Source organism: Leucopleurus acutus (assembly GCF_964270905.1).
Source record: "Leucopleurus acutus genome assembly, chromosome: 5".
NCBI classification, from domain to species: Eukaryota; Metazoa; Chordata; class Mammalia; order Artiodactyla; family Delphinidae; genus Leucopleurus; species Leucopleurus acutus.
This window is the reverse complement of record NC_139147.1, coordinates 1,955,251-2,084,184: the sequence shown is the minus strand read 5'-3', so window position 1 is coordinate 2,084,184 and position 128,934 is coordinate 1,955,251. Positions and strand designations below refer to the sequence as shown.

General features: G+C 50.6%; 3 protein-coding genes across 5 annotated transcripts; all 3 read left to right on the top strand.

Annotated features, from left to right (window-relative positions):
• The first annotated feature begins 8,537 nt into the window (after positions 1-8,537).
• On the top strand, positions 8,538-95,429 carry TRAPPC10 (trafficking protein particle complex subunit 10). 2 transcript variants are annotated; one of them, XM_082840184.1, is made up of 25 exons: positions 8,538-8,762; positions 37,040-37,121; positions 40,775-40,910; positions 49,655-49,851; positions 52,198-52,389; positions 54,036-54,231; positions 56,423-56,534; positions 58,981-59,228; positions 67,026-67,040; positions 67,128-67,274; positions 67,881-67,995; positions 68,987-69,063; positions 69,847-69,938; positions 72,247-72,387; positions 72,681-72,793; positions 75,585-76,099; positions 76,915-77,056; positions 79,130-79,288; positions 80,102-80,331; positions 85,466-85,566; positions 86,666-86,792; positions 87,848-88,018; positions 91,574-91,751; positions 94,212-94,406; positions 94,721-95,429. In XM_082840184.1, the coding sequence occupies exons 1-25, from the start codon at positions 8,696-8,698 to the stop codon at positions 94,957-94,959; spliced, it is 3,987 nt and encodes a 1,328-aa protein (XP_082696310.1). In that variant the 5' UTR covers positions 8,538-8,695; the 3' UTR covers positions 94,960-95,429. The 2 variants fall into 2 exon arrangements, with proteins under 2 accessions (XP_082696310.1, XP_082696309.1); XM_082840183.1 differs by lacking the exons at positions 52,198-52,389; positions 67,026-67,040.
• Positions 95,430-98,605: 3,176 nt separating this feature from the next.
• PWP2 (PWP2 small subunit processome component) lies at positions 98,606-112,282 on the top strand. The gene is made up of 21 exons (XM_082839487.1): positions 98,606-98,679; positions 100,209-100,321; positions 101,433-101,527; positions 101,798-101,897; positions 102,704-102,847; positions 103,726-103,861; positions 104,038-104,243; positions 104,554-104,697; positions 105,305-105,375; positions 105,706-105,842; positions 106,193-106,341; positions 106,501-106,648; positions 106,897-107,047; positions 107,682-107,862; positions 108,879-109,026; positions 109,610-109,718; positions 110,260-110,325; positions 110,818-111,036; positions 111,189-111,339; positions 111,489-111,563; positions 111,725-112,282. Exons 1-21 carry the CDS (start codon positions 98,662-98,664, stop codon positions 111,900-111,902), a joined length of 2,739 nt encoding a protein of 912 aa, XP_082695613.1. The 5' UTR covers positions 98,606-98,661; the 3' UTR covers positions 111,903-112,282.
• A 3,553-nt stretch (positions 112,283-115,835) lies between these two features.
• Positions 115,836-126,110, top strand: GATD3 (glutamine amidotransferase class 1 domain containing 3). Of its 2 annotated transcripts, XM_082839426.1 has the most exons (7): positions 115,836-116,026; positions 116,217-116,269; positions 117,685-117,798; positions 118,706-118,825; positions 121,203-121,295; positions 123,878-124,028; positions 125,352-126,101. In XM_082839426.1, the coding sequence occupies exons 1-7, from the start codon at positions 115,868-115,870 to the stop codon at positions 125,550-125,552; spliced, it is 891 nt and encodes a 296-aa protein (XP_082695552.1). In that variant the 5' UTR covers positions 115,836-115,867; the 3' UTR covers positions 125,553-126,101. The 2 variants fall into 2 exon arrangements, with proteins under 2 accessions (XP_082695552.1, XP_082695553.1); XM_082839427.1 differs by lacking the exon at positions 121,203-121,295 and having other exon boundaries at positions 123,878-124,019; positions 125,334-126,110.
• Positions 126,111-128,934: the final 2,824 nt, after the last annotated feature.

The window sequence follows — 128,934 nt, the reverse complement described above, 5'->3', positions numbered from 1 at the left end:
ACTCCTTCCTTCTCTCCTATCAGTTATTTTTGTTTTTCATTTACTAATCTTTTAATTCAGTGATGAATTTATTTGTTTTCATTCTTCCTCTTTTAAAAATTGATATATTTGAATTTAAGGCGATGTGTTTTCCATGAAGCACTGCTCACAGGTCCTAACATGTAGTGCTTTCATTATCTTTGATTTTTAGGAATTGTGCAGTTGGCTTTATATTTGCCCTTTGACCCAAGTTGTTTAGGAAAAAATTTGTAGATTTCCAAGTAGGATGCCTTTTCTGTTTCCTTATTTTGTTATCAATTTCTGGTGTTATTGCATTATGATCAGAAAATCTTGTATTTTCCTACAGTTTGGAAAGTTACTGAGGTTTTATCCGTGGGTAAGTGTACGGTCGGCATTTGTGAATGTTCCAGGGCCACGTGGAGAGGTGGTGCCTGTCTCTGTAGCTATGCTGGAAATGCCTCCCTCACGTCCACCTTACTGGTCATCTTGTTGGGCTGTGAATATGGTTGCTTTTGCACTGGTTCTGCCATGGACTAAGAGGCAGAGTCAACGCCCCTCTTACCAACAGAGCCAGCCTTTCTCTGTGTCTCTCGACATGAGGATGTATCTTCTGGGGGGTACTTTTTGGCCATGCCGCGGCATGTGGGATCTTAGTTCCCTGACCAGGGATGGAACCCGTGCTCCCTGGAGTGGAAGCGTGGAGTCTTAACCACTGGACCTCCAGGGAAGTCCCTGAGGCTGTATCTTAAACAACCGTCTACTCCTTTCCTCCATGCAGTAGCCTTGAAGAAAGAACATGCCCTGTCTGAGGTTTCTGGGAGGACAGTGTATCTTCCTTCGCCCTCGCCATCTTATCTGGCTGCCTGGGTCTGTAGAAATCTCTGCAAAGGAAGGGCAGGGGCAAGGAGGAGCCGGGGGTCAGAGGTGGCCGCTGGGCCTGGGGAAGCAGCCCTGGGCCCCAGACGGCAGCAAGGACCCCAGAGACAACAGCAAGCCCCTCATTCAGAAAACCTACCTGGGGCCTCTGTGCCAGCTGCGGCAAGAGCAGGGCAGACAGACACTGGCAAGCTCACCACCGACACTGTGTGGGCCCAGCTCTGTCGCCTTCTGTCACCTTTGTTCTGGAGCTCCTGGCCTGTCCGGTCAGGGACAGCTGGCAGAGACATGAGGGCGGTCAGGCCATGCCAACTGCCAGGCCTCCTTCAGGGCCATAGTCCTCAAATATTGCTTCCACATTCATTAAAGGATTCCAGGGGAAAAAGCGTTTTCTATTTATTAAGTACTCTTGATGTTCAAAACAAATCATTTGGGGACTTCCCTGGTGGTCCAGTGGTTAGGACTCCGTGCTTCCACTGCTGCGGGCATGGGTTCGATCCCTGGTCAGGGAACTGAGATCCCACAAGCTGCGAGGCCAAAAAAAATTTTTTTTTGAAATAAAAAAACAAAGCATTTATTATGTGTGATTTTTCTGAGCCAGCCAAGTTCCTGGTCAGCACACTAAACATGTAACATTTAGGTAATCAACGAATCACTGCTTTTCAGTGACCAGGCCATGGATGCGTCTATCTCAGACTTTAGGGCAGCACGCCTCCTTCATGACACGGGTCAGGCTGCGTCTTAGGTCAGGTCGGGCGTGAGCCAGACTTGGTGCAGGTGGGTTTTCTTTGTCGGTGGCCCCAGAAAGAGGAGGAAGAGCGTGGGGGAGGGGGGCAAGGACCAGGCGCGCAACGGTGACTGTCGTTGAGCTCACTGTCTCCGTGGGCTCGACCCGCCACCGGGCCCGCTTGGGAGCCGTGCACCCCACACTGTGAGGTTTGCACATTGATCCGCCAACTCATTGAGGGAGGGCCTGATGGTGCCGGTTTCCCACCACTTCCTGCTCAGGCTGCACTGGAGGCCCCCCGCGGGTCCTGGAGGCGGGACCCTACCCGTGCCAGGGCCGCCCAGCTGCAGTTGAATCAGAGCGAGCTGCGGGCATGGGGCCTGGGGCACTCTACGTGGCTGCTGGAGTCTGAGTCACCACGCAGGCCACTGTGAGTGGAGGATTATGGGGGAAGAGACACACCCGGAGATCTGGGTTAGCTGACCCCGCCCTTCCTGCTTATGCCCGTGGAGCTTGGTGTCGTTGGAGGCTGGCATTCTGGGCGGCTTGGTTTCCCACCCACCACTCTCTTCTGCCCCCGGCCCCCGGTATTAGGTGTGCCAGTAGCTGGCACGAGAGCTGACTTCTGCCACCGGGGAAGAGGGCGGCCCCCTGGTGGAGCAGGTGGAGGGAGGCCGTGTGGGGCCCTCCTGCACGGCGGTCATTCCTGCCCCTGCCTTCTGTCCGCATCCGGCAGGGACCCAGGTGAGGGACCCAGGGAGGTTTGGGCATGGAAAGGCCTCTTGGGGGATAACCTCAGCTTGAAAGGAGAGGGCGAGAATCCAGCCTGTCAGAAAGCCAAGAAAGAAGCAACTGAGCTAAAAATAGGAGCATTGAACAGAATGTCCGGAAATGCCATCCACAGTGCCAGGTTTGATTTCATTGTTGCTAATTATTTAAGTCACATTATGCAGACTAAAACCTGGGAAGAGGATACTGTGTCTAGACAAACAAATGTGGAAAGTGATGCACAAAGCCAGTAACAGTGAACAGTGACCTGAGCCCATTATTGAGACTACGAGGAGGGCAGGTGGGCTGGGGCTTCCGCCCGGTTTGTCCCCCAGCTCTGCCCTTTAACCCGCTGTGCCTCGGGGTCCTCCCGGATAAAATGGGATGAGGTGAGGCGCCACCTCCCGGAGCTGTGGCTTCCGGGAGCTCCCGAGCGCACTCACCGTGTTCCTGGAGAGGCCCAGCACCAGGGGCTGTTCTCTGAGCTGCCACCAGGTGAGCACTTCCTCTGTCTGTTCCTCTACTTCCCCATCTGTGAAATGGAGATAGGAATACCCGTCTCAAGGGTTCTGAGGGAATTAATTGCGTAGCACACATGTTTTGGAGGGGAAAATTCTATCACGATCCCTGCTTTCAGCTGAGAAAATTGAGGCTCAGGAAAAGGGAAGAAAACCAAGTATCCTGCTCAGAATCAGCTACCTAGCCAGCGGTGCAGTGCGGCCCTGTTCTTTTTTGTATACAGTCGGGCTCCTTACAGACAAGTGGAAATGCAGATAAGGTGGAAAAAGGGCGAAGTCACCGCCCGGGCAAGACAGTTGGATGCATTTCCATCCAATCTCTTTTGAAATAGTTTTTCTTTCTTTTTTTCTTTTTTTTTACTTTTATGTAGTGGTGATCATATCACACCTTCATGTTTGTTAAAGAATTTTTTTTTTTTAGTTTTTTAAAAGCCAATGTTTATTCCTTTTAAAAGGTTCCAGAGACTTTAAAAAGGTCCAAAGACCTTAAAGATATCCAGGTCTCAGATGATAACAGGCAGGCACTGACTGTCGGTTCTCTGTTGCTAAAGCCTCGGTTTCAACCTGTTTAATTCTATCCCTGCAAGATTCTTCCAGCTGGGGAGTGGCGGATTCCTCCGATTTTCAGCATACTTCATCAAAGGTACCACGCCAATAAGGAGGGGAAAAACAGTGCTAGTAGCAATCATCGTCATGGCAAGGAAGAAAGTTTTATGATCCAGGAATCCACTTTAACAATCAACATTAGGGCTTCCCTGGTGGCGCAGTGGTTGAGAGTCCACCTGCCGATGCAGGGGACACGGGTTCGTGCCCCGGTCTGGGAAGATCCCACATGCTGCGGAGCGGGGGTGCCCATGAGCCATGGCCGCTGAGCCTGCGGAAGAGGCCACAACAGTGAGAGGCCCACGTACCACAAAAAACAGAAACAATCAACATTATACGATTTTCCAGACTATCATAAACACCTTCTAAACACTATTTTGATGGTGACATAATTGTTCATCAAATAAACACAGCATAATTTATATAACATAGTCATTATTATTTATTTTCACTGTTTTCAATTTTTGGCTACTGCCAACAACGCTGCCACGTGTGTTTTTATCCATAAAGGTTTGGGAGAGACTGTTTCCTTAAAGAGATCTAGAAATGGAATTGTTGGGTCAGAGGATGAAAGGGTGCTACTGCTGTGTAAAAAGGTGGCATCTCAGAGAATCCACCGAGGCAGAGAAACCACTGTCCAGGTGTGCTGGGCTGCTTGCTTTCCCACACCCTCACCTTCTTCAGCCTCCCCCCACCCCCAACCAAGTTTTTATTAATTTAGTAGAAAAAAATTTATATGGCATTTCCTCTATGACTCATGAGGGAGATTATTTCTCCACATAATCATTACTGCTCCTATTTCCCTTTTGTGGACTATTTGCTCCCCTGAGGCTACCATTTAGGGAAGGCTTGGTTAAATGTAAGGAAACACCTGCCCCAGAGGCTCAGGACCACTCTGCCTTGCCCTGCCGAGCGCTGCCCGGGGCGATGTTCCTGAACATCTGGTGAGCGGAGGAGGTGCAGTTAGAGGAGCTGGCGTGCTGTGGAACGGTAAAAGCAATACACAGTTTACCTGGTGGATTCTTTGGAGACTCGTGCGTTACAGCTTGAAAGTCAGTTGAGTTTATCAAACTTCTATTTTGAGACCGTGTAGATTCATACGCAGTTGTATGTAGAGCTCCCATGCACCCTTTATGTAGTAGGGAAAAACAAATCTGACTTCATACTGGATCTTTCTTTTACTTTAATCTTTATGTTCTATTGCTTTTGCCACAAGTTAATCAGTAAAAGGATGTTGCCTATAACTTAAGGTAAACATAATGGCCCATCTCTGGGAACCCTGCCTCCCACGCATGAGCTTAAGCTAAAATACCTTTTCTTCAGTTCACCAGAAACACCCTGACCAGGCCCAACTGTAAATGGCTGCAGGAAAGCAGAAATGGACACATCCCCTCCGGGAGTCTGGCTGGAACCAGGAAATATTTGCAACAACTTAGGGCCTTTATAACTTTACCTCCTCACCTCCCCCTCTTTGCTCTATAAAAGAAACTAGCATCCAAACCTGGGCAAGACGGTTCTTTGGGACACTAGTCCACCCTCTCCTCTGTCTGCTGGCTTTCCCAATAAAGTCGCTATTCCTGCCCCAACACCTCATCCCTCGATTTATTGGCCTGTGTGCGGCAAGCAGTACAAGCTTGGACCTGGTAACATTTACCCAGGTTCCCCCAGTGGCAGCGTCTGGTAAAACTCTAGCGCAATATCACATCCGGATGCCGACACTGGTGCCGTCCAGACTCACAACATTCCATGCACACAGGTCCCTCCTGCTGCCCTTTTACAGACACATCCACTCCCTCGTTACCCCCACATGCCCCTTACCCCTTGGCAACCAATAAACTGTTCTCCACATCTATAATTTTGTCATTTCAAGACTGTTCTATAAATGGAATCATATAATACATAACCTTTGGGGGTTAGAGTTTTTTCTTTTTTCTTCTTTTAAAAAAAATATTGGCTGCGTTGGGTCTTCATTGCTGTGCGCGGGCTTTCTCTAGTTGCGGTGAGCGGGGGCTCCTCTTCGTTGCGGTGCACGGGTTTCTCATTGCAGTGGCTTCTCTTGTTGCAGAGCACGGGCTCTAGGTGCGCGGGCTTTGTAGCTGCAGCACGCAGGCTCAGTAGTTGCAGCATGCGGGTAAGTAGTTGTGGCTCGCGGGCTTAGTTGCTCCGCAGCATGTGGGATCTTCCCAGACCAGGGATCGAACCCATGTCCCCTGCATCGGCAGGCGGATTCTTAACCACTGTGCCACTAGGGAAGTCCTAGAGTTTTTTCATTCAGCATAATTCTGTCAAGATCCATCCAGGTGGTCGTGTGTATCAGTAGTTCAGTCTTTTTCGTTGCCGCGTGGTCTTTGACAGTACCGATGGACCACACGTCGTTTAACCAGTCACCCGTCAAAGGACACCTGGGTGGTTTCCAGTTTCAGCTGCAGTAATAAACCTGCTGTGAACATGTGCTGGCTCACCTTCGGTTTTAGCACAGCCCTCTGTGGAGAGGGCCTGAGCAGTGGGGCACAGCAAGCCCAGGGCGGTGTTCCCTGAGACAAAGCATCTGCAATATCCCAATACATAATTGAACAGGCTCTCTGCAGCCTGAAGACAATGTAATGGGCTACCAGGAAAGACCATTTGGGCTCAAGTTCCAGCAACCTTTAAAAAAACAAATGCTGTCTCAGCAGAAAAGGATCTGAAAGAAAGAAGAATGGACATCGATTAATAGAAATAGCATCATTTTCACCAATATTGAAAGGAATTGCTAAGCCAGTATGTATGCTGAATTCAAGCATTTTCTAAATTCCCATGTGAAAAAAATAAATCTCTGATAGGTCTGCTTGGGGGAAAAATAGCCCAGGAGCCCCCTTACTGCCCTTGAGCCAGAGTGTTGCCTGGGATAGAGCGCAAGATCTTCGATCTCCCCTTCCGTCCATCCAGAAAGAAAATTCTTCCAAACAAGAGTTGGCCAGTGGGGCCAGTCCACAGCATTGCCGTGAAGGAAGAATTGTTAGTGTCTGTCTTCTCAGAGTCTCTCTGGACTTAGTTCTCTGTTAGAATAGACTAAAGACGTGGAGACCTGGCCTTGGAGTCTACGTTTGGTACCTTCTGTTTCGTATTTTATTTTTGCTATTTGAGTAGATGTAAAGTGATATGTCGTTGTCACTTTTTTTTTTTTTTTTTCGGTACACGGGCCTCTCACTGCCGTGGCCTCTCCCACCGTGGAGCACAGGCTCCGGACGCACAGGCCCAGCGGCCACGGCTCACGGGCCCAGCAGCTCCGCGGCATGTGGGATCTTCCCGGACCGGGGCACGAACCCGCGTCCCCTGCATCGGCAGGCAGACTCTCAACCACTGCGCCACCGGGGAAGCCCCTCGTCGTCACTTTAATTTGCGTTTCCCGGATACCTAACGGATGCTGAGCATCTTTTCATGTGATAACTGGCCATTCGTGGTTGTCCTCTCTCTTTTTTACCTTTTATTATTTTTGTATTTTGGCCTCACCGCGTGGCACGCGGGATCTAGTTCCCTCACCAGGGATTGAACCTCTGCCCCCTGCATTGGGAGCGTGAAGTCTTAACCACTGGACCGCCGGGGAAGTCCCTCTTTGTAGGTATTCTACTGAGGTTTTCCTGAGTCTCTCGATCTGTAAGTCCAGAATTCAATGCTTTCCATCAAACTTGTGGATTTCTGCCCTCTTCTCACTGTCTTCCTGGTAAGCCCTGTGGAACCTCATCCAGTGAGTGCTGAGCACAGCTGAGGCTGAGCCTTACACAGAGCCCCACGCAGACTTCTGGCTCTCATCCGTACCTCCTGCTCTGCTGCCCTGCCTCACAGGCTCCAGCTGTCCTAGACCCTGACCCCTGCCTGCTCACCCAGCCTCAAAGCACAGCGCCGCACCATGCACACGCATTTAGCAGCTGTGTTCACACTCGAACTGTTTCACATACATTTACCTTATTTCATTTGCAAAAGTTTCCCCAAACCTACTTTCCTTGCGTAAGAAATGTACATGCAGTTAAAGTAAGGTTTTATTTTGTGGCATTCCCAGAAGGTGCCTACTCCGTGGAAGGCCCTGTGTGGCTGGGTATTGGGGGTGGGGACACGAGTAAAAGGCAGCCCCTAGTTCAAGAATTTTACAGCGTCACGGAGACAGGAAACTAGTGTTGTGTCAGTGCAGAGAAAGGTGGTTGCTTCCAACCGCGGGGCAGAGTTTGTGGGGGTCGGCCTCCCAGGTGCGCCTTGAGGAGGACAGTGGTGCCGGAGAGTCTAGGTTGTATTGAGAAGGTATATAATCTTTTTCTACTTCATGGCAGCAATATTACTTCATAAAACCAATGTAACGGCAAACACAAAACCAAGAGTGTTGCAAGGGGTAACTGCCATTCGCTCAGTGGTGGGAATTAACCTGGTGTCCTAATGATTCCCCCAAGGCATCAGGCCTCTGGTAGAAATAACAATGCTATAACAATGCTAGGCTACCGGCGGCAACCCACACAGGTGAGAAACGGACACGCTCGTGTCCACTTGTTGATGTCGGTGACTCCCGGGGTCCATGTGTCGGTGTCAGCGACCCCCAGGTGGTCCCCCTGTCCGGATGTCTGAGACCCCTGGGTGGTTCCCGTGTCCGCACGCGGCTGTCAGCGACCCCCGGGTGGTTCCACGGGCTCCGGGTCAGCGACCCCCGGGGCCGTCCTCGACGTCGGGCACTCCTGCGGGCGATGCTTGTGGGCGCCCCGCTGCGAGTCCCTGCTGCCCTCCCCACGCCAGCCCTGTCCGTCCGAGGGCGCCGGCCTGGGGGGCGGTTCCCGGCCGTCCAGTCCCTACGGTAAGGGACCCACGCGGGACCCACATAGGCCCACGTCCGGCCCGCGCGGATTCCGGCCCCGAGACGCGAAGGATACCTCCGCCGACACTCGCGCAGCCTGGGTCGCCTTTCCGTCGGAGGACCGAGTCCGCTCGGCGGAAAGGCCTCCCCTTTAAGGCGCGCGCCCCGGAAGCGGTACCACCGCGCGCCGGCACCGGAAGCGGGTGCGGCCGGCGGGCGGCGACGGCGGGCGGCCGGCGACGGCGGGCGGCCGGCTAGGGAGCTACCTCGAGCGGCCGGGCGGGCGTCGTTGTCGCGGTTGCGGCGCCGCTTAGGCTCGGGCTGGCCCGGCGCGGCCTCGGGCTGCCCATGGGGCGCAGGAGGCCGGGCCGGTGACGCCGGACGCCCATGGACGCCCCTGAGGAGCCGGTGCCGCCGGTGATCTACACCATGGAGAACAAACCCATCGTCACCTGTGAGTGCCCGGCGGCGCGGGAGGGGGCGGCAGCCGCGGCGTGCAGCCCGGCCCAGGTCGCCGGCCCCTCGGCCCCCGCGGCCCGGCTCCCGCGCTCCCGGCCTGGCCGCTTCCTGGAATGGAGGTGTGGCCGGGGCGGCGGCTGCGGCGGGGCCCTGACCCCGCGGGCGACCTCCGACCTCCCCGGGGCCGACCTCGTATCTCTCTCTTCTGGAGGCGACCTCTGACCTCCTCAGGGACGCTCTTCTGGTTGTCCGGCTGCAGTTGGACAGCGCCTGGGGCGCGCCCCGAGGGGGCGCCGCTGTGCGCCCCGTCCGGCTGCAGGCTCGGCAGCTTGCCCCGCTCGGGCCGGTCCTTCCCGGCGGGGACGGTCTCCTCCAGGCGCGCTGTTTCCTCCGGTCCCGCAGAGGGTCTCCCGGCTCTGCGAGCGTGGACGAAGTTTGCGTGCGGTTGTCGTGTTTGTTAGGAGACGGGGGTTTGTACTCAGTAACGTGCTAAGCAGTGGAAGACTCAGGAGCCCCGTCGGCCGTGCCCAGCTGCACTTGCCTGGGCACAGCGGCTCTGCCGGGCCGGGACCGCGAACCAGGGCCCTTCCCCGCAGGCCGCTCAGGCACTTCCGAGACGCTGGCACAGAGCAGAAACCCATTTCACAGATGAGGCTGCAAAGGTTCGATGAGCTCATCCACGCCCTGGACCACTGGACTGGTGCCTCTTCGTTTTGAGTGTCGGGGTTTTTTTTTTTTGGCGCCACATTTACTCATCCACAAAGGAATTGTTTTCCTGTTACAGAAAAATTTCCTCTAACTTTTACAACCATAACTTCGGAATTAAATACTTTCAGAAACACTGAGCTTACGGAAAGTGTTGAAACGTTGGCTGACATTTTGATGACTTGCAGACAGGTGTTTCAGACTATTAGGATTTTTGACCTCTGACAGTGTTCTTATCCTCAGTTAATTTTTTCAGATGGTGTTCCACACTTTGAAAGGAAGCACTCTTTCTACAGCAACATCCAGGCAGGCACTTAGCCCCTAGTAGATGGTTCTGTAGGTCATGAGCCTTCTCTTGTCTCTCTCTCTCTCTTACTCCCCTCGTATGCTTTCTCTTGTCAGATCCCTGAGAAATTGTATATTTAAAGTTGAAGTCTGTTGCTTTATCTTTAGCTGATACACTTTCTCAGGGAAAGGGACGGTGTCACATCTAAATTTGGACACTTGCACAGTTCGAAGCTGTTTTCTCTTTTCACCAGGACAGCTGCAGGTCTTGCTCAAGACTGCACTTTAGTCGAGGGAACAGGTGTGTGTAGAGCTGATCTGGGGCCCTGCCCCAGGTGCCTTCTGTACCCTCAGGGAAGAGGAGCCAGGCTCGGAGTGGTCTTCCTGTTAGGTTTCAGTGTCTTCCAGACGCTGGAGACTCCTCCCCATGTGCCCTGCACACTGTGAGTGCTGGATCAGTATTGCCTGTAGAAACATTAACAAGTCTAATTATATCTCATACATACCCCTTAGCTTACATGTCATAGCAGTGTTTCTATGGGCGTTATGTAAATACATATCTGAAGAGAAAGTTCAGCCTTGGGTTGGGTTCAGCCTTGACTAAACAGGTAAATCGTTACCCTAGTAGTGTTTGAGATGGGGGTCTAGTGTTTAGTTTCATACGCGCATGCAGGACAGACAGCTAAAGGATAGTTTCCTTTCCTACAGATTTATTGTAAAAGCTATGTTGGGGGAGGTTTTTCCGGTGTTTAAAACTGTTGTCTGTACTGATGGTATCTCTGTTTTAAAAGGCACAATCATTCATTCATTGGAGTCTCAGAAAAGAAAGTGGCTTCAGTAAACTTTCAGAGAAAGTTACCTTAAAAATTTAAAAAGATCCCTTTAAAAGTTAAAGACTTTTTAAGTTTTAGGAAGGCTGACTTCATTTTGGTGTGTCTGGGACTGAAGCTGCGGTAAAGCACTTGCTGTCCTGGTTTCACGTTATACTTTCTTTATTTTGTTCCATTCTTTCAGCTGCACATGTGTTGAAGGGAGCCGCTAGTGTAAGCAATGTAGGCAAAGGTAGTAGGAAAATTGCTTTAAAAAAATCCATCTGGAGGCTTTGCTGTTGTGTACATAGCTCCTTTAGTATGCAGCATTTTAGTTTTCAAAAGTCTGTTTAATACTTTCCCAGCCATTGCACCCTGAGGAGGTCTGTGTTTGTTCGTTGTAAAATGAGAGCAGAGTTTGTGCTCGTTTTCAATTTTTTTCATAGGATTTAGAATGTTTTACTTTGAGTGAAAGCGAATTGTGCATCAGCCTTTCTGAGAAGAATGTAGAATGTTACCAGTTCAGGTAAATTTAGGAACTGTTCATTTGTGGCCGTGAGAAGAGTGGAAAGTCCCCAGAGGTTAGGGGTAAACAGAATACATCATTCCTTGAAAACCTTGCTAAATTATTTTAATAATATTCTGAAGATACCTCAGAGTTTTAATGGCCTTTAGTCCGTAATTAAAATTTCCCGAAGCTGCTGCCTGACTGCCTCTGGTGCAGGGTGACTACCTCTGTGGAGGATCTGCTTAGACTCCAGGCCTGGTGAAGCTTCTGAATACTGGAGGATGTGTCTGAAATGCACAGGGGTGTCCACCACGCAGTCTGCGGTACTAGTGGTGTGATGACATTGGGCGATGAATCACCTGGTCATAGCAATGTGAATACCTGTAGTATAACTGACTAATCATGAAAGATACACAGTGAAACAAACAAATCCGTCAGATCCACTTGATCTAAATTTGAGTTAGAGCGTAGATTTTTTTATTTTCAACCACTGGATCAGTTCTCTGCTTTGGAATAAAGACCGAGGTTTCTGACCCAAGGGTATGTTAGGAAAGAGATGTTCCTTTCCCAGCTATCTCATTTAGCAGACAAAGCTATTATAATTCCACTGATTTGTGGCTTTTCTTTATTGGCTGTTGGCATCCTACCTAAGATAGCACATAACTATCGACGTGGAATTGGGTAGTATCTGAAAAACAACAGTGTTCATTCGAATGATCTGTTCTCACCCAGTCACATCGGATGGTGCTGCTTTAATTTTTCTCAGTCTCTATATTTAGGGTTCCAGATCTGACATCATGAATTTTCAAAGGGGGGAAAAGGCAACAAAACTGAGCAGATCCGTAATGCTTGTTACCTGGTTGGATTTTGGGTTTTCCCCCCTGTAGGTTAAAGTTTTTAAATTTGTACATTGCAATTTTCTATCAAGCGTGAAAGTATGGTGCTTGTGATTTAACCACTCTCAATTTCATTGCCAGAAAAGTAACTTAAAATGCCCTCTTTTTAAACTGATACACATAAATGCAGGTCTTGGTCCATATTGAATCCTTAAGCCAGTAGGGAACCAGCTGTTGAGAAGCGGCAGAAACATTTCTCCTTAGGAAACCGCAGCTCCATGGGGTGTATTTGGAGGGCAGGGACTAAGGCATTAGTATCTGTACTTCCTTTGGTTTAGAAATCACTTCAGACTTCCCTCGTGGTCCAGTGGTTAAGAATCCGTCTGCCAGTTCAGGGGACACAGGTTCGATCTCTGGTCTGGGAAGATCCCGCGTGGTGCAGAGCAACTAAGTCCGTGCGCCACAACTACTGAGCCTGTGCTCTAGAGTCCAGGAGCCACAACTACTGAGCCCACATGCTTAGAGCCCATGCTCCGCAACAAGAGAAGCCAGCACAGTGAGAAGCCCGTGCACTGCAACGAAGAGTAGCCCCCGTTCGCTGCAACTAGAGAAAGCCCGCGTGTAGCAACGAAGACCCAACACAGCCAAAAATAAAAATAAATAAATAAATATTTAAAAGAAGAAGAAGAAGAAGAAGAAGAAATCGCTTCTACCTGTGCGTGGTTAGAAACAGGCAGGACTTACTGTGTGACTACTTCCTCGTCTGTGAAATAGGGACAGGGATGGTACCAGTCTCAGAGGGTTGACGTGGGGATTGAATGGGTATGTGTAAAGCACTCGGAAGAGTGATGGGTGTGCAGAAAGAATGTCAGCTACTCAGGAGAGACTTCTCAGTTTTCTCTGTTCACGGTGGTCTTAGTGTCTTCAGTAATTTTTTCATGGCACCTCTAGGCTGAAAAGAATATTTAATAATTCCATTTATTAAGTAGTTAGGTTCAAATAATTTTATTGAGTATTATGTCCTAACAGTAGTTATTTGAAAAAAAATACACATAAATTGGAGGAAAATTTTTGTTTCATTCTTAGATATAACCACAATAACATACTAGGGACGGCCACACCTGTTGGGCGCTGCGCAGCTTCTCTAGCCTGGGAATCCGGTTGGACGCCGCTGCTTTGTTTATTTGACTGTGGAGGGGGTGATTCTTGGCCTTTTATTACAGCAGTTACCCTGTTTTGTGATGAGAATGATGGCATTGAAAGAACTGTAGCACGAGGTAGTATTGAAACTGATGAACTCAGCTGGGGCCTGGGACATCTTCAGTATTGCTGTTTCCCCTCAAAAATTTGGAACACCCCTTGGGCCCTCTCTGGGTTTGCTGCGGTACCCTGAGCACCTGGGCACGCATTTGGGAACCCATGTTACTAGTATGTTAGCCCAACTCTAGGGTGGATTCAATTGAACCAATAATTCAGAAGTGAAAAGCTTCCTTTTCCACTTGAACGTCAGCTCGTGTGCCTGATTTACAAGGTGTGTTTCTGAAGAGTTTCTAGTAAAGTTTGGTTTATGCAATGAGACTCAGGGGTCTGATTTTTCTTTTTATTTAAGCACTGATGAATCTCTGAAGTAATCAAGCATGGCAGACATAACACATGAGCCGGTCTTTCCCTAGAAAGGAACTGACAGCATGGTGGTTGGTCCACACAACAGGAGGTAGGAAAGGCCACCTTGGTTACCTTTTATTGAAAAGGCCAGTGACTTACTGAAGAATTTTTTGTCTAAAAAAACTTTTTTGCCAGTACGGAGTGGAGTCTCTTTTGCACAACTTGGTGCGTGGTCTCCCAGGGGCTCCCTGTTGATCTCGGGGCCCTCTGCTCTGGCCTGGGGGCTTCGGATCTAGATGACAGACCACGGGAGGGGGACTGTGCAGCCTCAGATTCTCCTGATCACCCCTCTCTCTCACAGTCTCCCTGCTGGCGTTTGCCCACAGCCTCCTGGGCTTTCTCTCCTCCCTTTATATCACCTTTCCTTCTGTCCTTTCCTCCCTTCTGCCCCTGCCTTCAGTCAAATCGTTCCTTTGGAACTGCTCTTAACATGAATTTTAAATGTATTCACAGTATTTTGCACTTAGAGAATATTTGGTTTTTAAATTTAGAATTGATGACCTTGTAGTCATTCCCAACTTCTTTTTTTCTGTCACAACCAACATTCAGTCTACCAGCAAATAGCATTCTGTCTTTGAATTGATCTAGAATTCAGCCCCTTTTCCCCACCTTCACTGCTGCTCCCCCAAACCCCAGCCCCCTTCATCTCTCCCTGGGACCCCAGCAGCCTCCCAGCTGGCCACGCCATTTCCAGCCTGGCCCTTGAAGCTCGTTCTCTCTGGGGTTGAAGGCAGTCTCTCTAAGAAAGAAGTACAGCATGTAATTCCTCTGCTCAGGACCCTCCAGGGGCCACCCACCTTCTCAGTGTAATATTCCCAGACCTTCCCATGGGCTCTGAGACCCTCTGCGGCCTACCGCCCCCTGGCCCCAACACTGGCCTCCTGGCTGTGCCTTTAACCACTTGGTTCCTACAGCCCCTGTTCCCGTGGTGCCCTCATTGCTTTCCTGACCTGCTGGGTGCTTCCCTCCTGCTCCCTGGGCTGCTCATGTGCCACTTCCCAGGCCTGGTTAGGGTTTGGCATCGCGTCGACTTTATTCAGTCTTATTGGCTCAGCACCTGCATGATAGAACATTTGTTTTTTCATGGTTGATTGTTTCTCTTCACCCCTAACCCAGGCTGCCCGCACACTGGAATGTGAGGTTCAGAATTGCGGGAACTGTATCTGTTATGATCACTGCTGTGTTTCTGGCACCTGGACGGTGCTGAGCACGTAGTTGGTGCTCAGTACATATTTGTTGAAGAAATCAAATCAATAAATGAGTAAACACTACTGTAAAGGGAAGACTGTGTTATATGTCATTGAATGCTTCCATAAGGTAGGCGCTTTTGATGGTGTAAAGTTATTTTATTTCATCAAGATCATTTTGTTAGAATTTGAATCCTGATTACTCAGACTTGTTTTTAGGTAAACTGCTATGCACTTAGTTGTTTTTTTTTTTTTCTTTTTGATACTGGGACATTCTCTGTTTGGAGTTTTTGAATTGAGGAAATACATGTTAATCCAGTAAAAGCAAAGCTCGGTGGTATGGTAGGGACCATAATCTTTGACATGGTCCTTCGGAGTTGTGTTCAGATATGCTTTCTTTACTATAAGTCAAAAATTTAGCTATGACCAAAACAAAGCATTCTCAGGTCGATGATTCAGCTTCTGCTGTGGAACATTTACGATTGAGGGACTGTCAACCTGACATTTGGATGAAGCCTTGAAAGAAGATATAGCTGTAACTCTTCGAAAAGAAACTTTAACCTTAAATGTGTATAAATAAAAGCAGGAATACATTTTCATTATAAAGAATGGAATCTAGAAGTGTAATTGCTGGGTCAGAAGGGGGGAGCAGTTTACATTTTGAAACCTGCCCCTGAATCACCCTGTGAAAAAGCTGTCCTCTGAGATATACTCTGCCCCACTGGATGGGAGTCATCTTTTTAATCTTTGCCAATCTGATGGATGACTTTTTCTGAACAGCTTTATTAAGAGCTCTAATCTACATACTATAAAATTAATATCCATTGTACATGTATAGTCCTCTGACTGTTCGTAAATATTCAGAGTGGTGCAGCTATCACCGTAATTCAGTTCTAGAACATTTCCATCACCTCAAGAACTTGTTAGCAGTCAATCTCTGCTCCTATCCCCAGGCCTAGGCAGCCACTAATTTGCTTTCTGTCCCTATAAATTTGCGTTTTATAGACATTTCAAAGAAGTGAATCACGTAATATGCTCTCTTCTGTCCGCTTCTTTCACTCTGCAGTTTCTGAGGTTCATCCGTGTTGCACCAACTATAATTTGCTCCTTTTTTATTGCTGACTAGTATTCCACTGTGTGGATGGACCACGTCTGGTTTATCCATTCGCCAGTTGATGGACATTTGGATCGTTTCCAACTTTTTGTCATGAGTAATGCTGCTCTGTACATTTGCATGAGTTGTAAGGTTTCACTGTATTTTCTTGCTATATGTCCTTTATCAGATAGATGATTTGCAAATGTTTGGTCCTGATCTTTGGTTGTCTTTCAGTTAATGTATTTTGAAGTACAAACATTTTAAATTTCGATGAAATCCAGTTACCAATTTTTTTTTTCCTATGGATTGTACTTTCAATATCATACCTAAGAACTCTTTGCCCAGCCCAAGGCCATCAGAGTTGTTTTGGTGTTATATACCTGAAAATTAGTGAGGTTCTTTTTATGTGTTTACTCGTGCTTGGACCTCTTCTGAATTGCCTGTTCATCTGGGTTTACTTTGACATATGAGAAGTGTGGCCAAAAACATACCTAAAAGATGAATTGGTATAGCACTAGGAAAGATGTACATTCTATTTTTGTATTTTATACCGTATGTATTAGTTTTCTAGGGCTGCTGTAACAAATTACCAGAAACTGGATGGCTTGAAACAACAGAAATTTATTCTCTCACCGTTCTGGAGACCAGAAGTTGAAAATCAGAGTATCAGCAAGGCTGTACTCCCTCCCAAGGCTTTTGGGGGGTGGGTGGGGTGGGAATCCTTTCTTGCCTCTTTCCAGCTCCCAGAAATCCTTGGCATTCCTTGGCTTGTAGCCACATCACTCCAGTCTCTTCCTTGTCTTCACACGGCTTTCTCTCTCCCTGGGTTTTCCCTTCTGTCTCTTGTCTGACCTGACAAGTGACCTCTTGTCATTGGACTTAGGTCCCATCCATATATGATCTGAAGTGATCTTATTTGAGAGCCTGAGCTTAATCACATCTGTAAAGACCCCTTTTCCAAATAAGGTTCATTCTCAGGTTCTGGGGTGTCAAGACGTGGACAGATCTTTTGGGCGCCCTGTTCAGCTCCTTCATTACAGTGTCTGCATTGGCATTCAGGTGCACGTCGGCTGGCATCCATCGTGTGTCTTTGGTTTTATATCACTTCTTCTGTCCTTGGAGGCTTGTCCTCATTGTGCTCCTGACCAAGGAGCAGTTCCCTGGCATCTGGAATTTTGGGCTTGAGATGTTGATACAAGGTGGGATGATCTCTTAGGAAAAGATGAACGTTTTCTGCAATCTCTCTTTCCCTCTTTTTTCCCCTAGGGAAATAAATGCTTTTGTATTCCTGCACAAGTGTTACGTGATGTTTCATTCCTCAATATTATTTTAGGCCTTTGTTTGCAAAATTTTTTAAAAAGTGAGCAGAGAAATTATGAAGAAACTGACAGTAGCCTTAGAGGTTGGTTTCACCATGGAGTGGGATATGTTTGGAAGTTTTCTTATTTTTAACAGATCTGTTTAGTGTTTGGAAGGTGCTGCATAAGTTTCAGAGCTGAAATTTTAGGTAGAGCCTTGGAACTAACAATAACACCTGTGGTAACAATTTTTACTACATCCGTAGCTCACCGTTTGTAGGCACTCCTAGTCTGGCTGGGTCAGCCCAAAAGTTTCTAGGCATTGAGGTGCACAGTGGGAAGGGCCGTCAGGTCATTTTGAGGTTGAAGACCCGAGGGCCAATTTCGCTGTGCCTGACCAGGACCCCTCAGTGTCTGGGAGCGCGGCGAGGACCTGCAGCAAGGTGGCGCCTCCTCCGCCCCCACCACCTTACCTAGTGGTCGGGGTGTCAGACGCTGCCCACCCACACGGAAGGGGGGATTGTCCCTGAAATTACCCCTGAGAGAAAGCCTTTGCCAGAGAGTTAAGTAAGATAAAAATATCTCTTCCTTCAGTTCAGCAGTCGAAGAACTGAGTAGGGCAGCCGTACTGGAAAATTTTAGTGTAATCTTACTCATTCTAAAATTAAATTTATACTCTGAGAACTTGACAGCCAGCACCGTCATTGCATCTGCTGTAGGATATCCTGTCCTTTGGGGGCCCTGAATTGTCTAGTGTAGAACATGAGGGGGTTGGGCTAGATTTGCTGTCAGCGAAGGTGTACTCAGCATCTCTTCTGTGCCAGGCGCTGTTGCAGGTGCTTGGGTTACACCTGTGAGCAAAGACCCCAGCCCTCTTAGAGCTTACATTCCAGCAAGAGGAGATAGACAGTGTACATACATAGTAAATTGTGTAATGTAATAGGTGATACGTGCTAGGCCAAAAAGGAGAAAGAGAAAAGGGTAAGAGAAATGGCAGAAGTGTTAACATTTCAAACTTTTTATTACAAAAACTTGCAAATATGTAAAAAGAAATAGAATTGTGTGAAGAAACCTTACAAACCTATCGCTCAACTTCAACAATTGAATGAATGTCAATCTTGCTTCTTTATACCCCCCATTCCTTCCAATCCTATGTTATTTTGAAGCAAATCTCAGGCATCACACATTTATCGGTAAATGTATGTGTTACGGACTGAATATTTGTGCCGGCCCAAATTCATATAGTGAAGCCCAAGCCCCTAATGTGGTGGTATTTCTGGGAGGTCATCAGGGTTGGCTTGGGTCATGAGGGTGGGTACCTTATGGTGGGGTCACTGACCTCATAAGAAGAGGAGAGATTGGGGGGCACTTGCGCTCTGCAAGTCAGGAAGGAGAGCCCTCCCTGGGAACACAGTCAGGCACCTTGCACTCCAGCCTCCAGAACGCGGAGGAAAACAATTGTGTTGTTTAAGCCACTCCATCTGGGGTGTTCTGTCATGGCAGCCTGAGCTAAGACAGTATGATCTCTAAAAGACAAGGACTTCTAAAAAACATAACTGCAAAACTTTTATGGCATCTAAATAAAACAATTCCTTAGTATCAAATACTCAGCGTTTACATTTCCAACATGTCTGAAATGTCTTTTTTTTAAAAATTCTTTGAATTATTTAGTATCCAACTAGGTTTTTAGATGAATGTCTTGTCTCTCCTGCAATCTTGATTTCCCCCCATCCCTCTTTTGCTCCTTGCAGCTTCTTGAAGAGCCCAGGGGGTGTGTCTTGTGGTCCCCTGCCTGGACTGCGCCAGCTGTGTCCTGTGGTGTCCTTGAACCATCCTCTGTCCTCTGTTTCCTGTAGGGTGTCAGAGCCCGAGTCTGGGTCAGAATGCAGTTTGGATTTTTCTGGCAAGACTTGCACAGGTGGTGGTGTGTTCTTCTGTCAGCAGGCGCAATAATGTCTGGTGGTGTCTCTTTTTGTGATGTTAGCAGATATTTATTCTCACATCATTAATTCCCTAAGGGTTGCAAAACTGTGCTATTTATTCTAATTTTACCATTTCTTCATTTATTATCTGAAAGATTTCTGTAAAGAGTGTGTATTTGTACACACACACACGCACACGCACACACATTTGTTTCTGTTCTTCGGTTACCCAGTGGTATAGTTTGTGTAGGAAAGGCAGACCAAATGCTTGATTCTTCTTTACATAACTTCTCAAAATGAGTTAGTTCACTAGTATTCTTCATTGGTGATCAATTAGCTTTTACTTATTTTTATTTTATTTTTGTAGTATCATTATGAACTTAAGGATTTAAACACACTTGGTTGGTTTCAGTCCATCGCACTTGTTATCCTTACTGATGGGCAGGCTCCCTCTTTGCCAGCGGGCTTGTGAGTGTAGGAATCTTTGTTAGTTTCCTTGCTCTCTGGTATGAGGCAATGTTCCAGACTCATTTTGTGCATTTCCTGTCCTGGACCTGGAGTAGCCATTCTCCAGGGAGCCCTGATTCCTTCTAGTGGGAGATGGTATTCGGAGACCCCAGTCTGTGTGCTTGGGCTTCTAGTTGCTGCTGGGCTTTTTCAGGGGGCAGAGCTAGGAATTTAAAGGCGGAAGCACATCCTGAGTTCACTTTGATCTTTTCAATTCAAATTCAGCACTTCAGGGTTTTATTTAACCGCTCTTTCCTCTATATTTGCTTTCTTCCTGCTCTTTTATATTTTCTTTCTTCCAGTTTTCAGGGATGCTTGGGGATGATAGTGTTAGAGCGAGGTCCTCAGACTGGATCAGAATCCAGTGGAGCGCTCGTTGGAACCTGAGGCAAGGCCCCACCGCAGAGTTTCTGACTGAGCAGGTATGGGGTGGGGCCTGGGAACCAGCACTTGTAACAAACACCCAGACGATGCTGGCGCTGCAGCTCCAGGGAACTGCTTACTCCACCTTCCACAGCCTCTGAATAACACTTTAACTCTGCCGTCAACAATGTGACTCGTGAAGATAGACCTAAAACTTTTTTAGTAGTTCTTTGTGGCATTTGGATATGTTACCCCACTAGGAATGAATAGTCAAATTTCTACTAACTGCACATATATTTAATAACCTCATTTGTTTTATTTTTTCCTGATATTTTTAGGGAAAGCTTTTTAAAAATTTAATTTGTTTTATAATTATATAAAATACTTACATGCTTCCAAAGGCAAATCTACCAATACGATACATTTAAAACAATCTAGCGTATACCCCTGTCCTCTCTACCGTATCCCTGCCCTTACCTAAATAGTCTCCTTCTATAGGAGACATTCATACATATTTGTATTTCCCTTTCTTAGGTAAGAGATTACAAACTACACACACATTTTTCCCGCTTCGCTTTTTTTCCCTCAGCGTTTCCTGGTGGACATAGCATGTGGAGATCTTTCCCATTGCTTTTTTTTTTTTTTTTTTTCCGGTACGCGGGCCTCTCACTGATGTGGCCTCTCCCGTTGCAGAGCACAGGCTCCGGACGCACAGACTCAGCGGCCACGGCTCAAGGGCCCAGCCGCTCTGGGGCATGTGGGATCTTCCCAGACCGGGGCACGAACCCGTGTCCCCTGCATCGATCGGCAGGCGGACTCTCAACCACTGAGCCACCAGGGAAGCGCTCCCATTGCTTTTTATAGTCCCCTAGAACTCTGTCATGTCCATGTGCCGTGGTTTATTCCACCGGTCTCCCATCAGTGGAATTTGAATGGTTTCATCTCTTGCTGTTTGACATAGTCTTGCATTGAATAGCCTCGCGTGTGTGTCTGTCTTCTCATTTTCCCTGTGTACCTGTCGGGGTAGAGCGCTGCAAGGATTGCTGGGACTGTGGTAAACACTTAGTCTTGCTAGATGTTTTCAAACCCCTTTCATAATGGCGCGCCTTTTGAAAACTGCAGTTAGACCACATTGAGAAAGAGAGTGGTCTTTGCACAGACCTCAGGGAGGTGAAGGGGAAATGCAGGCAGAGAGCGGTTTGGGAACCCTCCTATCCAAAGCCTCAGGTCAGGGGCGTGCCTGGAGCGAGCAAAAGACCTCTTCCTGAACTTGCAAATGCTGTGATTCAAACTGCTACAGTCTTACTGTATTTCCTTCATTTTAACAATATGTAAACCTTCAAAGGCTGATTCTTCAGTCTTCTCGTATTTTGATGCATTCATCCGATCTTTCTTTTTCTGTTGGAACTCTTCAGTTTTAAGTCTAGTGTGGTGTCCGAGTGCTAGAGAAGCTGACTGCTGTCCCCCTGCTTAGAAGTGTGTACTCAGACCTCCTTAACACTTGGCATGTGTGTTAACTTGTCTTTCAGACTTCGGGACTTTCTATCTTGTGAGTGGTCTCTATGTATTGGTTGTAGTTCCTTTTCTGCAAACTCCCACAGTATGAAACTTGATTAACACTCACACATTGTACTTTGTCCCTTTGGTCACACCTGCGGGGTGGTGACTGTTGCGTAGACTGGGTTCCAGGAGTGAGGGACACAGGGTAGGGCAGGGGAGCAGGTGTGTCTGTCACAGTCAGGCTCGGGGGAAGGCTGGATGGAGCAGCCTAACATGAAAGCTAGTGATGACACGGCAGGGTGTGCTGAGTTGTGATTTAAAATCACCGTTATTTTGGAAGGCCTGACGCAGGGGATCTGTGACAACTGACGACCAAGTGTAGGCGATTCCCATCATGTCGACTGGAGGAATTACTTTTCTTTAAACTTGGCCTCTGTGGCTCAGAGCTGTGGGAGGGTTCATTTGCTTTTCTTCTCAGTATCCACCTTCCAGTAAAGGGAGCGCAGTGTTTATGTGTAGAAATGGGCCATCAGTTGCCTGGTCATTTTCGGGCACAGGCCAAACCTTAATTTCTATTAATACTTGCAGAATCTGGATACCATCTGGGTCTTTTTTGTTCTATCTTGTTAGCCTTCATTTCGTGCCCCCACCCCCAAATGTGAAAGCCTTTCATGTACAGATACTCTAGGAAGACCCCTGGGGAGGGCTTCCGTATTCCAGGAGTACGCGTTTGATAATAGTTTTCCCCATGAAAGAGCTACCAATTTGAGGCATTAATTCAATTTTATTACCACATTGACACTACACATAAATTATGGCAAGTACGTTTTACATATTATTGAATAGGCTGCAATGACTTCCCAGTTTGTGACTTTGGACTTTTTTTTGTCCATTTGAAGGTCTGTTGTACTAGAAGCTGTTGAGGAGAAATTAAGGAACGTACGGTCTGAGAGTGAGCGCATGTGTGCTTAGGGTTAAAGACAGTGCCCTCCTTAACACTTCTTGTTTTCAAATAGGAGTCTGCTGGCTAACAGTGAAGTGTAGCTTTATTTTGTTAACAGCGTGCTTAAAGAATGGCTGTTTTTTTTTTTTTGGTACGCGGGCCTCTCACTGCTGTGCCCTCTCCCGTTGCGGAGCACAGGCTCCGGACGCGCAGGCTCAGCGGCCATGGCCCACGGGCCCAGCTGCTCCGCGGCATGTGGGATCTTCCCGGACTGGGGCACGAACCCGCGTCCCCTGCATCGGCAGGCGGACTCTCAAGCACTGCGCCACCAGGGAAGCCCCTGATCCTTTCATACTTTTGTGTTAGGATTGTCACAGTTTGTATGTTTAAGTATTGGTAACAGTCGGATGCCAGTGACAGAAAGGTGCACTCTTGTTGGTGGAAGGTCTTCTGGAACCTGTGTTTTCAGCCAAGCTGTGTCAACACAGCCACTTCAGATTCCTTGGGAAACAGTAAAATGAGGAAACAGAGAAGCACCTCATAGCGGCAGCCAGGAACGCTGAGTTCAGAGCGGGCTGCCCGGTGTGGCTTGGCCCAGCTCTGGTGCTTGGGAGCCGCTTGACTCAGCTGGGTGGGCAGGTGCTGGGGGCCCTCGGTCCCGGGGCTGCTGTGAGGGCTCAGGGCACCTGTGCAGAGTGCTGTCTGAGAATGCACGGTAAACAGATGGGCCCTCTTTTAACTTTTGTTAGCTAGTTCTCTCTCTATAGTTTAGCACATCCTCCCGGATCATCAGATCAGATTACATAGTTTTTTTTGGGGGGGGGGCGGGGGGCAGCAGCGCAAATCAAATGCTTTTATTTTTCCCTTTTAAGTCTGTCATACACCTTTCATAGTTGTGTCAGTTTTTTGCGGCTGCTGTAACAAATTACGTAGACTTTGTGCCTTAAAGTAACATAGAGATATTCTCTCAGAGCTCTGGAGACCAGAAGGCTGACGTGGGTCTCCTTAGGTTAAAATCAAGCTGTGGGCAGGGCTGATCCTTCCCGAGGCTCCAGGGGAGGATCCGTTTCCTGCCTTTTCTGGCTTCTAGAGGTGCCCACGTCCTTGGCTGTCTGGGCCCTTCCGCCTTCAAAGCCAGTGACACCAGTTCAGTCTTTCTCGTGATGCCATCTCTTTGGTTGTGGCTCTTCCGCCTCCCTCTTCCCTACTTAAGGACCCTTGTGAGTACAATGGGCCTGTCCAGTAATCCAGGATCATCTCTTTAAGGTCAGCTGACTAGCAGCCTTAATCCACCTGCAGCCTTAATTCTCCTTCGCCATGTAATGTAACATGTTCCCAGGCCCCAGGGAGTAGGCCAGTTACGTAGATTTCCAACTGCCCGTAACATGTGTCTGGGAGAGAAGCATTGGAAGTAATGATTCTATAAGTATGGAAACCCTGTGTCTTTCCCAAATGAGAGGTGGCTTTTTTCAGTTTCCCCCGAGGCATAATTGGTAGCTCTGGAGCATTCAAATCGCATTTGGTAACTTACGCTACTTTTTCTGCAGACTGTTTAGTGCCAAATTCAATCTTATGTCATAACCAAGTGCTAAAATCTTTTAAAAATTATTACATAAACATTATAGGAACATTAGCAACAACGAATGTATGGCTTTTTGAACATAGATACATTTTTCTTCTAGATTAAGAGATTATGTGCCTTTATTTTAGTCTAGTTTAGACATCGCACATTCCTGAGATGCAGACTGTGAGCCCCTCTGTAATCTCCTCCCGCTAATGGAACCACTTTGCACGGTTTGGTTTGGATGTAGATTTTCAGGAGGATGAAGCATTCACTGCTTGTTTATCTGCGGGAGGCATTTTCACACAGAGCAGGACTGTGGACTCAGTTCTCTGCTCTTTAAGTATCAACGTAAGACTGATTCTGTTCTGGTTGCAATTGACTGTTAAGAATTGAAAATCTGAATTTTAAAAATGCTTTGACACTAAGTAACTTTGTGGATTTGCAGTTCTAGTGGACCCTAAAATAAAAGTTTTGTGCATAAAATGATTGAAAGTTTTCATTGCTCTTTAGGATGGTGAAGGGTGCAACAGATGATGTGTGACTGACAGTTTGTGACTGGCCCTGGCCACGGCCGGCCGAAGTGGGTCTGCCGCATCCTCACGGGTCTGTCTGGGCCTGTTACTCAGCTTTGCTTAGACTCTCATCTTAGTGATAGCATCTTGGGTCTGAAAGACTGTCTAGCCTACACGTTTCTATTTTTAGTTATAATCGACTTCTTTGAAAATTAGAGTTGTTTCAAAAATAACCAGCTTTTTACTGTTTTGGTGTTGGTCATCTGACATCCAAATGAGGGAATTCCCTGGCGGTCCAGTGGTGAGGACTCGGCGCTTTCACTGCTGTGGCCCGGGTTCAATCCCTGGTCGGGGAGCTAAGACCCCACAAGCCGTACAGCGTGGCCAAAAATAAATAAATAAAATCTGAATGATACATCTTTATCTGTAGTTATTTATGTTTCTTTGGACACGTGTTAGTGTCTTTTTACGTTGGTAAAAGTTAACTACTTTATAATTGTCCTTCTGTTTTAAAAATTTTAAGAAAATATTAAGCTGAGTTTGTTGAAATATGATCCATTTATGCTTAAGTCACTGAAATCATCTTTCTGAATTCTTCCCCCCGCCCCGTGTTTAATTAGTTCTTATCTGCTTTTAACAAAGAAAGTTTAAAATTACATGATTAATACATGAATATATGCTTCTAAAAATCTCAGAGCATGCAGTCATAATTCAGGAAATAGCGAAGGTCTGCATCAGTCATCTGACTGCATGGAACAGCAAATCTAATCACAACTGGCGTAAGTAAGAAAACAGGTTCAGATAATCAGAAACCCGGGGCTCTGCCCCCCTTTCTTGGGGAGCGTCTGAGCTGGGCTCTCCTCAGCCTTTGGGCTTAGGCCCAGCCTGGGGTCAGGTGCCAGCAAGCCTGGGCACCATCCAGACGGAGTGCCTGCGTCCCTCTGCAGAGCAAGGCCACTGTCCCCTGATGTTTCCCTTTACGTTTGAGTGGCCCCTCTGCCTGTCATCAGTCATTGCTCCTGCCTGGGTGCTGCCACGCGCCGGTGCTGATGGTCCGCAGACGCCCCTGGAGCCGCCTGTGGGTGCCCTGACTTGCCCCATCCTCATATCCACGTGTCCCCAAGTGAGTGACGAGACGCGCACACACCCACAGGGAGAGAGAGATTTATATTGGGTTGGCTGAAAGGTTCGTTCCGTTTTTTTTCCATAAGATGGCTCTGGTAGCGCCTAGTTGTCTTTAACTTCATTTGAAACAATTTGGTAAGATTGTATTGACAGCTGTCATATCGGCATGCATTTAAAAAAAAAACTTACCAAAATTGGTGAATTTTTGTGTAGCCATTTTAATATCGAAGGTGGAAGAAAAACAGCACTTTCGGCATATTATGCTAGATTATTTCAAGAAAGGTAAAGACGCAACTGAAAACACAAAAAAAGATTTGTGCAGTGTATGGAGAAGGTGCCGTGACTGATCGAAATGCCAAAAGTGGTTTGCGAAGTTTCGTGCTGGAGACTTCTCACTGGACGCTGCTCCACGGTCGGGTAGACCAGTTGAAGTTGATAGTGACCAAATCGAAACAATAATTGAGAAACAATCAACGTTATACCGTGCAGGAGATAGCCAACGTACTCAAAATATCCAACTCAAGCATTGAAAATCATTTGCACCAGCTTGGTTATGTGAATCGCTTTGGTGTTTGGGTTCCACATAGGTGAAAAAAATCCTCGACCATATTTCTGCATGCGATTCTCTACCGAAACATAACGAAAACGTTCCGTTTTTAAAACAAGTTGTGATGGGCTATGAAAAGTAGACACTGTACAATAATGTGGAACGGAAGAGATCATGGGACAGGAGAAATGAACCACCACCAACCACACCAAAGGCCGGTCTTCATTCAAAGAAGGTGATGTTGTGTATATGGTGGGGTTGGAAGGGCGTCCTCTATTAAGAGCTCCTTCCGGAAAACCAAACAATTAAGTCCAACAAGTACTGCTCCCAGTTAGACCAGCTGAAAGCAGCACCCAACGAAAAGCGTCCAGAATTAGTCAACAGAAAATCACATAATCTTCCATCAGGATAACACAAAACCACATGTTTCTTTGATGACCAGGCAAAAACGGTTACAGCTTGGCTGGGAAGTTCTGATTCATCCGTCATATTCACCAGACATTGCACCTTCAGATTTCCATTTATTTCGGTCTTTACAAAATTCTCTTAATGGAAAAAATTTCCATTCCCTGGAAGACTATAAAAGGCACCTGGAACAGTTCTTTGCTCAAAAAGATAAAAAGTTTTGGGGCTTCCCTGGTGGCGCAGTGGTTGAGAGTCCGCCTGCGGATGCAGGGGACGCGGGTTTGTGCCCCGGTCCGGGAAGATCCCACATGCCGCCGAGCGGCTGGGCCCGTGAGCCATGGCCGCTGAGCCTGTGCTCCCAGAGCCTGTGCTCCGCAACGGGAGAGGCCACAACAGTGAGAGGCCCACGTACCACAAAAAAAAAAAGATAAAATCTTTGGAAGGATGGAATTATGAAGTTGCCTGAAAAATCGCAGAGGTAATGGGGACAAAACAGTGAATATATTGTTCAGTAAGTTCTTGGTGAAAATGAAAAATGTCTTTTATTTTTACTTAAAAACTGAAGGAACTTTTTGGCCAGCCCAATATTAATGGGATTGTGCTTTGAATTACCTTTACAAATTATTTTGATGTCTCCCCTCTCTCACCAAAAAAAAAAAGAAAGAAATCTTAGTTGTTGAAATAAATAGTCTGAGTTGACTCTTTTAATAGGCCTCTTGAGTAAGAAAAATAAACACAGCAATTTTCTGAACAGGGTTCTCTGAACACATCAGTCTTAAGCCTCAATTTTGCTTCTAGTAGCTGTTTTTTAACAACTGAATCCTTATTGGGTTTTCTCATGCCCCTGTTGCCCATGGGATCAAAACAAAGTGGCTCGTAACAATTCAGACCTCAGAACTCAAATGGCTTTTCTGCTAAGTGGTTGGTCTATTTTGGGGAGCTACAAAGTATACACTGTTAATTTAATTACCTATCACATAAGCCTAGATTTAATTCTTTCGGGGTTTTACACCTAAGCTCTTTCCTGTCCCTCTCTTTTAGAGCTCTGGCTCTCTACAGCTCATTTTCAAAGACATCTCTATTTTTCATAATACTCAATATAAAGACTTAGGAGTATTATCATTAATAATAGCTATATATTCTGAGAAAATCATGGAGGCTTTTCTTCATGTTCAATCAATGTAGAATTTCAATGGATGAGAAGAATTTGACCTTCAAATGTAAATCAGGGGTGCTGTATCAGTTGGCTAGGGCTGCCATAACAAAATACCACAGACTAGGTGGCTTAAACAACAGAAACTTGTTTTCTCACAGTTCTGGTGGCTGGAAGTCCAGATCAAAGTGTCGACAGGGTTGGCTTCTGAGGCCTCCCTCCTTGGCTTGGAGGTGGCCAGCCTTCTTCTTCTTGCTGTGTCCTCATGCGGTCTTTTCCCACCCCAGAGTCTGTGTATCCACATTTTCTCTTATAAGGATTTCAATCAGATTGGATCAGGGCCCATTCTAAACCCCTCATTCTAACGTAATCATCTTTTCAAGACCTTATCTGCAAATACAGGCACATTCAGAGGTACTGGGGGTTAGGATTTCAACATATGAATTTTACAGGGACATGGTTTAGCTCCTAATAGGTGCTGAGATCGAATGGTCACTTGTTAAGTCCCCAGTTATTGTCAGATGACGTCTTTGCCCTTGACAGATGTGCTAATTGACCTATAATCTTTTAAAATTAAATTTAGGACACAGATTAAAGATTTATTTTATGATAGAATATGAGAAAAATTTTTACTTTATAGTCTCCACTTAGACAAGTTTTATAAGTTTTATATCGTATAACAGGATTTCCTGTGGGGGACACTTGGGAGGGGGTGTGTAAGTGGCACTTCATTTGTTTACTCTGTACATAGGTTTTTCTTTTCTTTTCTTTTCTTTTTGCCCTTAACATCTTTATCCGAGTATAATTGCTTTACAACCTTGTGTTAGTTCCTGCTGTATAACAAAGTGAATCAGCTATACGTATACGTGTACCCCCATATCCTCTCCCTCTTGCGTCTCCCTCCCACCCTCCCTGTCCCACCCCTCTAGGTGATCACAGAGCACCGAGCTGAGCTGCTTCCCACTAGCTATCTGTTTTACATTTGGTAGTGTATATATGTCAATGCTACTGTCTCACTTTGTCCCAGCTTACCCTTCCCCCTCCCCGTATCCTCAAGTCCATTCTCTACGTCTGCATCTTTATTCCTGTCCTGCCCCTAGGTTCATCAGGACCTTTTTTTTTTTTTTTTTTAGATTCCATATATATGTGTTAACATATGGTATTTGTTTTTCTCTTTCTGCCTTACTTCACTCTGTATGACAGACTCTAGGTCCATCCACCTCACTACAAATAACTCATTTTCATTCTTTTCTATGGCTAATATTCCATTGTATATATGTACCACATCTTCTTTATCCATTTATCTGTTGGTGGACACTTAGGTTGCTTCCATGTCTTGGCTATTGTAAATTAGAGCTTCAATGAACATTGTGGTGCGTGACTTTTTGAATTATGGTTTTCTCAGGGTATATGCCCAGTAGTGGGATTGCTGGGTCGTATGGTAGTTCTATTTTTAGTTTTTTTAAGGAACCTCCATACTGTTCTCCATAGTGGCTGTATCAATTTACATTCCCACCAACAGTGCAAGAGGGTTCCCTTTTCTCCACACCCTCTCCAGCATTTATTGTTTGTAGATTTTTTGATGATGGCCATTCTGACCAGTGTGAGGTGATACCTCATTGTAGTTTTGATTTGCATTTCTCTAATGATTAGTGATGCTGAGCATCCTTTCATGTGTTTGTTGGCAATCTGTATATATTCTTTGGAGAAATGTCTATTTAGGTCTTCTGCCCATTTTTGAATTGGGTTGTTTGATTTTTGGATGTTGAGCTGCATGAGCTGCTTGTATATTTTGGAGATTAATCCTTTGTCAGTTGCTTCGTTTGCAAATATTTTCTCCCATTCGGAGGGTTGTCTTTTCGTCTCGTTTATGGTTTCCTTTGCTGTGCAAAAGCTTTTAAGTTTCATTAGGTCCCATTTGTTTAGTTTTGTTTTGATTTCTATTTCTCTAGGAGGTGGGTCAAAAGGATCTTGCTGTGATTTATGTCATAGAGTGTTCTGCCTATGTTTTCCTCTAAGAGTTTGATAATGTCTGGGCTTACATTTAGGTCTTTAATCCATTTTGAGTTTATTTTTGTGTACGGTGTTTGGAAGTGTTCTAATTTCAGTCTTTTACATGTAGCTGTCTGTTTTCCCAGCACCACTTTATTGAAGAGGCTGTCTTTTCTCCATTGTATGTTCTTGCCTCCTTTGTCATAAATTAGGTGTCCATATGTGTGTGGGTTTATCTCTGGGCTGTCTATCCTTTTCCATTGATCTATATTTCTGTTTTTGTGCCAGTACCATACTGTCTTGATTACTGTAGCTTTGTAGTATAGTCTGAAGTCCGGGAGCCTGATTCCTCCAACTCCATTTTTCTTTCTCGAGATTGCTTTGGCTATTCGGGGTCTTTCGTGTTTCCATACAAGTTGTGAAATTTTTTTGTTCTAGTTCTGTGAAAAATGCCATTGGTAGTTTGATAGGGATTGCATTGAATCTGTAGATTGCTTTGAGTAGTAGAGTCATTTTCACAATGTTGATTCTTCCAATTCAAGAACATGGTATACCTCTTCATCTGTTTGTATCATCTTTAATTTCTTTCATCAGTGTCTTATAGTTTCCTGCATACAGGTATTTTGTCTCCTTAGGTAGGTTTATTCCTAGGCATTTTATTCTTTTTTGTTGCGGTGGTATATGGGAGTGTTTCCTTAATTTCTCTTCCAGATTTTTCATCATTAGTGTATAGGAATGCAAGAGATTTCTGTGCATTAATGTCGTATCCTGCTACTTTACCAAATTCATTGATTAGTTCTAGTAGTTTTCTGGTAGCATCTTTAGGATTCTCTGTGTGTAGTATCACATCATCGGCAAACAGTGACAGCTTTACTTTTTCTTTTCCGATTTGGATTCCCTTTATTTCTTTTTCTTCTCTGATTGCTGTGGCTAAAACTTCCAAAACTATGTTGAATAATAGTGGTGAGACTGGACAACCTTGTCTTGTTCCTGATATTAGAGGAAATGGTTTCAGTTTTTCACCATTGAGAACGATATTGGCTGTGGGTTTGTCATATATGGCCTTTATTATGTTGAGGTAAGTTCCCTCTATGCCTACTTTCTGGAGAGTTTTTATCATAAATGGGTGTTGAATTTTGTCAGAAGCTTTTTCTGCATCTATTGAGATTTTCATATGATTTTTTTATCCTTCAATTTGTTAATATGGTGTATCACATGGATTGGTTTGTGTATATTGAAGAATCCTTGCATTCTTGGGATAAACCCCACTTGATCATGGTGTATGATCCTTTTAATGTGCTGTTGGATTCTGTTTGCTAGTATCTTGTTGAGGATTTTTGCATCTGTGTTCATCAGAGATACCTTTTTTTGTGACATCTTTGTCTGCTTTTGGTATCAGAGTGATCGTGGCCTCATAGAATGAGTTTGGGAGTGTTCCTCCCTGAGTTTGGGAGTGTTCCTCCTCCCATGTATTTCTTCCAAAATACATTTTGGAAGAGCTTGAGAAGGATAGGTGTTAACTCTTTTGTAAATGTTTGATAGAATTCTCCTGTGAAGCCATCTGGTCCTGGGCTTTTGTTTCTTGGAAGATTTTTAATCACAGATTCAATTTCAGTGCTTGGGACTGGTCTGTTTATATTTTCTATTTCTTCCTGGTTCAGTCTAGGAAGGTTGTGCTTTTCTAAGAATTTGTCCATTTCTCCCAGGTTGTCCATTTTATTGGCATAGAGTTGCTTGTAGTAATCTCTCATGATCCTTTGTATTTCTGCAGTGTCAGTTGTTACTTCTTTTTCATTTCTAATTCTATTGATTTGAGTCTTCTCCCTTTGTTTTCTTGATGCGTCTGGCTAATGGTTTATCAATTTTGTTTATCTTCTCAAAGAACCAGCTTTTAGTTTTATTGATCTTTGCTCTTGTTTCCTCTATTTCTTTTTCATTTATTTCTGATCTGATCGTTATGATTTCTTTCCTTCTTTCCTTCTTTCTTTTCTTTCCTTCTTCCCTCCTTGGGGTTTTCTTTTGTTCTCTCTCTACTTGCTTTAGATATCAGGTTAGATTGCTTATTTTAGATTTCTCTTGTTTCTTGAGGTAGGATTGTATTGCTATAAACTTCCCTCTTAGAACTGCTTTTGCTGCATCCCATAGGTTTTGGGTCATTGTGTTTTTTTACTGTCATTTGTTTCTACGTATTTTTTGATTTCTTCAGTGATCTCGGTTATTTAGTAACATATTGTTTAGCCTCCATGTGTTTGTATTTTTTACATTTTTTTTCCTGTAATTGGTATCTAGTCTCATAGCGTTGTGGTCGGAAAAGATACTTGATACGATTTCAATTTTCTTAAATTTACCAGGGCTTGATTTGTACCCAAGATATGATCTATCCTGGAGAATGTTCCATGAGCACTTGAGAAGAAAGTGTATTCTGTTGTTTTGGGATGAAATGTCCTATAAATATCAATTAAGTCCATCTTGTTTAATGTGTCATTTAAAGTTTGTGTTTCCTTATTTATTTTCATTTTGCATGATCTGTCCATTGGTGAAAGTGGGGTGTTAAAGTCCCCTACTATTATTGTGTTACTGTCGACTTCCCCTTTTATGGCTGTTAGCGTTTGCCTTATGTATTGAGGTGCTCTTGTGTTGGGTGCATAAATATTTAAAATTGTTATATCTTCTTCTTGGATTGATCCCTTGATCGTTATGTAGTGTCCTTCTTTGTCTCTTGTAATAGTCTTTATTTTAAAGTCTCTATTTATTTTAAAGTCTCTATTTATTTTAAAGTCTCTATTTTATCTGATATGAATATTGCTACTCCAGCTTTCTTTTGGTTTCCATTTGCATGGAATATCTTTTTCCATCTCCTCACTTTCAGTCTGTTTGTGTCCCTGGGTCTGAAGTGGGTCTCTTGTAGGCAGCATATATTCAGGTCTTGTTTTTGTATTCATTCAGCCAGTCTATGTCTTTTTGTTGGAGCATTTAATCCATTTACATTTAAGGTAATTATCAATATGTATGTTTCTGTTACCATTTTCTTAGTTGTTTCGGGTTTGTTTTTGTGGGTCTTTTCCTTCTCTTGTGTTTCCTGCCTAGAGAAGTTCCTTTAGCATTTGTTGTAAAGCTGGTTTGGTGGTGCTGAATTCCCTTATCTTTTGCTTGTCTCTAAAGGTTTTAATTTCTCTGTTGAATCTGAATGAGATCCTTGCTGGGTAGAGTAATCTTGGTTGTAGGTTTTTCCCTTTTATCACTTTAGTTAAGTATGTCCTGCCACTCCCTTCTGGCTTGCAGAGTTTCTGCTGAAAGATCAGCTGTTAACCTTATAGGGATTCCCTTGTATGTTATTTGTTACTTTTCCCTTGCTGCTTTTAGTATTTTTTCTTTGTATTTAATTTTTGATAGTTTGATTGGTATGTGTCTTGGTGTGTTTCTCTTTGGGTTTATCCTGTATGGGACTCTCTGTGCTTCCTGGACTTGATTGACTATTTCCTTTCCCACGTTAGGGAAGTTTTCAACTATAATCTCTTCAAATATTTTCTCAGACCCTTTATTTTTCTCTTTTTCTTCTGGGACCCCTATGATTCGAATGCTGGTGCCTTTAATGTTGTCCCGAGGTCTCTGAGACTGTCCTCAATTCTTTTCATTCTTTTTTCTGCTCCCTGGCAGTTATTTCCACCATTTTGCCTTCCAGCTCACTTATCTGTTCTTCTGCCTCAGTTACTCTGCTATTGATTCCTTCTAGAGTATTTTTAATTTCAGTAATTGTGTTGTTCATTACTGTTTGTTTGCTCTAGTTCTTCTAGGTCCTTGTTAAATGTGTCTTGTATTTTCTCCATTCTGTTTCCAAAATTTTGGATTATCTTTACTATCATTATTTTGAATTCATTTTTTAGGTAGCTTGCCTGTTTCGTCTTCATTTATTTGGTCTTGTAGGTTTTACCTTGCTCCTTCATCTGTAACATTTTTTTGTCGTTTTTTTTTTTTTTTTTTTTTTGATGGGTGGTGCTGTATTCCTGTCTTACTGGTTGTTTGGACTGAGATGTCAAGCACTGGAGTTTGTAGGCAGTTGGATAGATCTGGGTCTTAGTGCTGAGATGAGGACCTCCGGGAGTCCTCACTCCAATTAATATCCCAGGGGTCTGAGTTTCTCTGTTAGTCCAGTGGTTTGGACTTGGAGCTCCCACCACAGGAGCTCAGGCCTGACCTCTGGCCTGGGAACCAAGATCTCACAAGCTTTGTGGCACGGTAAAGAAAAAAAAGGAAGGAAGAAAGAAAAAAAAGGTGCAGTACAATATCAAAGAATAAAAAAATAAAATTGGAAAGATAAAAGATATATTAGGAAAAATAAAACTATAATTGAAACAACTGCAACAAAGTAAAATAAAACCACAACAGAAAAAAGAAAAAAAAAAAGAAAAGGGGGGGCGAACGAGACAAAAGGATAGATCACTAACAAAGTATAAAGAATAAAATAAAACTAGAAAAATAGAAGATTTATTAGGAAAAATAAAAGAATCAACAACAATGAATCAACAAGGTGAAACAGAACCCCCATCTAAAAGAGGAAAAAACAACAATAAGAAAAAGAAGCCTTGGCTCTGAGGGCGGAGTACAGGTGGGGGTGGAATTTAGGCAGGGGCGGGGTTTAGGGTGGGGCGGGACCTAGGCGGGTTGGGGGGTGACGTTTGAGCATGGGGTGGGGCCTCTGCTTAGGGCGGAAGGGGAGAGGCAGCACGTGGAAAGGAGGGCCTCTGGAGTGTGGAGCTCCGGAGTCTGGAGGTAGGGCCCTGAGTGGGGTTGTGTGGGTGGGGCTTGGTCCCAGCACCTTGGAGGGAGTCTCAGAGGGGGTCTCCGAGTGTAGGGGCGGGGCTTGGGCTCTGCACAGCAGGAGGGAGGCTGGGAGGGCAGAGGATTAGGCCCGGGAGCCCAACAGGCTCCCTGGTGCCTAAGTGGACAGGGAAAGTGCTGGCCCCGTTCCCTTCCGTTCCTTCGCACCCCTCCCCACCATCTCCCCTGGGATCTCCCCTGTTGCTGCTGGACCCCTAACCGTGCATGGGTGGGTCCCGCCGGGTGTAGGAACTCCTCCTCTCCCCCAGCTGCCCCTCAGGGGTGCTGGTCCTGGAGGTCTGGCCTTTACTTTTGCTCCCCCTTCCCTCCCTCCCATTCCCTCGGGACCCTCGCAGCTGAAGGAGGCCTCGGTGGGCACAGGATCAGGCCCGGGTCTCATCAGGCTTCTGGGCAGGGGAAACCTGGCCACTCTCCCTTTTGATTCTCTGCCCTCCCAGTGGTCCCCCAATTTCCCCCTTCAGGTGTGGGATCCCTTCCCCTCCCCCAGCCGCCCCTCAGGGGCACCAGTCCCCTCCTGCCTCCACTTCTCCTCCCTCTTCACTCCCCCCATGCCCCATGTCCTACCCAGTTGTTGGGGGTTCGTCCTGTCCCCTTAGGTGTCTGTGGTCCCCCACTGGTGCCTGGTAGGTGCCCTAGTTGTTCAGAGACACGAATTCCACGTCCTCCTAGTACACCATCTTGACTCCGCCCCCTGTACCTTTGTGTGAGACTTTATTGCAAGGACCGTGTGTGTGTGTGTGTGTGTGTGTGTGTGTGTGTGTGTGTATATATATATATATATATATATAGAACTAAGTGAAAAAGGAGAAAGCTTCTATATGTTTGCCCTAATTACTGTTTAGCAAAGTGTAGTGATTTTTATATGTTAATCTTAGAACCTTTAAAAGAGACAGCAGGAGTTGGCACTCAGAGATAAGGAATCTGAAGCTAACTGAAGGTTTTCTTATTTTGATTTCTAAGACAACTACCAAATAAATGAACATGATGAAAAATGATGAGTTAAAACATAAAAGTTGTTTTTATGTCAACAATAAATTATTAATAGTAACCCTTATTAAGGATTTACTTTGTGTCAGGCCTTGTTCACAGTTATTTGTGTTAACTCACTCAGTCTCACCACAGCCCTGTTGGGAGCTATTCTTATTTTCCCATTTCACAGATGGTCCCCGAGGCACAGAAAGGCTCGGTGGTCTCCCCATGCTTACTCGCCTGGTAGCTGGTGGAGCTTAGGTGGGAACCAGGCCATCAGCCTTTCAGCATCTGTGTCCAGTCACTGTGCCCCACGGCCTCTCTGATAAGCAGCTCAGCTGCCCAGAAACAGCGTTCCCAGAAACACCGTTCCTCTCAGCAGTCACTTGACAGTGTTACGTGGTTTGGGGAAGGTTTTGTTTTGTTTTGTTTTTTGCAGCATGCGGGCCTCTCACTGCTGTGGCCTCTCCCGTTGCGGAGCATAGGCTCCGGACACGCAGGCCCAGCAGCCATGGCTCACGGGCCCAGCCGCTACGCGGCATGCAGGACCCTCCCGGACTGGGGCACGAACCCGTGTCCCCTGCATCGGCAGGCGGACTCTCAACCACTGCGCCACCAGGGAAGCCCCTGTTTTGGTTTTTTGGGGGGGCTCATGATAGCAAAATAAGCAAATGTATTAATGGCCTACATCAATCCCCAATGATTTCTTTAAGATCAATAGAAAAGCAAACGGAAAATGGTTTTGCTTAAAGTTAGAGGATCCTCTGAGTATAAGAATTTGAGTCATCTACTGAAAGGTTCTTTTTATGCCTAAGTGCGATCTGGTTATGCTATCATTTTATGAGAGCTAAGTGGATTTTTCAGTTCCGTCAAAGCTAGGATGAAAGAGCTGAATTAACAGCTTAGCATGTGAATTCAGACACTCCTGGGTTCCTCACTGGTCTCCGCAGCCAGCCAGCTTGTGCTCCCCCTTCTTGGCCGTGAGGTCGGGTCTGCCTCCAGGACTTCCCGTGTGGACTCGACGAGAGCAGGCGTGTCCGGTGTCCTGGGTGGCACGGGCACAGAGAGCGTACTGTGCGGCTCGGCTTCTAGTGGCATTTGGACGCCTATCGAGCTTATTTTGGTGAAGAAACTCATGTTCACTTGTCCGGGTTTCCTATTCTGCCTGGAGTTTCATGGCTGTTTTGTCCAAGTTGAAGAGAGCAGCAGCGGTATGAGCTGACGCAGGGGTGAGGCTGGCTGGAGCTGGACCCGCTCCGCCTCCTTAGCTGTCAGACCCTGGCAGGTGACTCCACTTTCCTGACCCTCCCCCTCCTCCTCGTGGGGAGAATCATACCCACCTCAGAGAGGCCGGGCGAGGGTTAGTTAGGTCACGTGTCGAGTGCTGGCTTTTCTTGAGACCACTTATTTAAAGATATGAAAAATCTTGTTTTGTGATGTCATTCTGCTAAATTATTAAGTTGCCTAAAAATACCAATTAATAAATTTTAGAGTCCATTTTTCCTATATTTACCTTAAAATGCCATTTTTATTCTGTTGTAGGTGCTGGAGATCAGAATTTATTTACCTCTATTTATCCGACGCTCTCCCAGCAGCTTCCAAGAGAACCAATGGAATGGAGAAGGTATGGTGCCTCTGGTTTTCGCTGCATCTCCCTCCTCGTTTTGTAGGCATTTGTGTGAGCAAGTGAAGTAGTAAGAGTTAAAGGCTAAGTTCTCAGGAAACTGAGTGGAGCCACGTAATTGTGGACCTTCTTCTCTAAGGAATGTGTTGATTTTCTTGACAAGACATAGGATGGTAGAAATGGGACACTTCTTCTGAGCTGAAGGCCCACTTTTGTAGGAATGGTTTCTGATTCCTCATGGCATTTTGGAAAGGAGACGCACACTCCGATTCCACATTAGAGCATGTGCCTCTGTCTGCTGTCTTATGAGACCTTCTCTCTGCCCTGAGCTCCTGGCTCTTCTCTTAAGGGTGAGAAAGTGCACAGAAAGATGTTACTTAAAAATTATGAAGGAGGGGCTTCCTTGGTGGCACAGTGGTTAAGAATCCGCCTGCCAATGTAGGGGACACGGGCTCGAGCCCTGGCCCGGGAAGATCCCACATGCCAAGGAGCAACTAAACCCGTGCGCCACAACTACTGAGCCTGCGCTCTAGAGCTCGCGTGCCACAACTACTGAGCCTGCGTGCCACAACTATTGAAGTCCACACACCTAGAGCCCATGCTCTGCAACAAGAGAAGCCACTGCAATGAGAAGCCCGCACACTGCAATGAAGAGTAGTCCCTGCTCGCCGCAGCTAGAGAAAGCCCGCGCGCAGCAACGAAGACCCAACACAGCCAAAAATAAAAATTAAAAATAAATAAATTTATTAAAAAAAATTAGGAGGGAAACCAGATCAATCCTCCCGTTTGCCCTATTGTTTGTAATTGTTCCTCTAATGACTTGTCCTGAGGAAATAATTGACTTTGAATTATCTTACTGGAAGACTAATTTCTGGTAAGATTAGATATTATTTGTAGAAAATGTTTGGATTGTGACTTGTTAATACTGGTAATCTGATTTTAACCAAGGTGTATGAAGAATTTCCTGTTGTTACTCATGTTCATGTAATTCTGATTCTTGCTATGTTATTCCTTTCTGATCACCAGTTTGTAATCTACTCACTTGAAGAGTTAACATTCTAGATGACTTACCCGGGCTCTCTATTGAATCTAGTCTAATTTTTGTGCCCGATTATAGTGTTACAAGGAATGTATTTAATTACCTACATGTAATATGAAGAGTGTACAGAATGTGGGAGAATTCTCTTACAGAAAAATTATTCAACGTCTCAAGAGGCCCAGTGCTGTGAATGAGAGAAAATAGTCCAGCAAACGGAAGAGTTTAAAACCTGAAGAAATGGAGTAATCTGTAAAGGGTTTCCAATAGTATACGTTATTTAAACATTCAGAAAGATAGAAGAAACAGGAAAGGGGGTTATGAGGAAAAAAATGAAATAGAGACACTGCATAGATTTAACACGTATTTTCATCTCTTCACCTTCTTGAAAACTAAATGAGAAAAGAGAACGAGAAATGTTCAAGGACAGAGGAGGGCAGAAGTGGCAGCAGCAGAGATGTGGACGCCTCTCTGGGAGAAGGAGGATGGACAGAGGAATAGGAGGGAAAGCTGAGCCCTTGTGTCTGCAGAGGTGGCTCCCTGAGAAGCAGGCGAGTCCCTGACAGGTGATAGGGCCCAGGGCCCAGGACCTTGGTAGGCGAGGGGTAGAAAGGGTGACAGAAGGCCTGGGCAGGGTTCCCTCTGCCGTGGTGTGTGTGTGTGTGTGTGTGTGTGTGTGTGTGTGTGTGTGTGTGTGTGTGTGTGTGTGTGTGTGTAAAGCTCTTTAGTACTACTTGACATGTTAAAGTGTATATATATTTACTTTGATAAAATTTTAAGTTAATTGATTAGATCTTGGGAGGAAAAGGTTGAAGCAGAAACTTTACTTGATGCAGTGAACTGCTGTGTAGCTGAAAAGCAAAGTAGTGAGTTGGGAGATTGCGCTTGGAAACTCGAGTTGAATGCTGAGAGCTGAAGTTGGAGGCGTGAAAGGAAAGCTGAGCTGCGAAGGCCAAGTCCAGAAGTTTCAATGTCCTGTAGAAGATGTTTCAGAAGGAGAGTATAGAGAGGGTGGAGGACAGGCGATACTTGGAGAACTGGCGTCAAAATTCTCCCAGCAGTGAGTTCGGAGATTGCAGGGGCCGCTGAATGTCAAGCAGAATGAAAACAAAACAAAGCAAACAAAAAGCCACGCCAAGCAACTGGGAGAAAAGAAAAACCGCATTTGCAGTCTCTAACAGCATCTAAAGTGTAGCGTAAAATACAGGGCCTTAAGCAGGGCCTTGAGGGCAAGTACCTCTGAATCTAGAGTTCTGCATTGCTCATACTCATACTAGCAGGACGACTGCCTCAGCCTCCCCCAGGCCTTGGGAGAGACAGGATGCCAGCTGGGCCCAGGATGGCCGGGGGCCCTGATCTGCCACTCTGGCCGCGTGGCGCCACACGTGTTCTCTCCAGGGTGCTGTTCACGTCGTATATTTGCTGCTTGCCACCGGATGGAGATCATTGGGAAACATTTTCAGACATGTATGATCAGAAACTGTGCTACTCTCTGTGAAATAATTAAGGCATGTATCTCAAGAAAAAATGAACCATGAATTCACAGGATAAAGGAAGCAGCGGCCAGCAAGCAAGTCATAAGTGCTGTGCTACATTGTGGTGTCAGTGCTTTTACGAATCAAACGATCTAAAATGTCAGATTGTGGAGGAAAGCAGAGAGCAGACAGTGCACTAGCTTTGTCTTGTTCAAGGAGAGGCAGACGTTTACTGCAGTCTTTGAGAGGGAAATGTAAGTTCATGCATGTTAAAAATTAAAATGTAACCAACAGCAGAAAAGAAATAGATGGTTAAGCTTTCAAACTAACAGAGAAAAAGGATGGAAAAAGAAAACTTGATTAATCTCTCAAAGGATAGAAAAAAATAGCCTGAAATAGAAAATCCACAAGTTCAAGCATAATCACATTAAATTTGGTTGGTTTCAGCTTATTAATCACCGACACTCCTTAGATTGGATAAAAAGTACAAAATCCAGCTATAGATATTTAAAAGAGATAGAACTACTAGAGGTGAAGAATAGAGGTATGGAGAAAAGATGTATGTAGCATAATTTATTTCTACAAGTACAATAAAAACAGCACCCATGCCCTCTGATAGCCGTAGATTAGATGAGCGCAGCTTGTGGGATTGCTCTGTGTGTCCTTTGTTCTTGGGTTGAGAAAACATGGAGGAGGGTGGTTACCACTTTTATTTATGCTATGTGAACGAAACCTGTTCTTTTTCACCAGACAGTTCTCTTTTTTGGATAATACGGGTTGTCACAAAAGTATTAGAGCAGTTTAAAACTTTGATAGCTTCACACAGCACTTCTGACAATTGGGAGACTCTTTTCTTCTTTTATAGTGACTGTAGGTTAACATCCATTTTTCCCAGAAGTCGGTGTTGCAAGCAAAGTAAAGCCGACAGATTTACGGGAGCCTTGACATGTCCATGTGGGCTGTGTTTAAACTAAGTTACGGCGTCTTTTCGGATAGCATATGTAATTGCTACAGTTCAGGCTTAGTGCCCTATCTGTACTTCTGAACTCATAGATGTGATTAAATTGTTGTTGTCCTTTTCTCCTTTTCTTTCTGCTAAACATTCTCATTTTTCTCAGTGACTTGTTAAAAATTGTTTATAGGTCCTATGGCCGAGCTCCAAAGATGATTCACCTGGAATCTAACTTTGTTCAATTCAAAGAGGAGCTCCTGCCCAAAGAAGGAAACAAGGCTCTGCTCACATTCCCCTTTCTTCATATTTACTGGACGGAATGCTGTGTAAGTATTCATTTAAAGGGAAAAGTTACAAGAACGTGTCTTGGAATGGGGTTAAGATTCAGAGGTCTGGGTTTTGCTAAGACAGCTATACTTTTTGAAATTTACTTTCTAATTTTAATTTTTTGGTAGTCTTCTCTTTTCTCCATCCTTCAGCCAAGGATGTGGCTTTGCCGTGGCCTATTTTCTGCTCTGGCCCAGCGCGGGGCACTTGTGGTGATCACCAAATATATAGTCTTACTTGTGTTTCCAGTTCTTGTGAGCCATCTCACTGTAGCCTAGTGGGCACTAGGTCTTTTTAATATTTACTTTCAGCTTTGTTTTCATAACACCCTGTACTCAGCTTTGTTTTCATAACACCCTGTACTCACCATCACGACAGTTACTGTACTTACAAATCCTTGTTTGTCTCTGGTTCTGGTTTGCGGGCTCTCTGGGGGCAGGGGACTGTGTCTCCTAACTCATGATCCGTGTCTGGTGCAGGAGGCGCTCTGGGACGCCCATCGAGTGAGGGGACGCTGCAGCTGCGGGCACTGTGGCCTTCACTCGTACTTGGCAGTTCTGTGTTTGTGAACCCATTCTTGATGGAATTATTGTTTCATGAACGAATAGAAAATTCTGTGGGTCATTTCTTCCTGTCTGTTTGACTCTAATAAAACAAGCATTTAGCAGTATACAAAATATGTAAATCGTTACATGCTGTGACATTTTAACTTGAAACTGAGGATGCAGAAGTAGTTTTTCTAGTTTTAATGAGAAAGGACTCAAAGCTCACGCCTGTTCTCCCCTTCACCCCGTGCACCTTTTGCCTTTGCTGACTTTGCTTTGTAGCCTGTCCCAGTGGAGTCACATGGGATGTGCTTCCTCCCGAGAACAAGTGTGATAGCACATGTGAGATGCTGTCCACCAGGGGAGCTCGTTGGAGACTTGGTGCCCAGGGTTTTTATTGGACCAGGCACATAGGCAGCCTCCGCCTGACACACAGCAAAACTCCAGGGGTGGCTAGACTCCTGGGGGAATGCAGATGTTCATCATAAGCCATGTTGTCTGCACAGTTTATGCCCAGGGAGGCACCCCTATCACACAGTCACGGGAACCCCTCCGAAATCCAGACCAGATTTAGCCCCCAGTGATGATTCTTCCTGCACCAGTCATTACCAAGGCTTGCACATACCACTTCCCCCCAGTTTATCAGTCAGCGCTCTACTCTAGGGAAGAGCCTGTGTGGGCTTCTGTTTTATTTAGTGCTTTATAGTCAATTATCCTTACTTATTTTGGTGTTCAAGTTGTCCCGGATTTGGCCAGCGAGAGTCACTTCAAGCTGGCTCCTATGCCTTTTGAGCACTTCCTAGCTTTCTGGTACAGCAAGGTGTTCTGGGTTCTTGTCCCTTTGCTACCCTTGTGCTGGAATCAGCCATTTTTTCACAGGGCCCTGGTTCCCTGGCACTGTGGGAGGGTCCCCGCTTCTATGCCTTTTGACTACACAGGGCTAGGGAAGCGTGTGTCTTAGAAATCATGAGTTGATACTGATGCCTCTGATTTTAGCCTCTAACCCCACAGGGCTCTTTCTTGCCTTACCCTGTTCCGTGTTTATGTCTACCCTGGCTCTGACGCATCAACACATTCCCTCACCTGCTCAGTCCTGCAATATGCATAGCATAGTTTCAGAATTGCTACACCTGTACTACAGCCAGAAACCAACCTGCTATGAAGAGTGCAGACTTTGTTTGCAGTTCGTGCTTTCCCTAGACTGACAGTCCGCATTCGTACCTGGTCGGGCTGGTCCTCTCTCGGGGGTCATTCTCTTCAGTGTTTGCCTAGTTGCTCTGGCATGTTTATTTTTCCACATGGATTTTAGTATCAAAATACTTTTCTAAGTATTTTACTTTTTAGTTGCTATTGTCAACGGGGTTTTCTCTCCCATTATATCTTCTAGTTGGTTTTTTTCATGTTAACCTTGCTGAATTCTTTTATTGTTTGAGTTAGTTTTATCATTGGTTCTCTAGGCCCCAAAGTCTAGGGTTTTCCAGATATCCTATCCTGTCACCTGCAGAGTCTTGTTTCTTCCTTTTCAATTCTTATGCCTCAAATTGCTTTTCCTGTTGTAAGACATTGTCTAGTAGCAGTGGAGACAGTGGGTATCTTTTCCTTGTTCCTGACTTCAGTGGGAATGCCTGTGGTGTCTCCCCACAGTAGGGCGCTGGCTATAGGAATAAGGTTAATTTGAGTGAGTGTGTGAAGGAACTTCCATCCGTTCCTATTTTCTCGAGGGTTTTTATTAGGAATACACTGTTGAATCCTGTTAAAGCCTTTCTCATACCTGGTGGAGATAATCATGATTTTTCCCACTTATATCTACTAATTTGTTGAATTACATTAATGGGTTTCTAATTATTGAACCATACTTGCATTCCTTGTATATTCCACTTGGTCAGAGTATTATTTTCTTAATGTGGTATTGGCGGCTGTTCACATTATTTAGGAGTTTTTGCATGTATCAATATATTCACAGGTGATTGGTCTATAACTTTTTTTTCTGCTGTGTTTATCAGGTTTAGGTATCAATGTTATACTTGATTCATAAAAATAACTTGGAAGTTTTTGTTTGTTTTCTCTATCTGAAACAATTTACGTAGCACTAGTACTATCTGGTCTCTAGGGTTTGCTAGAGTTCTCCTGAGAAACCATCTGGACCTGGTACTTTCTTGTGGAATAGTTCCTTGATCACTTTCTCTGTCCCTTCCATGGAAATTGATCTGTTTCAGCCATTTGTCAATTTTGATAAACTATATTTTTCTTAGAAATTATACATTTCAGTTTAAAAATTTTTTTTCATTGAGGTGTATGAAGTGGTCTTTTTTCAACTTTTAAAATATGCTCTGGGGCTTCCCTGGTGGCACAGTGGTTGGGAGTCCGCCTGCCGATGCAGGGCACACGGGTTCGTGCCCCGGTCTGGGAGGATCCTACATGCCGCGGAGCGGCTGGGCCTGTGAGCCATGGCCGCTGAGCCTGCGCGTCCAGAGCCTGTGCTCCGCAACGGGAGAGGCCACAGCAGTGAGAGGCCCGCGTACCGCAAAAAAAAAAAAAAAAAAAAAAAAAAGCTCTTTGTCAATAGTTATTTCCCCATCGTTATTTCTTATTTTGTGTATTTGTGTTTTTTTCCTTTCTTCCTTGATTAAATTAGTTGTTTCTTCCCCCCCCCCTCAGAGAAACAGGAGTTTTATTTATTAATCTGATATACTATTAGCATGTTTTCTATCTCATTAACTTCTGCTTCCATTTTTATTATTTCCTTCCTTTTGTTTTCTTATAGTTTACTTTGTTCTTTTCCTAGTTTTTTAAGTTGGGAATGTATTTATTTTCATTCTAAACTTTTTTAGTGATATAGGTCTTTAAAGATGTAAATTTAAATATATTCCCGTGTTCTGTTACTATTTTTCAGAAATTCTCTATTTTCTGTTTGTATCGCTCAATAGTTTAACAGAAAGTTTTTTAATCTCCAGAAGGAAGTTTAAAAATTTTTTCACATTAACATTTCTAATTTTATTGCATTGTGATTAGAGTGGTGTTTTAAATATTTTCTGCTATCAGGAAAATTTTTTTTCTTTGTGACCTAATAAAGTCTTTGTGGATGTTCCATGTGTGCTTGAGAATGTATTTTCTTTGTTTTTAGATTGTAATATTAAATATGTACCCATAAGAGCTTGTACTGATTATGTTGTTGAGGTCATTTATATTTTGTTTTGTCCACTTGATCTATCTTTAACTGACAGTGGTATGTTAAAGTCTTCTATTATTAGAATGTTTCTATTTCTCCTGCATCTTCTGTAGTTCTGTTTTATATAGGTAGTTGATGTATTATTTAGTGCATGAATATTAATAACTATTATAATCTTTATGGAGTGAAATATGTCATCAAAAACATGGTTTCTGAGTAGTGTTTCATGTTTAGGAAGGCCTTGTCTATCTGAAGATAGTAACTGATTTTCTCCTATGTTTTCTTTTAATATTTTTATAATTGTGTTTTATATTTGGATCTGTATAGCTTCAAGTTATTTTTGTATATGATAGGAGCAATGTGGCTTCAGTGTCTAATTTGTTGTCTAAATGGGGAGCAACTTGACCTAATATCATTTCATAATAGTCTACCTTTTCCCCACTTACTGAAAATGTCAACTTTAATTAATTAATTTTTATTTATTTATTTATATTTTTTGGCTGCATTGGGTCTTCGTTGCTGCACGCAGGCTTTCTCTACTTGTGGCGAGCAGGGGCTGCTCTTCATCGGGTTGCACTGGCTTCTCATTGTGGTGGCTTCTCTTGTGTGGAGCACGGGCTCTAGGCACGCTGGCTCAGTAGTTGTGGCACACGGGCTTAATTGCTCCGCTGATGTGAGATCTTCCCAGACCAGGGATCAAACCCATGTCCCCTGCATTGGCAGGCAGATTCTTTTTTTTTTTGCGGTACGCGGGCCTCTCACTGCCGCGGCCTCCCCCGTTGCGGAGCACAGGCTCCGGACGCTCAGGCTCAGTGGCCATGGCTCATGGGCCCAGCCGCTCCGCGGCATGTGGGATCTTCCCGGACCGGGGCACAAACCCGTGTCCCCGCATCGGCAGGTGGACTCTCAACCACTGCGCCACCAGGGAAGCCCCTGGCAGGCAGATTCTTAACCACTGTACCACCAGGGAAGTCCCATCACCTTTATTTTAAAGCAGTATCCTTTATGCACAATATTCTGGACACATCAGTTCTGTTGATCATTGTCTGTTCTATGCCTGGACGAGACTTTTAATTACATTTAATTACATTTTTATAATATGTATTGATATCTGTTCTTTTAAAATAAATCTCTTGGCTAGCATGCATTTTCTCTTTCATATGAATTTTAGAATCCGATTGTTAGGTGTACAGATTTTATTTTCCAAAAATGTCTGTACTGGTATCTCCCATCACACGTGTTCTTCTCTGCACAGCAGTGACATTCCTGCCATGAGAGCCTGGGTCTGTGTTTCCTCCAATTGAATCTGGGTGGGTCTGACTGGCAGAAGGGAAGCTATGACTCTTGAGACTGTCCTAAAAGGGACTATATCTTTTGCTGCGTCCTCTTGGGATGCTTGCTGTCAGATCCCAGCCACCATTCTCAGAGGATGTCAGTGCCCCTGTGGGAAGGCCATTTGGAGGTGTGCACTCCCAGCCCCAGCAGATGCTGTCAACAAGCTAGTGTCCATCAGCAGACATGTCATTGCCTTCTCTCTCCTAGCCTTCCAGTGCCACAGCTGACACCATGTGGGGCAGACGAGCTGTCCACCAAATCTCCAGGGTGCAGGTCTGTGAGCAAATCTTCTGGACCACTGCGTATTGTAGTGGTTCGTTACAAAGCCATAGGTAACTGGAACAGTGACTGAAAAGAAAAACACAAAAGACTGAGGTGTTTTGATTGGGATTGTCTTGGAAAAGTTACACGTTCATCTGAGAAGAATTGTAATGATCATGAATCTTCTCCTCCGGGAACCTGGTTTGTTTCTCCATTCTTTATGGCTTTTTTATGTTTTCGTAACGTGTCATAATGTTTTTCATAAAAGTCTTGCATTTTTTTGCTAGGTGTAGTTTTTGTGGGCATTATGGATGATGGTGTTTTGTTTTCCTTAAACTTGTTTTCTAGTAGGGAGCCTGTGGGGTTTTTTTGTTTTGTTTATTTTTGTTTGTTTTGTTTTTGGTTTTGGTTTTTTGTGGTACGCGGGCCTCTCACTGCTGTGGCCTCTCCCATTGCGGAGCACAGGCTCCGGACGCACAGGCTCAGTGGCCATGGCTCACAGGCCCAGCCGCTCTGCGGCATGTGGGATCCTCCCGGACCAGGGCATGAACCTGTGTCCCCTGCATCAGCAGGCGGACTCTCAACCACTGCACCACCAGGTAAGCCCTTTTGTTTTGTTTTATTGATAGTTTTTTAAAATTTTAATTTTAATTACTTAATTAATTAATTTTTTTGGCCGGGTTGGATATTTGTTTCTGCGCGCAAACTTTCTCTAGTTGCGGGAGCAGGGGCTACTCTTCGTTGCAGTGCGTGGGCTTCAGTAGTTGTGGCACACAGGCTCAGTAGTTGTGGCTCGAGAGCTCTAGAGCACAGGCTCAGTAGTTGTGGCGCATGGGCTTAGTTGCTCCATGGCATGTGGGATCTTCCCGGACCAGGGCTCGAACCTGTGTCCCCTGCATTGGCAGGCAGATTCTTAACCACTGCGCCACCTGGGAAGTTCCTATTGATAGTTTTGATTACCATCTGTTAAGAAAATTTTTTGGAGCAAGTTGACAATGTTTAGGAGTTTAGATTTAAAAGTAAAACTTTGTTATGTTATTCCACTAGTTGCTTTATGGTTTATAGCAGCGGTCCCCAACCTTTTTGGCACCAGGGACCGGTTTTGTTGAAAACAGTTTTTCCAAGGACCGGGGGTGGGGTGGGGGGATAGTTCAGGTGGTGATGCGAGTGGTGGGGAGTGGCAGACAAAGCTTCTCTCGCTCGCCCGTCGCTCACCTCCTGCTGTGTGGTCCGGTTCTTAATAGGCGCGGACCGGTACCAGTCCTTGGCCTGGGGGGTTGGGCAACTCTGTTTTATAGTATACACTATAAGTTACACCTCTTTCCTTCAAGTCATATTATACTACTTGAGACATAGTTCCTTCCCTTTCCATACTTGTAACTCCCTTCTCCGGCTTGGAGAAGCCAGGCACTCATTATCCTCCAGATGTTTGCTTATTGGAATCATCGCTGCCTGTGAACCTTCTCCTGTCACTGCTGTCCTGCTGCCCTGTGGCGTGGGTGCCCCCCCGCTCTGGGGCTGATGCTCTGCTGGATCACCCCCTCCCCACCTCATGTGACCCATGACCCGCCTCGGAGGCCCTGTTTGCCCTGCTTGTCCTGGGACACCCCAAGCCAGCCCTCAGTCCTTCGTCATCTGCGCTGTGATGCCCTCCTCACCTGGCTTGACTCTGGTGCCGAGGCGGCTGCTCCCCACTAGGACCCCCTCGTCCCCCTTCCTTCCCTGTGATGGCGTCTTCCTCTCTTGGCTGTGGTTTCCTGAGAGACCCTTAACCTCAGTGGCTCAGCTTGGGTTCCTCTTCTGCAAAGTCAGTGAGTCTTTTTAGGAATGTTTGCTGTTTGCTCACCGTCGTGAGTGATGGACTGGGTTCTGTCCTCCCGATTCCGCCAGAACTTTGGGGGATTCTGTCCAGCCGGCCGCTCAGCGAGGCCTCTTCCCGAGAGTCCCCGCAAGCTGCCCCAGAATGTCCCCAGGAGAGGGGCTGGTGTCCCCTTGGGGTGCGGCCACCTCTCCTCAGTGTGGATTCTGGTGAAGGGTGCCCTGAACTGGCCCCGGGACGGCCTTGGAGCTTGTCGGGGCTCCTCACCGCCCCTTGTCCGCCCTGCGATTTGTGTCTGCGCCTTGATTTTAAAGCTGCCGGCCTCTGTGGCTGCAGCCCCCTGGCCTTTTGGTTTCACTTTCCAGGCGTCATGCATCTGGGTCGACAGACACCAGCATTGTAAAATCTAAGCTTCCAGTCCTAGGCACTGCCGTTACATGGAAAATATGCAGTGTATGTGTATGTTGTTGTTGGATATTAATTCACAGAGATGAGATTTTTGCAGGATGGTTTTCCTTTTAATTTTCAACCCAGAGATCTTTTTCAGATTGTACTTATTTCAAATTTAAACTGAGGACATAGCAGTTTTAAAAATTTTTAAGTACTGCCTTTTGGAACTTTTCACTTATTAATTAAACAAAAGGAGGGACTTGATACAGAATTTGAGATTTAACTCATTCATGGATCAATCACGAGTGTTACTCGAGAGAGACTAAAAAATCCAGAGAAAATATAAGCAGGATAGTAAGGAATCTTTCTGTTAAAAGAGGGGAAAGCATGTATTTAGACAGTAGCTGCTAAGTATAGTTTCCAGAGGTTTTTAAGTGCCTGATATTGAAATGAGTTAAGCATCTTGGTTTTTTCACTCTGAATCTGCTTAGTGGATTTATGGAGCGTAACGTCAGTTGTAAATAGAGTTACAAAGCAAGGAACACTTCTGTTTCCCTGCTTCTCCCTGGGAGAGAACCGAGGCTCGCCTCGTTGGCGTTCGCGCAGGCGGGGTGCGCTCTTTAGCAGGCTGGTGTGTGGTGCTCTGAGTCAGGAGCAGCTTTGAGTGTCAGGCCCAGGCCGGCTCCCCTATCGATCCATGTGAATGAGAACAACTTTCAAAAGCCCTAGAGTGTCCTCTTTACTCGGGTCCGCCTCTGAAGCTGCCTTGCCCCTGACGTGGCCTGCACGTGGCACTGAGGTTAGAGTGGTTCTCAGGGCTCCACAGCCACTCGCCTCTCCCATCAAGGCGGGGCTGTGACCGTGTTGGGACCCTGTTGTGCTTGGGCCCATGGCCTCTGGCCCTGCAGACCTGGGTTTTAAAGTCCCAACTTAGTTAGCAGACTGTGTTGCTGTGGGCAGCTTGCTCGGCCCTTGCCTCTCCACCTCTTCCTCTGTAACGCTGGAAGACCTCCCCCGGCGTCCCTGGTCTTGGGGACAGCGCACACCTGGGGTGTGGTGTGAGCCTGCCCAGAGTGCCAGCAGCCGGGACCAGCGCCGGGCTTTCCGTGCAGCGTCCCCATCCCGGAGCAGGAAAGCGCGCTGTCTTCTGTTATTGGACACATTTGCCATGTACACTAAAGGATATTAATTAACCTGCTTTCACAGTGAATTCTTTATTTTCAGGATACTGAAGTGTATAAAGCTGCAGTAAAAGACGACCTCACCAAGTGGCAGAATGTTCTCAAAGCTCATAGCTCTGTGGACTGGTTAATAGTGGTAGTTGAAAACGACGCCAAGAAAAGAAACAAAACCAACATCCTGCCCCGGACCTCTATTGTGGACAAAATAAGAAACGATTTCTGTAATAAACAGAGTGACAGGTAAGTGTATGCTTCATTTTACCTCTTTGGGCTGATGTCTAGATGATACAGTTTACTGGCTTCCGGGTGGTAGTAAATATTTGCTGTGTGAGCACCTGTCCGATGCCTGACACTTGAGCATGTGATGGGTGCTGAGGAGAAGACTAGGTCCCTCTCCTCGTGGAGTTCCTGGCCAGCTGGCGAGAAGCTCTGAACAGTCATCTGCAACGGGTTACCTGGCCGGGAGGCCCCGAGGCCTGGTGACCGTGGGAGAGACCACAGTGGGTCCCCTTGGAAGGCCGGTGATGGGTGTTAGCACAGGAAGGGCTCTGAGAAGTCTGCAGCCTGTGTACAGCAGGGCTCCTTGGGCGTTTCTTGGTGCTGGGACCCTGTGTTTTGTTTACCTGAACACCTAGTAAGAGTTCCTTAAGACAGAAGTAGTTATAAAATGCTGGTTTAGTCTTCCTCAGAAACTCTAAAAGGGAACCTGAGACTTTGGTGGCTACTTCAGCACCTGGACTTACTTTCCCCTCTTGCTCAGCCGTGTCTGCGCCCTGTTCTCTCCTGCTGGTAGCTCACTTCCTGTCTCTTCAGGAAGTGAAGAGTCCGTGCCTAGCTGTGCCGGCCAGTGCATCTCAGCACCTGGCCAGTTTAGTCTGTATCTGGCAGTTTAGCACTTGAGATGCTGGGGATGCGGTGGTGAGCCTCGCCCCTGCTCTGATACTGCGTGGTCTAGCGGCAGAGGCGGGCATTACTTCACACCCAAGTCATCACACTTGTGGTCACCGCAGTGGCAAATGCTCAGACAGAAGGTTCCAGAGTGCGGCAAGAGCTGGGAGTAGGGGAGCTGGCCTGCTCTGGGGGCTAAGAAATGAAGGACGTGCGAGGAGTTAAGGGAAGAGATCCTGGGTGTGTGCGGCCAGGAGTCCCAACCAGACCCTGCCACGTGGCTGCCACTTGACCGCATCCCGTGTCAGGTCCACCTGATGAGCTGACAGTTCTTCGGGGAGGGAGCCACGTGTGGACTTCCTTTCTGTGTTCCACACAATGCTGGGTACACAGTCATGTTCAGACTTGCTGTATTTAAAGTTTGAGTTAGATGGTTGAGCTTACACTTTATCTTAGGGAAATCTCACTCAATCTGGACTTCTGGGGATTTTTTTCTGTGGTCTGTTATTCATACATTAGTTATCTCAAAGGAATCAGTTTAACATTCTGCTAGGTGCTCCATTACTGAGTGTCCTTTTCCTCTCTGTGGTTAGGTGTACTAACATTTTCGTTCTGAAAGAAGAGTGGACGGCCGTAAGGCCTGTAGGGAAGAGAGCAGCTTTACCATCTGAGGGGAAGTGGGCCGCAGGGAATGCTGCTCAGGGAATGCTGAGACGGGGGGAGCCCAAAGTCAAACCCGAATGGCCTCTGAGTGGTGTTTTTTTGTTTTGTTTTGTTTTGTTTTTTAATTAATTAACTTATTTATTTTTTGGCTGCATTGGGTCTTCGTAGCTGCACGCGGGCTTTCTCTAGTTGTGGCGAGCAGGGGCTACGCTTTGTTGCGGTGTGCGGGCTTCTCATTGCGGTGGCTTCTCTTGTTGCGGAGCACGGGCTTCTAGGTGTGTGGGCTCAGTAGTTGTGGCGCAGGGGCTTAGTTGCTCCGCGGCATGTGGGATCTTCCCAGACCATGGCTCGAACCCGTGTCCCCCGCATTGGCAGGAAGATTCTTAACCACTGCACCACCAGGGAAGTCCTTGAGTGGTTTTTAATATAACAAAAGAAATCATATTTGTTTGGGATTTTGTTAAGTAAATAAATTGGTACTAATGGGGTGTGTTAGTCTAAGCTTACGAAAAGTTCAAATTGTGTAATAATTTTTTTGAAGTGCTTATTGATTGTTTTTGTCTACGTTATAATTTTATCTAATTTCCAAAAGTATGTTTCTGCTAGGCCCATTTAAAACTAACTTGCTTTTAATGATTATTCTTTATACGAAAATTTTAACTTACTAAAATTTTTAACATTTCATCTTCAATATTTAGAGATGCCTTCTAACATTTTGATTTTCATGAATTTGCAAAGCCACCTTTGACAAGTCTGTACTTAAAAGTATAGATTTCACTTAATACAGAATGTTTTCTTTGAACAGTAAATGTATTTCTACACTATTATTGTTAGTTAGTATATAGTAGTCCATAGTATTAATGCACTATAAGTTATTTATACAGTCCTCCGCTGGACTTATAAGTTATTGCTTACTTATTATTGTAAAATTATAAACATCATTCTAGCTCAGATGTTATCTACATCCTTCATTATTTCCTTAGGATAACTCTCTAAAAGGAAAATTGCTTGGTGAAAGTTTTTATGCATTTTCAGGCTTTTGCTAAGTGTTGCTGAAGCAGAGGGTCGTGTGTTAATTGTCTGTGCCAGCAGCGTCCCCGTGACTGGTGGAGACCCCGGCCTGGAGCTCCTTGCCATGCAGCCGCGTGCCATGTGGACGCTGCTCTACTCCAGCTCAGACTCCACCACGCCTGACTTGAGGAGCTGTTTGGGGTTCTCCCTTTCTCAGTTAACTGCGCTCGATGTGAATTTCTGAAGCATAGTTTGTTGTATTAATTAATAAGAGAAGAAGAAGATGTAGTAGAAACAGTAAATGTTGAAGGGCATAGTAAGGGATAGAGAGTGTAATGAATATATTGTCTGATTGATAGGCACCAGGTCACTGAAGGAAAACATCGTTTTGGTGATTGGTGTTTGTGTCAGTTTCCTTTTTCATCTACCCCTTGTAGGTATAGAGAACTCTGTGTCTGGTCAGGAATAAACAGGGATTATAATCCTTGAGAACGCCTTAAGGAGAAACTACTGAGCTGATAGACCCTCGCAGCTCATATAGTGAATAAATACATGTGAGTCCTTTGAGGGAGGGGGCTTAGGAGTGAGCTGACTGGACCCCTTTATCTTTCAGGGGAAGAAACAGAATCTAGTGGGGATGGAATGACTGGATTAAAGCCGGCCACCGACTTAAAAATTTTCTTCTTGGTACTGATTACTCACCTGGTGGACCACCTAGACTATGGCTGTTTCACCCTTTGTCCACTGATTTATAATCCATAGCTTTAGTCCTCCCTCCAAGAGGTATGATGGAGCTCAGAGAAAATGAAACTTAGAATCTGTGCATTTTGCTACTTGCTGGTAGTTCAGGTAAAATATTTACAGAGGAGGAATGTTGAAACTCATAGCATCAATATTTAAAAGTTATTTCTGAGTTCAGATTTATTCATCTTTCTGAATTATTGTTATCAAGGATAAAGAAAGTTACCTTTTCCAATCTCTCGGATGAATGTGCTGCCTTTTCCAAATCCATTGGAAACACTTGTAATTTTATGCCTTTGATATATTTGCACCATGCATACAAAGTCTTTTTGTAGTGAAATTGTATTATACCTACAAGTTAAGCAATATCTTTCTAAGCCTTTATTTATCAAGTATTTATTAACGCTGCTCTCGAGGCGCTCACAGTCTGGTGGGAGAAACAGACCAGCAAAGAGAGGAGGCGTTTCCAGGGCGCACTGACTGCTGTGGTCGTGGAATCGCAGTGGGTCCAAGCACAGAGCAGCAGGGGCGAGGCTGGGGGAGAGGTTCAGTGAGGGTGTGTCAGCTGAGCAAGGCTGTGCGGGGAAGGTGCTGGGTAAAAAGACGGGAGAGCATGAGAAGCTGAGCGGGCTTGAGCTGGAGATAGTAGGAACCAAAGCTGGACAACTGGGTTGGTCCGTGTTGTCATGGGCCTCGTGTGCCATGTGAAAACATCTAAATTTTAGTCTGTCAGTTGCAAGGAACCAAAAGGTTTTTGAAGGGGGCAGGGCAAATGGGGTTTGGGAACTGAGTGAGATACGATCAGCTTATTTTCCAGAGAGCCCTGGGACAGGATCTAAGACTCAAGACTCATCGTGAATCCCTCTCCCCCTTCCCAGTCCATTCTACAGCAGCACCCTTGGGAACAGCATTGACTGCTCATGTGGCATTAGATCAGTTCACGATGAAGCCTTTCCCGATCTGATTTCTCACCACCTGCCTAATGTTTTCTACCCATTAAAGAAGGAAGGAAGGAAGGGGAGGGAGGATGCCAACCTGCGCCCCAGGAAAGTGGTAGCCGGGCGGGGGCAGCGGTTCTGTGCTTGCGGTGGTTTCTCCACAGTCCGTTCATCTCTCCACAGGTGTGTCGTGCTCTCCGACCCCTTGAAGGACTCCTCCCGAACTCAGGAATCCTGGAATGCTTTCCTGACCAAACTCAGGACATTGCTTCTTATGTCTTTTACCAAAAACCTAGGCAAGTTTGAGGATGACATGAGAACCTTGAGGGAGAAGAGGACTGAGCCAGGCTGGAGCTTCTGTGACTATTTCATGGTGCAGGTACTTGGCTGATTATATAGAACTAGGCTGTTTCCTTCTTCTCTCGTTCCCTTTCATTCTTTATGAATAAGGCAGCTCTCTTGGTAATTCATATTGACATAGTTTTTAAAACCAAAAGACAATACGGTAGGTAACAAATGATGCTTCATCCTCTTGGCTTCTTAAGCAGAGGATCAGAGAGGTCTGCTGAGTAATCATTCTGTCAGCTGCCCTGCTGCTTCAGAGCTTGGCATCTAGCCTTTTATGAAATGGCCTTGTTCCCAGAGTCCTTCTGGTTTTGTTAGTGTCTCGGGCCTCCTGGGGTGTCTCCCGTGGACATGGCTTAGGCAGAGGAGTCCCAGCAGGCGTGATGATCCTGATGATAAAGACGTCCACTCCGTGCCTGGCGCTGTGATTAAATTATGACTTCCCAAGAACGTTTCCTCTGTAGTTTTGTTTTAGAACCTTGGGTTCCAATAAAAGATTGTCTTAAGCTGGTTTCTTTACTCTAGTTTACAAAAGTATGGTCTGTAATCAACTCTTTCTCTCTTTTTTAAAAAAAATTATTTATTTTTTATTATTATTATTTTTGGCTGCATTGGGTGTTTGTTGCTGTGGGCGGACTTTCTCTAGTTGTGTCGAGCAGGGGCTGTTCTTAGTTGCGGTGCACGGGCTTCTCATTGTGGTGGCTTCTCTTGTTGTGGAGCATGGGCCCTAGGTGCGCGGGCTTCAGTAGTTGTGGCTCGTGGGCTCAGTAGTTGTGGCTCGCGCGCTCTAGAGCACAGGCTCAGTAGTTGTGGCTCACAGGCTTAGTTGTTCCACGTCATGTGGGATCTTCCCAGACCAGGGATCGAACCCATGTCCCCTGCATTGGCAGGTGGATTCTTAAACACTGTGCCACCAGGGAAGTCCCAACTCTTTCTCTTTTAAGAAGAAAAGCCTTAAGAGAACAAAGTGATGTGTAATAGAGTAGTTTGGGGGAGGAGACCTTCTTAACACTGCGGAGTGATAAGAATGTTGCTCTTTGGGTTCCTTGTTCTTGTTCACCATGTTTTGACTGAAAAAGTGTAATTTTCATGTTTAAACATCACTTGTATATTAATCACTGAAGAAATAATGCATTTTGAATAAATAAAAGACCAATTCTCATTAGAAATTTTGAAGTTTATCTCTTATTCTGATGCTTCTGTCTTAGTGGTATTTGGATGACTTTGGTCACTTAAGGGAATTTGAATGTGTTCATAATTCCCTGTATGATTGACCAATGACAGATCTTTCAGATTTCCCTGTCTCTTTACCCTTCAAGCTTATTAAACTTATTTTTTAAGAGTAACAAACCAGGAAAGAGGGAGTCTAAATGAACCCAGTGGTGCTGGTTTAGAATCAGTGTGAACCCATGGTTGGATGGCTGCTGGCCTAGATAGGCTGCTGGCCTAGATAGATTCACAAATACAGAGGTACGTGTAGGTGAGGGTTAATACATACACATATATTTCCTTGCTCTCTCCTCTGATGGGGCCTAGAAAAAAATGACACCTCAGTAGCAATGAACACACTCAGTGCCAAGATCTTGGTTTCTAAACTGCATTCTCCAATAAAAGGTGCCAGGGCTCCTGTGGAAGCGGTTGATTCCAGGGCTGATGGAGGGAAAATACAGTATCGTGTAGAACCAGAAAGTTAAGAGGTGCACAAGGAAGGTGGAGGTCTGTCAGCAGAAGGTATGCACCACCTCCAGGAGCCCCCTCAGTGGCCAAAGTGGGAGCAGTTTGTGCAGCAGAATAAGTACTAACAGACTTGGGTTTCAACCTGTGGGGTAAAATTCATGTCCATGAGTCTATATAGATATAAATAAATAGGTAATTGGAGGGAAGATTCTGCTCCTCCGTACAGCAGAATTCTACTGAAAACGTGTGTGTCTGGGGGCAAGGGAAATACCGAGGACGAGAGGCTGACCAGTCAGGCCCAGTCTGCTGGTGGGTCACGCAGAGACTCTGGGGATCATGTTGGTCGTTCCCTGCTTCTTTCTGGTCTTCTCTCTGTGTGTGCATAAAGGTTGACATGTGTGGTCATTAAATTGATCTTTTCTTGGTATAGCACAAGCGTTATTCATTATGCTGCATGCTTTTCTCTGTTGTAATCTTTCATAGCTACTTGTTTCAAAACACTGATTTATATTTTTGCTTTTGTTTTTTAACTTTTTTTGGGTAAATAGGAGGAACTTGCCTTTGTTTTTGAGATGCTACAGCAGTTTGAAGATGCCCTGGTGCAGTACGATGAACTGGATGCTCTGTTTTCTCAGTATGTTGTCAACTTTGGTGCTGGGGGTGAGTAATGAAGTTTTAGAAACAAATTCTTTTCTCAACATAGCTTTCCCCACTTTTGAATAGTATGGAAGCTGCTGTTTATTTACCTAATGATTAAATCATCTTTTGTTGTTGTTTTTTAAAAAACATTGTATACAGTATATTCCCATGGTTCCTATAGGAAATGAAATGAGAATTAAGAATTAGTCACTTACACTTGTAGAAGAATCTTGAGGAATGAAAGTGTCTAAGAAGTTGTTTTTTAGATATGAAGTGTCATTTCTACAACCTACAGCTGGCTAGTGATGCTTCTGATTCTGTGCCTCCTTGCTAGCATAAGCGTGGGAATCTTTTACTTCTGTTGAGAGGTTGTCTTTGTAATATGTGAGAGTTCATTACAGTGAGTCCTACATGACACCATTGGAAAGGGTGTCCATCTTTCTTTTAAACTTTTAAATGATGTCTTAAAGTCTTCTAAAAATACAAAACTAGCACAGTGACCCATATACAAAGAAAAAGTTTATAATTGTGCTCACTGTTCTTTGCTTGATATTTATTTTGACGGAAATGGCATCATATTATCATGACCTTTGTCTGTAGCTTGTTGTTCTTACTAACAGTCCATCACAGGCATCTCTTCAAGCTAACAGATCAGGTTCTCAGTTATTTCTGATAAGAGCTGCAGAGTGCTTCATGGTGTGGATTCGTTAGACTTTATTCAGCCCACTGGTGTTGGACATTTGGGTTGTTTCCGCTCTTGCTACCACAAGCAGTGCTGTGATAGACATCTTTGTTGGGGCTTCTTTTGAGAACCCTTGTCACAGTGTCTGAAGAAAGGCATGATTCCAAGGAGCGATCGTAGTGTCTGCTAGGAGACCTGTAGGAAGTGAGGTGCTGGGACAGTCAGCGTGGGCTGTGGGCACCGCCCTTGTTCTGGGAGTGATGAAATGTCACCCACTGAGTCCCACTCCAAAACAGTTTTCATGCAGTTCAGGTTTGGATCTCCTTACTTTGCTGAGACACAAACATAAGCATATAACCAAAGCAAAGTATTCACCAATTAAGTTTTAAAAATTTAGAAGAGGTAAAATTCCACTTCTTATATCTTACATATCCATATTATACATATATATCTCAGATAGCTCACATGTTTCTTACATTATGTTTTACATAATTTCTTTGTTCTCTCAGTTTTAAAATAAACCTGGGGCAATTTAAAACCAAAAGTAAGCCTGGACCAACTTTAGCAGCTAAATAATATTGTTCATTTTTGTTCATTCATACAACAGATACTTCCTGAGAGCCCACTCTGTGCCAGGCCCTGTTCTAAATACAGTAGGGAACAAAACAAAATTCCTTCTTTTATGGAGTTTACATGAAGGGGAAACAGAAACAGAAAAACAAAAGTGTGACTTGAAGTCAGGTAGTGAGACTAGTAAGTGTGGCCTGCAGAAGAGGACACGGGTGCAGGGGTAGGGTGACGGTAGGTGCTGTTTAGTGTCAGACAGATGGCCTGGGAGGCTCTCCGAGGAGAGGCCTGACTGAAATGTGGGGGGAGCCAGGAGAGTGCTGGGGATGGGGGCCCCGGCAGAGGGACCTGCTGGGGAGGGGTCACCTCGCTTAGTGGGCACTGAATCAGCTGAGTCTAAGTTCAGATCAGTAAAGGATGCTCTGCTGTGTTTGGCACTTCAGCCATATGGTAACGTAAGTGTGCCAGTGTGAGTCACTTCCTGAAGAGAATGTAGAATTAGGTGGCTGTGACACCTCTCTTTTGGAGTGAGATGGGTAGATTAAAAAATTTTCATGAAGATTGAGTGACTTGTTATTGTAGATTCTTATATTTATTTTAAGATCACATTTGAGTCTTAGGGCTGTAAGTTAAAATCGAGGAGTCTTATTGGAAATTTTTGACAGTTAAAGAATTTTTCTCCTCTGCTTCCTGCCACTACGTCTTCCTTGTGCCTGCCGTCCCTTCCTGTAGGAGCATGACTCAGGTATTGACATGGTTGAGTTGAGACAGGCGTGAGGCTTAAATAAGTCAGGAAAAGTGCGGAAATGAAGGAAGATGAGCCGCACAGCACATTCAGCATGCTCCCGCCCGGGCCTCGCCCCTCCTCCTGGGGCCGGCTGACCGCAGAGCCTGAGGTGTCCCTGACCCTCAGCCTGGCCGCCTCTGATTGCATCCTGACCTGCTCAGGACCTTCTGGGCCTGGTACGGCCTTGTGCCCCGTGGCCGACATCCTGTCCCTCAGTGCCCATCACTCGGTGCCAGGTACCCAGTGGGTGTCCTTGCGGTCACCACCCTGTCCCGCATCCCTAGACAGGGTCCCCGCAGACAGAGGGGTGGGCCGGTGCTTCGGGCCTATCCAGTAGCTGAGCCGCCTGTCGGTCCACTAGGGCTCACGGTCCCGCGCAGTGAGGTGGAGGAATCTGCAGTCAGCGCCTTTCACGATGTGTGTTTGTTTAGATGGTGCCAACTGGCTGACTTTTTTCTGCCAGCCGGTGAAGAGCTGGAATGGATTGATCCTCCGAAAGCCCATAGATATGGAGAAGCGCGGATTGATACAGAGGCAAGAAGCCACCCTGTTAGATCTGCGCAGTTACCTGTTCTCTCGCCAGTGCACCCTGCTCCTCTTCCTGCAGAGGCCGTGGGAGGTGGCTCAGCGCGCCCTAGAGCTGCTGCACAGCTGTGTGCAGGAGCTGAAGCTCTTGGAAGTGAGTGGTCTCTTTTCCCCATTTACCCGCTTCCTGACTGTTGGCGTAGAAAACGCGGAATCTTCCATCCCAGGCATTGAACTGTATGTGCTTAGGAAAGAGTTTTCTTTTTGTGAATGTCCTTAATTTTTACTATATTATTTGCATACTTACTCTTTACACTGATTAATTAATTGCTCGAAAATGTAATTTCTGCTCTCAACACGGTGGAGCTCACTCACGTTGGCCCAAAGCGAGCCTCTTAGATCACTTTCTTTTTAAGGTAACTTTGGCTTATTCTGTGGGAGCTGGTCTTCACCGATAAAGATTAATACATGTACCTGGTGGACACACAGAATTAGGTTTTGTAGGTAGACGTTTGTTTTATTTCAGAACTGTCTTTTCAGATAAATGATTTTGCACATGAACATGCCGGTAACAATGTGAGTGACACACAGCAAGCTGTGCCGTGTTAATTAGTAGCACGAAGCTTAATGGAGGTACATTATGAACACGTGTGTGCGTGTGTGTATGAAAGAGACAGTCAGCGGCGCTTTAAGTTGTTTATTCACAGTGAAATATTGTCTTTATGGACTAATATCCCCCAGGGCTCCCGAACTCTTCTTGCCGTAGCATCATAAACATTTTAGTGAGGTAAGGGAACGTTAACGGCTGTCCAGTCTGAGGGTTCTCACCTTTTTGTTTCAGTGACCTCTTTACACGGAAAAATGCACATATGCAATACAAAATGTTACATATAATTTCAGAGGATTCATAGACACCCCCATTCCCTGGTAAAGAACTAAGTGGATGGTCTAATTCCATTTTATAAATGAGGGAAGTGGGTCTGGAAGTGGTTAGATGACTTATAAGTAACATAGCTAGGCACAGAATCAAATCCTCCAAGCCAGGCTACTGTCCTTTCTGTCGTGCTCCACACCAGGGCTCGCAGGGGCACAGTTACGGAAGACCCAGGGTAACCGGCGCTAGGGATGGTTTTCATACTATAGTAATTTCTGTTTTGTGTTCCCTAGAAAACTAAATAACAGGCTCAACACTTAGTGTGAAATGGCCTTAAGAGATCTACACATTTTTTTTTTAAAACCCAAATGAAGAGAAACAGTTTTAGTTAATTTCTAAAGAAGAGATGCCTAGCCTAGCTGAGTCACAAACTTGAGAATTTAAGACTTTTTATCGAATTATTTTTTTTCCTTGGACATCTAATCAAGTGTATGAGGAAAAATAACATTTTCAACCTTGAGATGATATTCTTGTGGCTGCCTGTCACTGAGTAGATTTCGATAATCTGCTTTGGCTACTCCTGTGTAGCTGTACAGACTGGGGTGGGCGGGGGCTTTGCTTCATCAGTGGGGCAGGGCCGCCTGTGTTCATGGTGCCTAGAGAGTTTACTGACTTAGAGATATTGTCTTGTTACTGGATTGGGGAAAAACATGGGATGTGTATTAGAGTCCAAGCAGTTCAGCCGTGGCGCTTTCAAATTGGGGTCACCCCAGGAGGGACTTTTAGGACGTGCACAGATGGGGGGCAGGTGTGGGAAACCACAGACAGTGGTCGGAGCCAGCCTCTTCAGTGCTGGGCCCAGCTGGTCACAAACTCTCTTTTTCAAATTCTTTTTCTTGCCTTAGACGGTTGACTAGTCAGTCAACTGCCAGGCTGCAGAGAGACGAGGGAGCACCGGGGGGCCTCTGGCTCTGCAGCAAGGAGCAGGGTGCCGCCCACACTTCTTTCTCCTCCCCTCCAGGCCTTAAGGAAGCTGGAAGGCAGGGCGCCCGGGGACGGGGTACACTCAGTTCCCAGGCAGGCGGCCGGGACAGCCAGTGCGGAGCGGATGCTACTAGCATCTTTGCCTGCCACGTGTGGGGACAGTGTCCTACTCGCTTGCCGTGCAATGGGTCCCCTGGCTTGGCCTGTGTCCCGAGTTCTGTAGAAGTCGCTGGAATGGGTCAGTTTTCACCCTCTTGGCTGGAAAGAGAACCGAGTGAGTGGTGGCGGGCGGTGTGAGCGGGGCGGGGGCAGCGGCCGGGACGCCTGTCATCCAGGGCGCTGCTGCCGTCCCGGGTGCTCCCTGCAGATCCCGTCCCGGCTGGCGCTCTTCCCTTTCCTCGCTCCTTGCGTGAAGGCGCTCCCCCTCTCTTGGTGCTTGTCTGCTTCTGCTGCAGGGCGAGCAGGGTGCTGAAGTTGGGGAGGGAGCCACACTGTGGTCCCCGAGGACATGACTTCCCGTTCCCTGTCCCCCTTGTGCTGTGTGACCGTGCCCCGCTTGGTGTCCCCTGGTGTCAGGGCAGCAGACAGGGCAGCCGGGCCCGTTGAGGTGCCTCCTCAGCCACCGTCGCTGGTCCCGGCGGGTGCCTGGCATGCCCCGGGCGTGGCGCTCCTGTGGGGCCCCCTGTCCTGTCTGCTGTGCTTCAGAGGTGCCTTCCGCTCTCGCCCCAAGCTTGGCTCCTGTCCCGAGTCAGGCACCCTTTGTGAGGGGCAAGCTGCAGGGCGACAGTGCAGCTCGGAGGCCAGCAGCTTGGGCCCCAAGCAGCCCGCTTGCACGGGATGCCCCCCGCCTTCCCGCTCGGCCCTGCGGATGGGCGCCCAGCAGTGGCTGCCTGTGGGTCGGGGACCCACGAGGTGATGCGAGTTCAGGGCAGTCAGCCTGTTGTCATCCTTCAGGCAAGTGAGGACACTCCTTACTGGCATCTTCTTGGCTCTTTCTTTCAAAAGATGACACTGCAGAGGGCACGCAGAGCTTCACACACAGAATTCTTCTCTCAACTTTCTCAGCTGAGATTCTTTGTCTAGGTAGTGTGGGGGCGGGGGGTTGCTACATCTTAAGCTTTGCAGTTGGCAGTTAACCCGAAAAGTTTATTCTTAGAGTTTCTTCAAATTTTTACGGAAACAATGAAAATTCAAGACTCAGAATTGTTTACTTTTCCTGTACATTTGATTGTACCCTCAAAACTAGACTCGTTTCCTATGTCTGGCTAGCTTTCTGGTGATTATTGTTCACAGTCACGTCCACGGCCAGAGGCCGGCATGGAGCCTTGGGTTCTGCTGCACAGGGCCGGGCAGAGCCGCGCGGCACATAGGCCAGGGCGTCAGGCAACGCGCAGGCTGAGCCGGTACGTGGTTCTTCTAGGGTTAGGCTACGGTTGTTCATCCTTTTAAAGCCAAAAGCCTAAGTATTGCAGCCGTCTTGTGTGTTTCTCATTGTAACATTTCTTCTGCAGAAAATGCTGTGTGTGTTTGCTCTTGCGGCTTGTAAAGCGTGCCCTGGTAGCTTCCTGGTTGGCTGATCGGTTGATTTAAAGTATCTTCTCTGAGTAGGAGGCACTGTGGTGGCCAGATGCCAGCTCTGGGGTGGGGCCTGGAGTCACACCCCAGGGGTGCTACCTAAGGCCTGGGACCAGCTCCCCGATTGCAAATGTGTGAACATGGAAATCGTACCTACCCCGTACAGCTGCTGGGGTCAAGGAGTAACACGTGGAAAGTTATGTCAGTTCTGCGTGAGCTCCAGTGACTCCATTACAGAGTATTTCTTTTTGTCTGCAACATTTAAAAGATTTCCCCCCGCTTTACCAAAAGTTGAGTATATTCTCTGTATAAATTTGGAAAATACAGACAGATATACAAAAGAATATGTCATTGCTTATTCTAAAGCAAGAGGTTCCCTTTTTGGTCTGTGGCCTTTCTGTCTGGAGAAGAGCTGCTGTTTATTTAATTGGTCCTGTTTCGGACATTTGGATTGTTCAGCAGTGTCTGCAGTTGCAGGAGTGTGTATCCTTGTATGGCATCTTTATGCAGTGCATTCATACAAGTAGAATGGCCAGTTCAAGGATGCATGTGTCTTTAACGCTTCTAGTGTACATCGCCAAATTGCCTTCCAGAAAGATCTTCCCATTTTTAGTCACACTAGCAGTGCTGTTTTCCTGCATCTATGGTAAGAAAGAAAGTAATTTGTGTGTATATTTTAATCTTTACCAGATTGGTAAACGAGAACAATATAAGGAAGATATTTTCTAGAAGGCCGTTTTATTTTTGTTACAATGACTGCCCAGAGGATTTCTGTTTTGATGTGTTCGCCTCAGTACTGACTTATTTTTTATGAGCTTAGGTTCTCATTATGTTCACAGACAGGGCAGGCCAAGGGGGATCGGGACTCTTCAGGACCTAGAGACACAGGCCAGTGCCGGGCATGAGAGGCCACTGGCCCAGCTGGCATTGCTGTTCCAAGGTTCAGGCCCCGCAGAGGACAAAAGCAGAGGTGTAGCCGAGGGGTGGGCCTCGGGGTCATCGAGTACTTGCTGTGTACCAGACACTCTGCCGGGCTCCTCCCCACGTGGATAGGTGGGGTCCTCGTGGGACCTGGAGCCCTGAGAACCTGAACCGGGAGAGCAGCGGGAGCCGACAGGAGGAGGTAGCGGCCCAAGGTGTCAGCACCGGTGAGAGCCAGTGGTTCGCAGGAACGGGGAAAGCATTTGAGGAGGAACTGCCCAGTTCCATTCAGGAAACAGTTGCTTACCTGCTGGGCACTGTGGTAAACACAGTGGTGGGGGGAGGGCCCGCAAATGCGGAGGAAATGGGTCCCACCCACCCTCAAGAAACCCACAGCGGGGCGCGTGGGGCCGGCAGGTGAGCAGCCGTCAGAGCCCGGGGCTGCCAGGCAGTGAGAGCGGAATGTTCGGAGGTGGCGGGGCGTCAAGCAGGGAGGGGCAGCTTGCGTGAGCGTGTCGGCAGCGCCTAACGTGTGCCAGGGAAGGTCTGCAGAGGTGGTCTCGTGTGAGCTAGGTTTTAAAAGATTCATTCGTTCAGCAGTTATTCGTTGAGCACCTGTTTTGTGCCAAGCAAGCATTTATTCTAGGCACCGTGTTCTTAGCAGAGAGCGAGACAGACCAACCCCTGCCCTGTGGAGGAGCTTTGGTTTTCACGGGCTGAGTCGGGATCCACCAGGTGGACATGGCTTGGGTGGCAGGTGCAGAGAGAGTAGAGTGCGTTTCAGGCAGAGAAAATTCACGGTTACTTAAAGAACTCTAAAGGAGCTTAGTCTTGCTAGAACTTAAGGGGTGAGCCAGGGCTTGGAGGGGAGGCTCCAGAGGTGCTGGAAGCCAGGTTTTGAAAGTGCACGTCACCTGGAGGGTTGGATTTTATTCTGTAGCTGTCGGGAAGCCGTTGCTGGGTTTGAAGCCGGGGCGCGTGCAAGGTGTTAGGACCTGGAGGTGGAGGCGGAGAGAAGCGAAGGGCTAGGAGGAGGCGTGGAGAAGAGTCCGAGGGGAAGCCGAGGCCTGAGCCCAGGCGCTGGGGTAGAGCCTGGGTATATGAGGTGAAACTCACTCAGTGAATACACGGTTCCGGGTCAGCCGAGTCTCACGCCAGCCACGAGTGATTATTATTCTATGACAGATAAAACAACAAAGCTTCTGCAAGATAATATGGGAGAGCACCTTTACATGCTTCAGGTTACCAGGCGTTTCTGAAACAGGACAGAAAGACACTGGCCAGAAAGGAAGTGCATGGAAATCAGAGCTTCTCTTCATCAGTCAGCACCACAGAGCGGGTGACGGGGCCGCAAGCTGTGCGGTCAGGAAGGGCTCTTGCCCAGGATATGGGAAGAGCTCCTGCAGATCAGCTTAAAAGACTGACGCATAGAAAATAGGCAAATGAAGCTATCCAGATGGCCAGTAGGCATATGAAAAGGTGCCCCATCGCATTAATTATAGGGAAATGCAAACTTCCACCACAGTGAAGCCCCCCCAGTGGCTGAAGTGGAAAGACCTGACAAGTGTTAGTGACGGGGGAGGAGCTGGAACTCCCTCCTTGACGAGGAGACTGGGAGTTGGCGCCACGACTTTGGAAAACGGTTCGGCGGTGTCTGCTGGAGCCAAACCTGTGCGTGCCCTGTGAGCCGGCAGTCTCCCCCCAGATCTGCACGGAGGGTGTTCACAGGTGTCCAGGAGACAGTGCCAGCATGCTCGTGGTGGCGTCGTTCGTGACTGCTAGAACCGGAAATAACCCAAATGTCCATCACGTACGAGGGAAACGGTGACTGCCGTCTGTTCAGACAGCAGACTGGCGTCTGGCAGTGGGAACAAATGAACCCGGAGTCTCATGAACGTAAAGTTTAGCTGGAGCAGTCAGACACCGAAGAATACCTACCTGTTGATTTCGTGTACAGGTGCAAGAGGAAGCACAGATGTTGTGTCGGGAAGTGTGTGGCGGCCGCGGCCCTCCAACGGGGCGGCCCCGTCAGTGTTCGCGTTAGGACGCTGAGTTTTTCGGTATTTGGGTTATATTTAAAAAGGTAGTTTTAGCAAAAGAGAATGAAAAGCATGCCTTTAATTGTATGCTTGGAAAATGGTAAAGCGGCTCTTGCCGTGACCAGTAACACTGATAGCAGAAGAAGAGAGAGGCTCGGAGAAAACTAAACGGTGCGTGATAAGGAGTCAGTTTTGAAACGTCTGTTGTTCACGAAGGAAATTGTCCAGAGGGACCCGGAGCCCATGGAAAGGCGCCCGCGCCCTTCCTGTTAGGGTGTGCGAGCTGTGAGATGCCCAGCGCGCCGCACGGTTCCGGCCGGGGCTTGGCCCTCACGCGGGGGCGGGGCTTGCTCTTTGCCAGGTGCAGGCAGCGTGGGTGCTGGGGTGGGCGGCCTTCCCAGGGACACGGGCTGCTGCTGTCTGTAGATGTGTGGCTCCTGGGTGAGAACCCTGTGGGCTGTTGGCACCCCTCGTGTGTTTGTTGCAGTGCGTGCGCCCACCTCGGCTCCGCGCCCTGTGGAGCTCGCCCAGTTTGATTGCGGGGAGGCACGTGCTCTGTCCAGGGTCCCCGAGCTGCATCCTACCAACCAGCTGTCTGTGCGTCCCTTTGAGGTTGCTCCACTCTGGGCAAGAGAGTCAGTTGTACCACTTGATGAAAGTTGCTTCTGGTCATGTAATTTTTTTTCTATACTGATTTTTTTCAAAGGATCTAAGCAGTTTGTCTCATTTTTCAAAGACTGGGCAATTGAGCGTTTATAGGAACATTTAATAGCATTCTCTGTTCTCTCCAGTTGGTGCCACGTCCTTTTGTTTGTGCTCAGGGTGTGTGGAAGGAGTCCTTCTTACATAAGTCAGTCTCATCAGCTTATGCGGCTCTTCCCTTGTCACCTGATGTAGCAGCACCTCTTACTTTCCCACTTTGAATAGGACTAATTAGCATGTCTCACCAAAGCTGGGACACCAGTTGTAAGATACCTCATGATATTAGTGCCACCAAGAAGACAGTCTACTCTGCCGAGTGTGAGTGTTAAGATGCCCTTGACTGTGAGGCATCCCTATGTCAAAAACACTGAAACGTAGAAAAGAAGTCCATTTTAGAATTAATCACATATAGTAGATGCTTTTGAATTTCTGATAACATTTTATTGTATCTCTAAGCAACAGGTGCTCTTTTTTACAAACATAATTATACTTAAAAAATTAATAGCAATTCCTAAATATCATCTAATATTTACTTAATATTTAGATTTCTAGCGTTGAACATGATCTTCTGAAATGTGATCAAGTGGTCATCTGAGGTCTTAGCCTCCCACCTTCACCTTATATGCTCTTTAAACTGAGAGGTGACCAGCGTTCAAATGTAGACTAAGTGATGACAGTCGCCTTTTTGTAGGCTTCTTTTGTTAATAAGCTTTTAAAGTACATGATTGCAAGTTACATCCCTGCCAAGTCACTCAGTATCATCAGAATATGACACCAAATAGTGTATTTGGACACAGATCGCTCCTTTCCTCCCGTAGGTGGCCTGCTCTACAGGTCCCGTTTCTCTTTCCTGTAGTTTTGCAGAGACTGGGTAGCTGCTTGGAGGGGCAAAGGAGGGCAAGCGGGCGCAGGTGCTTCCCCCAGCGCTCTCCTCACACGCCCGCGCCTGTGCCCCCAGGTCTCCGTGCCGCCCGGTGCCCTGGATTGCTGGGTGTTCCTGAGCTGCTTGGAGGTGCTGCAGAGGATAGAAGGGTGTTGCGACCGGGCACAGATAGACTCAAACATCGCCCACACCGTGGGTCTGTGGAGCTACGCCACAGAGAAGGTAACTGCCCCGGTGCCGATGTGAGCCTCGGCCGGGGCTCTGCCTGCGGGGCTGGGGGACGGAGTTAGCTGTTTGGAGAAGTGCTGCTCACCTGGTCCCTGCACAGGCAGCTCTGGCTACTTCAGGGTGCGTCTAGGAGCAGCGTGGATGCAGTCGTTCCCTGCCAGTGTCGCTGTATCTGGCAGACATCAGGCGCTCGCTGCGCTCGTGCTAAAGGCAGGCTTCTGCTCCAGGAATGGGTGGGGGGACAAAGCAGGGTGAGCGTGCAGCGTGTGCAGAAGTGCAGAAAATGACAGTAGTCCCGAGCGCGCAGCAGGAAGGCCTGCCGGGGGAGGGGTTGCGGTGGGGCAAGAAGCTTGGGCGAGTGTGGGCGAACAGCACAGGCTGGGGGTGGCCAGCGCCAGCCGCTCTGAGGATTATTACGTAGAAGGTTTGAGTTTGAAATGATCCCAGTAAGATATATTTTCATATCCTGATGAGAATCATTTGGATAGGAAAGCTAAATTTCTTCTAGTATTTAGATGGTTTTAACTTCATATTTAAATTTGTAAATTCTCTGCTGACTCTTACGGCAAATTAATTGAAAATTGGGGTTTATCTCAACAGCTAAAGTCCTTGGGCTATCTGTGTGGACTTGTGTCAGAACAGGGACCTAACTCAGAAGACCTCAACAGGACGGTTGATCTTTTGGCGGGCTTGGGAGCTGAACGGCCTGAAACAGGTACTTTTTGAGATGTCCCCGTACCACGTGGTGGAAAGCAATGAGAATGTCGGCTGTAACTGGCACATATAATTTGGGTTCCGTGATATAATTACTCACCATTTGGGAAATTACACTCATTATTAGCTGACCAGATTAATACATAGGATATTTTAGCTTTTAATAGCATAAAAAAATGTCAGATATAGTTTAAGAAATTGTGGGACTTGCCTGGTGGTCTGGTGGTTAGGACTTCGCGCTTCCACTGCAGGGGGCGTGGGTTCCATCCGTGGTCAGGGAACTGAGATCCCGCATGCCGGTGCGGTGTGGCCAAAGAAAAAAAAAAAGAAAGAAAGAAATTGTAGCGATTCTTAAAAATGTGTCTGAGTTTCTTGTAGGCTTCAATGAGCTGATCATGCCTTTTTACAGACCACAGTGAAGTTTAAATGCACCAATCTTCCTCTGAATTACAGATGATTATTTTTCTAATGATATGGCCAGACAAATCCTTTTATTGAGTAAATTACCCCCTAGGTAAGAAAGCACTTTGAAAGGAACGTTACTAATTCTTTTAGGTAGGAACACCGTGATGAGTATGATTTAACAAAACTGTTGCTGAAGTAGAGCATACCTAATGGCCTGAGAGGCCTCTTGCTGGATTGAATCAGTTTGTCAGGGAAAATGCGCTATGTGTATATTACACTGTTTCCACCTGAGACCACATCAAATCATTTTGGAAGTAATTTAATTCATTGTAGGATTTGTAACACGTACTTAAAAAATTCTAGTCTCAATTAAAGATAAAAGTATTACTTGAAGGGTTTAGACTATTTCATGAGTATATTAATTAGACAAGAATAAGTAACAACGTAGTTTCAGTTGGAATGGGTTGTTTGTGATTTCCATAAACATCAGACAAAGTCCTTCACCTGTGACATTCGAGGCGCAATGTAAACTCATATGACTGGACATGATGAAGATGAATAAGGGCTCTTATTTCTTTCTGTTTAAGCCAACACTGCTCAGAGTCCGTATAAGAAACTCAAAGAAGCGTTATCATCAGTAGAAGCTTTTGAAAAACACTACTTAGTAAGTATTACAAATCTTCCCTGCCTACCCATGGCAGAAAGCCCCTCTCTACTAGACTTTGCTACTTTGTGACCTTTTGAGTTGGGAATGAGCTGGTATTTGGAACTTCCTTCTTGTTGGCCTCTGAAGTTTCTTTGGTACCCTAGGGAGTTGTGCATGAAACCTGGAATAGTTGGTTTATTAGTATCCATGGCGCCAAAAATAGGCATAAAAGCATCTTTGGATATTTATAATTTTGTTCACAATGGTATTATTGCTCATTCAGTAGAACAGAAATTGTGAGAAAGGATAGTGAATGGTTTTCTGTGTACAGAGGAACAATTTGAACCTGAACAGAGCTATTGTACTTGATTTTAAAGGACTTAAGTTTGGACAGTCTTAGAAAGCAGTGTAGTAGACCGTCGGTGGACCGTCTGCCTTCCCGAGTCACGGTTAATTCAACAGTATTTGACAGTAGTCTATAATACTGTCTCTGTCATCCAGAATGTGAGAAAAATATTAAAAATGTTACCCACAGATGGAAAATACTTTGAAAAAAATCATTCTGTGCCTGCTGAGTTCACGTTTCTTTTATTATTATGATTTATAGTTTATGTGCAAGTTAATGACTTTGTATAAATCACTATTACATAAAACTCAAATAACACAAAAAGAGATACAAAGTAAAAAATTATGTTATATTAATAAGGAAGTCTTTTGCTTCGGCCTTGGGTAAATAAATGTAGGATTTGTCTAGCATTAAATTTAAAGTACAGAATTATTTGGTTCTTTGCTTTTCCGCAGGACTTGTCCCATGCCACCATTGAAATGTATACGAGTATTGGGAGAATTCGATCCGCTAAGTTCGTTGGAAAGGATCTGGCGGAGTTTTACATGTAATTGATTTTGAACTTCTCTTTGAATTTCAGACATCTCACGTGTAGTAAGAGGTTTGTTATGTAGGAGCTAATATGAAGTGTACATAACCTTGTAGAACAAAAAATGTGAACTGTTAACCAGTCATCACTTCTTAAGAAAATTTCTTTGAAAACCAGAGTGAGTTCAGCTTATTACCCTTAATAATTGTCACTGATCTTTGCGTTTCTTTCATTTAATTAATTTAATGAACTTATATGTAGATATTATATACATGTAGATAATATATGTACTGTTATATGTGATACATAGTATGTGTTCTATAGCATTTTCTCTAGTTGCTGTTGAATGCCTCCTCAGAGGATTGAAAGCCTCGAGGTCAGTGACGTGAAGCACGTGATGTGTCAGGTCCATGAGAGAGGGCTGAGCCTTGAGTGCTTGTGAGCTGGGGTGTGCAGACACTGAGCATTTCTGGTCTGGCTCCAGCTTTGGAGTGGATTCCAGAGAAAAGACTAAAAGCGTGGCATGTTTCTCACGTGTTTGATAAAGAACCCCTGCTGGCAGTGTAACTGCTAGTTCAAAGCACTGGGAAGAGATACAGATTATGAGGGAAAAGACGTTTACATTTTCTCAAAAGAAATGTGTGTTTGAAATGGTATCTTGAAATCTGTAGTTAGTCATTTCATTAGATGAAACAAGGAAGAATAATTTACTTTAACTGATTGCAGGGCTCCGAAGGGATTTGTAGATCATCTAAGTGAACTTCCTAGTGTTTCAGGTGTGATTGGAGCAGGGAGTCAGTTGCACAGCTGAGTAATGCTGGGGCTGGAGGTCAGCTCTCCTTAGTCTCCAGCTAGTGTATCTGATGACTAAATCAGTAGCCATGTCCTCAGGTGCTGTGAGCTGAGGCTTGGAGCTGCAGTGGGGTGATGCTGACCTGCTAACTGGAGACTTGGGTCCTGGTTCTAGCTTGACCATGGACTAGCCAGGTGACCCTCGGCCTGGGTCTACGGCGACTGGATGACAAACGCCCTCCCTTCCAGCTCTACAGTGTAAGAATCTTTGGCTAGAGATGGTAACTGAAGAAGTATATAGAAGGTTCTGACCCCTTTAAAATATGGGGGAGGACTTCCCTGATGGCGCAGTGGTTAAGAATCCATCTGCCAAGGCAGGGGACACGGGTTCGAGCCCTGGTCTGGGAAGATCCCACATGCCGCGGAGCAACTAAGCCCGTGCGCCACAACTACTGAGCCTGCGCTCTAGAGCCCGTGAGCCACAACTACTGAAGCCTGTGCACCTAGAGCCCGTGCTCCACAACAAGAGAAGCCACCTCAATGAGAAGCCCGTGCACCGCAACGAAGAACAGCTCCTGCTCGCCGCAACTAGAGAAAGCCCACATGCAGCAACGAAGACCCAACGCAGCCAAAAATAAATAAATTTATTTTTTTAATTAAATAAATAAAATAAAATAATGGGGAAGAGGACCATAAAAGTCTATAGAAACCGACACATGTAACTGATAGGTTTAAAATTTATTTGCGAATTTGGGAACTCTCATTGCTTCAGAAGTAAGCCTGGGATGTTGTCCCAGCATGCTTAGAGGGCGAGTGCTTGTTTGGTGTTGGCCTGCGTCCCGTGAAGTCAGTAGCCCCAAACCTCTGGGAAAGGCCGGGGCATCCACGTTGTCACTGAAGCTTTGGCAAGCTCTCATTAATTGGGTTTTAAACTTTGTTATATTCTGAACGTCTTGAGGGTTTAAATTTGGGTGATAGGTGTTGATATTTAAATTCCTCTTAGTTCTCTGTAAATCTTTGAAACCTGCTCAGCGCTTTTGCCTGAGTTTCCAACTTGAGTCAAGCTCCCCTGTCGGCTGGCCTGTGTAGGCCACTCTGTGTTGGCCTGTCCTCAGCAGTTAGTGTGGCCCCGAGCCCAGGTTTCGAAGCTTCCTCCATAACTAGTTGTGTGCCTGTGGACAAAGCCGTCCGCTTTCTTCACGCTTGGTGTTCTTAGGCCAGCTTGAAATCGTGAATGGTGCCCTCACGTTCTTATCTGGAGATTCAGCTCTGAAGGCTCTCTGGCAGTGTAGGACGCTGGGCAAACAGCGTGTGTGGGGTTCTCAGCCTGAGCGCAGTTCTCAGGTCCAGTTAGGTGTTCCTCATTTCTTGTTCTTTCTTATATGGAGGGGTGGCCAGAGAAGGACTGTCTGCAGGTGGCACCAGCTTCATGGTGTGGGGCTGTCAAGGGTGGAGAGCAGGCCGTGGAAGGTCATGTCTGAGTTTGTTGATTATCACGCCCCATAATGAAAGCTTCTGTTTGTTGATTTGCAAGGAGGAAGAAGTCTCCCCAGAAGGCAGAAATCTATCTTCAGGGAGCCTTGAAGAATTACCTGGCTGAGGGCTGGGCACTGCCTATCACACACACAAGGAAGCAGCTAGCTGAATGTCAGAAACACCTTGGGCAAATTGAAAAGTATCCTTTACGTTGAATATGTTCATGAAGTAGGAGGATTGCTTTCTCTCTGTATGGCCCACCATTGAGGGTTTAAGGAGCACCTGATAACTAGGAGAGAAAAGCCTGCCTCAACACGCGTACTGTGTTGGATAGACGCTGGTGCCTAGTCAGCATATCTGACCTCTGCTTGAGTTCCTAACACCTTAGAAAAAGGGGAACACCCATCGGGATGCACCCTCTGGGGACTGGAGGGGCTGTGTGTGCAGTTCCCCAGCGCGTGGTCCTCTCAGGCCCCTTGACCCTGCACCCAGCTACCTTCAGACCAGCAGCCTCCTGGCCAGCGACCGGCACCTGACTGGGAACGAGCGGGAGTACTTCTGCAGAGAGATTCTCAGCTTCGCCAGCCAGCAGGCAGACAGCCCAGGTAAGGCTTGTTTTCAAACATTGCTATGAAAAATTTCAGATGTCGTAGAAAAGCAAACACGATAATACAGCGTGTGTACTCTATACTGACCACCTAGATTCAGCAGTTGTTAACATTTTGCTGTGTAGCAAACGTGTGTCTATATCTTTCTTTTTTCTTTTTGCTGAACTTCAGAGCAGCTCCAGACCCTGAAACGGTATAGCATCTTCTGAAAACAAAGGTGATCCCCTAACCACCCTGCCCACAGACGGACAAGGTTCTAAGGCGGGCTACCAAGTTAGCCCCTTTTCAGATCTACCCCATTGTCTTGAAAAGTGTTTTTACAACTTATTTTATATTCAGAATAATTGGACCCTACTTGTCCAGTCAGGGGTCACACACTGCATTTGATTGTTGTATCTCAGTTCTCCTTTAACTTAGAACAGTCTTTCCATCTTGTTTTCTTCCTCTTTTCCAGACACTGACCTTTTAAAATACAACAGCTTTATTGAGATAGGGTTCACAGCGTGCAGTATACGACTCTGTGGCTTTTGGTGTCGTCACAGACATGTGTACCCATCCCACAGTCAGCGTTAGAGCATTTTTATCACCCGAAAGAAACGCCACACTTATTTCCTCCCAACCTCCTCCTACCACCCCCCATCCCCCCAAGTCCCCGGGAACCACTGATCCACTTTCTATCCCGAGTCCCCGGGAACCACTGATCCACTTCCTACCCAGAGTCCCCGGGAACCACTGATCCACTTTCTACCCCGAGTCCCCGGGAACCACTGATCCACTTTCTATCCCGAGTCCCCGGGAACCACTGATCCACTTTCTATCCCGAGTCCCCGGGAGCCACTGATCCACTTTCTACCCCGAGTCCCCGGGAGCCACTGATCCACTTTCTACCCCGAGTCCCCGGGAGCCACTGATCCACTTCCTACCCCGAGTCCCCGGGAGCCACTGACCCACTTCCTGTCTCCGAAGATGTGTGTTCTGGGTGTTTCACGTAAATGGAATCATACAACATGTGTTTGTTGTGACCGGCTTATTTCACTCAGCACAGTGTTTTCAGGACTCAACTGTGTTGTAGCGTGTCAGCATTTCATTCCTTTTTGTGACTGAATAATATTCCGTGGTATGGATGGACCACACTGTGTTCATCCCTTCAGCGGTTGTTTGACAACAGGGTTGTAAGGCACTGACTTTTTAAAGACATCGAGCCGCTTGTCTCATAGACTGTCTCACCGTCTGAAGTTTCTTGAGTATTTCCTTATGGGAATGTCCAACAGCAAGGTAGATCTCAAAGCCTTAGGTTCAAGCTAAATGTTTTGACAAATATACTTTAAGAATTGCCACGTAGTAAGATTAACTTTATTGTAATATTTAGCTTCTCGTGTTCAGTTTATCAAGAAGAGTATTTATTTAAAATAGTCACTGTCTTAGTCAGCTCGAGCGGCCATAACAAAATGCCGCAGACTGGACGCTTCAACAGCGGGTGTTTATTTTCTCACAGTTCTGGAGGCTGACATCTGAGGTCAGGATGCCAGCAGGGTGGGTTTCTGATGAGGCCCCTCTTCCTGGCTTGTCCCTTCAAGGCAAGGGGTGGGGGTGGCGTGGAAGGGAGGTGGAGAGAGAGACTCAGAGAGAGGGAGGGAGCAGGAAGGGAGGTGCGGGGAGAGATGGGGGAGAAATGGAGAGACTGAGAGAGAGGGAGGGAGGAAGTGGGGGGAAGGGAGGTGGGGGGAGAGGCAGAGAGGGCTGTCTGGTGCATCCTCCTACAAGGGCATGCATCCCTCATGACCTCATCAAACCCTAACTCTCTCCCAGAGGGCCCACTGGGGGATAGGGCTTCCACTTAAGAATTTTGGCGGGACCGCATTCAGTCCATAGCGGTTGCTAACTGCTTGAAAGCCAGTGTTTCCAGAGGTTTTGGCTTCGGGTTGCTGTGGTCGTTGCCTGCTGGGGTGCGCGTCACACACATCAAGCCATCTGCATGGGTTTCTCAGGGGCAGCGTGGTACTGATTTGTGTTTTAGAGCCTTTAATGTGCCCAGACTGGTCATTGTAGAGCTGTGTGCCGAATCTGCTGTGTGTGGCACACACGTGAGACTGTGCGGTTACGCTTTTCCTGCCAGCTTTCCGTGGCGTCTCCGTGAAGAAAATACTCCGTGATTGTCCCTGTTTTCTTACGATTTTATGGCATCAGTCCCGGCACCGTCTCCCTTACTGGTCAGTCCAGTGGCCTTGTGGATGTTCTAGACACACCAGTGCTTGTGGAAAGGAAGTTGGAGGATGCAGTGGGTTCTCCCCTGACGGTGCCTCTGGGGCTGGGGACCTGCTGCCCTCCTGGCTTCTCACTTCACTGGCTGGCCACACAGGGTGGCACACACCTGGGTTCATTTCCAGATGTACGGGGGGGTTTGGGCATCTTTACTGGAGAATCTTTCTGTGCGTGGGAAGGTGGTGGAATCCCCTGAAACAGCTCTAGGAATTGGACTTTACAAATCTTGTTCTGAAATTGAGGAGTTAGTTGACCTGTATTTCTCTTGGGTTTGTCAAAACAGGAGTTAGAAACCTTAATTTCTTCAGGTCTTATGATTTCCAGGAGTTATCTAGGCACGTGTTTCTGTTCTCTTTTTGACAAATAACTCTTTGGTGTGTGAAGATGGCACAAGGTTGGGAGGGTCTGAACCATCTCTTTTGCACGTTATTGCTTCCCGCGGGCCCGATGGTGGCCCAGTCCTGCAGTCTCTATAGCATCTGGAAGTGTGACTTAGGAAGTAAAACATGGTACTGTGTGTTTACAGGTCACAAAATAGTACTCCCTATGCATTCTTTTGCACAACTGAGAGATCTCCATTTTACCCCTTCCAATGCTGTGGTCCATGTGGGTGGTGTCTTGTCCGTGGAGATAACCGTGTGCAGTCAGATGCCTGTGCCTGTCCACGCGGAGCAGATTGCCATCAACGTCCACTTCAGCATCGAGAAAAACAACTACCGGAAGACTGCCGAGTGGCTCACCAAGCACAAGACGGCCAACGGGATTGTCAGCTTCCCGGCAGAGACCTCGCCTTTCCCCACATCCCAGAACAGCCTGCCCGCGCTGGAGCTCTGCGAGATGTTTGAGAGAAGTCCTTCCGACAATTCCTTGCACACAACAGGGATTATCTGCAAAAATGTCCACGTGCTCCTAAGGAAGCAGGAGAGTGGCGCGTCCCTGGAAGCACCCTCAGGTGCCGCCCTGGAGGCTGGGGCCCACGTGCTGAAGTGCACCGCCGTGACCCTGGAGCCGGGGCCCAACGCAATCACGTTCAGGACGCAGGTGTGTGCTGGGCGGGGAGTTTTCTTCAGGGGGGGCCGGAGCGGGTGGCACGTGCAGGAACCCTCTGAAGAAGCTGGGAATCCAGTAGACGTCTCTGTCCTGTTAACCTGGCTTTGATTTTTATCCTTAAAGAAAAACAGACTGATGTTTTGAAAAAACCTTTTGTACTTATATAATTGTAAGGCAGGTGATAAATTTTGAATGAAGTTCTTGACATGGGTAATTATTTGTGTTCTCACTGGATTTAGTTAGACTTTTCCCTTTGTATTAGAAAACACCCTCATTTGCTAAAATGAGGAAGTTTCAGAGAAGGTGGCGCTTTCATGTTCAACTCTCTTCTCCTTTTGTGGCTGCACGGATGGATGTCAAAACAGTTGTTTCTGGCCCACTCTGATACAGATCTTCCTCCAGTGCAGCGGCTTCTGTTAGTTCCACTGACCCAAGAGGCCAGTGGAAAGTGCAGCTATTTGCCACGTGTGTTTTTAGTCTAGTCTTAGAGCAGGTCTTAAATTTCATGCTCCCTGCCTCCATTAAATACCTTTTGCAGAAGAGAAAGCCACAGATAAAGCTTATTAAATTGAGAATGCATTATTAAGCGTAAAGTCAAACTTAAGCATCAGTTACTCAGAAAGTCCTCCATTGAGAGATGCTGAGGGATCTTTTGAACAGCCCGCGTGTAGACGTGTTAGCACAGAGCAGCAGGATAAAGAGGGTGAGAAAAACGGTCACTTGGGAGATTATGGCTCAGCTTCCCCTTGAGAAGCTCGTCACTGCGGGACGGGGACGGCTGTGCAAATGCTCGGTTTTGCCCCCAGGCCAAGGAGCCGGGAACCTACACGCTGCGGCAGCTGTGCGCCTCGGTGGGCCCGGTGTGGTTCGTCCTTCCTCACATCTACCCGCTGGTGCAGTATGACGTGTATTCGCAGGAGCCGCAGCTGCACGTGGAGCCGCTGGCCGGTGAGTGGGCCGCGGGGGCTCTGCGGGGGTTCTGCGCTGCACTTGGCTCCTTTAAGGGAGCACGTGGAAGGAGGGCTCTCTGCAGCGTCCCTCTGTACGAGACAGTTTGGGGAGCATCGTGGCGATTTTGCCTGGGAACTGACTCTGGCTCTTTTGTTCATCTGAATATTTGCTTTTCTGTAATTGGTCCTTTCATGTTTACTAAACATTAGCTGAGAAAGAGGAGCTAAATCTCAGCTGATGTCTGCTGCAGAGAATTTCATAAGTAAATGCAATTTCCTGCTTAGAGTTCCAGTTCAGAGGCCGGATGCGAGATTAGTTAGGGTCTGTGCTCTGATCAAAAGGCTTTTCCTTTGAAAGTGTTGATTATTGGGAAATTCAATGCTGCTGTCCTTTCTGTTAAGTCCTACAATTAGGAGGAGTTGGTGTAAACAGATTATTGAAGACCACGTGGCACTTCAGTAAAACACTAAGGAGCGAGTGTCCTGGTTTAGGCTAGAAACAGTGGATTTATTCACTTGCTGCTTCCATTTGAGGAAAAAAAATCAAGAAAGCGCTTTCTCTATCTAATCTCTCTAAACTACCTATTTCTATGCTTTTAAGCGGTCTCCCCTGGCTACCTGGAAAGGCCCTCAGGTGCGGAACACAGCAGTATCTCAGTGGTTCTTCCCTCAGAGAACCTTTTTTTTTTTTAACATCTTTATTGGGGTATAATTGTTTTACAGTGGTGTGTTATTTTCTGCTTTATAACAAAGTGAATCAGTTATACATTTACATATGTTCCCATATCTCTTCCCTCTTGCGTCTCCCTCCCTCCCACCCTCCCCCATCCCACCCCTGCAGGCGGTCACAAAGCACCGAGCTGATCTCCCTGTGCCATGCGGCTGCTTCCCACTAGCTCTCTACCTTACGTTTGGTAGTGTATATATGTCCGTGCCTCTCTCTCGCTTTGTCACAGCTTACCCTTCCCCCTCCCCATAGCCTCAAGTCCATTCTCTAGTAGGTCTATGTCTTTATTCCCGTCTTACCCCTAGGTTCTTCATGACATTTTTTTCCCTTAAATTCCATATATATGTGTCAGCATATGGTATTTGTCTTTCTCTTTCTGACTTACTTCACTCTGTATGACAGACTCTAGGTCTATCCACCTCATTACAAATAGCTCAATTTCGTTCCTTTTTATGGCTGAGTAATATTCCATTGTATACATGTGCCACATCTTCTTTATCCATTCATCCGATGATGGACACTTAGGTTGTTTCCATCTCCGGGCTATTGTAAGTAGAGCTGCAATGAACATTTTGGTACATGACTCTTTTTGAATGATGGCTTTCTCAGGGTATATGCCCAGTAGTGGGATTGCTGGGTTATATGGTAGTTCTGTTTGTAGCTTTTTACCTTTTGTGAGAAAGACTGAGCCCTGCAGCTGGGAGAGCCTGGGAGGTGCTGGCTCACGCCCCCGCCCTGCCCCAGCCCGCACTCCCTTTCTCACCTCCCGCCTCTCCTCCCTCTCTCTCTCTTCTCTGTTATTCCTCCACCTTGTGTCTTGTCTTTTGCCGCCTTCCTTCTGCCTTCCCTGGAGCCGATTCTTAGAAAGCCTCAGCCCATTGCCGCCCCCCATTTCCATCCAGGAGGAAGTGTACCGTATCTTCTGTCGAGCTGCTGTGAACCAGAGATCTGGAAAGGCCAGAGGGAAATCTGAATAGCAGCAGCACATGCGGTTTCACTAGGCTTTTCTTTAGTGTCGTTATCTGCGTTTCTCTCAATAACTGGCTAGCGGGTAGGTTTTGAGACCCTCGTAGACACGGTTGCCACCACAATCGCTAACTCTCTAAACTGAAGTGGTGATAAGGTCCCTGAGGCTCTCAGATTCCCTTGTGCCTAGCGAGGACCCCTCAACGCTGCAGACCGCGTAACTGAGGTGGGCGCTGAGGGTGGACACTGGGCGACCTTACGGAGCGTGTGCAGTGAGCAGGGCGCCGCTAGCAGCGGCGGCGCCCTTTAGCTCACGGTAGGCCGTCCACTGGCGCTCTTGGCTGGCAGCGGTGCTTATTGCTGTCTTCTTCCCTTTAGACAGTCTTTTGGCTGGTATTCCTCAGAAGGTCAAGTTCACTGTCACTACTGGCCATTATACAGTAAAAAACGGGGACAGCCTTCAGCTCAGCAATGTAGAAGCCATGCTTATCCTGGGTCATGAAGAGAACAGGGCAGTGATCTACTCCAACATGAGAGGTAAGGCAGCAGTCACCGGGCGAAGGTGGATTCTTGACGTTGTCATGCACCGTGAGGATATAAGGAGCCTGTCATCCCTGCCTTCCTCAGGTGGCGTCTGAGGCCCGCTTCTCCTTGCAGCTCTTTCATGGCCATGTTCCACCTGTAGGTGGATTGTAACCCTTCCCCTAGGTGGGGCGTTACCTTGGAGGGGAATAGACTTAGAGCTGTGCACGCGCTCAGTGGCCGGCGGTGCTGACCTCGCTGTGGTCTCGTGATGCAGCGTTACTGCCTGGGCTCACGCTCCATGGCGATGCCCTGCTGGCCTCCGGCCTCCTTCCACCCTCCTCGACTTTCCTCAGCAGAAAGAAAAAGCAAATGAGCCTTTTAAGACACTGGTTGGAAGCCCTAAAACAGTCCTATCTCCCACAGTCCCCAGCCATGAGGTCTGGAGAGGGGAGGATGCAGCTCTCTTTCTCAGTGGGAGTTGGTCTGACGGTGGGTTGGAGTGGGAGCATGTCCCGTGGGGACACCTGTGGTCTCGGGTGGGCTGTGCGAAGTGTCTCCTTTCTGCCTTCAGACTGAGCACGGTGACGGTTCTCTGAGCCGAGCTCAGCTGCACAGCCTTCGTGCAGTGCTGCTCTGTCTTCGGGGGTTTGCTCCTGAGTTTCCTGTCTCCCTCCCTCTGCGATCCTTCCCAGTTACACTCTTCCGTGTGTGTATGAGTAGCAGGAGCTGGGCTGGAACTTCACCGCTGGGCCCATCGCCTGCTGGAGGGGAGGGAGCCAGGACACAGGGGACTGTGTCACAGGTGGTTTTTCCTGTCTTCCCTAGAAAAGGCTTCTGACGCTACGCTCCGGGTTCAGTCGTCTGACAAGGTCACGAGCATCAGCCTGCCGGCTGCGCCTGCATACCACATGATCGAATTTGAACTGGAAGTTCTCTCTTTACCTTCAGCTCCAGCAACTGGAGGGGAGAGCACCATGCTGGGGATGACAGAGCCCCATGGGAAGCATAAGGACACACAAAAAGCTGGCCACTGCATGGCTACCATGGACCACAAAGTAAGGAGGGGCTGGGACGGTGCAGCGCTGTGGGCAGCCTCTGCGTGTCCCACTTGCTTTGAGACAGTACATACAAGATGACTTCTGTTGGGGTGGCAGGTTTCCAGTCCCTGTACCACAAGCTCGGGTTGGGTTTAGCATTTATGGCTGTGAATCACCCCTTCTTAGATGAGGGGTGCATCTTGCAAAGACAAAGACAGGCTCTTAACTTTTCTGTCCCAACTCGAGGAAGGACGGTTTATTGTAAGAGATACAGTTTTTGCTTAGAGGGCAGTGACTTTGCCTCTGTGGCTAGAGAGAGTTCTGTGTCTCGGTGTGCTTTTACTTTCTGTTCCCGGAAACATCACATCATACTTAGCAAGGAAGAAGTGCTAAGATTTTATGCTTTGGTGCTGGTATTTATTGACAGTTATTTGAGAGATCCATGACTTTGATCCTAAATCCACAGTCCGTCAGCTCACAGAACCAGTCACTAGCATCATGCTTTTTCTGAGTTTGTCCATGTCTTATAATACAGATATCAGTTCCGAGGGCTTTTGAACAACCCAAGGGTAGACGTGTGTGCTTGTGGTCCCATGGGACTGTATTTTTTGCATACTGTTAAAAGCTGCTGCCTGAGGGTCTGGCTTCCAAACAGCCTGAAGGTAGTTGCTGAGACCCTCCCCTTTGGGACACTGACAGGTCTTGGCACACCCTCAACTCCTGGGAGCCACTAGAAATACAATAGGCTGCTTGGACAAGCACAAAGGTTTGAGAGACAGCCAAGAGCTGGGGCAGAGTTGAACAACCAGGTTTATCTCCTGCACAAGGCCACTCCTTCAAGACTGGGAGAGGTGGTCGTTTTATCTACTGTACAGAAAGTGACACAGACCAGAAAAGTGAAGAAACAGAGGAGTATGTTCCAAAATGAAAGAACAAGATAAAACCTTAGGAAATAACCTTAATGAAACAGAGGTAAGTAATTTACCTGGTAAAGAATTCAAAGTAATGTCCATGAAGATGCTCATCGAGCTGGGGAGAAGAATGGGGGAAGCCAGTGAGAACTTCAACGAAGAGAGAGAGCGCATAAGAAGGTGCCACATAGAAGCCTCGGAGCTGCAGAGCACAGCGACCGAGCCGGAAGATGCACTGGAGGGGCGCCGCAGGCCAGACGGAGCAACGAAAGAGCCAGTCGGCTCGAAGACAAAGCAGGGGGATCTGTCCAATCAGAGCGGAGGAAAGATCGGACACAATGGAAGATGGCCTAAGGGACTCATGGGACAACATCAAACAGACACACATTCACATCATAGGGGTCCCAGAAGGAGAAGAGAGAGAGTGAAAGGGGCAGAAATTTTATTTGAGGAAATAATGGCTAAAAACCTCCCTACCCTGGGGAAGGAAAGAGACATTCAGATCCAGGAAGCCCAGAGAGTTTCAAACAAGATGAACCCAAAGAGACTCACACAAAGACACATTATAGGTAAAATGTCAAAAGTTAAAGACAGGGAAAGAATCTGCTATGTGCAAGAGAACCCCATAAAACTATCAGCAGATTTTCAGCAGAAACTTTGCAGGCCAGAAGGGAGTGGCACAATATATTAAACTTGCTGGGGGAGGGGGTGGGGGACAAACACCTTCCAACCAAGAGTAGTCTGTGTGGCAAAGTTATCCTTCAGAATTGAAGGAAAGATAAAGAGTTTTCCAGACAGGTAAAAACTAAAGTTTATCACCACTAAGCCAGCCCTACAAGAAATGTTAGAGACTTATTTAAGATGAAAAGAAACTGTGCTAATTAGTAACAGAAACACATGAAAGAATAAATCTCATTGGAAAGGTAACTATTTGATAAATGTAGTGGATTAATCACTTATAAAGCTGGTATGAAGGTGAAAAAAAAAAAGCAGTAAAAATAGCTATGATTACAGTAATTAGTTAAGGGATACACAAGATAAAAAGATGTAAAATGTGACATCTCAAAAACAAAAATGTTGGAGGGGGGAGTTACAATGCAGAGTTTTAGAATGGGATCAAACTTAAGTTGTTATTAACTTAAAATAGGCTGTTATAGATGTAAGTTACTACATATAAACCTCATGGTAACCACAAAGGAAAACCTATAGTAAATACACAAAAGATAAAGGAATATAAACATACCACTAAAGAAAGTCATCAAAGCACAAGGAAGAGAGCAAGAGAAGGAGATAGGAACAGAGGGGAACTTTAAAAACAGCCAGAAAACAATTAAGAAAATGACAGTAAGCGCACACGTATCAATAATTACTTTAAATGTAAATGGCTAAATTTTCCACTCAAAAGACAAAGTGACTGAATGGATTAAAAAATCAAGACCCATCTATAAGCTGCCTACAAGAGACTCACTTTAGATGTAAGGACACACAAACCGAAAGTAAAGGGATGTAAAAAGGTATTCCAATAGAAGACATAAATAAATGGAAAGATAGTCTGTGCTCATGGGTTGGAAGAATTAATATTGTAAAATGTCCATACTACCCAAGGCAGTCTGCAGATTCAGTGCAATCCCTATCAAAATTCCAATGGGATTTTTCACAGCAATAGAAGAAACAATCCTAAAGTTTGTGTGGAACCACAGAAGACCCCAAATAGCCAGAGCAATCTTTTTTTTTTTTTTTTTTTGACTGCGTTGGGTCTTTGTTGCTGCCCGCGGGCTTTCTCTAGTTGTGGTGAGTGGGGGCTACTCTTTGTTGCAGTGAACGGGCTTCTCATCGCGGTGGCTTCTCTTGTTGTGGAGCACAGGCTCAGTCGTTGCGGCACGCAGGCCCTAGAGCACGTGGGCCTCAGTAGTGGTGGTACGCAGGCTCTAGGGCGTGCGGGCTTCAGTAGTTGTGGCGTGAGGGCTCTAGAGCACAGGCTTAGTAGTTGTGGCACACAGGCTTAGTTGCTCTGCAATATGTGGGATCTTCCCAGACCAGGGATTGAACCTGTGTCCCCTGCATTGGCACGTGGATTCTTAACTACTGCACCACCAGGGAAGTCCCCAAAGCAATCTTGACAAAGAAGTACAAAGCTGGAGGTATTATGCTCCCTGATTTCAAACTATTAATATATTACAAACCTATAGTAATTAAAACAGTGTGGTACTGGCATGAAAACAGACACATAGATCTATGGACCAGAATAGAGAGCCCAGAAATAAATCTACACATATATGGTCAATTAATGTATGATGAAGGATCCAAGAATGTGTAATGAGGAAAGGACATTCAGTAAAGGTGTTGGGAAAACTGGAGAGTCACATAGAAAGGAATGAAACTGGACTTTACACTGTACACATAAATGAACTAAAAATGGATTAAAGACTTGAAAGTAAGACCTGAAACCATAAAACTCCTAGAAGAAAACACAGGTAGTAAGTTCTTGACATGGGCCTTGATGTTGATTTTTTCAATCTGACACCAAAAGCAAAAGCAATAAAAGCAAAAATAAACAGCTGGGACTCCATCAAACTAAAAAGCTTCTACACAGCAAAGAAACTATTGACAAAATGAAAAGGCAGCCTACTGAATGGAAGAAATATTTCCAAATCATATGTCTGATAAGTGGCTAATAAACAAAACGTATAAAGAACTCATACAACTCAATAGCAAAAAAAAAACAAGCAGTCCAATTTAAAAATGTGCAGAAGATCTGAACAGACATTTTCCCAAAGAAGATATACAGAAGGCCAACAGGTACATGAAAAGATGCTCAACATCACTTAATCATCAGGGAAATGTAATCAAAACTACAATGAGATAATCATCTCACACCTGTCAGAATGGCTGTTATCAAAAAGACAACAAATAATAAGTGTCGGCAGAAAGGGAACCCTCATGTATTATTGGTGGGGATGTAAAGTGGTGCAGCCACTGTAGAAAACAGTGTGGAAGTTCCTCAAAAAATTAAAAATAGATCTATCATACAATTTAGCAATTCTACTTCTGGGTATTTTTCTTAAGAAAACAAAAACACTAACTCAAAAAGATACCTGCACCCCCGTGTTCATTGCAGCATTATGTATAATAGCCAAGATATAGAAGCAACATACACATCCAGCATGGATGAATGAATAAAGATGAGCACACACACACACACACACACACACACACACACACACACACACACACACAGAGGAATATTATTCAGCCCTAAAGAAGAATAAGGCTTGTCATTTGCGACAACGTGGATGGATCTAGAGGGCATTATGCTAAGTGAAAGAAGACAAAGACAGATACCATGTGATCTAACTTATATGTGGAATCTAAAAAAGTAAAAATAAAGACCAAGCTCATAGATAAGGACATATTGGTGGCTGCCCGAGGCCTGGAGTAGGGGTTGAGAGAAATGGATGAATTGTTTTTTTGTTATTTTGTTTTTTAGTTTAAATAAATTGAACAATTTTTTAAAAAGAAGTGAATGCACAAAAGCAGTAGGATAAAAGGCTAATCGAAGCAGTCATTTCAAAGGGATTATGGCATAGAATACCAGGCAAGGCAGGATCTCAAAAAGAATGTCTTAATTTTCAGTCCTTGAAATTTCTTCCCTCCTTATCTGATACAGAGTTCAGGAGGCAAAGATGCTACTTACAACAATAAGCGCACGTTCTGTACTCAGTATATTCCTTTGTGGGGGGAAATAAAATACAAGCTTGGGAACTGGTTTCTGCCCTTAAGGAAGTTAATAGCTTATTGGTCCACACGACAGCCCCAAATTGGTTTGCAGTTATGTATTCAGTGTCTTGTGGATTAAGAGTTTGGGTAATTCCCTTGATTTGTAATAGTTAATGATTGATTAGTATAATCTGCACATGAGTGACTAAAAGCACTTTGTCATAACCTCCTGCACATTAAAAACACATTTGGCGTTGTGGCCACACGCCCGTGAGAATAACGGGGTAGGGTCTGCGCTGCGGGCTGCGGCGTCTGCTCGGAGCCGTTGATACCGTGCCGATGGCTCATTTCTCTCTCCTTTGTTTGTGTATATGTTTAATGGGGTTTATCTCTCTGGATAAGAAATGGTAAAGACATCAAATGTCTAGGAAATGGGCAGCCACCACAGATCTGGATGGATGGTGGTGGCGGTGCCTGTCCCGTGTGATGAGGGGTCTGAACGCCTGTCCCCCGTCTCTCCTCAGGTATCCATCGATTGCCCGTGGTCCATCTACTCCACCGTCATCTCGCTGACGTTCAGCATGCCCTTCAGGACCACGCACTCCCTGCTGTCATCCGGGACACGGTAAAGGACCTCAGGCCCCTTTCCCAGGCTCCCCTACCTGCAGGCCCTACTGTTCAGAGCTTGGCTTTGGTGACGCTGAGCATGTTTTCTCATGGCCATGATGCCACTGTCCACCTGTTAAAATTCGCAGTAATTCCCTGGGTCCTATAGCGCCCAGCCCATACTCAGATTTGGTTTGTAGGATGTGGGATTCAAACACAGTCCCCTCTGTTTCTGAGATCCCTTCTCATCCCTCCTCCCCCTGTTTTCAAGCCATTGGCCCGTTGCCAGACTTGGGTCAGTTGCCATTCTGGCTTCCCCTGGTCACGTCCTCGTGGGTTTGTGTAAGTAGCTCCCTGTCAGCTGCTGTCTGTCACCTCTAGAGGGGGCTTGCGGTCTCCGCACTCCCGACGCTCCGTCAGGTCCCTGTGTTGTGGCTGTTTGGCAGCACCCCTGGCCCCCGCTTTCTGCCAGGGGCACTCCTCGCCCTCCGTACCCTTAGTGTGAGCCACAGATGGCTCCAGACATTGTCCCCAGTTGAGATCTGCTGCTTTAGAGGCTTGACTAGGTTCAGATTCAGTTTTTGGACAAGGAAGTCTGCAGGTGTCATCCTGTGCTTCACCTGTCCCCGCATCAGGAGACTCAGTGTGTGTGGTTAAAAACACCAACAGCTCTACAGAGAATCTGGGTTGCTTTATTTGAGCCTGGCTTTTCAAAACTCCTCTTTACGTGTAACAGAAATTCAAGTGAATTCTGTACTGACCTTGTTTGTCAGTGAGTAATCGTTACTTCTATAGATGAAGAGTAATCGTTACTCTTTCTTCCATGACTCATTGCAAGCTATTGTATGTTTAGGAAAATCATTTACAGTCGTGTAAAGTATCCAAAACAGAATATTCTTAGACCCATTTTTCCTAAGAGATAGCTTGCATAGAAAGATTTGTTCTTTTTCTGACACTTTTACACGTGAAATTAAAAGTAGAAATACATGTTAACAACTGGTTCTTATTTTCCTGTGTCACTTTTTTGATTCCTTACAGAACATCTTCTTAATACAGCCAAAATGTATTTAATAAAGTTCTTAAATGGCAAAATCTTATTATTTGTTTTTCTCCTTTAGGAAATATGTTCAAGTGTGTGTCCAGAATTTGTCAGAACTCGACTTTCAGCTGTCAGACAGTCATCTTGTGGATACTGGTGATAGTACCGACCTGCGACTAGTACCGCTGAACACGGAATCCGAACAGGTAACCGTTTCCTAGAACCGAGCACAAACCTCTCAGCAGGACACAGAGGAGAACAAGAGTGTAGTGATGTTGATGGAAGTGACCATGTGCTTCAGCTGAGCCCTTCCGTGTAGGGAACGACCTTGCTGGTGGTCAGTGGGAAGCACGCACTGACATGCAGCTGTGTTGCTGCAACGTGCATGTTTGCGGTTCGCTGTGGGCCGAGTGGCACAGCACATGGAGTAAGAAATAGGTTGGTATTTGTATTTTTAGAAAAATTAAATCTTACATTTGTCAGACTCCACACACAGATTTATTCCAAGCTTGTCCTGATCAGTCTCATGCTGATTGCGTGGACGCCATCACCGCCAGAAACAGTGGCTGCCGCGTACATGACTGCCTTGCCCAGCGACGGGCTCTCAGGTGTCGGGGTAGCTTTGTGAAGGAGTCACGTTCACGTTCACACTGTCTGGCTGAATCCTGGCCCTGTTTTTTCTGTTCATTGGTTGCGTGTGTTTTCAGACAGTCAGTGCTGAGTGTTTAGAAGATCAAAGGTTTTCTTAATGGATGTCTGATCTTTAGCATTTTCAAAGGGTTTTCCCCAGCATTTGACCCATTTCAAATGCTTCCCGGGTCTGTCACTGTGCTTACAGGTATGGACTGTTTTCCTGAGGTGGCGCCAGCTCCCTTCCTCACTTCACTTAGTGGCATATACACAGTAGTTGGCGTGGGTGTAAGGATGTCCCTTTAACTGTTTGATGACATTTCCCACTTTGGGAATGTATGGGATACTGAATACTAGTAACTGCTCTTTATGCTTTTTAAAATAATCCCCTGTGCTCTAGAGCTTATGGAATCACAAAGGCTGAGACCCTTTTGACCAGTTCGAGGCAGTCTTCCTCGAGGGCAGCTGAGGGCAGTGCTGGGGAGGCGGGCGGGGCAGTGCAGGCGGCGTGTGGGGAAGCGGGCCCTGGGGGACCGCCTCCCCCGACCCTCTTGCCCCCCTGGCGGGAGGCGGCCCCGGGACTGAGCGCCTGTGTCGCGTGCGCGGGCAGTGACGGCCGACTCCCTTGCAGCGCATCCACAGCAGGCAGGCGGTGTTCTTTGTCTGGGAGCTGAAGTGGACGCAGGAGCCTCCCCCCTCCCTGCACTGCCGGTTCTCCGTTGGATTCTCCCCAGCTTCTGAGGAGCGGCTGTCTGTCTCCTTAAAGCCCTATACTTATGAATTTCAAGTGGACAATTTTTTGGTATGTATTGCCTTATTTTCTGGTGGGCTTGTGTGGTGGCGAGATGGAAGAAGGCATCATATTCTTTACCTTCTGTAAATCAGACAAAAGCTTTCAATATAACGAAGCAACCAGTCACAGAAAAGAGCCAGCACTTGGGGCCTGGAGGCCCTGACTGGCTAGTTAGAGCCCGAGGTCCGGTCCGGTGGCGGGTCTGACACTCGTGCCCTCCTGCGCGGCTCCTGCTGGGCGCGGTCGTCTCCAGAGACAGGACCCCGCCTCTCCTCCCTTTTCTCTGCCTTAGCGCTGACTTAGTCGTGTCCTGCACCCGTTTCTTAGAGTCCTTTTATCTTGAGCATTAGCCGCTGTGTCTCTAGTTTTTTAGAAGAAAAACTGAAAGTATTATGGAAACTTACTTAAAGCAGATTTTCTTTAACCTGCACATTAGGTGTGGAGCTAAAAGCAGCCTAGACCTAGGTGAGTAAAGGCAGTAGTTGTGTTTTGTTTCTGTACTGAGATGATTGGGTTTGGTGTTAGGTAAATCAAAATGTGGATACGCAACTTTTGGGGTGTTCCCTTTTCTTCTCTTTACGACTGAGACCGTCAAACACTTTATTTGAGAAGGTGTTTGTATAGCTCTTGACGTTAGCAATTTTTTCAACACCTCCTTCCAACCAGAAGACTATTTGTTTCCACCCTCCTGCTTCCTTGAGCTCTCCTTATTAGCCTTAGAGTTAAACGTAATCACTAGCATAGTTCCTCTTTTTGTTGGACAAACAGGTGCCTTTTTGCTGTGTTGTTAATAGCAGCTGAACATTAAGTTATTCGTATGGTAAAGAGTCTGCATAAATTTAATCTGTTTTCCTTACTGCAGATGATGATTAACACTAGTTAGCAGTTTCCACTATTTTCTGTCTTTCTTGCTTCCTTTTCAAATTAAGCATAGGAAAAATTTTCCTTTCGAACTGAACAAGCTTAGTTAAAGGCCAGAGAAAAATACCTGGTGGATTGCTCTCTTCAAAACCAGTATTCTGAGGATAAGAAATACAGATACCACCTTTCTTTTTTGGCTGCGTTGGGTCTTCGTTGCTGCACGTGCGCTTTCTCTAGTTGTGGCGAGCGGGGGCTACTCTTCGTTGCTGCTCACGGGCTTCTCATTGCGGTGGCTTCTCTTGCTGAGGAGCGCGAGCTCTAGGCGCGTGGGCTCAGCAGTTGTGGCTCGCGGGCTCTAGAGCGCAGGCTCAGTAGTTGGGGTGCATGAGCTTATTTGCTCCGCGGCATGTGGGATCTTCCCGGACCAGGGCTCGAACCCGTGTCCCTTGTTTTGGCAGGCAGATTCTGAACCACTGTGCCACCAGGGAAGTCCCCAGATACCACGTTTTTTAAAAAGCTTCATTGAGATTTGATTTCTATACCATGAAGTTCACCCATTTGGAGTGTGCACGTCAGTGAAGTTAGCGTGTTGACAGAGCTGTGCTACCGGCACCATGATCGTGTTTTAGCACAATTTTCATCCTCCCAAGAAGAAGCCTGTGCCCCATTCACACTCACCCCCCCTCCTTCCTCTTCTCACCCTGGGCCACCGCTGATCCAGAGGCAAGTGTGCCTGGGCTTTGCCTGTTCAGGTGCAGTCGTGTTATGTGCGATCCTCTCAAGACTGGCTGCTTTCACGTGACAGGATGTTTCCGGAGCTCATTCATTTTGCAGCATGTTCAGGACTCCATTCTTTGTTGTGGGTGAATAATACTCCATTGTGTGGATATGCCACATTTTGTTCTCCATTTACCTGTGGCTGGACATCTGGGTTGTTTCCACCTTGGGACTGTTATGAATAATAATGCTGTGAAAATCCTTGTGGAAGCTTTTATGTGTATGTATGTGTTCCATCCTCTTAGGTAGATTCCTCGGTGGAGTTGCTGGGTCATATGGTAGCTCTGGGTTTAACTTTTTGAGAAGCCGTTAAACTGTTTTTTAAAGAAACATCACTTTATATTCTCTCGGGCAACCTGTGAGGGTTCCAGTTTCCACACTCACACCAACACTTGTTCTTGCTGCCCCTTGATCACAGGCATCCCAGTGGGCGTGAGCTGGTCTCTTATGATGGCCCATGGTGTTCAGTATCTTTCCTGTGCTTTTTGGCCATTTGTGTGTCTTCTTGGAGAGATGTCTGTTCATATCCTTTTCCCATTTTTCAGTAGGGTTGTCTTTTTATTGAGTTGTAAGTGTTTCTTTGTATGTTCAGTCCCTTATCATGCATACGATCTGCAGATATTTTCTCCCATTCTGTGGTTGTATTTTCACTTTCTTGATGGTTTCCTCTGAAGCGCAAAAGTTTTTAATTTTGGTGAAGTCCAACCTTAGTCTCTTATTTCTTGTACTTTTGGTGTAGGATCTAAGAAATCATTGTTTATCCCAAGTTCAAAAAGATTTCCTCCCATGTTTTCTTCTAAGAGTTTTATAGTTTTAGCTTTTACATTTCAGTCTACTATCTACCTTGAGGTAACTTTATGTATGGTGACAGGTGGCGGTCCAGATTCTTTCTTTCCATGTGGTGCCCCTATGCCGTTCGTTGAAAAGACCCTTCTTTCCCCGTTGGATGGTCCTGGCACCCTTGTTGAAAATCTGCCGAGTTGATTTCTGGGGAGCTTACTTCTAGGCACTGTACCCGCAGCCTCCGCGGCTGCTGTCAGCAGGCCCCTTGCTGCTGACTTAGGCTCAGCCGCCCCTCCTTCCCGAGAGCAGCCAGGAAGCCGTGTGCGAGGACACACACTTAGGAGCGCAGCTGCCTCGTCACTCTGTCACTTGGAGCTGCCTCTCCAGTTCTCAGCACAGTCGCGCTCGTCTGGCTGCCCTCACAGCCCTTGCGGACCGTGCAGGCTCTGGCCGTGAGCTTCTCGGTCCAGGGCCTCTTCCATCGGCTCCTTTGGTGTTGCTGTTCTCTTCTTCAGAAGGGGGGCAGCCACGTGTGGGGGGCCCGGGCTGTGATCCCTTGTGCGGGCTTGAGGCCTTTGTCCTGGGTGGTGGGCAAGTGTGAACACGTGCGACTACCAGACAGGTCACGGAGAAAGAAGCATCATGGAGAAGGTTCATTATGGACCTTTCCAAGGAACTCCTGTTAATTTTGCTAGTTGTGATAATGGCATTGTGTTTTGTTAAGAAAACGTCCGTACTGTTTAGTAACACATCCTGAAGTATATACGGGTGAAGTGACAGGTCTGGAATCTGCTTTAAAGCAGCCTGGGCAGATGAATCGATGTGGATCGATGGATGGCGGCGGCTCCCGAAGCAGGATCTGACCCGGACTGCGGGTGACAGGCCCATGCAGGGTCGCGGGCCGTCCTTCCTCCTCCTGAGATGCCTGCACGCGTTCTCGTTAGGAAGAGTGCTTAAGGCTCTTGAGGTGGGGCTTCCCGAGGGCATCGTCTCTACAGGGAGTCAGCGGTCGGGGCAGCGAACGCACGGCTCCTCCTCTGGTCCGTTCTCTCTCGAGTCTGCGGGCGGCACCGTGGTGGCCCCAAACAACGTTTCTTCAGATGGCTTATGTCTCCTGTGCCCTCTCTCTCCTTTCTCGCCCAGACCTTGTACAGTGTGAGAGCGGAGATATCGCCCCCTCCAGGGACAGAGCTCTGTAAGACAGGCTCGCTCTGCTCCTTGGAGGTGTCCATCACGCGGCTCTCGGACCTCTCGGACGCGGACAAGGATGAGGCGCTGACGGAACGTGAGGACTATTTTTCAACGAAGCTTATGTACGAAGGTGGGTCTAGAGGCTGCTTTCCACTGGCTATTGTGCTCATCCCTGCCATCCACAAAGTATAGTGTTCCTCGTCTGAAGAGAGAACGTTCTAGAATTGAAAGAGCACGTTCGAATGTTCCGGTGTATGATACGGTCCTGGGCCCACAGGATGTTGAGCCTGGTTACTGTGGAGTCGTTCTCCTAACAGCCATTCGAACAGCCTTGGGGCTCAGGGCTGAGCACACAGCGGTGCCTAGAGCTGCCCTGTCCTGTCTACCCGTGAGTCAGGCCATCCTCCCGGAGCAGAGCCCAGACCCCGTCGCTGAGCAGGCCAGGCGTCCTGTAGTCATGCTCCTGCCCTTTCCCTCCAGCCTCCTTTCACTCCCTTTCCCCTCACCCCGCCACCTGCACCCCGACCCTGACATGCCCGGGCCCTCCACCCTCCCCAGTCTCTGCCAGACACCCCTTTGCAGCCCCCCTCCTCCTGGGCCTGGGCTTCTTCAGTAGTGGTTCTCAGGTTTTGGCGTTAGGACATTAATGCTCTAAAAGTAATTAAGGAGGCAAATATTTATTTACTTATTTTAAAATAATAGGGAAGCCATTACCTGATAATACTCTTGAAAAAGAACTATTTTCCAGAAGAGTAAATAGAGCGAGAAGAATGGCGTTCTGCAGCCTTTCAAATCTCTTTAATGTCTGGCTCATGGCAGGTACTGAATGTTCCTGTCTGCTGCATCCGATCTGGTGATGTCCCGTACTGGTTAAGGTAGATGAAGAAACTCCAGTCTCGCACAGATTCGTAATTGGTAAAGGCAGCACTCTCTGAACAGCCTTCAGATAACTGTGGATGTTCTCTGATACTCCACCAAAACTCAACAAGCGGTAGTTTTTGACAGCCTGGTTACAACGTGGAATCTGAAATCACATGAGGGAGCGTTTCGTGCTGTCTCATTCAGTCCTTTCATCTGCCTTGCATTTTGGAAGGATCTTTTCCCTGGGCACATTTTGTAGCCCCGCGCCTCCGTCATTTGCGAAACACGGTTCCTGAATTTTGCAGCCCCTTTCGTTGTTCAGGGCCACAAACTTGTGCTGGTCTCAGGCTCACGCTGGGCCCATCAGGAGAGTCTTGGAGTGCCGGGACCCTGCCAAGCTCACAGTGGCAAAGGCAGGTTTTCCAAAATGCTAACTTTTGATCAGAGTTTTGAACTGTATCATGGGCAACTTCTTTGACGTGCCTGGCTCATGCCATTCATTTATAAGCAGGCGTCTGCCGGATGCCTGAGGCTGACGAGGTCGCTGGTGAGGCCCCAGCAAGCTCAGTGGCCTGGCGGCCTGTGCTGTGCCCAGGCCCGCTTCCCATGTTACAGGAAGCAGGGTGACGGGTGCACGGACCTCTCTCTACTATTCTGCAAGTTCTTGTGAGTCTCTAATCATCTCAAAATTAAAGTTAGAAAAAGAGATGTGTACGAAAGGGTTGAATTAATAAAATTAAATTGATTTTGACTGCTTCATGAGGGCATCCTTAACTAAAACTGGCGGTCTTTTCCTGCAAGTCTGTGGTGGCGAAGAACACAATGCCTGGACTCTGAGTGCACGTGGGGCCCCAGCTCACACTCAGGCCCTCGCGTTTCCCACCAGAGGGCGTGTCAACACTGAGGAAGGCAGGAACGTGCCCTCACGGGTGCCCTGAGGACCAGCTCGGAGAACCACTGCTCCGGTGTGCCCCTCCGCGATGCTGCTTTGGCTTCTGCCCGTCCTCCAAGGCCCCCCGGCCCCACCTGTGGGAAGTTCGCCCTCTGCCACCCCTTCTTTGCTCGTGGAGCGTCTAGTCATGGGCTCCTGGGCTCTTGCTTTGTGTCCCATGGCAGGGATGCTCTGACCTCTGTGCAAGGTCACCTGCTGCTCGAGGACAAGCAACACCTGTCCTCCTTAACTTCTGAATGAATGCTCAGTTAGGTGTTCGAGTCGCACTGAATTACATCCCAGCTGTGGTTTAAGTTAGTGTTTGTAATAGCGCCTGCCATATAGTAAGCCTCTCCAAGGTGCGCGTAGAGGAGCTAAGTGCTTACCTGCATCTTTTCTTCCCATCCCATCAGAGCCTTCTCTGGCAGAGTTGGGGTCAGACCCACCCCCAGAGGAGCCAGCTTCCCTGCCCCGCCCCCATTCTGCAGCCGGAGCGACCGTGCTCTTGAAGCATCACACGGCGCGTTCAGGGGGATTTGAATGCAGAATGGAATCGCTGCTCATTGATTAACTTGAGGAGGGAAAAGTGATTTTTCCCTGTGCGCCCAACCTGTATCTTCCTTATTAAATCAGATGTGTTTCACTTTGAGGTGCAGTTACAAGGCATCGAGATACAGAGTATACGCTCGGTTCTGGACTTCTCATCGTGGAGTGTGAGCCCGTTGATGTTTCTTCTTCGGTGTGAGCACTGAAGGTCCTTTTCTGGGGTGAAAACGGTGCTTCCCCTCTTTGTTTCAGTTGTCGACAACAGCAGCAATTGGGCGGTGTGCGGGAAGAGTTCCGGGGTCATCTGCATGCCTGCGGCTGCTCAGGCCACTCGCAGAGTCCGCATGGAGGTGATGCCCCTCTTTGCGGGTTACCTGCCGCTCCCCGACGTCAGGCTGTTTAAATACCTGCCCCATCACTCTGCGCACTCGTCACAACTGGATGCTGGTAAGGACTGTGCGGTGAGGGCACCGCCCGTGTGGGAGGGGCAGCTCCGTGCGGAGCGGCCACAGACTAGCATGGGGACAGCCTTGCTGCTTAACAGCCCGTGTCCAGGGCCAAACGCTAGTCAGGGCTACACGTCCTGAGCCCTGGTCTGGAGAGCAGTCCGCCCAGGACCCAGGCGCTGGATTCTCTTCAAAGGCGAGGCCGCCTTCGACATCCTTGTGCCCTGAAGGGCGACTCGGGAGGCTGGCGGCTGCCCGGGGTGGGGAGAGGTCGGCGCGGGGCGGCCTCCATCTCACTTCCTGTGCGCTTTCCAGATAGCTGGATAGAAAATGACAGCCTCTCGGTGGACAAGCACGTGGACGACCAGCTGGACAGCGGCAGCGTCCAGAGCAGGGGCAGCACGCGCTCGGTGGCCAGCAGCGAGCACAAGGGCTTGCCCATGCCCCGGCTCCGGGCGCTGCCCCCCGGCCAGGCCTTCAACGCCAGCGCGGGCACGCAGGTCCTGGTCATTCCCAGCCAAGACGACCATGTTCTCGAAGTCAGCGTCACGTGACCACGCCCAGGGCTCAGTCCCCAGACCGGCCGCGCACGCGTGCACGCCGAAGGGATCCTGACTCGATTGTAACTGTCTCGCGCTAACCAGACTTTTGGTGATTCTGCCTGGCCGTGGACGCATCAGAGAATTGCAGTGTACAGCTGGTCAGCTGAGTTGCATCGTTACTTGTGTGCTGTCTGGGGTGTTAAGATGCCTTGTTATTTTCTCATCGCCCCGTGCCTGTGCTGCTGTCCTCCCGTGTTTGCCCAGAGCCCCGCCTTTTCCCTCACCCTCTGCTCAGGAAAGAGCTTCTAGCGCTCTCACCTGAGCAGCCTGTCATCTGCTGGTTCTCTGTGGAAGCCCAGGGCTCTTTCAGGTAGGCGCGCAGCAGGCCTTGCAGGCCTGTTAGTGACACGTGTGTGCCTTTCTGGTCACACGGCTGCCCGATCTCTGGACCAGGTGGATTTGTATGTCTCCTGAGGGGTAAAACACAGTCCTTTACGCTAGATCCTCTAGTTGTGCTTTTCTAGAATAACACCCTTTCTGGGCAGGGGGATGGCGCTGGGGGGTGGGTGGGGAAAGAACAAAACCCCTTCTGTGCCTTGGGATGTCAGACTGGGCGGACCTGGAGCATTCATCCGCTGGAGCCATGTTAAAGGTACTTTGAGACTAGACCAGGGCACGAGAAAGAACGCGGTGTTGAAATAATTTGGAAGTAAATGTTTCTGGAACCCTTTCTCCCTTCTCCCCCGATGTGGGTTAGGTATTATATGCACATGGAATTAAGTATATATTTATTTTAATTGTCGTAGTGTCTGTGGGGGTTACTACGTTGTTTTTCTCTCGCCTTTAAACTTAGTCTTTACATGTAACTGTATGATGAATATTTTTCTTTTGCACCTTAAGTCTCAGAAATTAAGAGGTTCCATTTAAATGACGATTAGAGGGGTCTTCTCAGTGTATTTCTAGGCTGGTTGTAGGAAGGACGAAAGTCTTGGACTGTTATTCTCTGCTGTCCACTACATTGCAGTCATACCATGCAAAAGAATTACTTTGCTCTAGGTTGTACATTTAATTGTACATATGGTCGATTTATTATTTTTAAAAGTACAAACTAACTGATGTAATGTTTAAGTTGCACCAAAAATCAAGGACAAAATAAACATGTGTTTGTTTTTATTGGTGTGAAAGTCACAGCTTGTAAATAAGTGTTGTATGTATTAAACCTTTTCCAGCTCTCCAAAGCGATGTATTTTTGTACATAAGAAATAGAGAACTCTTAATTCACTGGGAAAGTGTGGTTGGAATTGAACTTGACCAGATTAATGCGAATGTAGCCGGTCCAGCAGAGGGTGGGTCCTCATGAGTAACCTCAGACGTGTGAGCGGTAGGGAAGAGGAGCCTTCTGCAGCAGCTGCCACTGTCCTGGCATATATGCCACTTGCTGGAGGTGTGGGGCAGGAAGGCGCAGGGCAAAGTGAACGTAGAGCAGAGCAGCTGCTTTCTATGCGCGGTCCTTAGCTCGCTTAACAGATGAAGGTGGTGATCCCCGCCCCCCCCCGATGGTTTTCATTTGTAGAAATTGGAGAAGTGTACAAAGAAGATAAATGCTTGTATGTTTAATTAAACTTTTCAGAAATTTACCTTCCTTATGTACAGTTTAAAACTAATAAACTAGGCAAATTAGAAGTTCAGAATCTAATGATAGTTTAGGGTTTCTTACGTAAGTTTGTTTTATTGTAAAAATTGATGATTGCCCTACAGATCCACCAAGGCTTGTGAATGAAGAGATCTTCGATATTTGATTCTGTCAGAAAAGCCTCTCACCCACGTGGTGAGCCTCGGAGCCCAGGGAAGGCGCCCTTGCTCCGTGTGTGATGTAGCGTTCCCTCTCACCTTCTGGAGGGGGAATGTGAGTCAGTGCTTCCCTGATTTCTGGTTGACTTTTGTGCTGGGTTCTGATCCCAGGATGAAATTCTCTAACTACTTACATATTTAGAGGAGAAAAAAATGGAGGGGAAATCCAAAACGTTTATGGTAGTTTCTTATGTCTGGAAATTGAATGAAGTCAAATTTATCGCAGGTTTGTTTTTTACCCCCTAATTGCCCAAAAGATCTTTTGCAATCTAAGTTACGTGAGCGCCTCTGTTGTTGTTTTTAACAGAAATGAAGAATGTCACCTAAAACTTCGTCTTTTTTTTTTTTTAACTAAAAGGCGGTAATTGGATTTTTGTTTTGCTTAAAATAAGGCTTATGTGTTTGAGACAAGCTAAGCTGGTTTCGTTGGTAAAGGTGTAGCAGCTGTTAAACAATTGTGAAGCCAGGTACTGAATGTGCATCTAAGAAGCAGAATATACAGCCATTTTACAAATATCTGTGGAAGATGTAAATAGTAGCAAATGAAAAAGAAAATAGGTTATGATTTTGGTGAATTTCATAGGGTCTCCTATGATTGGAAAAATTATAACTCTTCTGATTGTAATGTGGAAATTGTATTTAACCTGAAAATGACTTCTACCTACAGTTCCATTGTCAGCCCAGCCTGTAGTGGGTCGGGTTCCCATATTCGTCTTAGCTGATGGGGCTGGGTATCCCATAAAGGGTTAGTGGAGAAAAGACACACAGGCTTCTAGTCAATTTTTCTTTAGTGTTTAAAATAAAGTTGAGTTATAAAATGAAATGAAACACTCCAGGTGTGTACATAAAATGAAAACTTATACAACTTTTTATAAAAGAACAAACTAGGCTGATCAAAGTGTTTTATTGTCAACTGTGATCTTTAAAAGAAATCTCCTGTGTGATTTTAAAATTTGATTTTTCATGAAAATGCCCCTTTCTCTAAATGTATTCATCCTGTGCGTCCGGCTGTAAGACCCAAAAGCATTGTTGATGGTTTGCTGGGATTCTGTGGCTGGAAAAGGTGACAAGTTGGTGACTTTGATACTGCAGGTATTAACTCCATTTTCATGGTTTACTATGAAAGTCATTTTTCACATTATTCTGTAATATATTGTTAGGCTAAAGCCATTGTATTAAGACTGTTTAAAATGTAAGCATTATAATTCTGAAAATACACATTTTAAGAAGAAACTTGCTGCTGTGAACTTGATTCTTTTGCTGTGGAGTGTGAAAATTGAGTGTCTGAAGTTAAAGAACTTTCTTGTTTTCTTTCCATAGTCCTTGTTCTTGACTCTTAAGCATAGATTATTGACTTTTGGGGGAGCATTAGGGATTTTTTTCACAACTTATTACCCAGTAGCTCACTAGAAGTAAGACATTTCAGTGTTCAGAGTTCTCGAGTTTTTTGTGGACCTCTGTCGTGTTTGGTAGCATCGCTAATACAATTTCTTTTCTTCGGAAAAGGTTTTCAGTTTATTCAGCCTCGTTGTTTTGGTCCCCACTTCACAATCGAGGCAAACGGATAAGCGTGGGGTTGGACCTTCTCACCCTCCTTGGTGCCTGAATGGCTCGTCACGGCCCGGCCCAAGCCCGTGAAGATCCAAGCCTGGACTGCGGTGGGCGGGGCGGGCGGGCAGGAACCCACGCCTCCGGGGCGGGGCCGGCGGGCTGGGGCCCAGCCTCCGGCGGCGCAGCTCTTCCGGGCCCCGTTGGGGCGCTGTGGTGCGTTGGTGCGGGACCGCTCTCCTGCCCCGGAAGTGCTTACTGCGGGCCGGGAGGCGGGGCGCAGAGGCTGCAAGCCACACACGTGTGGCGGCCGCAATGAAGTTCGCGTACCGGGTGAGTGCGGGCCGGGGGTGGTGCGGGGTCCTTAGTCCCGGCGGGGTCGCTGCTCGAGACTACTCCTTCGGGGCCAGGGAGCCGGGCCTGGGCGGGCTGGGTCCGGCAGCACCGGTTGGTCCCTCACCGTGCAGCCTGAGACAGGCCGGGCGAGGGGCCGCAGCGCCCTGGACTGGGACCGAGCGGCGGGCGTGGGCGGGAGGAGCAGGAACGCTGCGGGAGGGTCCGGCTGAGCTCCGGGAGGGCAGCGGAAACCAGCCCGGACGGAAGTCCTGGTTCTCGGAGCCCGCAGCGCGCGACGTGGGGAGGACGCGGGGACAGAGGGAGGGGAGACAGGCGCCGAGCCCCCTGGAGCGCTTCTGCATCTTCCCCACGTCTCGGGACCCTTGGCACAGCGGGCCACCCGCGGGTTTGGAGCTCTGGGCGTTTGCGCGGCCCCGCCCGCTGCTGCCACTCCCCTGAAGGCTGTTCCTCCGCAGGGCCGCCGCCTCCGGCCTTTCCCCCTCCGTCGGGTCCCAGGTCCTTACAGACTTGGTCTGGCCCTGGCCACAGCGCGGGCCTCCAGCAGCTCCACCCCACACCCACGCTGCCCCCACCCAACCGGGTCTTCCCGCTCGGACTGCTTCCCCACTGTGACCCAAACCTCCTGCTGGCCGGCTCCTCTCGGGCCCAATTTCATCCACGCTCTCCATTCCTTGGGTCATCTCCCCAGTTCCGACACCATTGCCTTCTGTGTGGAATGGCACCAAAGGCTCACCGACTCCCTGCATCTCCTGTGGCTCCCAGGGTCGCGTGACCTTCGAAAAAGGGGATCGATCATGGTTCACCTCTGCTTAAAACATTGGCTGACCGGGCTCTCCTTGTGGCCTCCTTGGGGTTCCCAGGGCCCTGCCTGCCTGCAGCTGCAGATGCTCCTTGTCATCTGGGTTCCAGCTCAGATGGCCCCTCTGAGGGTCCTTCCCTGACCACCCTCTGAAGTTCCTCTCCCTCTCCTGCCTGGAATGCGGGGTTGGCTGTCTGGGCAGCACGGCACCCTTGCAATCACAGCTCTGTCTCCATCGCCCGCCTGCCCGACGTGGAACCTGAGGGCGGCTGATGGTTGAATGAATGAATGAATGGATGGGCTGCAGCAGGTTACCCTGTTCAGGAAGCCTTGAACCCAGGATGCACTTGGGACGCTGTTCCGTTGTCACAGCTGTTCTCTTCCTGCAACATGGGTCTTGTCCTGTCCTCCACCCGGCAGACACCCTGTCTGGACGCTTCCCCGTGCTCACCATGCCCCTTACCCACCCCAGCGGGAACTCAGGGCCCCTGGGGACTGGGCTCACTTCCTCCTCTCTCTTGCTCAGGGCCTGGCCTTGCAGGTGCCCAGGAAGTGTCCCAGGGGGTGGGAGGTGGCTAGCGGGACCCCAGGAATGATCAGGGAGCCTGCGGGGGTCTGTGCGCCATCTCTTTGGCTGGAGGCCTCGCTTAGCCCTTTCCCGGAGTTGTATTTCCTTTGTGTTAAGACAGCTTTGTTTTCTTTTCAGTTTTCAAATTTGCTGGGGACAGTCTATCGATGTGGAAACTTAAATTTTACGTGTGATGGAAATTCAGTTATCAGTCCCGTGGGAAACAGAGTCACTGTGTTTGATCTAAAAAAGTAAGTTCCCTGAAATGACATTAACAGCTGTGATCCTTGTAGTTGGCAGGTTAACACAGCGTTTTCCTCACCTCTCTTTTTAATAGCGCACCTGTTGCTATTAAGCAGGCGATGGAGACAGAGCCCCGATAGGGGGCTGCGGGATTTGCATAGTGCCCACGGGTCAGCAGTGGGGCTGGCAGTAGGGATCCTGGTTTCTTCCTTCTCGTCTGTCAGCTGAACCCCATGTAATGAGGTTGTTGCTGTTCCCTTCGGGGTAGTAGCTGCGTGTCGCTTGGCTGGAACGTTTGGGAGGGGGTGCCTGGGGCGTGGGAGCCGCCCTGGACTACGGGCCGGCCGCGTGCTTGCCGGGACCGGCTCTGTGTGCTCAGGTTCACTCTGTCCCCTGCTGAGCAAGTACGTGGCTCCATTTCTGTCTTCTCGGGGGGAGGCTGTCACCCCTTTGCAGACATGTGTGGCCTGGGCGAGACCCTCCTGTCGCAGAGGCTGCCTGGGTCTCTGCAGGCCTCCGTTTCCAAGTCTGTAAGATGGGGCCGTAGTCCTTGCTTTCGAGCTGTTTCCTGAAGTGCAGGGCCAGCTGCTGGCGGGGTCGTCACCGGTGTGGGTAGTGACGGTGCTAGCTAGAGGAATGACCACGTGGGGGCACTATATGATAAAGGACAAAATTAGAATGTAATCCGGCGGTTGTTTAGTTTTACTTAGCTCCCCGTTTTCCTGTGTTTTTGCATTTCTGCAAAAAGCTTTACCCGCAGGGCATGCTGTCCCTGAGCTTACCCTCCCGTTGGACAGCTGGCTTGTTTCTGGTTTCCTGACTCTACGTTCCCAGGGTCCTCTCAGGATGAGGTCCTGGAAGCAAAATTGACACGTCCGAAACCCACTTTTAAGGTTTTTACATGCTTAGAGAAATTTTCTCCAGGACGTTGTCTTACTTCTCCTCCCTCTCGAGGGGGGGCGCGGTTGAGGAGTCCGGGGCTCTGGCAGGCCTGGAGGGGCGGGGGGACGGGTGCAGGGGGGCGCTGCTGGTCCGGGCTGGCCCGGCCCCCCACCCCCGCCTGACGGCACAAGAGCAGCAGCTCAGCTTTGGTTTTTTCTCTGGTTTCTTGTTTCCCAGCAACAAGTCCGACACTCTGCCCCTGGCCACTCGGTACAACATCAAGTGTGTGGGGCTCTCCCCGGACGGGCGCCTTGCCATCATTGTCGATGAAGGTAACCGCCCTCGGCCAACAGGTGGCGACGGCATGGGGTGGTGGTTGCGGGCCGGGTGTCCAGCTGACCCGAGGCCGACACTAAGAGCCCTGGGGGTCCAGGCCCGCATGGTCCCCTCGGCTGCTTCCGTGTGTGGGGCCCCGGTGGGCCTCGGGCGGGCATGCGGGGTGTCCTCCCTGGCCGTGTGCCGCCGGCACCGCGGGGCTGGGCCCCAAGACCTGATGCCTGCGTGTGACGTGCGGGGCCTCCCTCTGCTCTCCCTTCCCGCAGGGGGCAACGCGCTGCTCGCCAGCCTGGTCTGCAGGGCTGTGCTGCACCACTTCCACTTCAAGGGCGCTGTGCACAGCGTCTCCTTCTCCCCCGATGGCAGGTACGCACCTGCGGGCGGGGCGGGAGCTGTCGAGCTGCGGGCTCCCTCGCGCCTGGTGGGCTTGGACATCACTGCGGCGGCCACAGACAGTCCCCGAGCCCGTGCCCCTCTGGGTCCCCCTCTGGATCCGGGCTGCACAGGCCCCTCCTCTCCTCCCCCGGGCTGGTGCTCACACCTCGAGTGGCAGGTTCTGTAGGTTCTCGTCCAGAACCGTCTCCAGGGAAGCTGTGCCCCCATACACCGGGTCATGGAGGAGCCCTGGCGCTGAGCGGCACTAACCTGCGGCCTTGACCCCGCTGGGAGGAGCACGTGGGGAGTCCCGGGCCTGCCCTGGGCTCCAGGGCTGTGGGGAGGGGGACTGTTCCTGGCTGCTGAGGCCCAGGCTGGCCGGCTGTGCCGTGGAAGGGGCGGCTACCCCATGTACACCCTCAGCGACCCCGGAGAAGGTGTCCTGGGCAGGGGCCGCGCCCGGGTCCTGTCACAGGGCCTGTCTGTGTCTTGCGTTCGGTTCCACCCGGGGCTGTCTGAGCTTGGTCTGGCCTTGGTGACCACCCCCTGGGCCGGCGGGAGAACCTGAGGGGCCTCTGCTCCGGGGCAGAGGTGTGGCAGGGCCCGGGGTCTGTCCACTGCTTCCTTGACTCTGTCCGCCCGGAGAAGCGGGGACTCGGGGCCCGCGAGAGGCAGGGTTAGGGCTTGCCGCCTGCAGGGCTGGCCTCGGAGCAGGAGAGCGGCCCTGTCCGGAGCTCTGGGCTGGGCTTGGGGCCCTCACTGGCGTCGGATGTTGACGCCACCCGCTTCTGCGGCAGGAAATTTGTCGTCACCAAAGGCAACCTTGCTCAGATGTACCACGCCCCTGGGAGGAAGCGGGAATTCAACGCGTTTGTTCTGGACAAAACCTACTTCGGGCCGTACGACGAGACCACGTGCATTGACTGGACAGACGACTCCCGGTGAGGCCTGGTCGGGGTGGGGCTGGGCATAGGAGGGGCCCGAGGGGAACATGTAAACAGCACCTTGTTGGGGAACTCGGGGTGACTTGTCGCATCCCCGTCTTGTTTTCAAATGGTCTCTCACGAGCCTCGTGTGGCACGGGGCACAGGCCTGACTCCTGGGTCTGAGGTCTGTCTGGCCCTTGTCACCGGAAACCAGAGCAGAGCGTGGCCCTGGATGAGGACCGCGATAAGCCAGCATGCGGTGGCCCAGCTTTCGGGGCAGCTGTGGGCAGGAGGAGAGCTGGCGGGCATCGCCCAGCCTGGCTGCCGGGCCAGACTGGCCCAGCTGTCCCTGAGAGGGGCTGGCTGTGTCTCCGCTGCCCTGGGTTCTGGGCGCCGGGAGTGGGAGGGGAGGCTGGTGGCGGCTGCCACTTCATACACCAGGAGGGCTATTCTCACGTGGTTGGCCATGGTGCAGGGCACGCAGCCCCCAGGCGCGCAGGGCATCTGCAGGAGACGCGGGTGGGCTCCTCGGGGGTGGGTCTGCGGGGAGGACTGGGCGCCCCATAGCCAAGCCTTCCTGCCCTTCCGCGGGTCCTGGGATCAAGGGCGGGTCAGGGAGGCATGAGGAACAGGGTCCCCAGGCAGCTCCCCACGGGCTCAGTGGTCGGTTCTCAGGCTCCCCTGGGCTGCCCCCCGCCGGGAGACTGCTTTGTTTGGAGGGACAGTGACACACGTGCAGTGAGGCTCCTGGTCCCGGGAGAAGCACAGGTGGGTGCAGCAGACCAGAGCTGTCCCCGCCTGGAGCCTTGGGCGTCTCCCCTGTGCCCAGGGACCCCACGGGGAGGCTGACACCTGCAAGCCCGAGGCTGAGCTGCGACTCCCCTGTCCCCCAGGTGCTTTGCGGTCGGGAGCAAAGACATGTCCACGTGGGTGTTTGGGGCCGAGCGGTGGGACAACCTCATCTACTACGCGCTGGGGGGACACAAGGACGCCATCGTGGGCTGCTTCTTCGAGTCCAGCAGCCTGGACGTACGTCCCCGGTCACAGCCTCGAGTGGGCGCTGGGCCCTCCCCTGAGGCTGCTCCCAGTTCCCTGGGGAGGCTGGGGCCGCGGTAGCCGGGGCAAGCTTGGGAGGTGTCTGTGCGGCCTGGGCCGCCGTGGGCTGGGGGTCAGGGTGACCCAGGGTCTCGCGTCTCCCTCCGCAGCTGTACACACTCAGCCAGGACGGCGCCCTGTGCGTGTGGCAGTGTGACACCCCCCCTGAGGGCCTGAGGCTGAAAGCCCCCGCGGGCTGGAAGGCGGACCTGCTGCAGAGGGAGGACGGGGCGGAGAGGGAGACCACCGTCCACGGGAAGGCCGCGCCGACTGCCGAGGAGCAGCAGGGGAAAGTGAAGTACTCGCGGGCGGCCAAGTAGGTCTCCCGCCTGCACGGGGTGGGCCTTGCGCCCTCTGGGGCCGCGTTGTGATTCCTGCCCCGGGGCCCCAGGCGGAGGTGGGCGGGTGAGGAGTCGGGGGTACCTGGGGAAGTGCGGTCCCAGGCAGAGCAAGGGTCAGGAGCTGGGAGCGCAGAGCTGCGAGTGTGAGGACGTAGTAGGTCATCCTCAGGACGAGGGCATTGCCGTCAGGCTGCCCTCTGCACGCCCTGGGGGTCGGGGTGGGGCTGTGAGACCAGCCGGGCTCTCTGGTCCTCTTCCCACAGTTCTCGTGTCCCTGCCTGCTAGGTACTTCTTCAATAAAGAAGGAGATTTCAACCATCTGACAGCTGCAGCATATCACAAGAAGGTCCACCTCTTGGTCACTGGTTTTGCTTCCGGAATCTTCCACCTTCACGAGCTCCCCGAGTTCAACCTCATCCACTCCCTGAGGTCTGTGATTCTGCTCTGTGTGGTCATGTGTGTGCGCGCGTGTGTGCGTGTGTGTCTGTGTGTGTGTGCGCGCACACTCTCAGTCCACCAGCGGGCAGTGGGGGAAGGTGGAAGCCGTGCTGTGCCCGTCTGGACCAAGGGCCGTGGAGTGGCTGCCAGCCGCACGGGTGGCTTCCCAGGACACTTGTGCCTTCCTCTCTCCTGGATTAGAGAGATTGGGGGCGCTGCTGCCCTGCCCCCATCTCAGACGTGCAGTCCCCTCGGCCCCATCCACCCCCCAGTCAGAGGGAGCTTTGGTTCCACGTGTAGATCACATTGTGTTTATTTCCTGTTCTCATTTTTCTTCTCCTGCATCTTTGGAACGTTGAGAAAACTAAAAGCACTGGTTTCCCAAAGTCACGCAGCTTCGAGCTTTTGAACGTGGGGCGGGAAAACTCTGGGTTTTCTGATGCGCTCAGTGAAGTGAATCGTCTGTGTCTAGTAAACGGGTGGGGAGGAAGTGGGTGCTGCTAGCGGGGAGGCCTGGCCCTGTCCTCACTCGCACGGCCACCCCGGGGAAGGGATGGGGACCCTTGCTGTGCTGACCGAGCCCCGCGTTTCTCCGCAGCGTCTCGGATCAGAGGGTCTCGTCCATCGCCATCAACGGCTCTGGGGACTGGATTGCCTTCGGGTGCTCAGGTTGGTACCAGGGTTTGTGAGGATAGGAGCGGGACTCTTCCTCCGGGAAGCCTGCCGGCCATCCCGCCTCCCCACAAGGCGCCGCGCCAGGCCAGCAGCCAGGTGGCTCCCTACGGAGGAGCAGCCGCTGAAGCTTCTGCACAAGGGCTCCTCTGAGCCCCGAGTCCCGTTGCCGCCTGGAGTCTGGCCTCCCTCGGCAGCACCTGGCCTGTCGCCTTGGCCCTCTGGCGTCTCCGTGCTGGGGCCCCTCGTTCACGCGGAGGCTGACGGCACCTGCCTCAGGCCGAGACGGGCGAGCGGTGTCACGAGCGGTCCCCGTGTGCCCCGCAGGCCTGGGCCAGCTGCTGGTGTGGGAGTGGCAGAGCGAGTCCTACGTGCTCAAGCAGCAGGGCCACTTCAACAGCATGGTGTCCCTGGCCTACTCCCCCGACGGGCAGTACATTGTGACCGGCGGGGACGACAGCAAGGTGGGCCGCGGGGGTGGCGAGGGCGAGCCCGAGGGGTCCTGTCCCCGTTCTGCTGGGCTGGCTGAGGCGGGGTGCAGCCCGTGGCCAGGCCCTGACGTGGGGTTCAGCCTGGAGCTCCAGAGCCCACCCCGCCTCATCTGGCTTCCTGAGAAGCCGTTTGCAGACTTGCCCGGTCTGAGTGGAGAGGCTTTGGGTGTCCCTTTTTGGCTCTGTTTTCTGGGCACGTCTAAGGGGTCCGTGGTGCCAGCGGCCGCTCTCAGATGCGGGAGGCTGCCCCCCGCAGCGCCCCAGTCCTCGCTCGCAGGGGCACCCCCGTGGGGTGTCCTGAGCCATGGCGCTACCCGCCACAGGTCAAGGTGTGGAACACCCTCAGCGGCTTCTGCTTCATCACTTTCACGGAGCACTCGAGTGGGGTCACCGGCGTGACCTTCACCTCCACTGGCTACGTCATTGTGACCTCTTCCATGGACGGGACCGTGCGCGCCTTTGACCTTCACAGGTGACCTTCCTGCGGGGAGGCCTGCCCCGCAGCCTCTCCCCATGTGCTGGGCTGTGAGAGCGAGGCTGAGGGTTCTGGGCTCGTCGGTCAGACACAGGGTGAGGCCCACGAGAGCTCGTGGGCCCCCGGGACCGTCCCGACCGGACTCTCCTCCCGCAGGTACCGCAACTTCCGCACCTTCACGTCCCCGCGCCCCACCCAGTTCTCCTGTGTGGCCGTGAACTCAAGCGGGGACATCGTCTCTGCTGGGGCCCAGGACTCTTTTGAGATCCTCATCTGGTCCATGCAGACGGGCAGGCTCCTCGACGTAAGGGCCGTGAGTCCAGGAGCTGTGCTCTTGGCCGGGGGCTGGGGTGTGGGGAGGGGGCCTGGCTGACCTGAGAGGAGTGGGGGACAGAGTCACATCCCGGGCACGGGCAGCACCGTTTACACGCGTTTTCCTGGGCGGGCTCCCCTTCCTGGCCCACACCGCAGCCCAGTGGCCACGGCCTCTGCACCCCGGGGCGGCCTGCTGGGCGTCTCTCGTCCTCAGAGCTCTTTTCTGAATGGCCGTAGGTTTTGTCCGGCCACGAGGGGCCCATCAGTGGTCTGTGTTTTAACCCAATGAAGTCAGTCTTGGCCAGCGCCTCCTGGGACAGGACGGTGCGTCTGTGGGACATGGCGGACAGCTGGAGGACCACAGAGACGCTGGCCCTCACGTCCGATGGTAAGCGGCTGCCAGGCACCGGGGGGAAGGCCCGGTCTCGGGCGCGTGGTTGGATAGACCCAGGGCTCCGAGCGCCGTGGGCTGTTGGGGTTGGCGGCCTGGTTTTGTCACTTGGCATCGGGCTCCCCCAGGGGAGCAAGCCGGGGGCCCTGCTGTAGCAGCTTCCTGGGCCTGAGGCCCTGTCCTGGAGTCCCACCGCCTGCGCTTGGGGGCAAAGCGTCCTGGTGCGCAGCCGGCCGGGCTGCAGAGCTGATGGGTCACAGCGAAGGCTGCGCTCCGTGTCTGGCCCTCACGGAACCCGGTCGTTGGCCCCGTGGCTTGTGGTCTCTGTGGTGGTCTCTGCTTCCTGCCACCCGACCTGGCTCTGATTCAGGCTTTTAGCCACTGGCCCCCTGCGTCTTCCGGGGGCCTCTGTACCACCCCCGCCTCCAGCTAGTCCATCTCTGGCCCGCCCGTGACCTCCACGTGACGCCTCCCGCCCAGAGCCCTCCACTGGGCCGCCCCTGCTCGGTTATGCCTTGTGCGCGTCCTGTGGCCCCCAGGCCCTCGGGGTGCCGGGACGAGGGCAGCTCAGTGTGGCCCATCGGCCAGAGCCCAGGGTCTTCCTCGGCCCTAATTCCGCGCCTCTTCTCAGCTCTGGCCGTGACCTTTCGCCCTGACGGTGCCGAGCTGGCTGTGGCCACGCTGAACTCGCAGATCACCTTTTGGGATCCCGAAAACGCGGTGCAGACGGGCTCCATCGAGGGCAGGCACGACCTCAAGACGGGCAGGAAGGAGCTGGACAAGATCACTGCCAAGCACGCAGCCAAGGGGAAGTGAGTGCTTGGGGGGGGCTGTCCTGGAGCCCAGGGCTCCTCAGCGGGGCCCCCCAGAGGGAGCAGGGTGTTGGCGGGGTCCGTGTGGATGAACAGGCTTCTGCATCCTCCCACCCCGAGGACCAGAACCCGTGGCCCGTTTTCAGTTGTCTCAGGTGCATCCCTGCCAGTGTCATTGCCAGGCCCCCTAGTGACTCTGTTTCACTTTTTGAGGACGCCCCCACCCCGACTGTTTGCAAGGAGCTTGCCCAGTTTGCATCCCCTCGGGGCAGGGGCTTCCGCTGGGCCCGCATCATTGGCAATGCTCCTCCTGCCTGTTCTGAAGCATCCGCGCTGTTCTGGCGGGTGTGGGCGGGCGCCTCCTCGTCTGGTTTGCGTCTCCCTGGGCAGTGGTGTTGGCGCCTGTCCACGTGCCGAGGGGCCATCTGTGTGTGGGCTCTGAGCACCTTTTCTCCAGAGCCTCTGCCTGTCCTCGTGGGCCGTCTATCGCCAAGTTGTAAGAGCTCTTCGTGTACCTGAGACTCGAGACCCCTATCAGATGCGCACTTCGCAAGTATCTTCTTCCTCCCGTGGCTCGTCTGCACTTTCTCGAGGGTGTTGCTTGAAGCACGTTTTTAATTGTGACAAAGGCCCACTTACATATTTTTTCCTTTGTCACTTGTGCTCTCGGTGTTGTATCTAAGAATCTTCTGCCTGACCCCAGGTCACCGTCTCAGGTCCTGTGAGCCAGCAGGGCAGTGAGCGCCAGGTTTCTGGTTCTGCGGGCCTGAGTAGACGCCCCTGTGAGCGCCGCCGTGAGCGGGGCAGGCGGGCCCCTCCCCGCGGCCCTTCTGGGAGCCGCCCTGCCTCTCGGAAGCTGCAGCGTTGCCCCTCCTCCAGGGCCGTGCTGCCCAGAAGGAGCCTGGTGACTGGGCCATGGTTCTGACCCTGCGGGGTTTAGGCCAGAGCCCTGGAGGATGCTGGGGAGGGTGCTGTTTGGCCCTCTGGGCGGCAGCTGAGGCCGCGTCCCTCTGCAGGGCCTTCACCACTCTGTGCTACTCTGCGGACGGCCAGAGCATCCTGGCGGGAGGGATGTCCAAGTTTGTGTGCATCTATCACGTCAAGGAGCAGATTCTCAGGAAGAAGTTCGAGATCTCCTGCAACCTCTCTCTGGACGCCATGGAGGTGAGCGAGCGCTGCAAGCCCGCAGAGCAGGGCCCGGGGGCTGCACGGGACCCCTGTGTGGTCCCTGCTGCGAACGCCCGGGGCTGCCCGGCCTCGCCCGTGGCCCTGCTCACGCCCCGGCTCCACGGGGACCTGGGGGGGGGGGGGCCCTCTGGACAGGTGTGCCTGCCGGGGTTCACCTGCTCTGGCTCCCCTGCCGGGCGAGGGGCTTCTGCGTGCGGCTGTAAGCCCGCCCCGTCCTGGGTGTTCCGGGGTGGGCTGTCCTCGTCATGTCCAAGGGGACGTGCAGCAGGACGGGCTGTGGCAGGTGGCAGCAGACGGCACCCCACGTGCGGCTCCCTCGCAGGTTCATGCGCGCCCTTCATTCAGCTGTCGGGTTAGAGAATCCGCCCACCATGGGGCTGGCTGCGGGAGCCCAAGGGAGGCGCCGCCCTGTCCTGTCTCGGGCTCCCTGTGCCCCGTGGGGTTCCAGGCAGGGCTGGCCGCCCCCCAGCCTGTGTCGGTGGCACAGGAGGGAGCTGGGGCAGACGAGCGCACCCTCCCTGCACCTCCCGCAGTGAGATGTCCGGGTTTCGCCCTTTAGGAATTTTTGAACCGAAGGAAAATGACAGAGTTTGGCAACCTGGCGCTCATCGACCAAGATGCCATGGAGGAGGGCGGGGTCCTGATACCGTTGCCGGGCGTAAAGAAGGGTGAGCAGAGGGTCCTACTGTGTCCCCCTGGCAAGGGCACGGCAGGCCGCCCTGCTCACCACCTGCTTTTCCTGGGGGATGGCAGGCGGTGTTGCTCTCGTCGGGGCTGCAGCAATTGACGTCCGGGAACTCTGGTGCTGGTGGCCAGGGCGCAGGGTCCCCCCTGCGAGTGGCTGGGCATCTGGCCGGTGCCCAGCCCTGTGCCTTGCGCCTGTCCCCATGTGGACTTCAGGGCAAGCCCAGTGTCGGGCTGGCAGCCTCCCCGGCCTGAGGGCCCTGAGGGGCTGGAACCACCTGCCTCGCAGCCTGGGCTGGGCAGGGCTTTTCTCCGGAACGGACAAGCTGGCTGCTGGCTAGGCCGGAGCCCAGAGAGCGCCCGCCCTGACGGCTCGTCCGGGGAGGCCCGTAGCGCCCGTGAAGCAGCACCTGAGGCCCCGACACGGGGCTGCTGCCCCTGCTGGCTCTGCAGGGCGGGCCTCCCTTCGTGGGGCGAGTGGTGAGGGATGTGCTGCCCTGTGACGGGCGGTGCCTCTGTTCCCAGGTGACATGAGCTCCCGGCACTTCAAACCTGAGATCAGGGTGACTTCGCTCCGCTTCTCTCCCACCGGTGCGCCCCGGGTGTCAGGTCATTGATGTGGGAGGGGTGGGCTTGGTCCCTTCCGGGCCTGCAGTGTGCGCGGTGGGCCTGGCAGCCCCCTCCCGGGGCGAGGGCAGCACAGAGCCTCTGGCTGGCTCTGGGCACCGCCGACCCCCGGGGGGTAAGACGTGGCCATCTCTGTCCCCGCTGGCGGACGGCCGTGGGAGCTGTGGCTTCAGACACGCCCAGCTTCCAAGCGGGGCGGTGGGCACTTGCCCTGAGCGCCTGCCCGTGTGCCTGTGGGGCCGACCCAGGAGTGTCCGGTGCGGGGGGAGCAGGACGGGGCTGCAGCGGCTGGTCCTCACGGGGCACTCCTTCCCCAGGGGCCGGCGTCCCCCAGGCTTCCTCCCCCTTGTTGTACTCAGGACCCCGGGGACGTACTCAATACCTGTTCTTCAAAAAATGGGGAAAAGCGGAAATAAACGTTCAGGAAGCCTCTGTTAAGTCTGCTTGATTTCCCAGGGCGCTGCTGGGCGGCCACCACCACCGAGGGGCTCCTCATCTACTCCCTGGACGCCCGGATGCTCTTCGACCCATTCGAGCTGGACACCAGCGTCACGCCCGTGCAGATCCGGGCGGCGCTGTGCCAGCGGGACTTCACCAGGGCCATCCTCATGGCCTTCCGGCTCAACGAGAGGAAGCTGCTGCAGGAGGCCCTGGAGTCGGTGCCCTGGGACGAGAGTGAGCCCGGGCCAGGGCTGGGGAGGCCCGCGGGGCCGAGGGGGCCCTGCGGCCACACGCGGCGGCCAGGTGTCTGCACATGCAGAGCTGTGGGCGCGTCTCTCCTGACAGGTTCTTTGCGGGCTGAGTGGGACTTCCTCCTTCTCTTCCAGTTGAGGTCATCAGCTCCTCCCTGCCTGACTTGTACGTGGAGAAGGCGCTGGAATTTTTAGCTTCATCCTTCGAAGAGTCTCGCCATCTCGAATTCTACCTCATATGGACTCAGAAACTGCTTATGGCCCACGGACAGAAGCTCAAGTGCAGGTACGGCCCGCCGCTCCCTCGGCCACCCGTCGCTGGGCCAGCTGTCTGTGTGGGTGCACAGGCCGGGGAGGCTCTACGAGCGTACAGCGTGGAGCAGGTCCGGGCGGCCTCGTGGTGGCCGCCCACGCTGAGGGACGTGTCCTTTGCAGAGTGGGGACACTGCTGCCGGCAGTTCAGTTCCTTCAGAAGAGCATCCAGCGCCACTGGGACGACGTCTCCAAACTGTACGTGTCTCGGGAGTGGCTGATGGGCAGGGTGGGGCTTCCACTGTCACCAGCAGGTTCCGGTTGGTTCCACGCCAGGGCCGCTCTCTGTGTTGTCTGATTTGGGGACAGAAGGCCCCAGCGTCGGTCTGACTAATGTGAGTCCCATGTGCCCTCGGCAGCTGTGACTGGAACCGCTACAATCTACAGTACGCTCTGGCCGTCTCTAAGCAGCGGGGCCTGAAGCGGCCCTCTGAACCGCCGGGCAGCGAGCAGGAAGCAGATGCACCCGAGGGCGATGACAACAGCCTGCACCTGCTCAGGAGAGGACCTGGGGATGGAGACGGGCCGCTGGCCTAGAGCTGGCCGCCTGCAGCCCTGCTGGCTTCGGCTGGGACGTTGGGCAAGGTGGGACCTCCACCGCGGGGGGCAGCGGGGACGCAAGGGCACTGCTGCCAGGACTCGCTCTTCTGCAGGAACCAAATGCGGCCACGGGGTCAGTGCGTGAGCTGACGGGTCCCTGGCAGGCGCGGGCTTGGCACCCAGGGCCCAGGAGCGTCTGCCGTCGAAAGCACCTTGCGGAGAGGTGAATGGGCTCACGTGTATAGACTCAAACTTTGTATGAGTTTTTATGTTTTTAATATAAAGCTTTGATAACGTGTATCTCTACAACGTAGGTATTAAGTCTGACCTCTGAATTTGAAATGTTTGTAATGTATCCTGGTGTGATTGTCGTGCTGGGGGATCAGGGCCACCTGCCTGCTGGCACCTCTGTGCCGGGGAACAGGTGAGCAGGGCAGGTGGTTCGCCCTCACGGCCCAGCCTAGGCTGCCAGCCCCATCGTCCCTGCACGGGGTCTGGCAGGGAACATCTGCTTGACTCTGACCTTGGAGAGGGGCCTGGGGCTGGGGCTGGGCCTGGGCAGGCTTTCCAGGGAGACCCATCAAACCTGCTGGCCAGCTCTGAGAGGAAGACTCCATCCTGCGAGGTCCCTCGGGAAGGGTCACTGTGAGGGCAGCCTGGGCCACAGCCAGGCCCCTGGTCCCTTGGTAGCTACAGCTTCCAGGGTCAGGACACAGGGCCCAGCCTGCAGGTCACCAGAGGTGCGGCCATGAGTCACTGGACCATTATTAGTATGGATGGCGGGCAGGTTCTTGCTAGTCTGGTGGGGCTGTGTGCTCTTCTATCTGCTTATGAAACTCATGTGCTATCTTGGGATGGAGTCATTTCCTTTGTAAACATAATGACGTCTATCAGAGCCTCTACTCTTCTTGGGTATTAAGGTAGAAAATGAATACATTGATAGTCGTGTATTTTCAGATGCCAATAACTCATCTGTAAACTGTCCCCGTGGTCCTGAAAGGAACTGGGATGGACCCTGTTTTTCTCCTCCTCCCATCTTCCTGCCAGGGGTTGTCACACACCGAGCTTGGGACCCAAACACTCTGACTCACCTCTCAAAAGCCACTGCAGCAGGGGGTGAAAGGCAGTGTTGGGTCTGTCATCCTAACCCCCAGCTGGGGAAAGATACACTCAGCCCTGCCAGCCCTCTCCCAGGCTCCCCCACTAATGGTTAAAGGAGGACTACATAATATAACCTTGACCTTCCTCTAGAGGCTACCCTAATACCCACTCCTGAAGCAAAGTTCTCGTGTAATTTGACCTCCCCTTGCACCCTCTACAGTTCACTTAACGATGTACTTAAATGCCTCCCTACAGAGTTCGGACCACCCTTCATCCACAAGGCAGGACACCCTAGCAAGTGGGAGCCACTGAAAACTATAACCTTCCAACTTGTAACTGTTCTGTGGAGGAGTCCAAAATGAGTCAGCAGAGGAACTGACCCAAACCAAAGATGGTCTAGCCTTCCAAGGATACTCCCAACTTGCCTGGAGGGCCTTAGAACACACTGGCTACCAAGAGCCCATCAAATGGCAAAAATGGGTTCAAGCACACCAAAATAAGAGTTGGTGTAATAGGCCCCCAACAAAGAGGCCTGCAGCCCACCAGACCCTGCGAGCTGGCCCCACTCTCACGTCACTCACGTGCCAGTAACGCACCTTCGGCCCCAGCCCGTTGGCCTCTGCAGAAACACACGTGCATGACGATGTGGACACCAGGAGGATGTGTTCCTCTGTGGGGCCCAGAGAGCCACAACCTAAAGGAAGTGTCCCCAGCAAAGCCCAGTGGGGTCCCGGGAAAAATAAGATGGAATCCAGGGGATACCGTCCAACCTCTTCTGTGTTTATTCTAGTTTTACTTGCCTGTAGGGCGCCGTGTGCAGGGGCTTCCCACCTAACATGTCGGATTAGCGTTCCCAGTGCAAAGCGGCTCTGCGTGACAGCCAGACTGGGTGAGCCGTGTGCAGAAGTGCTGCACCCGCCTGACCCACAATGACTCCACCCCTCCCTCTGCCAGAACCCTATAAAGCAGCACCACCCCAGGCCTTTCAGGGGAGACCCCGTGCTGTAGAGCAAGCGCCCATCTCTCCATTCTTCGGTCAAAGAATAAAGCTTTCCTTTGCGTCTCAACTGAACTTGGTCTCTGTCTACTGGTGCGAGCGACACTGGGCAGAAGGACACTTATTGGTGCCCGACTCAAGAGGGTCGGCAACGTGTCCACCCCAGGAGAGCAGACAAAAGGAAGGCGGCCTCAGACGTGATAATCACGGGCACAGGCTTAGCACCAGGATGAGCAGCCCCACGGGGAAGGGGGTACCCATCACGAGGCCACCCTCCAAAATCTGCCTGCCTCAGTGGAGGAACTGGCCAAAACGCCAGCCTCTAGTTAGACTGACCAAAGATCATGGTGAGTTCCATAGCCACTGTAGCAATGGATAACAGAACAGCCTTCGGTTACCCCCTGGCAGAACAAGGCGGCGCCTGTGTGGCTGCAACACCTGCTGGTGCATGTGGACCAATACCACATACCACCCAGTGTAAAGGAAATAACACCAACAGGCCAGCTGGTGACACAGCATTGGTAATGGCGCCCCGGAGGCATGGGGTTCTACACAGGGCTTTCTCCTCGGTAAGTCGGCCATTTACTCCATCCGCTGACACTTCCTTTAGTCACAGCGCTACTGATTCTTCTGATGGGCCTATAATTCTTAACTTTCATGTCAAGTTTGTCTCTCAGACTGCAGGCCACCGGATTATTCCTCTGTCGTGTCAACCCTGAATTGGGGACATACCAACACCGCCAACAGTCCAGTTTGAATACCCTGCTAGACGCCAAGCTGTTTCATTCCTCAAGCCCCTGCTGGGCCTTCGCCCTTAGCAGAAAGCGGCCGGAGCGGTGGCCGCCCCTCATCCCTCAAGACTGAGCAATGATCCGAAGGCAGGCATGGGCTGGAGCCCCCACCTGCGAGTTACCAGGCTACGAGCTTCCACAAGGTAGAGACAAAATGACAGAGCACCAAGCTCCCGCGGGGACCAGGGAGACAAACGCTGACAGCCCCGCCGACAGCGTTGCGCAGGCACACCGAAGGGCTAGAACGAGGGACCACAATAGTGACCTGTAGACGTCACGGGCCAAAGCCCCGCTGCATGTTACACCCCGCACCGCCAATTCGCACCTGCGACCGGTCAGAGGCGTAACTAGCAGCCCCAGCGCCTGCGCAGGAGAGCTCTTGATACTTACACTGAAACTTACACTAACCTTCCGCCAATCATATCCGAGCCCCCCTCCCCTTCTTGCTCCCTACTTCCTGATAAATACGCCCTCAGCAGCCCCCGGGGACACAAATCTGAGCTTCGCACCGCACCTCTACGCCCGTTCTTGCTGGGCCCTCCTGTGATAAACCTCTTTCTCTGCAAAGACCTGGCCTCATATCTGGCCTTCCCTCTGCACAACCAGACGGGTTACAAAAGGACCCACGTCAACAGAAAGGCGAAGAGCAGGAGGGGAGGGGCGCCGGGCCGCTGCAGCGGGAGGGCCTCACTCCGGCCTGGACTCAGCGGCCGGGAAAGGGGGGCGCAGATGAGAACTGGACACTTGGGCACCGGCCACTCGGTGTCGCGGAGTCACGTTGAGGCCTCTTGACGACACAAGTTAACTCCAGAGCCCGTATCTCAGCACAGCGCTTCTCGGCAACCGCGACCGTGCGCGCCTCCCGGCGACGCCGCCGCGGGGCGGGACGGGGGCGGTGCCCAAAGCCGCGTGGACCTGCTGCGGAGCCACGAGCCCTTGCCGGGTTGAGCGCGAGCCACGGGCGACTGCGCAGGCGCGGCCCCGCCCACCGGCGCGCTCGCGGGCAGGCGGCGGCAGTGCGCAGGCGCGGCTCCGCTCACCGTGACCCTGCGACCCCGGTGTCCTCGCGCAGGATGGCGGCCCTCCGGGCTCTGGTGGCGTCCAGGCTAGCGGTGACCGCCGCCTTCGCGCCGCGCCCCGGCCTGCATGCGCTGCCGTTCGGCGGAGCGGCGCAGTCCCCGCGCGCGGCCTTCCACGCCTCCGCGCCGCGCCCCGTGGCCAGGGTCGCAGTGGTGAGCGGACGGGCGGGGCGCCGAGGTCGGCCCTCCCACCCTCCCCGTGCCCGCGGGCGGCCCCTCCGCCCCCCACCGCCTCCCTCGCGCTGACCTCCCTCTCCTCCAGGTCGGCCCCTCCCCCTGCGGGAGGCGGTCGGCCCGCCCGGTGGACCGCGTGACCCCCGTGACCGGCCCTCCATCCCTGCAGGTGCTGTCCGGATGCGGGGTCTACGACGGGACAGAGCTCCACGAGGCCTCATCGTAAGCCCCTGGGCGACTCGCCCTCGGGAGGGGCGGTCCCCCTTTTCCTGAACCGTTCGGAGAAGCTTTCCTGCTGGTTAGGAAGGCAGAGAGGACTGCTGGACCAGACTCAGGGCGGCGCGAAGGGCAACGTTTAAACTCAATGCGTGTAACGTACAGGGAGATATAAAATGAGCTTTTTAGTATCACCTGTGGTACTAAACACAGTGGTAACCACTTAACATCTGTTCTGCTGTTTTTCCACACCCACGTGTTGTAAACATTGGGATCAAACGGTCCTGCGTGTTGGAAATCAGCTCTTCTCCGTCTTTACAGCATGATTTTTAAGGGCTGTGCAGTGACCTCGCCGTAGACCGATGTCATTGGGGTAGCCTGTCAGCTGTTGCCCAGTAGTTTGTCCTTTGATCGATTTATTTAAAAAGTTCCTGTGAGTAGGACCGTAGGGGCTGTCAGGTTCAGAGTTAGTTGAAGGGGAGGGTTAGGTAGTGGTTGGGGAACACGCCCCTCCCGATTGCGGGGCCTCGCTGGTCCCCGGAGGAGCCTGAGGCTGGTGTCTGGGGGTGGCCGCTGGGCGTGGCCAGCGGGTGCTGGCGGTGGCCGGACAGAGAGTGAACTTTAGAGCGTTCTGGGCTGTTGGGTGGAGAGGGCCAGGAGTTGCCTGATGGGGGCTGAGCTGGGTGGGGCAGGAGAGAGGAGGCGGTGAGGAATAGCCAGCAGCTTGAAACCTCCCGGGCAGAGCAAGGAGCTGTAGGTCGAGTGCCCGCGAGGTTCTGAGGAGCTGAACCCCAGTCCAGGGGTCCCAGCCCTACCAGGGGACAGCTGTGATCTGTCTTGGGGTCTCGTGTCTCCTCTTTCTCTGGAAGTGGGTAGTGACAGCACTGCCAGGGACAGGTTTCGTGCCAGTGTTTGGACTCGGACCTGCCGCAGAGCAACCCTTGGTAGATGCTGGCATCAGTAGCAGCCCCCAGGGTTGCCTGGGTGTCTCCCATCCCCATGAGGGGAAGGTTGGGGAGACCAGGAGCTGAACTCACTTTGGAGACTAAAAGCCCTCCTCAACCCCTCGAGGCCATTGTGGATTGGCCCATGGGAGGAAGAACGCCCAGAAGGAGCCTGGGAATGCAGACGTCCAGGCTGTAACAGTTGCTGGGTCACCCGTCCCTACGGCCTGGTTTGTAAAGGGAGCTTGGGGGCGGCTAGCTGGTCTCCACAGGCCAGTTCAGTGACAGCGAACTCAAATAGAGGGCATTGGGGTCGTTAACAAGCCAATCGTGACTTTTTGCAAAGCAAAGAGGTTGTTAACCTATGTGAGAAGTGTATACCTGTCAGTCACCTAAAACACTGTTTTTAAACACCCGGTGGCAGGTAAAGCTGGGCCAGGCACATGTCAGAGTCTGGTCTGATTCCCTCCTGTGCAGGATACTGGTTCACCTGAGCCGTGCGGGGGCCGAGGTCGAGATCTTCGCTCCTGACATCCCTCAGATGCATGTGATTGACCACACCAAGGGGCAGCCTTCTGAGGGCGAAACCAGGTACGGGCCCCTCCTCGTTGTCCTTGAACGTGCACAGGTTGAAACTCCCCAAGAACCTGCGCGCGGTTGCTTCGTCTTAGCTGGGAGCCGAGTCCACGTTTAAGGGGACCTGACAGCAGTGGTCCTGACGCTGTGCTGGACCCCAGGACGTCCCTCGCCGTCCAGCACTGTTGGAGCAGTGGAGGAAGGTTCCCCGAGTGAGCTCCTCGCGCCTTCATTCTTGCCGAATGCCCGTGCGTTCGTTTGGTCTCAACCCTCGTCCACCCGTTTGGACCCACGTATCTGTGAGCAGCTCCCACCAGCATTTCTGTTCCTGAGGGGAGTGCGGCCCTGGCCTCACATCCGCTGAAACCCACCTCCCCGCTCCGGCCTGGCCTAGACTGCAGGGCGATGGCCCCTGGGGGCTGTGGTTCCCAGGTGCCCTCCAGCGGGTACAGACAGTGAGAGACGGGGCGGTGGGAAGGAGCCGCGGTGCCGTCTCCTGGGGCTGCGGCCCAGTCAGGACCCGGGCCCTGGGCCGCGCAGCCGGGGCTGGGAGGAGCTCCCTCTGCGGCTGGTCCGGGGCTGCCTCACTCGTCCCTCAGAGTTGCTTCTTAACGCTGCCCCCGCGGTTCCATCACCGTCCGTTCCCAGCGCCAAATGCTCCCTGGTGGCCCTGCCTGACACAGGAGTCCGGGTGACTAGGCGTGGTGGTTCGGAAGCGCCCATCTGAAAGGGCTCCAGGGGACGTTTCGAGCACAGACCGGCTGTGGTCACTGTCGCTGTGGCGCCTTTTCTGGGGAGCAACCCGCACCGCCTGTGAGCCGGGAGAACAGGTCCTCTTGTCTCGTGGAGGCTCCTTCCTGCCCCGTTCTCCCGTCTGTCCACACACTGAACCTGCTGGGGGCCTCTCTCTGCTCTTCCCCAGGAATGTTCTGACTGAGTCCGCGAGGATCGCCCGCGGCAAGATCACCGACCTGGCCAAACTCAGCGCTGCTAACCACGACGCGGCCGTCTTCCCCGGGGGCTTCGGAGCCGCCAAAAACCTGTACGTGTTTCGGCTCGGGGCTCTCCTGCTTTTCCCCTGGACTGTTAGATGGGGATGCGGTGGTGATGGGAGCAGCTCTTGGGGGGTCTGGCCCAGCGACGACGCAGCTGCCCCATGACAGGGAACCCCGGTGGGAGGAGGCTCCTGGGACCTGGCCATCCAGGTGTGGTGCTAGGGGTCTCGTCACGTCAGAACCCGTCCGTGTGCGTGTTCCCTGCAGACACCTGCTCTCCTGTGGACCTTGCAGCGCGGAAAAGTGCCTTTCTGGTTGGGCCGTTGGGAGGATGGTCCTGACCAGAGGAAGGGAGATCTTTTTTTTTGCTGTTTGGGTTGTTGCCACGGTAACTGGACCTCAAGCCTAGGAGGCCGTCACACCGCAGCTGTGATGTACTTTGGGTTTCAGGTTCTCTTTTTGTTCTCTCGTTCCTTTCTTTCTTCTCCGCGTTTCATGGAAATTCTCTTGCGCTGGCTTTGCTGGCCCAGCACGTCCCTTCCGACGTGGCGCGGGGCTGCTGCTCCCGTGACGGAGGGGGCTCGAGGACTGCAGGAAAGCACCCAGCAGCTGCACCCCGCGGCTTTGGGGCTTTAAACACGGGGCAGCATGCATCACAGCCTGGACTACGTGCGTTTTGGTCAGTTGACCGCTTGGTGATTGAGGTTTCCGCAGCAGCGTGAGGGCCTCCCAGCTGGCGCTCTGTCTGTCCGGGCGCCGTGCACCCAGGAGCGGGGGCAGAGGCGGTTACGTTCCCTGAGGTCCACCTCTGCGCTTGGTCCTTCCGCGTCCTGACATCTTGAGGCTCCTTTCTGCTTGCGGCCGTCACCAGAGCACCTCTTTTCTCCACGTTCCCACCGGTTTTCCCACAGTCCTTCCTCCCGCCTGGACCCCTGCCCTGCCTCGTGTCCACTCCCTCTCCCAGAGCCAGCCTGGGAGTGCTTTCCCTGCATCGCCATCCTCCTGAGCCCCCTGGTGGGAGATGGCGGATCACAGTCTGCGTCGGCTGGCCTTGTCCTTCTTACGGGACCGGGTTTCTTTCTCTGAAAGATGAGCTGGATTCACAGACCCTGTGCCTTCCCTCAGCCCTTAGACCTCGCCTGGTGTGAGGGTAGCTTGAGGGTGCGTTGGTGTTATGTCCCTGGCGTGGCTGACACCCTGCCTCGGGTGACTTAGTGGTGGTGCGTCTCGGTGTGCAAGGAAGCAGGGCCTTGGGTCAGCATCCGTGTCTGTGACCTCCCAGACCCCTGGGGGAAGCTGGGATTTCTGGCCGCTGGTCCCAGTCTTTCTGACCTTTCAGCGGTCTGTGCGGCGCACAGGGGGCAGCAGGCGAGGTCTGTATGACACATTCACTGTGGAAACCCAGTTCTTCCTGCCTGGGACCCCAGGATCACCTCTGGCAATGCTGCCAGCTTTTCATTTTCCCAGAGAGTCATGTATATGTCTGCGTTAAAAATCCAACCAGATGGTAGCCTCTCGTTCTGCACTTGGTGTCTTTCACTTAACGCTGAGGCTTGTCCCTTAAACGTCTGGCAGCCGCACACACAGATCCCGTTGTGTAGGCGACCCAGTGCTGGCGGGACTCCCGGACTTCCCGTTCTCTCTTTTGTCTTACACCTTTTGGAGGTACGACTGACGTACGTGTGTTTAAAGTATGTAACCTGACCTGTTTTGAGACACTTCTGCACCCTGAGAAACCACTTCAGGGCAGCCGGCATCCCTCATCGCGCGCGCGACGCACGGGGTGCCCGGGGCAGAGGCGTCAACCCCGTGAACGAGGCGGAGGAAGCCCGGGATGGGGCTCCTGGCCGAGAGGCGGCTCCTGGCTGAGAGGCGGCTCCTGGCCGAGAGGCGGCTCCTGGCCGAGAGGCGTGGCCTTTGAAATTTGATGGGTCTGAGTTTGCCTTCCAAAGAGACAGTACTGGTGTGAGCCCGCCGACCGGGAGGGAGGCCGTTCCAGACCCCCCCGCGGTCCTGCTGTGGGGAAAGAGACGGCCTCTTGTTTGGTTTGGGTTTCTCTTCCTTGTTAGTGAAGGGCAGCATCTGTCGCTGGTTTGGGGCCAATGGCACGTCCTGCTGTTCCTGGGTGGGCCGAGCTCACGGCCCGAGCGCCTGCGTGTCAGCTTCCCTTTCACCTCTGCTGGCCTCCCTGCCTTTAACCTCCCATGCTGTTTTATGTTTCAAAAAATAGAAAAAAATACATACGTGTACGTGTAATTACGTGAAAGGCCGTGCACACATTCTTGCACACACGTGTCACTTTCTGCAGTTGCTGAGAAGTTCGTGGAGCACGCAGGATCCCGGGGGGTGGGGAGTGGGGCTGGGGGCTCCCCAGGCAGGCAGGTGTTGAGCCCTGCGGTCTAAGGAAGCCTCTTCTCGTGACAGGAGCACGTTCGCCGTAGACGGGGGCGACTGCAAGGTGAATAAAGACGTGGAACGCGTCCTGAAGGAGTTCCACCAGGCCGGGAAGCCCATCGGGTACGTGTGGCCCAGCGGGCCCGGCAGTGGTGGAGGGAGGGCGGTGGCCAAGGCCGTGGCTCACAGTCAGGAGCTGGCGCCTGGAGCTGTGTGGTCTTGGAGACCCTCAGCCCCTTTCCTTGTTATAACTGAGGGGGTTTCGTGTGATCTCACAGGCGCCTTCCTGCTCTGAAAATTCTGTGGTCGTGTGGTTACTTTAATTTCTCCTGATGACTTAGGAGGGGAGGGGATGATCCTCTCAGGGTCTAGAAGGTTCCCAAGTCCTTCCGTGGCCCCCAGCCTTTGCCAGTCCTCTCCCCATGCCTGGCCTCCGCCTTCCCGTCCTGGCTTGCAGCAGCCCCTCAGCTAGCTGGCCCCTGTCCTTCCTCATGCCACGGCTGCCGTGAGCACCATTCCCAACCCCCGTCGCTCTCAGCTGCCCTTCCTTGGGGACCGGATCCTGCGGTGGCCACACACTGGGCCCACATTCACGGGCCCAGCCACTGCTCACAGCCCGGCCCGGGGTCCTCGGCCTGGCAGATGGGCGAGGCCAGTCGTAACCCACACCAGGAGGCGCTTGCAGACGAGTGGCGGCGACCCCACCGTCAGACCTGCTTGTCAGGCTGCCCGTCCCACGAGCGTCCTGGGGGGGGCCCCCTCGGTGCTGCTTTACCACGGGTGTCGGCGCACGGCGCAGGTGCTGGGGCGTGTGGGTCGCACGCTTCGGAGTCATCCCTGGCTGGGGAAGTCCTCCCGGGAGCACAGCGGTGCACAGATGCACTACGAACAAAGTCTGCCAGGCTTTCCATCATGTGGCTGCTCGCTGCCTCCCGTTGGAAACTGGAGAAGAATGAGGGTGTTAGAGCATTGGGTCTGAACGGGGCACAGAGGCTGCAGAGGACAGTCCGCCAGGGGCAGCGTCCTTCCCAGACCTGTGGCCACTCACTGGAGGCCCTGCCCGCTCAGCGTCGCAGGCACCCCCACCAGCGGCCGTAGCCCAGGGGCATGCCTGCCCTCGCGGCGCCCAGCCGATCACCTCCTGGGGGCCCGCTGGGGCAGCACCGGTGTGTGGGGGCAAGCGCCCGGGGCGGGGACCCAGCTCCCTTTCTCTAAAAAGTCAGCACGACAAACGGGACAGAAGCCCAGCAGATTGGCCACCTCACGGCAGGCACCCTGTCCACTTGAGTGAACAGGCGCCTCTCAGCTGAGCTGGAGAAGAACCCAGGTCACCCTGGGGTGGAGGGTGCGGGACGGTGACACGGTCCTGTACCGGCTGCCGTGTCACTGGGCAGCTCCGTTCAGCCCCTTGTGCGGCAGGCAGGCTACGCGTCTGTCTCTAAAAGCAGCAGCGCTGTCTGGCCGCGTGCAGAACGCCCTTTCCGGGTCAGGGCACGTCGCGCCCCCCTTCCGGGCCGCCCGTCGGTCCTTGACCTCGTCAGAAGCACGGACAGAGCGAGGGGTCCAGCTGGCTCTGCTGCCGGGCCCGTGCTTCCCTCTGCGCAGTGCGGGAGCCCCCGGCCAAGGACAGGCAGGCAGCCCAGCCTTCGTCTCGGGCGTCGCCCACAGAGTCAGGTGCCTGGGGACCTGCTGACGTGACAGATTCCCAAGATGGCCGTCGCGATGACGCTCACCTGCTCGGGCCTGAGGGGGTTTGTCTCTTGGTCCCTGAACAGGAGTTGTGGCAGTTGTCTCGGCACTGAACGAGCGTGTAGGTGTGTTCTTACCACGTTGTGTTGTGGTCAGCTCAGAGGACCAGTTGAGCAGACGGGGTGGTGGGCGCAGCCAGAGGGGTGTGGACCCCAGGGGAGGGGGACCAGCCCGGCTGGAGCAGCTGTGGCAGGCGTCACGCGTGTTCTCGCAGGGGGCAGGGCCCTGGTGATGCCCTGGCTTCTGGGGGCCTCCGTGTTGGCTGATCCAGGGGCCCAGGAGTTGCCGGGTGGGGCCCCCGGTGAAGAGCAGGACCTCGGAGGAGCCCCGAGGGCAGGCGTCCGGCATGGACCTGCAGGGCTTGGACGCCTCCGGACAGCCTGCTCACGGGGATCTGGGGAGGGTTTGGCACGCTGCCAGGACAGGGCCCCTGGCTCCGCAGCGGCAGGTCAGGCGAGGCTGCTGCTTGGACCGTGTCCCGCAGCCCCCTGCGTCCCCTCCAGAGAAGGGGATGGGTCTCAGCCGGTCAGTACAGCTGGGCTTCTCTGTTGCTGTGCGACAAACCACCCTAAAGCTTGGGCCGAGACGGCGCCGCCGTCTGTGGCCTTCTCTCCGGGTGGACCTTTGCACCATGGGCACCGTGTCAGGTGCCTGGTGCATGTCTGGCGGCCGGGGCTCAGCTGGCTGCCCTCCGCCGCTCTCCAGCCTGACGCCGGGTGCCTGGAGGCCGCCCCATGCTCCACTGGTCACAACTGCCACGGGCAGCCCAGGGGCAGGGGCAGGCTCCAGCCCGCGGAGCTGGCAGAGGCTCTGGCACTGGGTCTTCCGTCCCCACGGCATTGGTGTCTGTGCCCCTTTCTGAGGCTGACCGCGTTCTCTAAGCATGACTTGCTGGGCCCCCGGCCTGGCGGCCACATTCACAGCCCTGAGCTGATCCTCCTTTCCTCGCCTTTCAGCTTGTGCTGCATCGCTCCCGTCCTCGCGGCCAAAGTGCTCAGAAGTGTCGAGGTCACCGTGGGCCATGAGCAGGAGGAAGGCGGCAGGTGGCCGCACGCCGGGACCGCGCAGGTCATCAAAGCCCTGGGTGCCAAGCACTGCGTGACGGGAGTGACCATATCCTTCCAGCAGTGGGGGCAACGTGGGAAACCGCCCTCTGGCCCCTCGGGGCCACCCGGGGTGCAGCACAGCCGGGGCGACCAGGGCATGTGCGTGGAGGGGCGTAGCACCCGAGGGTGTGACCCCTCCGCCGTGCAGTGGTCACGTTCCCAAGTCCCCGCAGTGACGCTGGCTGAGCTCAGCACACCCCAGGCGGGGGCTCGGTGGGTCGGGTGAGGAGACGGCCGTGGCTCGCGGCGGGTGGGTGGGGCGCTGCCTGTGGCGGAGGGAGAGTGAGGACCCGGTGCCGGGCCAAAGGCCGGGGTGGAGGACGCGAGGGCTGCTTGTTCTTATCTGGTGGCAGTCCCCTGGGTGGCCCAGACGGAGGGCCACCCCCGGCAGCCTTGTCGCCCCCATTCCTCCTGCAAGCGGGTCCTCTGTGTCCTGAGGTCACCAGGGTGCGCTGCGGCTGTAGAGAGCCTCAGGCCACAGGCTACCCGCCTTCCAGCTCTGCGCCTGGACCCGAGGGTTTCCATGGGGGCCGGAGTCAGCAGCAGAACAGCGCGGGGCCCCAGGAGGCGCAGGAGACCAGCCCGTTACCCTCCGGGCGTCTGTCCTGGCCGGGGCGCGCTCCTCGGTGTCTCTACTTGCAGGCAGTTTCAGGCGTGAATGTCCCTCCCCTTCCAGCACAGAGCGGCCAGCCCTGGACCTGGGGCTTGGCGTTGGCCCAGGAAGCAGGTCTCAGGGAGGAGGTGAGGCGCCTCTGTGCTGAGGCTGGGGCCCGGGTCCGGTTGCCCCGTGCTCACAGCGGGCGTTCGGACAAGCTTCTAACGCAGTCTCTCGACGCGAAGGATGGCGGTGCTGCTGCCTTCAGGGTGGCCCCGGGGTCCTGGCTGGTGCTCGGGCGTCCGGCCCACGTCTGCAGCCATGGGTCCCGTGAGGCCCACTGCTGGGACGTGTGTTAGGAAGCAGCCCGTGGGGTCAGGTTCCAGGGTCTTCAGTGAACGTAGCGCAGGGGGTGCAGAAAGCCCCTTCCGGGTGGCGCTGGGGTGGGGGTGGGGTGCGCGTCTGGGGGGGTGGGCGGTGCCTGACGCCACGTGCCGTCTGCTCCAGCTGTCTTCCGGGTGGCACTGGGGTGGGGGTGGGGTGCGCGTCTGGGAGGGGGTAGGGGTGGGGTGCGCGTCTGGGGGCGTGGGCGGTGCCTGACGCCACGTGCCGTCTGCTCCAGCTGTCTTCCGGGTGGCGCTGGGGTGGGGGTGGGGTGCGCGTCTGGGAGGGTGGGCGGCGCCTGACGCCACGCCCGCTCCAGCTGTGCAGTGTTCTTCCGTAACCTGTGTGCACGAGGCTCACGTGGACCAGAAGAACAAGGTGGTCACGACCCCGGCCTTCATGTGTGACACGGCCTTCCACCACGTTCACGACGGGCTCGGGGCCATGGTGAGCAAGGTGCTGGAACTCGCCGGCAAGCGAGGCCCTCGGCGCGGGGCTGCTCGCCTGTCAGCTTGGAACCGGGCAGGAACTGATTTCTTCGCTTAAACCTGCGGGCATTTTCTTTGTAAGGAGGGCGCTCGCGATACGCTCGGGGTCAGGGGTAGACTCCCTCTCAAGGAGTGAGGCCGGGGCGGCAGGGCCCACCGTCTGAGGGGCGCCGGCACCTGGCCTCGTTTGCGGCTTCCAGCTTGAGGTCAAGTCTGCCTTTCTGCGCCAGCAGGAGGGCGAGAGAGGACGGCAGTCCTAGGCCGGGCTCGCGTCAGAGCACCTCACTCAGTATTTGGGAGGAAACAGTCTTTAAGTTTGTAAATCTAATAATCAGGAAACCAGAATACCACCTCCTCGACAATTAAAGCTTCTCTAACCTGGAGTGAGCACGTATTAATTAGAACAGTCAGCGGCTTTCTAGAGCAGGCAGGCCCTCTGGGGAGAGGAAACTTCCTTCCGAAACAGACATGGGCAGTTCTGTTCCAGGCCCCCTGAGCCCAGCAGGTGAGGGCCACACACGAGGCTCCGTACCTTAGGCTCAGGTCTCCTTGTTTCAGGAAGGGAGGGTGCAGGTGCTCAGCCTGTGTGGACCTGCAGGTGGGCCCAGGCCCCGGGAGGGGGCGTGGGCCGTGCGGGAGGAGCGATGAAGCGTGAGCCGGCAGGCTGGCTGGCGCCTTTCTGTGGGCGTGTGGCTTCTGTCCTGGGACGGCTCGCGGGGGGGCTTCGCCCGTCACAGCGCAGCCCCGCTGGCCTGTCCTCCGTGACCCAGGGTGGCGCCCCGGGTGCTCGGAGCCGCCACGTCGTCTGGTCCTGAGAAAGCTGCCGGGGCCGACGCAGCGGGCTGTTTAGTTGGGTCCAGCCCACGCTGAGCTGTGTCCTGGTGGCCTGGGGGTGGAGTGCAGTCACAGGTCGCCCACGCCGCCCCTCACCCTGCCCCACCGATGGACACGCCTCTAGCAGTTTTCCAGGGTCTGAGGGAGCTCGGGGAGGGCCGGGCCTGTGGAAGGAGCCGTAGAGCCTGAGACCACGCCCACCTGATGCGCTTAGCTCCCTTGGTATCTCACGTCAGGCAGTCTTCCCTGCACGGCAGCTCTGTTCTCTGGCGGCCTGTCCTCCTCCCACGACGCTGGGTCCCATGGGACACAAGCCCCTGAGGCACACCTGCAGGCACCAGCCACACTGGCCAGCATCGTCCTTGCTCAAGAGAGCCTTGCAGGGCCCATCAGAGGTGAGGTTAACAGCTCATCCTAAGAAATTTGTTCACTGAAACATGTTGTGCAGATTTGTGTGTGTGTGTGTGTACATGCACGTGCACGTAGAAGGATGCAAAATCACAGGTGTGCACCTCGGTGAGCTTTCATGGAATGACCTGCCACCTGGACCCGAAGACCACAGCATCACCAGCCCAGGTCCGCTCGGTACCAGGGGGATGCCCAGGCGATGGTGTGTGTTCTGGCTGCGTGACTTTCTTTTACAGAAACGTTTCTGGAGGGTTCTCCACTGGCCGTCCGTGTCCTGTGAGCGTGGCCTCTGGGGAGCGTGCCGAGGGTGTGGCCCCTGGGCTCCGGGTGTGGTGTGGTGTGTTCAGCTCCTGTGTGCCTCGCCCCAGGATACGGGCATCTGGCCCTGGGGTCTGTTGGACCTTCTTTTTTCATTCCTGCCACCTCGGTGGCTGTGGAAGGTGTTCCCGTGGTTTTCTCCGGCCTCTCCCTCATGTCCGCTGAGGCCCCATCTCCTCTCTGTTTATTTCCTGGCCCTTTGGGGATCCTCTTTGGCAAAGCGTCTGTTGGAGTTTCGGGCCGTTCGCTCTCGGTTGTCTGTCCGTGTTTGGTGATTGGAGCTGCTTTGTGCTCTGGTTGTAGGTCCTTTGTCAGTTCAGTGGATCGCACGTGTTTTCTCCCACTTTGTCTTTTAGTTCCAAGTGGTCTTGATGAGCAGATCCTCCTGATTTAACGTTGGCCTGTTGATCGCCCTTTACCGTTCGTGTTTTTCTGTCTTTCTGTGGAAGAAAACTCCTTCCCGCAGGAATGAGGGTATTTTCCTGTGTTATCCTCGTGTTAACGGTTGTTTCACCTCTGTGTTTAGATCAGCGGTTCGTCTAGAATTGGTGTTGATGAGTCATTCTGCTCTGCATTTGATTCATCGCTTCTGGAAATGCCAGGGGACGTGCGCACAGAGCAGAGTGGGCTTCAGTGGCCCGAGAGGTGTCACTGCGAGGCCACCTGGAGCCCTGCTTGCTTGAGTTTATCTCACAGGCGCGGGGCATCAGTGCCCGAGGGTTGGAGACCCACAGGGAGCAGGCTGCCTGGATTCCCCCTCCTCTGCTGCCACCTGCTGGGACCCGGCCAGAGGGCAGGCGGCTGGAGAGGGAAGGGCAGACTCACAAGGAAGTCCCCAGAGAACGTTTGTGTAGTCACTCGGTGTCACCTCAACAGTTCCCTGTTGTCCACCCTGGACTTTTCCACACGAAATGCCTGGTCGCCCGGTCCAGGATGGCCACCGCGGGGTGAAGTCCGGTGACAGCCAACATGCTGTCCTGTCGGCATTGCATCTGCCCGCTTAACCCTGGCGCCAGTCCTGGGTGGGGGTCCCCGAAGGGGGGCCCTGGGTCAGGCAGAAGGACCGGCAGAGAACCTGGCTCTGGAAATGTCTGAAACGTTCCAAAGCCCGAGAGGGGCCCCAGCAGCCCAGAGCCAGAGGGAGTCCAGGCACGAATTCGCTTGGTGAGGATTGAGCGCCTGCTTGCCAGCAGCGTTGCAGAGCTGGGGGTGGGGGGGAGGGGACGGGGACACGACCCTGCACTCCCGGGGCCTGGGCTGGGGGATGGCGGGTCCGCGAGCAGGTGAACCAGGGGCCTGAAGGTATCGGGGGACCCGCCGGGCAGTAGGGTGGTCAGGGAAGGGACAGGCACCATCTCAGCAAGGACCAGAGGCAGAGTGAGCAGGTGGCAGAGTGAGCAGCAGGCCCGACGGGGACGGGCCTGGGGAGCTCAAGGACAGCCGGGGCGTGTGGGTGCCTGGAGGCTCCTTGTTGGGGCCAGGCTGCCGGGGGCGCTGCAGAGCCGTCCTTGGGTCTGGTGCAGGCTCCCAGGGTTGACCAGGCCTGGCTGGGTGGCCTCCTCCTGCGGGCACCACGGGCACCGCGGGGACAGGGCTGGTCATCTGCCTGTGGCCCTCCTGGACCCCACCGTCCCTGCCCTTTCCCCTGTCTGATTGGGCCCCTTCGTGGGCACCTCTTCACTGCCCCTGCAGGCCCTTCCACCTGGAAAGCCTGGCCCCCTGTCTGTATCGCCAGCCCCCTCGGCCCTCAGCTCCCTGCCCCAGGGCCCCTCTGCAGAGGGCTTGCCACAGCTCACGGTCTGTGGCCTGTGTGTGCGCACGCCCACGTGTGCATGCGTGTGAGGCTCGCTGACCCGCGTGGGGTTTACTCGGAGGCCCCG

Bases quoted from the DNA above. Each gene is read 5' to 3' on its own strand.
- TRAPPC10 (XM_082840184.1), top strand. From the start codon at position 8,696: ATGGACGCCCCTGAGGAGCCGGTGCCGCCGGTGATCTACACCATGGAG. The intron at 40,911-49,654 runs GTAAGTATTCAT...CTTTATTTTCAG, and splicing joins TTTACTGGACGGAATGCTGT to GATACTGAAGTGTATAAAGC. The intron at 94,407-94,720 runs GTAAGGACTGTG...TGCGCTTTCCAG, and splicing joins CTCGTCACAACTGGATGCTG to ATAGCTGGATAGAAAATGAC.
- PWP2 (XM_082839487.1), top strand. The intron at 104,698-105,304 runs GTCTGTGATTCT...GTTTCTCCGCAG, and splicing joins AACCTCATCCACTCCCTGAG to CGTCTCGGATCAGAGGGTCT. The intron at 106,342-106,500 runs GTGACCTTCCTG...CTCCTCCCGCAG, and splicing joins CGCGCCTTTGACCTTCACAG to GTACCGCAACTTCCGCACCT.
- GATD3 (XM_082839426.1), top strand. From the start codon at position 115,868: ATGGCGGCCCTCCGGGCTCTGGTGGCGTCCAGGCTAGCGGTGACCGCC. The intron at 116,270-117,684 runs GTAAGCCCCTGG...CCTCCTGTGCAG, and splicing joins GAGCTCCACGAGGCCTCATC to GATACTGGTTCACCTGAGCC. The intron at 117,799-118,705 runs GTACGGGCCCCT...GCTCTTCCCCAG, and splicing joins CCTTCTGAGGGCGAAACCAG to GAATGTTCTGACTGAGTCCG.